Consider the following 144,179-nt stretch of genomic DNA (forward strand, 5'->3'; position numbering starts at 1 on the left):
TTAGGATTGGCTTGCTAACAGGAATGAGTCCGGATAAATGTCATTTTCAGATTGGTAAACTAACTAGTGGAGTTCTGCGGCCTCAAATCATTTACATTGTGACGATGGGGTGCAGGTAAGAAAATGGAACAGGCCACAATCGGATCAGTTGTGAATGACAGCAAGCTCAAGTAGCTGAATTGGCTAATTCTGCTCCTATTAGGCAATACGCTTGCAATAAAAGCCAACATTCTATTTGCTTTCGTAATTGTTTGCTGTAACTGCATGCTAATTTTTTGTTCCTTGTACAAGTACGCCAAAGGTTTTTAATATTTAGGCCCACACTTTTTTTAAAAACTGCTTTTCTATTCTTACTATATAAGTAGACTCTTATTCTAACTAAAGGGCAACTTAGCATGGCCAATCCACCTACCCTGTACATCTTTGGGTTGTGGGGGGGTGAGACCCATGCAGACATGGGGAGAATGTGCAAACTCCACACGGACAGTGGCCCCGGGCTCGATCGAACCAGGGTCCTTAGTGTCGCCTGAGAGTCCCTTTAAGAAAATGTTTTTTATCAAATGGCTGCAGTGATGTCATTGTGTGTGTGGAGCTGGAATATGATTGTCTTCTACTTTTGTTTTGAGCTGGAAGCTGCTGTGTGTATAGTTTTGTTTTCAGTTGAAAGCTGTATTCAGACTACAAGGATGTTGGCGTCTGTCTCTCTCTCTATGTTAAAAAGGTGTTCAGATCACTTGGTAATTTAAAAGTGATACCTGCTTTCTGTAGAGATTTCAAACCTGCTGTCTTTGTTAAAAAGGGTTTTTTGACTTATGGATGTTGTTAGGAAAGTTATTAAGGGTTACCTAGAGAGTATTGTTTCTGTGGGGATTATCAGTTTTGGTAGTTGATAAACTGTTTACTTTGTGTTTATAAAGTGATAACTGAATTCATAGAATAAACATTGTCTTATTTTTCAAATATTTACGGTCTCTGTTGCATAACACCTGGAGAGTGGACCCTTGTGCTCCCCATAATCAAAATCTATTAAAAGTTGTGGGTCAGGTGAATGCCATGATATACTTTGGTGTTCTCTTAAACTCTGGCCCATAATAAATTGGGAGTTTGTAGTGTAAAAATCTATCTTTCGTGATTGGCTTGATGAACTTAGAGACAGTGAGGGGTGAGCATATTTGTGTGTTCTTTTCAGGTGTGGTATTCCAGTTTAAGTAGGGAGCGTGTTGTGGACAATGGCTCTGAGGCCCTGAAGTTTTTGAGTGGAGAGGGTCACACGCAGTACCTTATGAACAGAGACTAAAAATAGGCTTTCAGATTTGGTTAAAACATTGCAGTTAACATTACCCGACAGAATATGGAAAGATGAGGAACTTGTGGTGATAGCTGAGCATTTAAAAGTGCCTGAGATACAGTTGGCTCATTGGAAATGGCAAAAATTCAGTTGCAAATCAAGTAACTTCATAGAATTTACAGAAGGAGGCCATTCGGCCCATGGAGTGCACCGCCTCTTGGAAAGAGCACCCTACCCAAGGTCAACACCTCCACCCTATTCCCATAACCCAGTAACCCCACCCAACACTACGGGCAATTTTGGACACTAAGGGCAATTTAACATGGACAATCCACCTAACCTGCATATCTTTGGACTGTGGGAGGAAACCGGAGCACCCGGAGGAAACCCACGACACCTGGGGAGGACGTGCAGACTCCGCACAGACAGTGATCCCAAGCTGGAATCGAACCTGGGACCCTGGACCCTGGAGCTGTGAAGCAATTGTGCTATCCACAATGCTACCGTGCTGCCCTGAAAAAGAATTAAATCAGCTTGAATATGAAATTAGAGAAAAAGGGAAATACAGATCAGGGAAAAAGAGCGAGAAGAAAGAAAAAAAATAGCCCTAGCAGAACAGAAAGAAAGAAAGGAAGGTTCAGATCAGGGAAAGAGGAAAAAGAAAAGGAGAGGGAAGAAAGGGAAAAAGAAAGTTTGAACTTTAGAAAATGACCATGAAACATGACAGTCAGTTAAAATTGGCAGATGGGAAAAAAACATGGTCTGAGGCGAGTGATGAGGATAATGAGCTTGAGCGGCTAGTCGAAGGCTTGGTGGTAATCTATTTAAATATGTCCACGCATTGTCAAGGTTTGATGAGAAGGAGATAGAAGCCTTTTTTAATTTCATTTGGGAAGGTAGCTAAAGAAATGAAATGGCCACAGGACATGTGGGTATTAGTGATTCAAACAAAGTTGGTAAGAGCTAGTGAAGTGTCTGCATCACGATCAGAGGTGGTATCTGGGACGTATGAGGAGATGAAAAAATCCATCTTGGGTGCCTGAAGCCTACAGACAAAGGTTTAAGGAAAGAACCTGGTTAAACATGGAGTTTGAAAGGATCAAACAGAGTAATTTTGATAGGTGGATAAGGGCTTTGAAAATAGACCAAACATATGAAGCTCTGAGAAATTATACTTTTGGAGGAGTTAATTCCTGATGTAGTGAGAACTCGTGGAAGAACAGAGGGTTAGCAGCAGAAATGGCAGATGATTATGAATTAGTTCAATCGAAGTTTGGTGTCTGACATCCGTTTCAGCCTGTGAGGGATAGAAACTGGGGAAAAGAGAAATACTCAAGTGATAAAGGAGATCTGATGGTAATAAGGAGTGTACCTCAGTTTAAAAAAGAATCCAGGAGGGTGGAAGAGACATGAACATTTTCGAATTTTTTCACTGTAATAAACTAGGCCATGTAAAGTCACAATGTTGGTGATGGAAGAAAAGCACTGGGAAGACTGATATGGTAAAACAGGACAGGCCAGTGGGGTTTGTTAAGTGGTAAAGGAAAGCCCAAGTGAAGCGAAGGCGATGAAAAAGGTTTTACAGCCTGATCAAGAGGTGTTTGATAAGAAGGTGCCAGATGTCTTTAAAGAATTTACTTGTGTGGGTAAAATAGACTTGTGTACCAGGAGGAACACAGAACAGTACAGAACAGGCCCTTCAGCCCTCTTACGTTGTGCCGAGCATTGGCCGAAACCAAGATCAAGGGGCGCGATTCTCCCGAGTTACTAAAACTCGGGAAGCTGTCGTCAAAAACGGGCGCGTTTGACGCCAGCCTCCGCCCCCCCGACCGGGAACCGATTCAGCTCCCCGGTCGGGGCTAGCATCGCGCGGCCGTGAACTCCGGCATCGCGGGCTTAACGAATTTCGTGAAGCACGCTAGCCAGAGTTAGCGATGGTTGACGCATCAGATGACGTCAGCCGCGCATGCGCGGATTGGACGACTCCAACCCGTGTATGCGCGGATGATGTCATCACGCATATGCGTGAAACTCGCGCGGGCCGGTATGCCCCTCAGCTGCCCTGCGAATGGATCCAGCGGGGCGGCGGAGGGAGAAAGAGTGCGTGGGTTAAGTGCCCGCGATCAGTGCCCACCGATCGTGTGCCCTTGGCACTGCCGTGGTACTGCCGTGCCAATCGGTGCCATGGTTCCCCAGATCGGGACTTTACGGCCGTTTTTACGAATGGTCAGACCAGGTGTGTTTTACGTTCATAAAAACGGCCGTAAAGCCCTTGGAAATCGGCCCATCGACCAAGGGTGAAAAAAAACAGCGAGCAGCGATTCGTGTCGGGGGGGGGGGGGGGGGGGGGGGAGAATAGCGGGAGGGCATCGGACCAGCGTGTCCGTAAAAATTTACGCCGCCCGCTATTCTCCGAATTTTCATGAGAGCGGAGAATTGCGCCCAAGCTATCCCACTCCGTCATTCTGGTGTGCTCCATGTGCCTATCCAATAACTGCTTGAATGTTCCTAAAGTGTCCCGACTCCACTATCACAGCAGGCAGTCCATTCCACTCTCAAGAACCTATCTCGGATATCCCTCCTATATCTCCCACCCTGAATATTATAGTTATGCCCCCTTATAACCGCTACATCCACTCGAGGAAATAGTCTCTGAACGTCCATTCTATCTATCCCCCTCATCATCTTATAAACCTCTATTAAGTCGCCTCTCATCCTCCTCCGCTCCAAAGAGAAAAGCCCTAGCTCCCTCGACCTTTCCTCATATCCTGCAAACCAGGCAGCAGCCTGGTAAATCTCCTTTGCACCCTTTCCAATGCTTCCACATCCTTCCTATAATGAGGTGACCAGAACTGCACATAATACTCCAAATGTGGTCTCCGAGCAGGTAAAGAAGTCACAATTTTAAGAGATATGGGAGCTAGTCAATCTTTGATGGTAAGAGATGAAGAGTTAAGTAGTTTGGAAGGAATATTTCCAGAAACGGTAGTAATATGTGGAATTCAGGGTGAGAGGAGTAGTGTTCCATTATATTTCATAGAATTTACAGTGCAGGAGGCCATTCAGCCCATCAAGTCTGCACCGGCCCCCGGAAAGAGCACCCCATCCCCACAACCCCATCCCATCCCCACAGCCCCACTCAACACTAAGGGCAATTTAGCATAGCCAGTCCACCTAACCTGCACGCCTTTGGACTGTGGGAGGAAACCGAAGCACCTGGAGGAAACCCATGCACATACAGGGAGAACGTGCAGACTCTGCACAGGCAGTTACCCGGGAATCGAACCTGGGACCCAGGAGCTGTGAAGCAATTGTGCTAACTGCAATGCTACCGTGCTGCCCCACGGTAAGGTTAGAAAGTCCAGTGAAGAGTGGTGAAGTGGTAGTAGGAGTACTAGAGAAAATATCTTGTCCAGGAATACAGTTTATCTTGGGGAATATAGCTGGATCGCAGGTGGGAGTTATGCCTACTGTGTTTGATAAACCAGTAGAAAATCAGACAATTGAAGTGTTGAAGGATGAATATCCCGGGATTTTCCAGATCGTATAGTAACAAGGTCGCAAAGTCACAGGTTAAGACGAGAAATCAAAGAGTGAAGTTGAAGTGTAATTATCAGAAACTATTTTTGATCAGATGGTTGGAAAAGAACAAGAACAGGTGGAGGATGAGGCGGATGTTAGTTCAGGAAAATTGGCGGAGTTATAACAGAAAGATGTAGAAATAAAACATATGTATCAGAAAATATACACAGAGGAGGAATCTGAGTATACCAGAATGTTATTGCCATAAAAGTGATGTCTTGATGAGGAAATGGAAATCTTTACATATGCAGATGGTGAAAGTGGGCAGAAGTTCATCAAGTGATATTGCTGGTGGGGTTTCAAAAGCAGGTATTGCGAGTAGCACATGAGGTACCAGTGGGAGTTCATTTGGGAATAAGGAAAACCCTAGCTAAAATACAAAAACATTTTTATTGGCCTGGACTACATAAAGATGTAGTTAAATTTTGTTGATCATGTCACATGTCAAATGATAGGGAAACCTCAAGCAGTGATAAAACCAGTGCCCTTAATACCCATTCCAGTATTTGAAGAACGTTGTACAAGGGTCTTAATTGATTGTGTAGAACCACTTCCTAAAGCAAAAAGTGGGAATCAATAACTTTTGATGAAAATGGATGTGTCTACTAGGTTTCCAGAGGTCATTCCAATATGCAATATTACAGCTAAAAAGATTGTGGAGAGGTACTTAAACTCTTTACTAGATATGGACTTCCCACAAAAATACAATTGGATCAAGAATCAAATTTTACCTCAAAGATTATTCAAAGAAGTTGTGGATAGCTTGGGAATAAAACAATTTAAATCAACTGCGTACCATCCAGAAACGCAGGGAGCGTTAGAAAAGTGGCATCAGACATTAAAGACAATGTTGAGGGCTTATTGTCAAGATTATCCGGGGGATTGAGATAAAGGAATTCCATTCGTACTGTTTGCAATTAGGGATACACCTAATGAGTGAACCAAATTCAGTCCTTTTGAACTTATTTTTGGTCATGAGCAAAGAGGGCCACTTAAATTGATGAAAGAAAAATTGGTGAGTGAGCAGTCAGAACTTAAATTATTGGATTACGTGTCAAATTTTAGGGAACGATTAAATAGAGCAGGGAATTTGGCTAGACAACATCTAAAAGTTGCACAATATGTGATGAAACGGGTAGCGGACAAGAAAGCAGAAGTTTGTAGTTTTGCCAGTGGAGTTAAAGTTTTATTATTGTTATCAGTGGTAGGTAAACCTTTAAAAGCAAGGTTTTGTGGACCTTATCAGATTGAAAGGAAATTGAGGTGAATTATATGGTAAGAACGCCGGATTGAAGGAAAACTCACCGAGTGTGTCATGTGAATATGCTTAAAAAGTACTTTGAAAGAGAAGGCGAGCAAAAGGAGGAGGTTTTGGTAATTCTAATTCAAAGTGAAGAACGAAATCCAGATAACTCTGAATTTGACATCCCTCAAATGAAATTGGAAAACGAGGAAGTTCTTAATAATTGGCATAAATTGTTGAGTTACCTTCCAGAGGAAAAAGAAACTGACCTGAAAGAGTTATTGATATCACATGTGGAGATAAGTTGGGAAGTACTAAAATGGTTATACAGAATGTAGATGTAGGAAGTACTGTTCCAATCAAACAACATCTGTATAGGCTTAACCTGTAATAATTGACACAGGTTAGAAATTGAAAGTATGCTTTAAAAAATTGCATAATTGAAGTGGGTTGCAGCCAATGGAGCTCACCCATAGTGATGGTACCGAAACGGGATGGTACCCAACAGTTGTGTGTGGACTATAGAAAGGTTAATGCAGTTACAAGAACGGATTCTTATCCTATCCCACGTTTGGAGGATTTCATTGAGAAGGTGGGCCAATCAGCTTTTATTTCCAAACTGGATTTACTTCAGGGTTACTGGCAGGTAATCCAAAAGGGTGAAGGAGATTTCTGCCCTTGTGACTCCAGATGGTATATGCCAATTCAAAGTTATGCCATTTGGCATAAAAACACCCCAGCCACATTTCAACGGTGAACTAACAAAGTTGTTTCAGGATTACCCAATTGTGCAGTATACATCACCGATATGGTAATTTTTAGTCAGACGTGGAAAAGAACTTTTGGAGAATGTGATGGAGTTATTCGATCGACTTCAGGAGACGGGTTTGGTGGTAAACCTAGTCAAAAGTGAATTTGCAAAAGCCCATGTCACTTTCCTTGGCCATACAATCGGACAGGGTCGAATGGTCCCACAGGATGTGAAAACAAAAGTTATTGAGGAGTTTCTAATACCCTCGACACAAAGGGAAATAATGCGATTTCTTGGCATGAGTGGATTTTACCGAAAATTTTTGCCAAATCTTTGCAGCATGGTTACTCCACCGACAGCCTTGCTGAAGAAATGTCACAAATTTCAATAACAGTGGAGTGTCAACAGGCATTTGAAGGCCTAAAGGCTGTGATAACCAATGCCCCTGTGTTGGAGAATTACAGGAGGCTCTATGGTTAGATTGAACTAAGGTATCTAACCTTAAAGGGAAATGTCGAGGCATAGAGAAATGGATGGATCATGCAGAGACTTTCTTGTCCAAAGAGACTGTCAATCAAGAGGGATTCCAGTTGCAGGAAGAACTAAAATGGACTATGTTATTATAAATGTTTGCGTGTTTTGTTTGTTAAACAAAAAAGTATATTTACTGTCAATGTTGTTTAAAAGGTGAAATGTTGAAAAATGAAATCATCTTAAAAGTTTATGGTTTATATTGTTTTCTTGGGGGGAGGTGTTATGTGAGTGCCCCTTTAAGGAAAGTGTGTTTAGTTGTCAAATGGATGCAGTGATGTCATTGTGTGGGTGGAGCTGGAATGTGATTCAGTGTTTTACTTTCGTTTTGAGCTGGAAGGTGCTGCGTGTCTTAGTTTTTTCCCAGTTGAAAGCTGTATTCAGACTACAAGGATGTTGGAGTCTGTCTCTCTCTATGTTAAAACAGTGTTCAGATCACTTGGTAATTTAAAAGCGATACCTGCTTTCTGTAGAGATTTCAAACCTGCTGTCTTTGTTAAAAATGGCTTTTGACTTATGGATGTTTTTAGGAAAGTTATTAAGGGTTACCTATAGAGTAATGTTTCTGTGGGCATATCAGTGTTGGTAGTTGATAAACTGTTTACTGTGTTTATAAAGTGTTAACTGAATTCCTAAAATAAAGATTGTTTTGTTTTACAAGTACTTAAGGTATCTGTTGCATAACACCTGGAGAGTGCAATCCTTGTGCTCCTCATAACCAAAATCTATTAAAAGTTGTGGGGCAGGTGAACTCCATGATATACTTTGGCGTTCTCTAAACTATGGCCCATAATATTAGCACTGCTGCCACATGGTGTCAAAGTGCTGCCCCCAAAAGTAAATACCTTCATGATTCCTCACATAGTTCATCTGCCATCCGTGGGGCAGCACAGTGGTTAACACTGTGGCTTCACAGCTCCAGGGTCCCAGGTTTGATACTATCTTGTCCAATCACAATCTGCTTCTTTGCAGCCTCTTCTATCACTATGGTAATTATTGGTTCAAGTGACACTGCCTTAATAAAATCAGCCTTGACTTTTGTGCTTAACCTTTGCAGAGAAAGTGGACTTTTGAGTGTTGAATTGGGGTTGAAGAGCTGAAAGGCCAACTCCTGTTCCTATTTGTTATGGACACTCCAATGCAATAGTGAGCGCTGCATCATTATAAGTGCAATGCAGCTTGGGTGATGTTAACCTTGTTCATCCATCTATTTGGTGAATGTACAAGAACCCATGGCACTATTTTGAAGATCCCTGGTATTCTTTGTCCCACACACAGAATTAAAATTCTGGTCATTATTACATTGCTGTTTATGGGAGCTTTCAGTGTGCAAATTAGCTGCTATGCTTCCTATTACAACAGCGACTAGACTTAAAGCACTATATTGGCTATAAAGCACTCCCAGACAGCTGGTTGTCATGTAAGGGTGCTCTATAAATGCAAGTCTTTCCCCTCTTTATATCTTCCTCACAGCTTAAATTCTCAACCTTGCTTTGTATCATCAACAAACTTGAGTTACATTATTCTTGGGCTCAGTGATTATAGATTGTAGTGAGCCGAGGCCCCAACAATGATCCTTGTGGTGTATAGTTAAGACTTAATAGATGAGACTTCCGGTTGCGGCTATGACCAGCTAAGTCGCACGTTTGGCTGCTCCTGCTACAAAGGTGTTTTCGGGCCGATTGGAGGGCCCCAACGGCGCTGTAAGGACAAATCCCGGTGGGAGAAGGCTCCCTGAAGAGAACCAGACCAACTTTATGGTCGGTACCCGGAGTGGGGTGGTAAAGAAAGCAACAGCAGCTCCCAAAAAAAAGCGGGGGAAGAAGACCAAAATGGCGGCCGGTGGAGCACCCGAGGAATGGAGGAAGTGGGCGGAGGAGCAGCAGGCCGCTCTCCTGCGCTTCTTTACGGAGCTGAAAATGGAGCTCTTGGAGTCAATGAATGCGACGACCACCAGGCTGATGGGAGCCCAGGCGACCCAAGAGGCGTCGATTCGGGAGCTGCAACAGGAGATGACTGTGAGGGAGGAGGAGGCCACGGTCCTCGTGGGAAAGGTAGAGGTGCACGAGGCACTCCACCTGAAATGGCAGAGCCGTTTTGAGGAGCTGGATACCCGAATGAGGCGGAAGAACCTGAGGATCTTGGGCCTGGCAGAAGGCCTGGAGGGGTCAGACCTCCCGGGATATGTAGCAGAAATGCTGAGCTCCCTGATGGGGGCAGGGGCCGTCCCTTCGCCCCTGGAGCTGGAAGAGGCCTACAGGGTCATGGCTAGGAGGCCAAGAGCAAATGAGCCCCCGAGGGCGGTGCTGGTGCGGTTCCAGCGACTCAGCGACCGTGAGAGAGTGCTGGAGTGGGCCAAGAGGGAAAGGAGCAGCAAGTGGGAGAATTCGACGGTGAGGGTCTACCAGGACTGGAGTGCGGAGGTGGCAAAGCGGCGGGCCCGGTACAACCGGACGAAGGCGGTGCTACATGCAAAACGGATCAGGTTCGGAATGCTGCAGCCAGCGCGCTTGTGGGTCACCTACAGGAACCAACACCACTATTTTGAGTCCCCAGAGGAGGCGTGGGCCTTTGTACAGGAAGAGAAACTGGACTCGAATTAGACCCAGGGGATACTTGGCGGCCGTAGCCGCTCGGGTACTTTCAGCTGAATTCTTTGTTTGGATTTTGAACTCTTGCTGTGGTTTTTCTTCTGATGTTTTTTCCCCCTTTGCCAACTTCCCTTAGTTATTGTTATTGTGGTTATTCATGGTTATTTATGGTTATTTATGCTGTTTGGTAGAGGGCAACTGTTAAGTACATTGTTATTTGTTATTTATCTGTTATTTATAATGTTAAGTTGGGGAGGTGGGACGGGGGGGAGAGCAGATCGGGGATATGGGCTCCTAGGGGGGGTTCTTTTACAGGCATGGACGGGGACGGGGGTGGAACTGAAGATGGCGGGGTGGGGTGTGGCAGGGCGAAAGCGCGGGCTTTCCTCTGTTTTCCCGCGCGCGGGGCAGAGGAGGGGGGAGGGGAGGAGTGCGGGGCGTGGCTAGCAATGGCGACCTTTCCCGCGCTGGAGCGGGGCCAGGGAGGAGTGGCAAGGGGGGGGGAGGCCCCCCCCCGAGCCGGGGGGAGTCGGAGTGGGGCAGGAGCAGCCGGGTCAGCGTGAACCAGCTGACTTACGGGAGTACGATGGAGGGTACATCGCGGCTAGGAGGGGTCCTAGCCTGGGGGGGGGGGGAGGGGGGTTAGGGAGGGACACCGGGTTGCTGCTGAAAAGACCAGAAACGGGAAGTGGAGGACTGGAGAGGTGGGGGGAGGGGGACATCGCCATGGGGAGCGGGTCAGAAGGGGAGGGTCGACCCGGGGCGAGCAGGGAACAGGACATGGCTAATCGGCAGGGGAGGGGGGCGGGTCGTCCCGCGACCCGGCTGATCACTTGGAACGTGAGGGGGTTGAATGGGCCGGTCAAGAGATCAAGGGTATTCTCACACCTGAAGGGACTGAAGGCTGATGTAGCAATGTTACAGGAGACCCATTTGAAGGTAGTGGACCAGGTTCGCCTGAGAAGGGGGTGGGTGGGACAGGTGTTCCACTCTGGATTGGACGCAAAGAACCGGGGGGGTGGCGATTCTGGTGGGAAAGAGGGTGTCGTTCGTGGCGGAGGAGGTGGTGGCGGATAAGGAGGGTAGGTATGTGATGGTGAAGGGTAAGCTGCAGGGGGAGAAAGTGGTGATGGTCAACGTATATGCCCCGAACTGGGATGACGCGGGTTTTATGAGGCGCCTATTGGGCCTCATTCCGGGACTGGAGGCAGGGGGCTTGATCATGGGGGGGGACTTTAACACAGTGCTGGACCCCGGGCTAGACAGATCGAGCGCAAGGACCAATAGGAGGCCGGCAGCGGCAGAAGTGCTGAGGGGGTACATGGAGCAGATGGGAGGAGTAGACCCATGGAGGTTTGGTAGGCCGAGGGCGAGGGAGTATTCCTTTTTCTCCCACGTCCATAGAGTGTACTCCAGAATCGATTTCTTCGTGTTGAGCAGGGGGCTGATCCCGAGGGTACGGGAAGCTGAGTACTCGGCCATTGCGATCTCTGATCATGCACCGCATTGGGTGGATGTGGAAATGGGGGAGGCGCGGGACCAGCGCCCGCTGTGGCGGCTGGATGTGGGGCTGTTAGCGGACGACGAGGTGTGTAAAAGGGTCCGGAAGAGCATTGAGAGCTATCTGGACTTGAATGACACGGGTGAGGTGCAGGTGGGGATGGTCTGGGAGGCCCTGAAGGCAGTGATCAGGGGAGAGCTGATCTCCATAAGGGCGCATAGAGAAAGAAAGGAGAGGCAGGAGAGGGAGAGGCTGGTGGGGGAGCTATTGGAAGTGGATAGGAGATATGCGGAGGCACCAGAGGAGGGGCTGCTGGAAGAACGGCGCAGCCTGCAGGTCAAGTTCGACCTGCTGACCACCAGGAAGGCAGAGACGCAGTGGAGAAGGGCACAGGGCGCGGTCTATGAGTATGGGGAAAAGGCGAGCAGGATGCTGGCACACCAGCTTCGCAAACGAGATGCGGCTAGGGAGATTGGGGGAGTGAAGGAGAGGGGCGGGAAGGTAGTGCAGAAGGGGCAAGAAGTGAACGGGGTCTTCAGGGATTTTTACAAGGAGTTGTATCGGTCTGAGCCGCCGACGAGGAGAGGGGGAATGGAGGACTTCCTAAACAAATTGAGGTTCCCAAGGGTCCAGGAGGGGCTGGTAGAAGGGCTGGGGGCGCCAATAGGGCTAGAGGAGCTAGTCAAGGGAATAGGTCAGATGCAAGCGGGGAAGGCGCCGGGGCCAGATGGGTTCCCGGTGGAATTCTATAAGAAAAATGTGGACTTGGTGGGACCGGTACTGGTACGAGCCTTTAATGAGGCGCGAGAGGGGGGGGTTCTGCCCCCGACAATGTCGCAGGCTCTGATCTCCCTGATATTGAAGCGGGATAAAGACCCCGTGCAGTGCGGGTCCTACAGGCCTATCTCGCTTCTGAACGTGGATGCCAAGTTGCTGGCAAAGATCCTGGCAGCTAGAATAGAGGATTGTGTGCCAGGGGTAATCCATGAGGACCAGACGGGGTTCGTGAAGGGGCGGCAGCTCAACACGAACGTGCGGAGATTGCTGAATGTAATTATGATGCCGGCAGTGGAGGGGGAGGCTGAGATAGTGGTAGCGCTGGACGCGGAGAAGGCATTCGATAGGGTGGAGTGGGAGTACCTGTGGGAGACGTTGAAACGGTTTGGGTTTGGGGAAGGGTTTATTAAGTGGGTGAAGTTGCTCTACTCGGCCCCGACGGCGAGTGTAGTGACAAACGGGAGGAGGTCGGAGTATTTCGGGCTCCACCGAGGGACCAGGCAGGGATGTCCCCTATCCCCCCTACTTTTCGCACTGGCGATTGAACCGTTGGCGATGGCACTGAGGGGTTCAGGGGGGTGGAGAGGACTGACTAGGGGAGGGGAGGAACATCGAGTATCGCTGTATGCGGATGATCTACTGCTGTACGTGGCAGACCCAGAAGGGGGAATGCCGGAGATAATGGAACTATTAGCAGAGTTTGGGGACTTTTCGGGGTACAAATTAAATTTGGGCAAAAGCGAGGTTTTTGTGATACACCCGGGGGACCAGGGAGAGGGTATTGGGAGACTCCCCTTCAAGCGAGCAGGAAAGAGCTTTAGGTACTTAGGGGTGCAGGTGGCAAGGAACTGGGGGACCCTCCACAAGTTGAACTTTTCCAGGCTGGTGGAACAGATGGAGGAGGAGTTTAAGAGGTGGGACATGGTACCGTTGTCGCTGGCGGGGAGGGTGCAGTCAATCAAAATGACGGTCCTCCCAAGGTTCTTGTTTTTATTTCAGTGCTTGCCCATCTTCCTCCCTAGGGCCTTCTTCAAAAAGGTGACGAGTAGCATCATGAGCTACGTGTGGGCGCATGGCACCCCAAGGGTGAGGAGGGTCTTTTTGGAGCGGAGTAGGGACAGTGGAGGGCTGGCACTGCCCAATCTCTCGGGGTACTACTGGGCGGCAAATGTGTCAATGGTGCGCAAGTGGATGATGGAAGGGGAGGGGGCAGCTTGGAAACGAATGGAGAGGGCGTCCTGTGGCAACACAAGCCTGGGGGCCCTAGTAACGGCACCATGGCCGCTCCCCCCCACGAGGTACACCACGAGCCCGGTGGTGGCGGCCACCCTCAAGATATGGGGGCAGTGGAGGCGACATAGGGGGGAAATGGGAGGTCTGTTGGCGGCGCCAATAAGAGGGAACCATAGATTCATCCCGGGGAACATCGACGGGGGATTTCAGAGCTGGTACAGGGTGGGCATACGGCAGCTGAAGGACCTGTTTATAGAGGGGAGGTTTGCGAGCCTGGGAGGGCTGGAGGAGAAGTTTGAGCTCCCCCCGGGAAACATGTTCAGATATTTACAAGTGAAGGCATTTGCTAGGCGGCAGGTGGAGGGGTTTCCCCTGCTCCCCAGTAAGGGGGCGAGTGATAGGGTGCTCTCGGGGGTCTGGGTCGGAGGGGGGAAGATATCAGACATCTACAAGATAATGCAGGAGGCGGAAGCAGCATCGGGGGAGGAGCTGAAAGCCAAGTGGGAAGGGGAGCTGGGAGAGCAGATAGAAGACGGGACGTGGGCGGATGCACTGGAGAAGGTCAACTCTTCCTCCTCGTGTGCGAGACTGAGCCTCATTCAATTTAAGGTGCTGCATAGAGCTCACATGACGGGGACAAGGATGAGCCGGTTCTTTGGGGGTGAGGACAGGTGTGTCAGATGTCTGGGAAGCCCAGCGAACCATGTGCATATGTTCTGGGCATGTCCGGTGCTGGAAGGGTTCTGGAAGGGGGTGGCAAGGACGGTGTCGAAGGTGGTGGGGTCCAGGGTCAAACCAGGATGGGGGCTTGCGATCTTTGGGGTCGGGGTAGAACCGGGGGTACAGGAGGCTAGGGAGGCCGGAATACTGGCCTTTGCGTCCCTAGTGGCTCGACGAAGGATATTAATTCAATGGAAGGACGCGAGGCCTCCAAGCGTTGAAACTTGGATTAACGATATGGCTAGCTATATTCAGCTAGAAAGGATCAAATTTGCCCTGAGAGGGTCGGTACAGGGATTCGCCAGGCGGTGGCAACCTTTCCTTGACTTTTTAGATCAGAGATAGACGTTCGGGGTCGTGGCAGCAGCAACCCGGGGGGGGGGGGGGGGGGGGGGGGGGGGGGGGGGGGGAGGGAGGGGGGGGAAGGGGAGGGGGGGGCAGCAAGGGTCGTGGGGGGACACGCACGACTGTAACGCGGGCAAGCCTGCTCGCTGCTCATGTCTGAAACTGTAGGCTGCCTTGGTTGTTAAGGTTGCCTGGGGGGGGGGGGGGGGGGGGGGGGGAGGACTGGTGCGCGCGAGAGGGCGGGCGAGGGAGGGACATTTGCCTAGAGGGATTGTGTTGTAAATAATTTAAAAATTAGTAGGGGTAAATGTCTGTATGGAAAAACTCTTTCAATAAAAATTATTTAAAAAAAAAAAAAAAGACTTAATAGATTCCAGCATGTTCCTAATGATTAATGTCAGGCTAACTGACCTGTAAGTCCTTGCTTTTGAAATGTGTTACATTTGCTAACTTGCATGCTCTAACATTTTTGTTGTTATGCACAGCCTATTGTATGTGCTGCAGTATAAACAATGGAATAGAAACCTTCTATTCCAAGTTATGCATCTCCAAAAACACGACGAGTTTGAAAACTGACAGCATTTTTTTATTTCCTGTCAAATTGGCACCTGGCACGATTTTAGTGTCGGAGCCTATCCTCCACCCAATCTGTTTATTGCAAGGATAATTTTTTAACTTTCCAGTTGAAAAAACATTTGTACAAGAATTTTCAATTTCCACATTCATTTTCACCTTCCTGTTCGATGACCTAACTATAAATTGAAATACCATACTCAAATGTTGGTGCTCTGGAAGTCAATTCCCCATGCAAGATTAAAAATCAGTGTTAATGCATCACCTCATCATCTTGAGCAAGAAGTACACTGAAAGAAGTCTTACAACACCAGGTTAAAGTCCAACATGTTTGTTTCAAACACTAGCTTTCGGAGCACTGCTCCTTCCTAAGGTTCACCCCAGTCCAACGCCGGCATATCCACATCAAGAAGTACGCTAGCAGTGTTTAAAGCATATGGAAAGGGCAATGCTTACAACTGACATAGCTCAGGAGAGAATTATCCTTGCCATAAACAGATTGGGTGGAGGATAGGTTCTGACGCTAAAATCGTGCCGGGTGCCGATTTGACAGAAAATCGAAATTCTCCGTTACCTCAACAGCGTCAATGCAGTCCAGAAGTCATGTACAGTAAACACCATTTGCATGTCATTAGCGGGCTCAGCCCGGTATTCTCCGGGGCCTCCACGATGCTCCATGGGTCAAGTTCCTGACGGTGCGGTTCACTTGTCGTGAAACCAGCATCATGGTTGCTGAGAGAGAAGGCTTACTTAAACCTTTGATCTGAGTGGTCATATAAAGGCTCTTATTATATAAACAAATCTAGGTCAGCTCGGTGGCAGAGTGGATTAGCACTGCTGCCTCACAGTGCTGAAGCTCAGGTTCGATTCCGGCTCTGTGTCACTGTCCGTCTGGAATTTGCACATTCTCCCCGTGTTTGTGTGGGTTTCGCCCTACAACCCAAAAAGATGTGCAGGTTAGGTGGATTGGCCACGCTAAATTGCCCCTTAATTGGAAAAAAATGAATTGGGTATTCTAAATTTAAATATATAAACAAATCTGACAACTGGTCTGGATTTCACAATATGTTGCGAAAATAATGTTCTGGAAACAGGGAGACATTCTAATTCTGATGTCAAGTTTTTGTGACAGTTCGTGTTGCGCAAAACAAAATTGTAAAAAAATGTAAATATGCAACCATCATCAATATATAAAAAAATCCAATTGTATGCACATAGCCACACTTTCCACAAATATTATAATCTTTATTTCATATCTTATAGTTAATGTAACGATCAAGTAGTATAGCTTCAGTTGATGAATACTTTCGATGCCACATACAGAAAATGTTGCTTTGTGATGAATACTCCCTGGAATGGTAGTTTACTTAGCCACATCAGTAATGACAATGTCCCTTCACAAAATCATTTGCTCAGCGGGTTTAGTCACCAGCAAAGTTTTTATCTTCTACACTATTTGGAAATACTTTTCACAATCTTTCATTTTTCTTCAGCAACCATCACAAGATGCATAAATTCTCAGGACATTTCTTAGCCACCAAAGGGCATCAAGGCACAATTATAATTAAAAAAACTATTGATGACACCGAATAATATTTACATTAACTGTGTTGGAACACATTTAAAAATTTCACAATTTATCTCAAGATAAAAGGACTTGGATTCTGTAGATTCATTTGTTTTGACAAACACAATTTGGTCAGGCATGAACTCCAATCCATTGAAGTGAAAATGAGTCAGTAACTAAAGTAAAACCTTAGCTCAGCTCAGGTTAAGAATTCCTCGTTTGACAGATAATTCTGCTACTTCATGACTAATCTTAATGCAACCTAGTTGACTAGGTTCACATACATTCTTAATACTAGATGAACTTAAATTTATGATAAATCATATTGTATTATGTACTTGATGTAGAACACATCTTTACAGCAACTAAAACACAATAAATATCTTTAACAGTATAAAATTTGGTCAAATCCAAGTAAAATTATTACTATTTCCCCATATTTTACTATCATTTTCCAATCTGAACACGCAAAAATACTTTTGTTTTTACACTGCACTATGACACAGCATGCTCAAAGGCCCAATGCAAGATCTCTTAAGCAATCAAGACGCAAGTTTAATGTTTACATGTTGTTGCTGTTTTAGGAGGTTTTTGAGTGGAGACAAGTATTCCTATATGGAGGAGGAGGTTATTCTTACTATAATAAAAACAAAAAATGCTAGAAATACTCAGGAGTTCAGGCAGCATCATGGAGAGAAACAAAGTCAACGTTTCAGGTTGAAATGGTAATCTTTGCCTGAAATGTTGACTCTGTTTCTCTCCACAGATGCTGCCTGATCTGCTGGGTATTTCTATAAATTTTCATTTTTATTTTAGATTTCCACCATCTGCAGATTTTGCTTTTGTATTAGGTTAATCTTACTTCTTTAATAACTACTTATAGATTGTGAACAATGCATCTTCAGATGAATTCTTAGTTCATGTTTTTTTTAAAAAAAGTGCTAGAAGGTAAAAAGTCTCAAGTGATTTCAAAGAAAGGCACTTAGTACTGCAGCTTCCAGAAAATAATCTGTTTATCTTCTCCTCCTGTTATGATGCTGCTACATTGCTCATTCATCCAAATACACGTCACAGCACCTGACAAAAACAAAAGAAAACCAATTATGTCAAATGATGTTTAAAAAAAACAAATTCCTTTGGCAATTTACAATATTCAAACAGTGAAACAAAAATTGTGTAGACTGAGACACGAAGCAGCAAACTTTTGATTTGAAAAGATCAAAATTTGTTTGCCAACTTTCAAAATCGTTGCTCAAAGTTAACACATTTCTCAAAGTTAAACTGACTACATTTTATGATACTAAAATTTAAATATTATTTGGCTGTATTGTGTCTGAAAACTGCCTTTAATGATGATCAGACAACTGAGATTTATATTTGAAATGTTCTAACAAAGCTGCATCTTGATAATCGCTGAAATGCATTCATAATATTGCTGGGATACAATCCAGCCCAATGATAAAGCCAATTTATTTGTACAGGATTAAACTGTGATCTTACCCTGCATCATTAATGACTAAATATGAACGCAACAATAATAAATGATCTTGTTTTAGGACATTTATACAATGAGCAGATTTGACTTGGGCATTATGTCATGTGTGCCAGGGATGTGGCCCAAGGATTTTGTGACAGGGAATCATATAACTATAGCACTTTTTGTGATCTGTAGTGAAATGCAAATGCTACTTGGCCACTTCAAATAGGTGACATTTTTAGAAAGCAGTGCACAGAAACATTAGTTTTCTCTTGGTTTGCCTTCTATTACTGCCAATCACCAAAGCGACCGTAACATTTCAGCATTCAATGCAGTTAGTGGAATACAGGATAGAGTCCATACTAACAACGTAACCTTGCTGGATCACATATGTGAAGCGAAGCAATGGAAACTATTTTCCAATGTGATCCCATTTTAACTCACCAACACCTACTCAAGGGCAATTAGGAATGGGCAACAAATGCTGGTCTTGCCAACAGCGATGCCCACATCCCATTCAGAAATATACTGAAAAACTCTTGAAAATTAACATGACCTCAGACATCAGCAAACACAAAGTAGCAATAAAGCAGCATAGCAACATTCAGTATGTCAATATACAATAAAACATCATATAAATATGGAAGTATGAGAAGTAGCTTGTAAACATATAATTTTACAACCTCAAGTAGGCTTCAACGAAGCTCTCTGTATTTGCTGGTGTCAGAAGACTAAATTAAGCCCCGCTCCCCACACCACCCCTCACACACATTGCAATCAGCCTCACTGCGCATGCAGACAGACGCATGCGCACACACGCGGACATAACAAGCACACATAAGCCCATACAACAAAGAAGCAGAGTTAGGCCATTCAACCCATCACGTGTGCTCCGCCATTCAATCATGCTGATATGTTTCTCACCCCCATTCTCCTGCCTTTTCCCCATAACCGCTTATCCCCTTATTAATCTAAAACCTGTCTATCTCTATCTTAAAGACTCAGTGATTTGGCCTCCACAGCCTTCTGCGGCAAAGAGTTCCACAGATTCACCACCCTCTGGCCGAAGAAATTCCTCCTAGTCTGTTCCTTCAGGATTGTCCCTTCAGTCTGAGGCTGTGCCCTCGGGTTCTAGTTTCTCCCACTGGTGGAAACATCCTCTCCACGTTTACTCTAAGTAGACCTCTCAGTATTCTGTAAGTTTCAATGAGATCCCCCTTCATCCTTCTAAACCTCATTGAGTACAGACCCAGATTTCTCAACAGCTCTTCATACAACAAGCCCTTCATTCCGGGATCATTCTTGTAAACCTCCTCTGGACCCTCTCCAAGAGCAGCACATCCTTCCTTAGGTACAGGGCCCAAAACTGCTCACAATGTTCCAAATGGGGTGCACAAGCAGTCACATGCACATACACATGCAGTCACACGCATAGGGGCTGGTTTAGCACAGTGGGCTAAATAGCTGGCTTGCAATGCAGATCAAGGCCAGCAGCGCGGGTTCAGTTCTGGTACCAGCCTCCCCAAACAGGTGCTGGAATGTGGCGACTAGGGGCTTTTCACAGTAACTTAATTGAAGCCTACTTGTGACAATAAACAATTATTATTATTATAATACATGTAGACACATGCACTCACACACTCATCCCACTCCAAGTCCCCCTCCCCAGCACACATTCATTCACTAGACCTCATCCCAAACCCCTGCCCACCCACTCACTCAAGTAACTCGGCAGCCTGTCCTTTCCAACAGCAACATCGAGCCACCCAGGGGTCCCACTGGCTGCTTCATGAACAGACCACCATGTCTGGAAGATAGTGCTAATTCACTGCAACAGTCAAAATGCGAGCTCAGTTGTTCTCTCATCTTCCACTCCAATCCGCCTGCTGAGCCCCACTGTTCCACCAAGTGGCCAGCAGATGAATAAATCCTCCCAGTGGGATGGATGAAGACAGCTGGGTCCAGGGAGCACAACCTAAGTGTTGGCACACCCTGGACCTGGTCTCGGCCTTGTATTGCTGGAGCTTTTCTGGGCTGAAACACTCTCCTCCTGGTTTTCACCATTTTGGAGGTGGCCAAAGGGAGACTGGGCTTCAAGAAAAAATTAAATTGTCAAACTTCCATAATTCAAAAGTTGGAATTTCACCAAACAGAAGAACCCGTTCATCCCTGCAGGTCTAGTTGAATACACCCGGTATGTGCAGTCTATAATTTATGTAAGAAGTCTTACAACACCAGGTTAAAGTCCAACAGGTTTGATTCAAACACGAGCTTTCGGAGCGCAGCTCCTTCCTCAGGTAAATGGACAAACTGGACATTCACCTGAGGAAGGAGCTGCGCTCTGAAAGCTCGTGTTTGAATCAAACCTGTTGGACTTTAACCTGGTGTTGTAAGACTTCTTACTGTGCTCACCCCAGTCCAACGCCGGCATCTCCACATCATGTTATAATTTATGTGACATCACACTTTGGAACTTCTTCCATTTCACAACTGACACTCACCACTAAGATTCGAGAATGATCAGCGTCTGCGGAATCACACACCAGCAAGAAAACAACTCATCTTGGTTAGTACCATTTTGGAAGCTATTTGTATCTGTTACTCCCGGACATTGGATAGTGTCCAAGAGAAGTGGGGTGGGGAATATGACGTCTCTTAAATGGGATGAGCTTTGAGAGATCACGCGGATAACTGAAAGAGGAACTAAAATGAGGTGGATTGCAGAATGAGCTGGAGAACCAGAGCAAGGTTTAGCTTGGTGAGCAATGGAAAGGAGAGCAGCAGTTAAAAAATGGTCTTCCTTGGTGACAAAAATGAATACTCCTGGCCTCTTGTGAAAGGTGAGGAGAAAGAATGGAGGTGTTTGACAGTCAGTAGTAGAGCAAATAAGCCAGTTAGCTTCACTTTCCAGGATGATCGTTGAGGAATGGATGGCTTTGGGAGAAGAGACCGAACATGCTAGAGCTCAATATAGTCCAGACAAATCTAGTGATGAATGGCTGAGAGAATTGCCAGCCAGATATGATCACATCTGCACCCACTGTAATTGAGGAAGTAAAAATGAGGGCCATACCAAAGGAATGAACAGGATGGGAGACTGTAATATTTCCCATTCACCGGTTAGGTAAATAATAACCACAATGTGTAATCACAGAATCCCTACAGTGTAGAAGGATGCCATTCGGCCCATCGAGTCGGCACCAACTCTCTGAAAGAGCAACCTACCTGGGCTCACTCCCCTGCCCTATCCCCATAACCCCACCTAAACTGCACATCTTTGGACTGTGGGAGGAAGCTGGAGTACCGGGAGGAAACCCACGTAGACAAACCGAGGACACAGTCACCAAGAGCGGAATTGAACCAGAGACCCTGGTGCTGTGATGCAGCAGTACTAAGCATTGTGCCATATTGCCGCCCCTACTTACATATAGCTACAATTAAAAAGCTTGTAGCCTCAAGGTTGCAAGTCAGCTTCCAGGACCGAACTGATACAGAACCCCACGCTTACTTGGGTGATCCCCCATCATGGTCCCCGATTGGTTACCAGGGCCACGTGACCCTCTCGGCAGATCTCCCCTTAAAGGGAGCACCGGGTCTCTTTGTACGCTGTTGACCTCTTGTTGTTTGTTGCAGACCTGGTTGAAAGCTTTGGCTGGGTTATAGGGGATCATGGGAGAGTTTAGTCTTTGTTCAGGGTAGAAGCTCAATATGGGATATTCCCGATCAATTCCCCGGGACAGGAGGTGGAGGGGGGCAGTTTAAAGAGGTTGCCATTTCAGTTGGTACTGCCAAATCTGCAGACTTATTATTGGGCGTCGAACATAGCTATGGAGGAGAGGTTGGTGGGGGGACCGTTGGAGGAGGTTTCGTATAAAGGGATCAATCTGAGGGCGCTATTGGTGGCACGTCTTCCGTTCTCAACGGCCATGTACTCAATGAGCCCGGTGGTGGTATCGACGTTAAGGATGTATAATCAATGTAGACAGCAGTGTAGGATGGAAGGCATGTCCCTGTTGGCGCCAATTTGGGGCAACCACACGTTTGTTTCGGCGGTGTTAGATGAGAGTTTCGGGATAGGGGACAGTTGGTGATAGAGTATTTTGGGACTTGTTTTTGGGGTGTAAGTTTGCAGAATTGGAGGAGCTTGAGGAGGTATACTTGCTGCCAAAGGGGAATGGTGCAGGTACCTGCAGGTGAGGGACTTCTTGAGGAAGGAGTTAGGTTTGTTCCCATGGCTGTTGCCTCCAGCGCTACAGGACAAGCTTCTGTCCGAGGATGAGGTAGGCGAAGGCAAGGTGTCAGATGTATATGGGGAGCTGATGGGGCGGGAATGCGCTTCGGTGGGGGAGGTTCAGTGCAAGTGGTAGGAGGAGTTGGGAGGGGTGATGCAAGTCAGGGTGTGGAGTGAGGTGCTGCGGAGGATAAACTCGTCTTCATCATGTGCAAGACTGAGTCTCATACAGTATAAGGCGGTGCATAAACCTCCTATAACAGGGTCCAGGATGAATTAGTTCTTTCCAGGGGTGGAGGATAGGTGTGGGTGGTATGCAGGGAGTCCAGCGTGCCATGTCCATATGTTTTGGGCATGTTTGAAGTTGGAGGGGTTCTGGAAAGAGTTTGCGAACGTGATGTCGAAGATCTTGGGAGTGGAGGTGGCACCGAGCCCGTGGGTAGCGATTTGTGGGGGTGTCAGAGGATCTGGGAGTGCAGTTGGGGAGAGAGGCTGACGTGGTAGCCTTTGCCTCCCTGATAGCCCAGAGGTGGATTTTGTTGTGCCAACTGGACACGGAGCCACAAAAAGTGGGAGCATGGGTGAGCGACTTGACAGAGTTCATCTACCTAGAAAAAAATCAAATACGCATATGTGGGGTGGAGGAGGGGTTCTCCACAAGGCGGAGGCTGTTCATTAACTTCTTTCAGGGACAGTAGCCCCGTCAGTTTGTGGGGAGGGAGGGGAGGGGAGGGGTTTCTTGGGTTCGGTGTTTGGAGGGCAGAGGTGCTGGGTAAAAAAGGAGAGTGTGAAGGGGGCAGTATGGGGGAAAAGAGGCAATTGTACATGGTTAATTGTTATTGTGTGCCTGTTTCTGTTCTATATTTGAAAATAACTCCAAAAAGATATTTTTCGAAAATAAAGATTCTACCATCTCAGTATTTTACTTTTATTTATGATGAGTCCATGTTAGAGAAATCTTTCTGACCCAGAGTGGTGTTGATGTATTATTTATAATTGGATGGCGTCCAATTTCAAAGGCCAGGAATTTCATTGGAGCTGCTCCCTTTCCATCATCAAAACTTTACTGTCATAACAGAATTAGAAAAATGTAACTTGTGGTGCTGAAACATCGTTGATATTGAAGTTTCCTAGGTTCCAAAGCAGAAAGGCCTTTTCAAATGAAGATCCCAATACAGATTGACCATAAAAAGGTTGGGTGGGGGGTGGGATTAGACACCAGAGGGAGGCAGTTATAAAATGTAGCAATGTAAATGATTAGATGACTTCAGAGAGTTCATACATTATACAGCAAGGTAAAATGACAGCTTTTGACTAAGCAAGTAGGAAAACTTTGCTGAGGTCATACCTGAATGTGCAAGAATTCTTTCAGTAATTTTTGCAGCCATTAGATCCCAGACTATAAGTTCACCAGACTGGCTGCCTGAAAGAACTGTGTTTCCATCCCAGCGAAAACACCTGCAAGCAGAGTTTTGTATTTGTTAATTGCCTAAGTTAAAATAATCAAAATAATCTTCAACTTAAAAAAAAATATTGCCTCATTCTATCTGCAATAGAATATGGTGCTTCTCTTATTTTTTCAAATAAATGTCATAAATATACCGTTGCTGATGATCTGTTGGTAAAGAAGAGATCAGCATCCCTGTCTGTACATCGATAACTTTCAGACAACAGTCTTCTCCTGCACTGAGGACATGTCGACTATCTGCAATTAAGTCATCTGTAAGTTTGATCATCTATCAAAATTTACTAAAGTGTTTATTTCGACAATAAACTTTAAAACTGTTTTCCATTACTTCAGCATAAAGTTGAGTTGCATCTTAAAAAATAACCATACTAATATGAGTGTATGAGTGTGATAATCAAATATAGATAAATGTTGATCATAATTCAGAAGACATTTGACTTAAAAGGCATTGCCTTAATAGTATGGCAAGGATTTGTTTATACACAGAATTAAAGCAATCATCATGAATCTGAGAAACATTCCACAAGCTAAGACTATGCAATGAGGTTTACATTTGATTTAAAAATATATACTTTTAAGTCTGAAACATACCAGGGCTGAATGCAACATCATTGATGGTGCCCAAATGACAATGGACTTGGTGTAAAACAGTTAAGGTGGTGAGGTCCCAAATACTAACAGTTCCTTCTTTGTTGCCTGAAACAAGCATTGTGCCTATAGGATTCAGGCTGATTGTATTTACCTGTCAAAGAAAATCCAAACTAAATTACTTTCACTCTAAGCATCAGTCCAGAATTTTCCTTCATGCAACAAATAAACCGTCCAATAAGCAAGGCCCGACTGCTACTTTAAACATGTTTAACAATCCTGAAGAAGTCTGTCTGGCACCCAAAATGAAACAATGCATTTTGAATATTTTCAGAGCACTTTTGGTTACACAGGTTCACCCAACAGGTTTTGCTTTAAAATACACATGTATATTACTTGCCAGGAGAATAGAGCCTTGCATCTAAATCTGAATGAATTTATAATTTACCATAAACTCGATGACTTTCTAATTAGGAATTTTACTTTTCGATGTTGAGTTCTTGTTGTCTTCCCTTCGACGGCACAGTGGCTAGCAATGCTGCCTCACGGCATTGAGGACCCAGGTTCAACCCCAGCCGCAGGTCAGCATGGCATTGTTGCTTCACAGCGCCAGGGTCCCAGGTTCGACTCCATCTTGGATCACTGTCTGTACGGAGTCTGCAGGTTCTCCCTGTGTCTGCATGGGTTTCCTCCGGGTGCTCCGGTTTCCACCCACAAATCCTGAAAGACGTGCTGTTAGGTGAATTGGACATACTAAATTCGCCCTCTGTGTACCCAAACAGGCGCCAGAGTGTGGCGACTAGGGGATTTTCACAGTAACGTCATTGCAGTGTTAATGTAAGCCTACTTGTGACAATAATAAAGATTATTAAGGTCACTGTATGTGCGGAGTTGCACATTCTTCCCGTGTCTGCGTGGGTCTCACCCCCCACAACCCTAGGATCAGCAGGGCAGGTGGATTGACCAAGCTAAATTGCCCCTTTATTGGGAAAAAAAATGAATTGGGTACTTTAAATTTTTGTAAATAAAAATAAAAATCTTCCCTTGGCTACTCATTAGAGCAACATGGAAGGCAGGAATAAAAAAAAGCAGCTCAGCATGGTCTTCTGGACTACCTAGCATTTTTTCATTTTCCAGGACAGGATACACAAGAAAAGCTTTGATATATAGGTGAACTTCTTCTCACTTCCAGCTACCTATCCCTTCTCAACATTGTAAAAGTCTTGCTTCAGTTGGTCTCCGAAATGCCTTCTCTGACATTTTACCAATACAGCATTCTATGTATACTTCCTTCTCATTGTTGAAATCAGGACTTGCCACATGATGTTGAAGATATTTCTTCTGAGGATCTTAGCACCTATGTATTCCCTTCCACTTACAAAGATGTGTTCTTAAAAGTCAAATTAGGTGTGTGTGATTATTAGACCTTAACTTAGCTTTTTGAACTTTCCAACATTAAAGGCACTATGGTCCTTCATCTGGCATTTTTCATCTAAAGTATTAACTTGATAGGCGATGCTGTGCAAAAGAAGAAGTTGGAAGAGAGAAACTGCATATGTCAGGGTGAGGGAGTGAGAACTTTTTAAAAGGAGAATATGTGGTAGAATTATTATTTAGCGATCATAGGTAATTTCCCAAATACCATGTAACTACTGGATTAGGCAGCAGAAATATTTAATGATGATTATGTGACAGGAGACACATCATAAAACAATGTAATAAATTTGCCTAATTATTTTTGCGTCAGCCTGAGTCAGTTGCTTACCTGAGTTAGTAGTTTTGGTTTCAAGACTATTTCTGAGTTGACCACAATTTTGGCTGGCACTGCAGTAATAAAAAACTATTCTACTTACAGATCTTCTATCCTTCAGATAAGATCATCAAGGCTTTTTGACCTGTCACTGTAACTTGGAATGGGCATCTGGCATGTTTTGAAGCACAGATTTCCCATTCCTGGACAATATTATTTCCTCAATAATATTGAACCACAGGCACAGGAATAGACCAAGAAAGAGGCTGCCTACAACAATGTCATCCCCTCAAGGATGGCAGTTTGTCTCTCACAGCTGCCAACACAATCAGAGGGCTGGCAGCTCTACCAAGTGATGATCGCTGCTGAAGTTGCAAAGAGGAGAGGTTGCTTCCATGTTGGAGGGAATTGACATGCTGCAGTCAAGCAGGCAGACCCTCCAGCGGCAGTACTGGAGCTGCATGGACAGCCACTACCACCATGGCATGCAAAGTGCTGAAGGAAGGGAGGTTACTCCTTTGGAAGCCACGGGGGAAGGGGGAGGGGGATGTGTAGGAGCCACCGAGTTTGGGGGGGGGGGGGGGGGTATAGGATCTACGGGGGGGTGTGTGTGTGTAGGAGCCACAGGGGGATGTGTAGGGGAGAGCCATTGTGCACCTGGTGGACTTCCCACACAGCACGCCCTCGAAGATCAATATATCCAGCGCGGTAGCATAGTGGTTAGCACTGTGGCTTCACAGCCCCAGGGTCCCAGGTTTGATTTCCTGCTGGGTCACTGTCTGTGCGGCGTCTGCACGTTCTCCCCGTGTCTGCGTGGGTTTCCTCCGAGTGCTCTGGTTTCCTCCCACAGTCCAAAGATGTGCAGTTTAGGTGGATTGGATATGATAAATTGCCCTTAGTGTCCAAAAAGGTTAGGAGGGGTTATTGGGTTACAGGGACAGGGTGGAAATGAGGGCTTAAGTGGGTCGGTGCAGACTTGATGGGCCAAATGGCCTCCTTCTGCGCTGTATATTCTATGTTCTAAGAGCCCAGAACTGCTCAAAGTGTGGTCTAATCAGGGCTTTGTCTAGCTGAAGCATGATTTATACTCCCTTGTAATCTAGTCCTGTAGATATAAAGGCTGGCATTACATTCGCCTTTTTGATTATTTTCTTCTGTACCTGATCTGACATTTTAATGACGTGTGTATCTGGAGCCCATAGCAAATCACATCACTCTCTTCAATTCCTCCATTTTACCTTAAATTAGTGACAGTCCAAAACAATCATTTTATAACACCTTGCATTCATAACATTTAATCTATTAATAACACTGTCATTTTACCCGTCTTTCTACACTGTTTACAATACCACCAAAAACGGATGAACTTCAAATTTAGCTCATTGCTCTTGCTGTGCTTAACATGGTTCCTGCTTTAGCCTAAATAACAGCTAAAATTATTCAATGCCGCAAGATGTTTGGTATGTTTCTGCAATGTGATAAGATGGAATATGAATGCAAGTCTTTCTTTCGTTACGGATGGATTTTTTCTCAAGCTGCAAGTTTGTCTTAGCACCCAAATTTCTATTTAGATGAAGCCTGCATAAACATTGTACTTTTCTCATGTTCCTTTCATTGAGAAAGTTCTCCTCCCTTTAACTAAGATTTTATCACATCAAATAGAAACACCGAGTTGTCATACAAATGAATGGATAACAAGACACTTGAAAGGCTGTGCACTTACACCTGCATCATGTTCCAACTCAGCCATTAGTTCACAAGTATTCTTTCTTGAGCTGGAGAGATCAGCAGAGGCACATCTCCAGACCTACAGCCAACCAAAGGTAAACATTATTTCATTTAACTAATAAACTTGATCACAATTAGAAATTAACAATGTTTGTAGATGGTTAGATTGTTTTGCTAAATTTAAAAATAGCAAAAAAAAAATTATGGGAAGCCAAATGTTGGATGAACTGTTATTAACAAGAGATTCCAGAAACAGAGGCCAGTGAGAAGAGATTGGAAATGTCAAGGTAAAAAATTACAAGTGCATTGATGAACTTTTCAGTAACAGATTTCTGTGGGGAAGAGATAGCCAATATTAGAGGTGGAGCTAGCCAATCATTGCAATGGAGAGGATATCTAGCTGAGAATGCAGTGGAGGGTTGAATATATGATGCAGATATTTAAAATAATTTGGTGCAGCTAAAGAAAGTGGCCAGAGAGGGGAATTAAATCAATGCCAAGACTACAGAATTTATGCATGTAGAAGACAATGGCTTTGGTTTACCTGATATGTAACTAGATGAATGTGCAGTTCATACAAGATTGAAAACATCAGGTCCACATCAGTTGATGCGGAGGAATAGATTGCCCCCACGGCACAGGCCCGCCCGCGGATCGGTGGGCCCCGATCGCGGGTCAGGCCACCGTGCTCCCCCCCCCCCCCCCCCCCCCCCCCCCCCCACCACCGAGGACCCCGGAGGCCAGACTTCCAAAATTAAAATTCCCTCCAAATTAAGTTCCCTGCCAGTGAGAAATTAGATTATTCACATTCACGACTGCATACAAGTGCACATGGCCAGGTCGACTCCTTCCATGATTTTCAGCGGGTTGCCACTGCAACGTCCTCTTTGGGGAACATCTGTAATTGTCACCTTACACTCATAGGGCCAGTACACCTTGCCGTAACCCCTTTTTCAGCCTCCAAAATACATTAGCTTCCTGTCGGCCAAGAAAGAGGAGCTGGAACCTGGTGAGTTGCCACTCTTTTTTCAGTTAGTGGCCTTGTTTGGGCACGCAGGGCCTCCTAAACACAAACACAGAAAACTACAAAGCAAGTCAGGGACCAAGCACATCAGCAAAGTTTGCAGCCTTTCTGACATATCCCTGCTGGATACATAGCAGGAGTCTACTTGTCGGCTAACTAATTCTTTCTCCATGACGTAGAAGCTAAAATGTGTCATGGGTGTTAATCATGAGGGAGGAACCACAAATAGTCAGATTTTAAAACTGGATGCCAGTGTGATCAACAGCCACAGCAAACAACTGCACCGACCTCCTCAGAAGACAAACATGGGACACAACCGACAGAGTACCCTTTGTCGTCCAGTACTTTCCCCGAGCGGAGAAACTACGACATCATCTTCGCAGCCTTCAACACGTCATCGATGAAGATGAACATCTTGTCAAGGTCATCCCCACACCCCCACTACTTTCCTTCAACCGCGCAACCTCAAACAAACCATTGTTTGCAGCAAACTACCCTGCCTTCAGAACAGCGACCACGGCACCACACAAACCTGCCACAGCAATCTCTGCAAGACGTGCCAGATCATCGACATGGATACCACCATTACACGTGAGAACACCACCCACCAAGAACGCGGTACATACTCGTGCGACTCGGCCAACGTTGTCTCCCTCATATGCTGCAGGAAAGGATGTCCCGAAGCGTGGTTCATTGGTGAGACCATGCAGATGCTGCAACAACGAATGAATGGACATCGTGTGATAATCACCAGGTAGGAATGTTCCCTTCCAGTTGGGGAACACTTCAGCAGTCAAGGGCATTCAGCCGCTGATCTCTGGGTAAGCGTCCAAGGCGGCCTTCAGGACGCGCGACAACGCAGAATCGCCGAGTAGAAACTTATAGCCAAGTTCCGCAAACATGAGTGCGGCCTCAACCGGGACATGGGATTCATGTCGCATCCCCCACCATCTGGCCTGGGCTTGTGAAATCCTACCAACTGTCCTGGCTTGAGACAATTCACACCTCTTTAACCTGGGATTGTTACCCCTATCTCTGGATCTGTAAAGACTTAATTACCTGCAAATGCTCGCATTCTAAGCATTGTCTGGTATCTTTGAATTTGTCTACATATATGTTTCTGGAACATACCTCTTCATTCACCTGAGGAAGGAACAGTGCTCCGAAAGCTTTGAAACAAACATGTTGGACTTTAACCTGGTGTTGTAAGATTTCTTACTGTGATCAAAAGTGAAGATAATTTGATGAGTGCACATATACCTATGGAAAATCCTGGTAAGCAGATACCAGGAGAACAAAGAAAATGAATTTTTTGAAATAAAACAAACTTCCTTTCAAACTTATCAAAGCTTTTACAAAACTGGTGAAAAGGAACTGATTTTATGGATTTTTGCATGTTATTAATGCTAAGAGGAAATTTGTGCAATTTTATTTTCTGTAGAAATACTCAATTGTTGCAGCTACATGTGCCATTTTCTAACAGTCTATGGACAGCAGCATAACTGTGCAAATTGTTTAAAAGTCAAATGATAAACAAACACAGAGACAATTGCATTCAATGTAAAATTAAATATAACAGATGCTGCTAGTGTTCTCTGTGTTCTAGAAAGCTTTCAGAGATCTGATCATTGCAGACTTGGAGGAGGAAAAACAGGGGAATGAACTCCAAAGTAGACATTTGGTATAATTTTTGGTGAAAGAACAGGGCTTTAACTTTCTTTTAAAAGCACAAGAGATTCCATCCAGAAAACATATTTGTCAGTCACCTTCACATTCTTTTGCATATACACAAAATTTACTGGTGAATAAAGGTTTGAGTGCAAATGGTCATTAAAGTGGAAACGCCCAGCAGTTTAATTAGTGCCCATTCATCTCTGGGGTTAGCTTCAAAATCAGCACAGGGTAATAAGGTTAGAATAGAAAAATACAAATACCAGAAAATTACAAACAATTTTAATTTTTGAGATTTAATCCCTTGGACAGAAATTTCATGATGTCTTTAGTCAGACAAAATAGACTATTTCACAGTTTTCTAAGGCTGGAACAGACATTAGTCATCAATGAGTCAACTAACTTCCCACCATTTAATGCTCAGCAGCCAACTCATACTTTGGAATCACCACATCAAGAGTTTTACTTCTTTGGCCTAAAAGATACACTACACCCAACATTAACTTAATTTCACATAAAATGTTTTTTTTTTTTTAAAAAGTGATTTAGTTGATTGTGGGTTCAAGTAAACTGCACAATTAGGGCACTTAATCTGAGGCCACTACTCAAGTGTGTAAAGAGAGAGGAGTGAGAGATGGGGGGGGAAGGAGAGCAAGAGGGAGGGACGGGGAAGCGAGAGGGAGGGACGGGGAAGCGAGAGGGAGGGACGGGGAAGCGAGAGGGAGGGACGGGGAAGCGAGAGGGAGGGACGGGGAAGCGAGAGGGGGGGACGGGGAAGCGAGAGGGAGGGACGGGGAAGCGAGAGGGAGGGACGGGGAAGCGAGAGGGAGGGACGGGGAAGCGAGAGGGAGGGACGGGGAAGCGAGAGGGAGGGACGGGGAAGCGAGAGGGAGGGACGGGGAAGCGAGAGAGGGGGACGGGGAAGCGAGAGGGAGGGACGGGGAAGCGAGAGAGGGGGACGGAGGAAGCGAGAGAGGGAGGGACGGGGAAGCGAGAGAGGGACGGGGAGGGGGGGGGGGGGAAGCGAGAGGGAGGGACGGGGAAGCGAGAGGGGGACGGGGAAGCGAGAGAGGAGGGACGGGGAAGCGAGAGAGAGAGGGACGGGGAAGCGAGAGAGAGAGGGAGGCGCGAGAGGGAGGGAGGGAGGCGCGAGAGGGAGGGAGGGAGGAGCGAGAGGGAGGGAGGGAGGCGCGAGAGGGGGGAGGGAGGCGCGAGAGGGAGGGAGGGAGGCAGAGAGAGGGAGGGAGGGAGGCAGAGAGGAGGGAGGGAGGGGGAGGGAGGCGCGGGAGAGGGAGGGAGGGAGGCGCGAGAGGGAGGGAGGGAGGCGCGAGAGGGAGGGAGGGAGGCGCGAGAGGGAGGGAGGGAGGCGCGAGAGGGAGGGAGGGAGGCGCGAGAGGGAGGGAGGGAGGCGCGAGAGGGAGGGAGGGAGGCGCGAGCGGGAGGGAGGGAGGCGCGAGAGGGAGGGAGGGAGGCGGCGAGAGGGAGGGAGGGAGGCGCGAGAGGGAGGGAGGGAGGCGCGAGAGGGAGGGAGGGAGGCGCGAGAGGGAGGGAGGGAGGCGCGAGGGAGGGAGGGAGGGGCGAGAGGGAGGGGAGGGGAGGCGCGAGAGGGAGGGAGGCGCGAGAGGGAGGGAGGGAGGCGCGAGAGGGAGGGAGGGGCGAGAGGGAGGGAGTGAGGGGCGAGAGGGAGGGAGAGAGGGAGACGAGGGAGAGAAGGGGAGGCGAGAGAGAAGGGGAGGCGAGAGAGAGGGGAGGCGAGAGAGAGGGAGGCGAGAGAGAAGGGGAGGCGAGAGAGAAGGGGAGGCGAGAGAGAAGGGGAGGCGAGAGAGAAGGGGAGGCGAGGAGAGAGAAGGGGAGGCGAGAGAGAAGGGGAGGCGAGAGAGAAGGGGAGGCGAGAGAGAAGGGGAGGCGAGAGAGAAGGGGAGGCGAGAGAGAAGGGGAGGCGAGAGAGAAGGGGAGGCGAGAGAGAAGGGGAGGCGAGAGAGAAGGGGAGGCGAGAGAGAAGGGGAGGCGAGAGAGAAGGGGAGGCGAGAGAGAAGGGAGGCGAGAGAGAAGGGGAGGCGAGGAGAGAAGGGAGGCGAGAGAGAAGGGGAGGCGAGAGAGAAGGGGAGGCGAGAGAGAAGGGGAGGCGAGAGAGAAGGGGAGGCGAGAGAGAAGGGGAGGCGAGAGAGAAGGGAGGCGAGAGAAGGGGAGGCGAGAGAGAAGGGGAGGCGAGAGAGAAGGGGAGGCGAGAGAGAAGGGAGGCGAGAGAGAAGGGGAGGGCGAGAGAGAAGAGGGGGAGGCGAGAGAGAAGGGGAGGCGAGAGAGAAGGGGAGGCGAGAGAGAAGGGGAGGCGAGAGAGAAGGGGAGGCGAGAGAGAAGGGGAGGCGAGAGAGAAGGGGAGGCGAGAGAGAAAGGGAGGCGAGAGAGAAGGGAGGCGAGAGAGAAAGGGAGGCGAGAGAGAAAGGGAGGCGAGAGAGAAAGGGAGGCGAGAGAGAAAGGGAGGCGAGAGAGAAAGGGAGGCGAGAGAGAAAGGGAGGCGAGAGAGAAAGGGAGGCGAGAGAGAAAGGGAGGCGAGAGAGAAAGGGAGGCGAGAGAGAAAGGGAGGGAGAGAGAGAAAGGGAGGCGAGAGAGAAAGGGAGGCGAGAGAGAAAGGGAGGCGAGAGAGAAAGGGAGGCGAGAGAGAAAGGGAGGCGAGAGAGAAAGGGAGGCGAGAGAGAAAGGGAGGCGAGAGAGAAAGGGAGGCGAGAGAGAAAGGGAGGCGAGAGAGAGAAGGAGGAGAGAGAGAGCGAGAGAGAGAGAGGGAGTTTATAACCTTGGGACAATTGGAGGAGATTTTAATCAACGATCTTGCCAGAAGTAAATGGAGCACCCAAAATATTTCAGCCCATCATAACAATACCCAATGAGTAATAAACATTGGGTAGGACATCAGAAGTAGGTTGATTGGCCATGCTAAACTGTCCCTCAGTGTCCAAATATGTGTAGGTTAGCTGGGGTTATGGGGATAGGGCAGTGGGCCTAGGTAGAGTGGTCTTTCAGAGGGTCTGAGCAGATCTGACGGACCAAATGGCCACCTTCTGCACTGTATGGATTTCATGTATTCTTTTATTCTAAGTACCTTGCTCCTCTCTGAATAATGCCATGGAATTTTTTCCATCCATCTGAGGAGGAGACTGAGACTCAGTTCATTTTTCATCTGAAAACTGCACCTCAGATGTTGCAGCATCTCCTAGTAATACACTGAAGTGTCAGCCCAGATTATGTGCTCAAACAAATCACCCTCGAGTACAACTTGAAGCCACGACCTTCTGATTCCCACGGCAAAAGTGCCACCATTGAGTCATAGCTAACAGCTGAGCACTAAAAATCTAACTACAAGATCTGCATTATAATTAAACTGAAAGCAAATTACTGCGGATGCTGGAATCTGAAACCAAAGAGAAAATGCTGGAAAATCTCAGCAGGTCTGGCAGCATCTGTAGGGAGAGAAAAGAGCTAATGTTGAGTCCAGATGACCCATTGTTAAAGCTTTGACAAAGGGTCATCTGGACTCGAAACGTTAGATCTTTTCTCTCCCTACAGATGTTGCCAGACTTGCTGAGATTTACCAGCATTTTCTCTTTGGTGCATTACAATGATATACTCTGGTCCAATTATTCCCTTTCCTCTAATCAGACATAACCTGAAGATGGCACTTGGACTGGACTTCCCGTCTGCAATGACACAAAAGATCAAGTGTCATTTATGAACAGCAGCACTAACCTTGACTGTAGAATCCCAAGAAGAGGTATACAAGCAGTCATTGTACCAGCAGATCTTGCTAACAGCATCATCATGACCCATGAGTGTATCTTGCCTTCGTCCATAAGCTACTGAGTAAAAATATCTGGAACAAGGAATCCAGAAAAATATCATAGGCTGCCTAGTGACAGTGCCAACTTATATTTACTTGAATGATAGAATCTTATAGCACAGAAGGAAGCCATTGGACCAGTTGGACCTGTGCCAACCTTTTGAAAGAGCAGTCTAATATTGTTCCACACCCCTCATAACCTTCCCCTTTAGTTCTTTTGCCAATTATTTTAAAACTATGACCTTTTTTTACTAATCACTTACCAGAGGAAACAGTCTCTCCCTACTTGCTCAGTCAAAAGCCTTGAAAATTTGGGATATTTCTACCTGCAAACTTTAATGGTCTACTCCCTATACTCAAGTCTATTTCATTAATACATAATAAGAAAAACAATGACCCTAACGCAAACTCCTGTTGAATGCACTGCAAACGTCTCTCCAGTCAGAAAAAAACACCCTAGGCGCTGTAAATTAAGGGATAGAATACAAAAGCAAGAAAGTTATCACCAGCTTTTAAAAAATATATGTTCAGCCTCAACTGGAGTATTGTACCCAATTCTGGGCAGCACACTATAAAAAGCATGTGAAGGCGTTGGTAATGGTGCAGAAAAAAAAACCTATGAGGTGCTTCATAAGGACCGATTGAAGAAACTAGGGGCTCTCTCCTTGGAGAAGAGCAAGTTGAGAAGAAATTCAATGGAGCTGTTCAAAATCATAAGGGATTTGGCACAGCAGATAGGGAGAAACTTTGCATTGGTAGAAGGGTTGAGAACCAGAGAACACACTAATTTAAAGTGATTGCAAAAAGAATTGGGATGACAGGAGGAAAAAAATATTTTATGCAGCGTGGAGGATCTGAAATGTGTTTCCTGAATGTGGGTGGAGGCAGATACAGATACAGGCAAAAGAGAAAATATTTCAGGATTATAGGGATAGAAGGAACTGAGACAGCCGAGTTGCTCTTGTAGAGAGCTGGCACGGGCACAATTGGTCTAACGCCCTCCTACTGTGTTGCCACCATTCTATAAGATGAGGGGTTTTAGCTAAATAGTGAGGGTGGAGATGCCTTAGAGCAAAGGAGTTTGAAAGGAGATTTTAGAAAGGTGCACAGGTTCAGATAACGAAGACAAAGAAAGCTGTTCCTATTGGTTGATCATACAATGACAATGTAACACAAACCTGAGGTTTTGGGCAAGGTTAGCAAAAGAGATGCGGGGAATAACATATTTACACAGTGAGCGGTAATGACCTGGAACTAACCAACTATGAGGATGGCAGAATCGGAGAAGTTCAATAATGCAATATATAAATTGGATAGGCATTTTCAAAAAATAAACTTGTAGGGCTAAGGGATAGAGCGAAGGATTGGGATGGGCAAGATTGCTCTACACAGAGCTGGCATTCTACCCCATAATGACTCAATGATGAACTACTTTAAATTTAATACACAATGACCACTATTATGCAGGTTCTCTCCAACTGAAGCGGAGTCTATTTGCACCACATTCCTCAGAAATAGGTCCAATGTTGCTTCCTTCATTAGGTTAGAAACTTACTGATCAAGGAAGTTATCTTGTACATACTTGGTAATTCTTCACCATCTTTAACCTTTACACTGTTTCTTCCCCAGTAATTAGTCACGTAGTCACTGTTCTAATATTTTTACATTTTTCTGAAATTTGCCTATAGGTTTTCTATCCATCTCCCTCTCATTATTTGTGGAACTATACTAAACACCTAGCAATATAACAACTCCTCTAAATACTAGCCAAATAGTCTTTGAAGCCTTCTGCATATTGTCTCTCTGTAGAATTGTTATATTATCTTTGATCATTGCGACCATATTCCCTATTCCTCCAAATTGCAAATCATCAACATTTGTTAAACAGACGATTTGATACATACACATTGTTGTCCCACGATGAACACAAAACAGTCGTGTCCTCCAGTAACAAACAAGATGACAGGGCCTAATAAAAGATTGAGAGATAAGTTTGGCAGACTATTCACAGACCAATGAATTAAATAGGAGGTTAAACACAAAGCTGTAACTATGGTAGACACTTGGTGGAAAACCTGGAGTAAAAGCAGAAATTAAGGCTTATGGTCATTATCTGGGGTTTCCACCAATCTCCAGCCTAAGTTATAGACAGATTGAGAAAGTCCTGCAGAAATTACTGATAATGTTGTTTACTTAGTTAACTATTTTAAATTTTGTAACCATTTTGATATAGGCCCTCTTTGTGACATTTCCACCTTAACTTAGCACAAGACAAAAGTGTTAAGAAAGATCTTTCACCCCATAAAAGCACAGGCACAGGTAATTATTGATTTTACACCATGTATCACTGATAAGAATCCAACAGCAAGGCTTTACTAGGAATGAACACAAAGACCAGACTTGAAATAAATGGGAATCCATATAAATCTAGATCAGCAAAAACAGGGAGGCAATTATGGTCTAAAATGTATTTCATGTCCTCCAGTTGTTTCATTGATTTTCCCCACCTCTCGTGAAAGACTAAACTATAGTTTTTAATTGCCCTCTCTTGCCTTATTGCAGAGGCCATTCTTCAGTTGGAAGCTTACGTGATGAACATCAATAGCTATACCAAGATATTACTGCCAAACTCAATCCTACCATCACCCAATGGCCACATGTACAGCTTACCAAAAACATACTAATAGCAAAACCCTCCCTGATTTATGCCTTTCCCAGGAAAACATTTCAATTGTGCTCTCAGCACTGTTCCGTGACCAACTAACTCAGCAAATCACAAAAGCATCAGATTTAGCAAACTCCAGATTATAATGTTAATAAAAACATTTTTAGTGTTGAATCTGTCCCACTGAATCTCTGGAGTAGACCTTGACAAAAACATGTATGCTGTTTGGTTTAAAATCATCTGTTACTTTACCCTGAGGAGCAATGAACTCCAATTGGGGATTCTTTGTTTGGCTATTATTATTTTTCTACAGCACCAGATCTCACCATATTTGAAAAGGACATGCTCCGTTGTAACATTTTTTTTTCCTTGGAAAACATTTTTAGTGTTGAATCTGTGTTTTGAATTAAAAGTATGACAAATTAATAGGCATGGAATTGAAGATTATACAGACATTACAGAATACATACAAAAAATACTATAAAAATAGAATATCAACACAAACTTCTGAACAATATTTTTTAAAAATACTCTTACAGTTTAGTTAGGAATATTATTCGTAAGAATGGGAGGCCATGTAAACCATTGAAGATGTAGAAAGCTAGATACCGCAGGGTCACTGCCATACTCTAAACAAAGACTTGTAAAAATTGGCTTTTACTTCACCAAATCTAAATTTGTAATCTAGTGTCAAGATGAACAGAGAACACGTGGCTAGTTTACCTAGTTACATGCACTAGGAGGTTTAGTAAATTACCTTGAGAAGTTGAAAAGACTGAAGTTCCATTGCTCGCTACAACGATCCCAGTCACTGCCCTAATTGTAAAAAAAGGGCTAAGGTAAAATCCAAAGACAATCAGATACCACAACAATAAAAATTAAACCTTCTGGAGGAGACAGTGAAGATTGACAATGCCATTTATTTTTCATTGCCAAGCATTCATGGATTGGCAGCCCATTTTATACAATGCCAATCTATTCTATTACGTACCTGAAATTACTGGTACCTAAAGTACTTAATAAATTGATTATGGAAAATCAAGTTAGGCGACATTAAAAATTGCTCTCATCAGTTTTTTACTCTGCAAAGAAAAATGTTTAAGTTATCCACATCGATTCTTTACAATCTTTTAAGATGGAGTTTACTTTCAAAATTTTATTGTCTTTACTTTGAACCTCCATTCACCACAATAGTTCTGTAGTTACTAATCTGAACCACAATCTTGAACACAACCTGAACTTCACCTTTGATATCCTAATCCCCATTAAAAAAAATCATTGTTCTCTAACTCGAGCCGTTCTTGTGGCACAGCCTTCATTGCCGCCCCATTACGTTCAAGGTCGACGAAGCCGGAACAGAGATGGAGAACAACTGATTTAACAACTCAATGCCAAATGTGGCTGGAACACAGAAAGCACCATTGGGTCCTGCCCTCGCTCATCTGCCAAACCTGCTCATCATCCTGGATGCAAAGATAATGCCCAGTTTTATTGTAACACCTTTTCTCAAACCATTGTCTTCTTTAGCGTGTGAAGGGCTCAGAGACCTTTTTGGCACTAAGATTAAATGTATCTGATCAGCTGCAGTCGTCAACTCTCTCTCCTCTCCTTACCCACTAGACCAAACCTCCGCTTCACTCTGGTTGCCCCCCTGCCAACCCCTGAGCCCACATTGTTCTTTAGTTTCTCTGCTATCTCTAATGAGCTTATTTTGTCCATAAGACAAGCAACTCCTTTTCCAACCCTGTCCCCATTAAAGTGATGACCATCCAGCTTCTCTTCCTGACTCCCATGTCAGCTAATATTTAAAATGGTTCTCTCTCTTCAGATTGTGGCGGGATTATCTGCGCCCGCGCTGGCTCGGAGAATCGGAGTTGACGCCAAGACGGCCCGTGACCCCGGGATGTGATTCTCCGGCAACTAGAGAATCGCTGCCAGACGTGCGCGTGGTGAATGCGGCGCCGGTCGGGGGCTGTTGAAAGAGGCCCCCGTGGCGATTCTCCAGGGTTGACCGGTTGAGTTCCTGCTGGCGTGGTTCTAACATGGTTCCACTTGGCAGGAGCCCAGACCCGCGGCCGCGGTAGCCGGCCTGGTGGGAGGGAGGCCTCCACGACGGCCAGGCCTGCGATTGTGGGCCACCAATCCCGGGGGAGGGGGGTGGGCTACCTTCTTCCACGCCAGTCCGCTGTGTGGCTCCACCATGCAGCACTCCGGTGCCGTGCTGGCCCCCTGTGGGCCACAGAATCGCTGGGCCAGGAGGCCCGTTGACGCCGGTGTGAAACACTCCGGTGTTTACGCCGACGTCAATCCTTAGCCGCCATATTGCAGAATCCCGGCCAGTGTCTTCCCCTCTTTCAAATCTACTGTCATCACTCAAATAAATCAATCATTGGCCCTTCCATCCTTACAAATTGCCTCATCTCCAAATCCCTTTTCCCTCTGAAGTCCTCAAACATATTGTTGCCTCTGAAATCCATGTCCAACTTTCCAGAAACTCCATGGTTGGATCACCTGTAATAAATTTCTCCCCAGAAACAAGTTTTTATCAAAGTCACATAAATGACTATGTGCAGAATTTTATGCCCCCCCACTTCGGCAATTTTGCAGGTGTGGAGAGGCCTGTACAATTCTGCTGGTATCCTTCCCATCACGACTCCTCTTCCCCCCCCCCCCCCCCCCCCCCCCCCCACCCAACCCGGCAGTGATATTACATAGTTGGGAGTGCAAGTGAGGCTCACCTGCTCTCGCCGCAAAGGATGCCCTTTGAAAGGATGCTTCTTGCCGGAGCTATAATTTTTAGGCCAGCAAGTGTTGGTCAGGGTTGGAGGTGGGGAAGCATGGCAGGTTAGCCTGCTTGGGCCTCTGGCAGTAAGGAAGAGACTCCCTCACAGGCCCTTTCCTGGTCAGAGATCCCCCCCCCTCCCCTGCATATGCAACCCAGCAACCTTTCCACTTGCCACAGCATCTCACTCTCTCCCCACTCCATACCAACTTTCCCCTGCCATGGGGGCCCTGCTCTGGCCCTACCAAGAGTACCCTGGACTTAATTGCATTCTGTTCCGCCAGCACGTTTATTCTGTGGCATACCATATAGTTCCAACAGTGGCCACAGCACTGACCAATCAGGTTGCGAGCACTCTCGGAGACAGGACTTCCACCCCAATGGGGTAGAAGGATGATTTCCAGCCAATTAAATGGATGTTAAATGGCTGCAGGACAGCCCTAAGGTTTGGGGGTGCATTCTTGGGGAAAACCGGCAATCTGAAAATTCTGCCCTATGCGAGTATGACAATGGTAAGCTATTACTCCTCATCTTTCTTGACCTGTCCGGAGTCTTTGACATGGTTGACCAAACCATCCTTCTCCAAAGGTTTTTCTCAGTCATCAAGTTGATTGGAACTGCACTCCATTCCATTCTTATCTATCTAATCAGAGCAAGATAATCACCTGAAATAGTTTCTCTTCCAATCATTCTGTGGTGTCCTCCAAGTGTCTATCCATGGCCCCTCCTATTTAAAATAAAATCTTTCTGCTGCTCCCAGTAAATCTGCTGAAAACACTGCATCAGTATCCAAATGTACATTGAAGACACCCAGATCTACTTCATTACCACTTCTCTTGACCCCTCCACTGTCTCCAAATTGTCAGACTGCCTGTATTTTCAGCACTGGGTATACAGAAATTTCATCCAATTAAACATTAAGATGAAATATCTTTGATCCGACAAAATTTGTTCCTTCGCCATCGACTGCAACCCTCTCCCTAGCAACTGATGAAAAAGCGACTGTTCATTACATTGGTGTGATATTTGACCCAGTGAATAAAACTGCTACATAGTCGAGTCATCACCAAGATTGCATATTTCCACCTCCATAACATTATCTGACTTGGTTACCTTAACTCATCTTCAGCTGAAACCTTCATCCATGCATTTATTAACTATGGGCGCAATTCTCCGCACTCATGACGGTGCGGAGAATAGCGGGGGTCGTAAAATTTTACGGCCACGCTAGTCCGACGCCCTCCCGCTATTCTCCCCCCCCCCCCACACGCCCGACTCCCGATACGAATCGCTGCCGCCGTTTTTTTACGGCCAGCAGCGATTCTCAGCTGGTCGATGGGCCGAGTTCCAAGCCCTTTACGGCTGTTTTTACGAACGGCAAACACACCTGGTCTGGCCGTTCGTAAAAACGGCCGTAAAGTGCCGATTTTTAAAACCATGGCACCGATTGGCACGGCCGTACCACGGCCGTGCCAAGGGTGCCATGGGCCCGCGATCGGTGGGCACCGATCGCGGGCAGCGGGTCCGATACCCGCGCATTCTTTGTCCTTCCGCCGCCCCGCTGTATCACTTCGCGGGGCGGCTGAGGGGCATCCCGGCCCGCGCATGCGCGGGTTTTGCGCAAATGCGCGATGACGTCATCCGTGCATGTGCGGGTTGGAGTCTTCCAATCCGCGCATGAGCGGCTGACATCATATGACGCGTCAGCCGGCGCAAACTCTGGCAAGCGGGCTTAACGAAATTCGTTAAGCCCGCGATGCCGGAGTTTACGGCGGCTGCATGCTAGCCCCGACCGGGGACCAGAATCGGTTCCTGGTCGGGGAGGGGGGGGGGGGGGGGCTGGCGTCAAACCCGCCCGGATTTGACGCCAGCCTTACGATTTCTCCCTGTGTGGGAGAATCGCGCCCTATATACTTGATCTCATCACATTCTCCAGCTTCACAACTTTCCAAGACATCTGCACTTCTCTATTCTTGGCTTCTTGAGTATCCATGATTTTAACCACTCCACCAACGATGGCCATACCTTCAACTGCCAAGGCCTTAATATTTGGAAAACTGCCTAAACCTGTCCATCTCTCTCTTGCCAACTACTCACTAAAATGTACCTCCTTGGCCATCTGCTCTAATATGTGGCTATGAGTCAAATTTTGCTTTCTAACATTATGAAGCACTTTGGCATATTTTATCACGTAAAAATCACAATATAAATATAATTGAGTTCTGGAAAATTAGATGATCATGGCATGGAAGGCAAGAGTTGTTATTCTGAAAATTAATTTGTGGATTTGGGGCATTCAGGAGTTGAAGTAACCACCTTTTAAAAAATATATTTAGAATACCCAATTTGTTTTTTCCAATTATGGGGCAATTTAGTGTGGCCAATCCACATAGCCTGCACACCTTTGGGTTGTGGGGGCGAAACCCACGCAAAACACGGGGAGAATGTGCAAATTCCACACGGACAGTGACCCAGAGCCTGGATCGAACTAGAGATCTCGGCGCCGTGAGGCAGCAGGGCTAACCCACTGCGCCACCATGCTGCCCCTAAGTAATCACTTATGAGGGAGTTAGAAAGGATATTTTAAACTTCTGAATTGACTAGAATTTTCTTTCTTTAGCCTTTCCCAGAAAATTGGAAGGGAGGGAATGTGGTACATATGAATGACATCAGTTAGAAGAAAATATTATGAAAGACTTTCCTTTTTCTCTTCCTGCATACACAAGTATCAGTACAGTACTAGTATTGAACTACATATCAGCACATACATTAATAAGCTTATCCCCATTATCGTATTAGTCACTCAATTGCACAGAATGAACATACACAACTTACTCCTTGTGAATCTTTTGCTGGTGAACTATACTTAGTTTGCTGATATTGCTCCATGCTAATTTTATGCTTTCTTCCGTCAAATCTTCAAATGAGGAATCTTCACAAGTAAGAACTGCAACACAGAAAATGGGTTACTGTCGTTAACTATACAGCATCCAATGAGAAAGTGGTGTATTGTTTTATATCCATACTTCAATCAAAATATAATTGAATTTAACATTTTTTTAAAAACATAACTTGATAAGAGGATTTATCAGCACCTAAAAGCCAAACCCATTACAAAGGATGTTATTCACTTCTAAAAGCTCTTTGATGAAATGCATTTGCGCTCTCTGTCTCCCTTTCCAACTTTAAGAACCCCACTCTTAGTTGAAATGGGTTTATATCATAACACTACTTAAAAATCGGCATTAATTTAATAAGTAACACAAAGGTACATCCATTTTCAGGGTTATTATTTTCCATAACAATCAAATAACCTGTATTATGAAATGAAATGAAAATTGCTTATTGTCATGAGTAGGCTTCAATGAAGTTACTGTGAAAAGCCCCTAGTCGCCACATTCCGGCGCCTGTCCGGGGAGGCTGGTACGGGAATCGAACCGTGCTGCTGGCCTGCTTGGTCTGCTTTAAAAGCCAGCGATTTAGCCGAGTGAGCTAAACAGTATAAGTTTGAAGTACAGAGGGAGACAATTCAACTATTTGTATCAGCTTTTTAATGAACATGCCAAAATTAGTGCTGTAGATCTTTTTTCTCTCCACAACTTGTTCGAAGTGCAATGTGTTTTCAGTAATGAAAAGTCTGCACTGAGCAGAATGGTAAGGTATAATTTGTCTTATACAATACTGTGTTTATATTGCAAAATAACCAAGACATAATTCCGCCATGCAGCTCCTTGTGTTTTAAAATCGCAAATTGTTATTTTACACAGCAGTTGCTCAAACACCAAATCAACATTTTAACATGAGGCACTGCAATGCCTGGAGAAGATAACGTGCAGGACAGAAATGTGCAACCATCTGAATGGTTATATGGAATGGTCCAATGACTTAGATTGTTGTCGATGATGGATTTCAAACAGAGGTGGTGGCTTATAGAGATTAATAAAACCATTAAAAAAAACAAGCATAGGATTGGGATTCATTTCTAGAGGAATAAAATTGAAAATAATTTGTTAAATATGCATAAAACCTTGGTTAAAGCATACTTGAAGCACTGTGCACAGATCTGGTCTCTTTATGTTAAAGAATACACAAGATCAGATTTTGGAATTGTAATGACAGCAAACGTATCAGCCATGATTACAGCTGTGAAACTGCCAGCAACTTCTAGCATTCACATTGTGCAATTAAACATGGAAATCCTGAAGCTGCTGTCAGTCATGGCCTGCTTAACCACAGGATGCACACATGAAGTCCCCACAGATAGGAAGTTTTAGAAGTCAGTGAACTAGGATTCTTATGTTACAAAATCGCTGTTAAACTTCTAAAATAAGTACATCTTATTCACGTTGTGCATCTAGATTTTAAATAGCATACTAAGCATTAACTAATGTTGACCCATCTCTATGGCTCTGGAAACAGAAATTTAAATGTATATAATATCAATGGTTTCCATTATAAAAATTCCATGTTTCTTTTAGAAAACCAGGAGATATATATACATATTTATGATATTTCAGCTTCTAATGATGTCCCACCCTTCATTTCTCTTTTGAATTTACAAAAAGTGAAAGATAATCAGTTGATTTTACTTCTAGGTTTGATGTCTGAGAATTTTTCAAGGTGAGAGGCGAATGTCATTGCTTCGCCACTGACTGCAAAACTCAGGTCATGGAGGACCTTGTAAACATTGGAGAACATGCAAACATGATTTCCAAGCATTATATCAGAATGGGGAGGTTATGTCCAGTAGGAAGCATTACACAGATTGGAGTTGGCTTCGTCAGAAAAGTGAAGGTTGAGGGGGGAATGCAATGGATGTCTTTAGGATTCTGAAATATGTTATAAGGTATATGCAGAGAGGATGTTTCCACTTATGAAGACAACCGAAACTAGGGGCTATAAATATGTTCCATTCCCAATAAATCCAATTGGGAATTTAGGAAAAACTTATTTACCCAAAGACTGCTAGGAATGTGGAACATGCTATCATAGGGAGTAGCTAAAGCAAATGGCATCGATAAATTTAAGGGGAAGCTATACAAACACCAGTTGGTTTATTTTACTGCTTTGCCATCAAACAAGACTGAAAATGGGTGGCAAAGCATTGAACTAAATGTGGAATTTAAAAAAATGAAATGATCCCATCATAGAACACCAGACCTCTGGATCACTGATTTGTTCATTATTAGTACAGAGTCACTATAATTGCAGTTCATCTATATGCAACTTTACTTGGAGGCAACTCTGTGATGGAAGTACTTCGGCTACATCCTCTGGAAAGGCTCTGAAACTTTGGCATTATCCTTTGAGGATGTGGGCTGGTGAACAACTGTTTTGGAGTCTGTCCAAATTCCAGGATCTGGATTAGTATTGCTATCTTCTGATTTGGATCCTCAATGCTGTGGACAAGTGTTGTAATAAAATGTATTTTATTACAAACATGTATCAAAACAGGTTACAACAAATAAACACCCTGGGAAACATACTTCCCAGCAATCAACTATACTGTCTGTATAGATTTTTTCCCCTTCTTCATCTGCCACCCCTCCCCCACCCACACCCCCACCCACCCCACGCGACGAACAGCTCCTCAAACATGGTCACAAACATCCCCCACCTTTTCTCAACCCTCCCCCTGCTGAGTCCCTTAACTCATACTCTATCTCTTCCAACCGCAGGAAATCGTTCAGGTCACGCAACCAAGCCACTACCCCTGGTGGCGATGCGAGTGCCACTCGAATAAAACTTGCCGCCGTGCAATCTGAGGGGTGAAGGCCACGACATTGGCCTTCCTCCGGCTTCTCTGAAACCCCAAACATCGCCACCAAAGGGTCCTGGTTCACCTCCTCCCCCACTATCCTGGCTAGGACCGTGAACACTCCCACCCAGAATCTTCCCAATTTTTCGCAACCCCAAAACATGTGTCATGCAAATTAAGTTCCAAAGAAGCAAGCAAAATTGAGAATATTCGTTACCTGTCCCAATCAACTCCTCCTTCGTAAGTCAAAGGATGAAACACTGTAACAAAAATTCAAATAGGAACTTTTAAGGAATATGCAAGTCAAGCACAGCATCTATTTTATGCTTAGATTCTCTTCTGGTTTGAGCCTTAAGCATTCCAAGGCACAGTTTTGCTGTGTATAATAAAAAAAACATGTAGTGCAAAACGTGAAGCTAACTTACTTTCACTTGTTTTATCTCCCCCTGTAGTTGACACTGTACCCTGGGGACTTCTGCCAGACTTCAGTTTCCCGAAAACCCTCTGCTTTTACAGCTGACTTAATTGTAAGGCTCAATACTGTCAGAACCCCATGGGCGCAATTCTCCCCCCCCACCCACGACAGGTGGGAGAATCGCGGGGGCGCCAGGCGAGTCCCGCCACGCCGCCTCGGCACCAGCACGCGATTCTCCCACCCCCCCCCAAAAAAACGGTGTGGCGAGATTTACGGCTGGCCACTCGGAGAATCGCCGCGCGCCGTTTGTAACAGCCGAGCGGCCTGCCCAATACGACGTGTTCCCGCCGCCGCCGACCACCCCTGGTCGCTGCCGGCGTGAACAGCATGGGAACGCTGGGGGGGCTGCCTGTGGGGGGCTCAAAAGGGGTCTGGCCCGCGATCGGTGCCCACCGATCGGCGGGCCGGCCTCTCTTAAGGAGGTACTCCTTTCCTCCGCCGCCCCGCAAGATCACTCCGACATTTCTTGCAGGGCACCCGCGGGGAGGACGGCAACCGCCTAATTTACGCGCCGCCAAGGACCGGCGCGTGTAAATGACATGGCGCCGCTCCTAGCCCCCGGGGGTGGGAGAATAGGGGGCGAGGAGCGGCCTCCGACGCCGGAGTGAAACACTCCGGTTTTCACTCAGGCGTCGCCCCATATCTCTCAATCCAACTCCCTCTTTTTTGCTCCTACTCAAGAAAACAGACTTAAGCTTCATCCCTCCAGTCCCATAACGGGCAATGGATAGCAAGTAAACAGAGTGAGAATAATTTGTGTTATTTTAGGGTCGGTAAACTGTAACAAGTAGCCATGATGTGGAGATGCCTTTTTTTCGGGATCTTGCCTACTTTCTTGCATCTTTGTAGAAACTTAATGTCGGTGTCTATATGCGTGACCTTCCTGGAGGTCCTTTCCACTTTGAGCCGGCAGTTTGTGGTATCGATGGTAGCCATGATGTGGAGATGCCAAATCGCCGAGCAGAAACATATAGCCAAGTTCTGCACACATGAGTGCGACCTCAACCGGGACCTGGGATTCATGTCGCATTACATTCATCCCCCACCATCTGGCCTGGGCTTGCGAAATCCTACCAACTGTCCTGGCTCGAGACAATTTACACCTCTTTAACCTGGGGTTACCCCTATCTCTGGATATGTTAAGACTTAATTACCTGCAAATGCTCACATTCTAAGCATTGTCTGGCATCTTTGAATTTGTCTATATATATGTTTCTGGAATATACCTCTTCATTCACCCGAGGAAGGAGCAGTGCTCCAAAAGCTAGTGTTTGAAACAAATCTGTTGGACTTTAACCTGGTTTTGTAAGACTTCTTACTGTAACAAGTAGAACCAGGAATGAGACACTCCAGTTATGAGCAGAGATTGGAAAAGGTATGACTGTTCTCCTTGGAACAGAGAAGATTATAGAATGCCTACACGCAGGAGGCCACTCGACCTATCGAGTCTGCACTGACCCTCGGAAAGAGCACCCTATCTCCCTGCAACCCCCTAACCCCACTGAACCCACACATGCCTGGACATTAAGAGACATTATGGACATTAAGAGGTGGCCTAAAACATGAGATTTTTCAAAATGATGAGGGGTTTGACAAAATAAATGGAGAAAAGCTACTCCCTCTGATATCAATGGAAATCAATGGAAAAGAATCTCAAAAGGAAACGAGGAGAAATTTTCTCCCTCATTAGGTACTCCACCAAGGTCACAGAAGCTGATTCTGTCAGTCGTTTTAAATGGGATTTGGAAGAATACTTGAAGATGAGGAACTTACAGGAATCTGAAGAAAAAGTGGGGATGTGGGACTAAGCATGGTGGCTCCGAGTTCCAGCACGAGAACAATGGGCTTAAGGGCCTCTTTCCATGCTGTACGTTTCTATAATGCCAAAACTTTTGCCAAATATAAATGAGGCACTTAAAAAACTTTGTTAATCTAGTATTTTGAACATAAAGGACCTGATTTTAACTGTGGTTAAAATGAATGCGTTGCCGCGGTTTCTGTTTATTTTTCAATGCCTACCGATTTTCCTGCCAAAGTCTTTTTACAGGGAGATTGAGGGAAGGATTACCTCGTTTATATGGGGAGGGAAGGTGGCCAGAGTGAGGAAGGTGCTGCTACAGAGGGGAAGGCAGGCAGGGGGTTTGGGTCTCCCGAACCTGATGTACTACTACTGGGCGGCGAATGTGGAGCAGGGTCAGAGGGGTTGAGTCCCAGTGGGTCAGAATGGAGGAGAGTGTGTGTAGGGGGTCGGGGCTGAAAGCACTAGCAACGGCCCCGCTCCCGATAGCTCCGGGGAAATACTCAGGGAGTCCACTAGTAATAGCTTCATTGAAAATCTGGAGGCAGTTTCGCCAACACTTCGGGTTGGGGGCAGGGTCGAGGGAAATGCCGATTCGGGAGAACCACAGATTTGAGCCAGGGAGGTGGGACGGAAGCTTTCGGAAATGGGAAGAGAAGGGGATTAAGATCCCTAAAAGATTTGTTTCTTCGGGGTCGATTTGCAGGATTGAGGGAGCTGGAAGCGAAGTATGGGCTGGAACAAGGAGAAGTGTTTAGATATATGCAGGTTCGGGAGTTTGCCAGGAAGGAGATACAGAGCTTCCCGGAGGAACCGGCCTCCACGTTGTAGGAGGAGATGCTGGCGGCAAGGGGACTGGAGAAGGGGACAGTGTCAGCAGTATACGGAGCTATGTTGGAAAAGATAAGGCACCACTGGAGGGAGAGGTTATAGAGGAGGGGGTCTGGTGTGAGGTGCTCCGGAGAGTGAATGGCTCCACCTCGTGTGCGAGGCCTTGTGGCTGATACAGCTGAAGGTGGTGTACAGGGCACACCTCACGAGGGCAAGGATGAGCCGATTCTTTGAAGGGGTAGAAGATGTGTATGAGCGTTGTGGGGTGGGGGGGGGGGGGCTGCTAATCACGTTCATAAGTTTTGGTCCTGTCCAAAGCTTGGGGAGTACTGCAAGGAGGTGTTTAGGGTAATTTCCAAGGTGGTGCATGTGAAACTGGACCCGGGTCCCCGGGAGGCCATATTCGGGGTGTCGGACCAGCCAGGGTTGGAAACGGGTGCGGTGGCAGATATCATAGCCTTCGCCTCGTTAATTGCCCGAAGGTAGATCCTGTTGGGACGGAGAGCGGCCTCTCCACCCTGTGCCCTGGTGTGGCGAGAGGACACCTGTTGGAATACTTGACCCTTGAGATGGTTAAGTTCGAACTGAGGGAAAGCTCGGAGGGGTTCTACAAGTCATGGGCACCATTTATTATGCACTTTTAAGAACTGGATAACATCGAACATTAGTTGGGGGGGGATGGGGGCTATGTATGTTAAAGATGGCTATGGGTAATCCCCGATTCCTTTTTTGTCATTTGTTTATGTTACCATGCAGGCTGATGTCTGGGCATGGTGGGAGAATGGGATCGTTGTTATTGTTATGGGCTTTGAGATATTTGTTGTTGGTTATTGTTTGTTGTTGGTGGGTGTAAATTTGGGAGAAAAATTGTGAAAAGGAGAATAAAAATATTTTTTTAAAAACTGTGTGTAAGTGAATGGATTTTGAGCGAGTTCAAATCTGTGCAGAGTGGCCAACCTTCCAGGAGTGTCCTGCAGACTCCCAGCAGTTAACGTGAGCAAGGCAAGAGAAAAATCATAGGGGTGGATGGGCATGGTAAGTCACAAGATGAAATGCTTAAGAACAAATCCCTCAAGTGTCAGCAACCCAAATTAAGCAGGTATTACAACAATCAGAATCACTTATTTTCAGGGAGTGTACTTTCATAATTTTCATGGTCAAAATAAGTCAGAGAAAATGTTTTTTTCTCAAATTCACCATAACAACGACCAAAGTCAAACCTGATGGGGGGGACGAGGAGAAGAACAAGAATGAATTGAGCAGAACACATTTCAATTGGCTATCATCTGGTTGCTAGATTATTATTTATTAATGTAGCTATTTATTCTTGGTGCATGCAGAAATGAACAATGGCTGATGACATGATATCTGACATCACTGTAACACAAGCCTTCACTGAATTTCGTGTCAGATGCGAGCAAATAGCAACCTCTTTGAATCCATCTTTTTAAAGTGACACTAACTTTAAAATAGATAAAATTTTGATCTTCATTGAAGTTTACCTTGAATCTTTTTGAGCATTCTCCGTTTATTTAAGCTCATATAATAAACCCCTCTGGATGCACAAGCATGAACAGATTAGCACAAGAAATTACGGAGGACTGGAGAATAGCCAATGTTGTCTCTTTGTTTAAGAAGGGTAGCAAGGATAATCCAGGGAACTACAGGCCGGTGAGCCTTACGTCAGTGGTAGGGAAATTACTGGAGAGAATTCTTCTAAGAGAGGATCTACTGATCTACTCCCATTTGGAAGCAAATGGACGTATTAGTGAGAGGCAGCATGGTTTTGTGAAGGGGAGGTCGTGTCTCATTAACGTGAGAGTTTTTCGAAGAGGTCACAAAGATGATTGATGCAGGTAGGGCAGTGGATGTTGTTTATATGGACTTCAGTAAGGCTTTTGACAAGGTCCCTCATGGTAGACTGGTACAAAAGGTGAAGTCACACGGGTTCAGGGGTGAGCTGGCAAGGTGGATACAGGACTGGCTAGGTCATAGAAGGCAGAGAATAGCAATTGATGGGTGCGTTTCTAATTGGAGGGTGACTAGTGGTGTTCCGCAGGGATCAGTGCTGGGACCTTTGCTATTCGTAGTATACATAAATAATTTGGAGGAAAATGTAACTGGTCTGATTAGTAAGTTTGCAGACGACACAAAGGTAGGTGGAATTGCAGATAATGGTGAGGACTGTCAGAGTATACAGCAGGATTTAGATCATTTGGAGACCTGGGCGGAGAGATGGCAGATGGAGTTTAATCCAGACAAATGTGAGATAATGCATTTTGGAAGGTCTAATGCAGGTAGGGAATATACAGTGAATAGTAGAACCCTCAAGTGTATTGAAAGTCAGAGAGATCTAGGTGCACAGGTCCACAGGTCACTGAAAGGGGCAACACAGGTGGAGAAGGTAGTCAAGAAGGCATACGGCATGCTTGCCTTCATTGGCCGGGGCATTGAGTATAAGAATTGGCAAGTCATGTTGCAGTTGTATAGAACCTTAGTTAGGCCACACTTGGAGTGTACAGTTCAATTCTGGTCGCCACACTACCAGTGGAGGCTTTAGAGAGGGTGCAGAAGAGATTTACCAGGATGTTGCCTGGTATGGAGGGTATTAGCTATGAGGAGCGGTTAAATAAACTCGGTTTGTTCTCACTGGAACGACGGAGGTTGAGGGGCGATCTGATAGAGGTCTACAAAATTATGAGGGGCATAGACAGAGTGGATAGACAGAGGGATTTCCCCAGGGTAGAGGGGTCAATTACTAGGGCGCATAGGTTTAAGGTGCAAGGGGCAAGGTTTAGAGATGTACAAGGCAAGTTGTTTTACAAAGAGGATAGCGGGTGCCTGGAACTCGTTGCCGGAGGAGGTGGTGGAAGCAGGGACGATAGTGACATTTAAGGGGCATCTTGACAAATACATGAATAGGATGGGAATAGAGGGATACGGACCCAGGAAGTGTAGATGATTTTAGTTTAGACGGGCAGCATGGTTGGCACAGGCTTGGAGGGCCGAAGGGCCTGTTCCTGTGCTATACTTTTCTTTGTTCTTTGTATAGGGCTCATGCCCATGGGTGGCAACCAGAAACAGGAATGCCCAGCAGTACTCATCACAATGTAGAAAAACTGCATCCACCCACTAGATCAGTTTAATTTAAGGGTAGTATGTATATATTTTTCATTTTCTACGGGATGTGAGCTTTGCCGGTAAGGCCAGCATTTGTTGCCCATCCCTAATTGCCCTCGAGAAGTGGTGGTGAGCTACCTTCTTTAACCACTGCAGTCTACATGGTGTAGGTATACCCACCGTGCTATTATGGGGGGAGTTCCAAGATTTTGACTCAATGACAGTGAAGGAACGGCGACATATTTCCAAGTCAGGATGTTGAGTAATTTGGAGGGGAACTTCCAGGTGGTGGTGTTCCTATGCATCTGCTGCCCTTGCCCTTCTAGATGGTAGCTGTTGTGGGTTTGGATCATGCTGCCGAAAGAGCCTTTATGAGTTCCTACTGTGCATCTTGTAGATCAGTGTTGTTCAAACTCTTCCCCCCCCCCCCGACCTACTTTTGCTGACCTTTGGGACGCATACCGGCGAAACCTCGGGACCACGTCATGTTTGCTGACCCAGTCTATTCTCATTCAAGGCAGTGTTTGAGACACTAAAATATTGTGTCTCAGGCAAGATTGCCCCAGGCAAGAAAGGGAAAATAAACAATCTAGTTTTCCTGTGCTTGTTCACTATCCAGTAGCCTCTAGTACATTGAATTTACGTTAAAATTGGCGAGGGCAAGATCATATATGCCTGTGATATCCTTCCATCTATAAAAGTTCACTGTCCAAGGTCACACATGAAGGATATTTACTCATGAGAGATACTGGAGAGCTGCCAACAATTGTGAACCTGCATTCATTGTGGAACACTGCCTCAAGGAAACAAAGAAATGAAGGAAGACGACTGAGGTGAGGAGAACAAAGAACAAACATCATGTGAGCGAACCATTTGTGGTTCTTGTAACTAAAACGGCCATAAACCTGAAGATAGTGATATTAAAATCTTGATTTATAATTGGCTTAAGTGCAGTTCAATTATTTGATGCAAGTTTACTTCAAAGTACACGATTAGAAACAAGTTCACCAATATTGATGAATGCTGACAACACTAAAACTGACCCACAGACAACTGACAATCTAACTGTTCTGGTTGTCTTTAATCAGACAAAATAGACATTGAAAAGGGCAGCACGGTGGTGCAGCGGTTAGCAATGCTGTCTCACGGAATCGAGGTTCCAGGTGCGATCTCGGCTCTGGGTCAGTGTCCGTGTGGAGTTTGCACATTCTTCCCGTTCTTGTGGGGGTTTAGCCCCCACAACCCAAAGAAATGCAGGTTAGGTGGATTGGCCACGCTAAATTGTGCCTGAATTGGAAAAATATAATTGGGTACAAATGATGCTGAACATGGTGCAATCATCAGCAAGTATCTCCAATGGGATTAATCATTGATAAAGCAGCTGAAGATAATTGGGCTCAGGACACTACCCCGAGGAACTTCTGCAGTGATGTCCTGGGACTGAGATGACTGGCCTCCAACGACCACAACCATCTTCCTTTGTGCCTATGTGACTCCAGCCAGTGGATAATTTTCCCCCCCGATTCCCATTGACTCCAGTTTCGCTTGGGCCCCTTGATGTCATAGTCAGTCAAATGCTGCTTTGATGTCAAGTGCAGTCACCTCTCCTCTGGCGTTCAGCTCTTTTGTCCATGTTTGAACAAAGGCTCTAATAAGGTCAGGAACTGAGTGAACCAGGCGGAGCCCAAACTATTGCACTGTGACTTACTTCATTATTAATTCTGGGGAATGAAAGCAGAAAATTCTGTAAATACTCAGCATGTCTGGCAGCATCTCTGCAGTATTTTTCTTTTGTAAACATCCTACGGGTACATTTCTTTGTTCATTTTGCTACAGATTTGAGTTTTAATGCTTCGGAAGTGGACGCGATCCCAAGAATACTCAATTTGGTTGCGACAGATGGGGAGAGTCATCATATTCTAATTCATAAATGTCTATGATATCATTAATAGCAATTTTTTTTAAATTTCCAATTAAGGGGCAATTTAGCCTGTCCAATCCATCTACCCTGCGCATCTTTGGGTTGTGGGGGTGAGGTCCATACAGACTTGGGGAGAATGTGCAAACTCCACACGGACAGTGACCCAGTGCAGGTCTCGGCACCATGACTAACCACTGTGTCACCCTGCCGCCCTTTTAATTGTTATTTTTAAGAGATGGCTGACTGTTTTAAATTTTGCTTGCTGCAGCAGGCAATTAAGCTGGAATATACCTGCAGATACTGATCGTATGCATGACCTTTCACATTTACTTGGTAGGCAAGGCATTAATCATATTCAAATAAAATTGTATTGCAAACAAATAGAAAAAGAGACTGTTTTGTCCCAGTCACAATCAATTTAAATTAAAGGACTTGGTAAGATATGCAAATAGATTTGCATTTAGCATGTGATCAAGAAACAATTGCTTTGGTTAAGCTTTTTATAGAAGATAGTTTGTGATTTCTAGTATTTGAAGTTGAACGTCACAGCACACAAGATTTATTTAGCTCAGAAGGAGTGCTCGAACTTTGGAACGAAAAGCAAACAAATTGCAGACAATGGAAATCTGAAACAAAAATAAAAAATGCTACAAACAGGTCATCCACCTATGATCCCAGTTGAGGCTTATTATAGAAACAAAAATCACTCCAACTTCAGTCATTGAGTTCCAAATGATGCCTGCATGTGAACTTAACTCAGAAAATGGGCTATAGAGGTGTCATCTCCTTCTCAGAAATAAATGAGGAAATGGGTCTTTCATTAAACACTTGGAAAACTAAGGTCCTACAACAATACACCACCTTCCACTGATTAAGACCAAAGGCGAGTTCCTGGAAAATGTGGATAATTTTCCACATCTAGGAATCCTCCTCTTGATGAAGGCAGATATAACGGACAAAGTTCATCATCGCCTATACTGTGTCAGCTCAGCCTTATAACTGAATAAAATAGTTGGAGGACCAAGATCACAAACCTGTGGTTATGATCAGGGTTTAGTGGGCAGCACCGATCCCAGTGAAGGTTCCCCAAAGCACTGGAAAGGTACCAGCTGTGGTGCCTTTACAACATCCTCCAAATCCAGTGGCAACAAAGATGGTCTAACAACAGGTTCCTCTCCCAAACTAATATGCCCAGCATTGAAGGGCTGATCATTCAAATATAATATCGAGGCACTGGAGAATGTGCAAAAAGATCTGCAAGGATGTCAGCAGAACTGTGGGTTAATTCCCACCAGGAAAGAATGAACGGTAAGCTGAGGAGTGACCTAACAGAAGTCTTTAAAATGCGTATACGTGTATACGATATATTTCTGGGCCAATCTACACAGGCTGAAGGCTATGCAATGATTAGAACAATAAGTTTACATTAGTGATACTCGAACTCAGCAATCCCGAGAGGGTTAGCAATGCATGGTGTCTTCAGTTATTTTTGCTCTCACAGAGCTGTAAACAAGTGAATAAAAGAAAAATACTGTGGATTCTAGAATTCTTAAATAAAAACAGAAAACTTTGGAAAACTCAGCAGATGTGGCAGTATCTGTGAAGTGAGAAACAAGAGTTAATGTTTCAAGTCTGTATGACTCTTCTTCAGAGTTATAGAGGGAAAAATGTAATGGATTATATATCATATAAGAAGGGGTGTAGCAGTTGGAGCAGAACAGAAGATCAGAATTAGCTAGGAGATTGCAACGGAGATGCGAGGAAGCATTAAGGGTACTGTGAAGTAAAATCAGCTCGATTAATTTTCTTTTTTTAATATAAATTTAGAATACCCAATTCATTTTTCCAATTAAGGGGAAATTCAGCATGGCCAATTCACCTATACTGCACATCTTTGGGTTGTGGGGGGCAAAACCCATGCAAACACGGCGAGAATGTGCAAACTCCACACGGACAGTGACCCAGAGCCGGGATCGAACCTGGGACCTTGGCACTGTGAGGCAGCAGGGCTAACCCACTGCGTCACCGTGCTGCCCTCTCGATTAGTTTTCTAACCTGACCATCGTTTTAGCAATGCTCGCATGGTCTGTTAGCATATTTATTCCTCCACTTGTGATGAATGTAGAAATTTCAGATATATTGTGTATATATATATTTGGTGCAGCAAGAGTTAAAACCTGGGTTAATGTGTGTATGACTGCTGCAGTAGTGCTTTTTAAAAATCCTGGTCTGCAAGATAGCTAGGCGTTTTGGGAGCCAGAGGTGCAATTGAAGCATTGTAAAAGTTTGGGCTTATGGATTTTGGTTTATATTAATAGGGTCCCCTGCAGAGTAGTTAATTAGAGACAGTGGTGTTAAGGGTTTTCAGAAAGTTTTATTTTCCGGTTGGAAGGCAAGATGGGAAGTTTCTGAAGAAATACAGCCAGAAATTCTGGATTGATCTGACAGGGTTCAGGTCTATCTCTTCAAATAGTCTAAAAATACATTTCTTTATAACAAGTATTCCTGAATGCTAACTGTATTTAAAAGTGGATTGAGATCGGAGATGATTCTGTTGTTTAAATGGGAATAAAGATAGCAGTTAAGGATTTGTTGATTAGCATTGTTTAAGGGGTAATTGTAAGTTATTTTATTGTGTGATTTTAAAGATACTTTAATACTCTTGTGTGATGTTAAAGGTATTTTAATATTATGTTAGTAATAAAGTTTGTTTTAATATACCATATCCCTATTTTACATGAAATCACTCCTGGGACGAGGTATTCTTTCCTCACCGCATTATAAAATTAAATAAAATGTTGGGGTTTCTGTCCAGTATCCTAACCTTGTTTGGGTCTTGTCTGAGATCATAATAAAGGGAGAACTATGGAGGGCTAATTTTAATTCAGAGAGCAAATTAAATTAATAATGTTTTAACTTAGATCCTGGGGAATGTTACGTTACCAGATATAAAGTCACTCTTCAAAATGTAGAAAAAAAGGTTGCACTTTTGGGAGTGTTCTTTGGCATTGCGAAAGACAGAAATATCTGATGGAGCCTAAAAAATGTAACATCTACATCATAATTAGTATGGGAATACTTGATGCAAAAATAGGTCTTCATTTGTTTATTTCAAAATGTTTATTTTCCCAATTCATTTTGAGACATGTGTGTCGCTGGCTAGACCAATGTCTGTATTGCCCAACCCTAATTACCCTTTAGAAGGTTATGGTAAGCTGCCTTCTTGAACTGCTGCAGTACACCTATAATGTTGTTAGGGAGGAAGTGCCAGAATTTTGACCCAGTGTCAGTGAAGGAACGGTGGTATGGTTCCAAGTCAAGATGGTGAGTGGCTTGGAGGGGGAGCCTCCAGATGGTGGTGTTCCCAATTATCTGTTGCTCTTTTACTTCGAGATGGAAGTGGCTGTGCGTTTGGAAGGTGCTGCCTGAGGAACCTTGGTGAGTTCCTACAGTGCATCTTGTAGATGGTACACATGGCTCAAACTGTTTGCGATGGGAGTGAATGTTTATGGAGGATGTAGCAATCAAGCGGGCTGCTTTGTCCTGGATGGTGTGAAGTTTCTCGAGTGTTGTTGGAGCTGCACTGATGCAGACAAGTGGACAATATTCCATTACACTTTTGATTTGTGCCTTGTTGATGGTGTACAGGTTTTGGGGACTCAGAGCTGAGTTTTTTTTTCAAAAAATGAACTCCAAAACGTTAAGAGGGCAAACAACACAGTCCCAAAAATAGCAAAAATGACATTTCATGAAAAAAAGCCTGGTCCCGATTCGCAGTCAGCAGCTACTTAAGAAAGCGCCTCACAACAAATCCTCTAAGCAGACAGGAAATTAAAAGTCCCATGATCGTGCAAACTCAATAGTAGAGACTTAAAATGCTTTCTTCCTATCAGAATTACACACATTATGCACAATGCCTGCCCACCCCCGCGTGCCGCTAAAGCCAAGCCATGTGTGTGAGAAAGTCCGACTTGGACGCCGACCACGGAAGGGCTGTCTAACCCCCGAAGCAGTAGAGTGTGTGGCCCTGCCGTTTCAAAGTGTAAACCACATCCATGGCGATCACCGTCTTCCTCTTGGCGTGCTCGGTGTAGGTGACCACACCCCGGATCACGTTCTCCAGGAAGACTTTCAGGACGCCGCGGGTCTCCTCGTAGATGAGGCCAGAGATGCGCTTGACCCCGCCTCGCCGGGCCAGCTTGCGGATAGCCGGCTTGGTGATCCCCTGGATGTTATCGCGGAGCAACTTTCAGTGGCGCTTGGCTCCTCCTTTCCCCAGCCTCTTGCCATCTTTGCCGCTTACCGACATCCCGCACGATCACAGCCATCACCTCCGCAACTCCGGGAGGACTGAGCTCGACTCAGAGCTGAGTTAATCGCCGCTGGATTCCTAGCCTTTAATCTGCGATAGCTACAGTATTTGTACAGCTAGTTCAGTTCAGTTTCTGGTCAATGGTACCCCCAGGATGTTGATAGTGGGGAATTCAGCGATGGTAATAACATTGAATGTCGAAGGGTGATGGTTAGATCCTCTTTTATTGGAGATGGTCATTGGCTGGCACTTGTATGGCTCGAATGTTACTTGCCACTTGTCAGCCCATGCCTGGATATTGTCCAGGTCTTGTTGCATTTGGACATGGACATGAGGAATTACAAATGATGCTGAATGTTGTATAGTTATCTGCAAACATCCCCACTTCTGACTTTATGATAGGAGGAAGGTCATTGATGATGGTTGGGACTAGGTCACTACTCTGAGGAACTCCTGCAGTGACCTCCTGGAGCTGAGATGTCTGACCTCCAATTACCACGAGTATCTTCCTTTGTGCCAACGACTCCAGGATTTGCCGAGGCTCCTTGGTGCCATACTCGGTCGAATGCTGCATTGGTGTCAAAGGCAGTCACTCTCACCTCACCTCTGGTGTTCAGCTTTTTTTGCCCATGTTTGAACCAAGGCTGTAATTGAGGTCAGGTGCTGAGTGACCCTGGCGAAACCCAAACTGAGCATCCGTGAGCAGGTTATTGTTGCGTATGTGCCACTTGATAGTACTGTTGATGACCCTTTCCATTACTTTACTGATGATAAGAGAGTAGACTGATGGGGCTGTGAATGGTCAGGTTGGATTTGTCCTGTTTTTTATGTTGTTAGGAATTAGGGAAATTATCATGGTTAACAGTGAACTTGAGAAGTAACAGACAAGTACAAGACTAACAGGCGTCTAGAGCAATAATGAGATGCGATTTGCCCAGTAACGAGATCAGCAGGCATCCAAAGGCTTGAGGTGCGAATGGCCACATCAGAAACCTTTTTTACCCGAGATCAATGGGACTATATGAATGATAACTTCTGAAGGTAAGAAATTTGAGAGATAAAGACAGCCACATCCAAAGGGTAGAATATCAAAAGAGGCTGAACATTATAACTGCTCGCACCCTCGTTGGGGAAACACTAGTTCTCCATCCAATAGTCAGACAGGCCAGTTCCATCTGTGATCCAAGCCACGGGTATAGAGCCATGGCAGATTGCAGATATTCTCCTCTGAAAGGCGCAGATTTAATGTCTTTGCTTCACCAGGAAAAGACGTTTTCCCAGACCTGGTCATCTTAACAGTATTGTGTGGTAACTATTTGCTGGATTTGACCTAATATTCAGTTAGTAAAATTGGATGTTGCTTCAGAAAAGGGGTGTCTCGGTGAGTTCAGGGTCCATGAATATGGTTTGGGAACAAGAGTTAACCTCAAATAAAATTAGATGTTTAGTTTTCAATATACATTGCGGGGGAACTACAGTTAAATTGTTTGTAAATCTTCAGGCTACCCCTCGCTTTTTCAAACCATGAAAGCCAAAGTGGAGGAGTTGGAGTGGCTGCAAAGACTAGGAAACATTGAACCCATTCAGTTTTCACATTGGGCTGTTCCACTTGTTCCTGTTCTTGTAAGTGATGGTACTGTGCGTATATGTGAGGATCACAAACTTATTATTCATCACGTTTCCAAGCTAGACGCCTACCCATTGCCAAGGGTTGAAGGTCTGTTTTCAAACAAAGCAGGAGACAAGATGTTTTCAAAACTGTACATGAGCCAGGCTTATCAACAACTCTTGCTAGAGGAAGGGTTGAAGCAGTACGGGACCATCAACACGCATAAAGGGTTATTCAAATATAATCATTTGATTCGTGGCATGTGCTCCAGTCCAACGATCTTCCAAAGGACAATGGACAACCTGTTACAAGCTATTCCTCATGTTGCAGTCTACTTAGATGACATTTTAATTTCAGGCAAGACTGAGGAGGAGCACCTCAGCAACCTGGATTGAATTTTAAGAAGGTTTTCGGAGGAGGACAGGGTCTGGAGTGGAGCACGTGTATTTTTCAGCTACCGAGCGTGGAGTATCTAGGCCATAGAATCACAGCACAAGGCTAGTCTCCTGTGGAAGATAAAGTTCAAGTAATTAAGGAAGCTACAGAACCCATGAACGTGGCCGAGCTCAGGACCGGGATTCTCAGATCCCAGTGTTTCCTGCTTCCCATGCTAGCAGGAATGGAGAATTTGGTGCTCAGCCAAAACTCCCATTCATTGCAGCGGGATTGGAGAATCCCACCCTAGGTCATTTGTATATTTGATAAATGGTTGTGTAAAGTTTTTACCAGACCTGTTACAGTGTTGGCTCCACTGCACTTACTATTGCGCTAAGAAACCAAATAGAAGAAACCAAATGTACACCAAAGGCGGATTTCAAAGATGTGAAAGAGCTGCTGCAATTGAAAAAGCTAGTCCATTTTGACACTGACAGGGAACATATTCTGTCGTGCGATACCTCGCCCAACATGGGGTTTTGCAAATAGAACACTGAAAAATGCTGAAAAGGGGTATTCATAGTTGGACAAAGAAAGCCTAGCTATCATTTTTGCAGTAAGAAGCTTCCATCAGTACCTGTATGGTCTTTTGTTCACCATATGTACCGACCGCAAGCCATTGATGAGCCTTTTCAGTGAGTCAAAATGTACTCCTCCCATGGTCTCAGCAAGAATACAGCACTGGGCGCTTACATTGTCAGTGTGTGAGTACAGCATAGTGTACAGGACAGGGAAGGATAATGTTAACAACGGACTAAGTCGTCTCCCTTTACCGGATTTGCCAATCCAAGTATTGAGAAGGTTTTCTTACTAGAGAGATTTGCCCAGTGAATGCTGAACAAATTAAGCAGTGGCTGGAAGCTTGACTAATAAGTTAAAATATTTCTGATTCCAAGGTGCTTTGAAGCCTTGTAAAGTGCAAAGACAAGTTAAGTATGCAGGATGATTGTTGGAGAGTTGTTGTTCCACCCCATGGTTGTTCAAAAGCAATGGATGAAATTCATGAGGCTCATCCTGTTGCCTCTCGAATGAAAAGTTGAGCCAGGTCGTATGTTTGGTGGACCAGAATATTGAGAATAAAATGAAATCCTGTCAATCTAACCAAAACCAACAGGACCATAACATCCTTGGGAGTGGCTGATCACCCTTGGTCGAGACCTCATGTGGATTTTTCAGGTCCTTTCATGGGTCACGTGTTTTTAGTCATCATGAATGCACATTCTACTACATAATTTATAAGGCATGATTTCAGGAGTATGACTACGTCAGGCTGTTACTTGAATAATCTGGCATAATTTTGGATGGTTTAGATGTTAATGAGTAGCACTTTGCGAAAGGCCAAAATTTATTGTTTCAGGTACCTAGGTTGATGCCGGGTGGTCAATCTGGTTTCATTCCATTTTGTTTCCTTTGTAATGTCTGAATACAATTGAATGGCTTGTCAGGCCAAATCAGAGAGCATTTAAGAATTAGCCGCATTGCTGTGGATCTGGAGTGACATGCAGGTTAGACCAGATAAGGACATATTTCCCTTTTACAACAATCCACAATGGTTTTGTAATTATGTTTAGACTTTTTTTCTCTCCTTTTTAAAAAATAAATGCAGAGTACCCAATTATTTTTTTCCCCCCAAGTAAGTGACAACTTAGCATGGCCAATTCACCTACCCTGCACATCTTTTTGGGTTGTGGGGGGTGAGACCCACAAAGATACAGGGAGAATGTGCAAACTCCACACGGACAGTGACCCGGGGCCAGGAGCGAACCAGAGTCCTCAACGCTGTGAGGCAGCAGTGCTAACCACTGCGCCACCATGCCGCCCGATGATTAGACTTTTAATTCCAGATGTTGAATTTAAATTCCACTATCTACTGTGGAGGGATTTGAACTCGGGTCTCCAAAGCATTACCCTGGGTCTTTGGATTACAGCAACAATATCACTACGCCACTGCCTCCCCAAAATATTGTGATCAAAATACGGTATGGATTGGTAAAAGGCAAACTATTCATCTTTAATAAATCAACAACTTACATATTGATAAATCATTCTTTAATTGAAAATAATATAATTTGTTAATGGAGTTGTGTTGTATCTATAGTCGGGACTCAGGCTGGAATTCACTTATGTCAATGACATTTCAGCTGATATTCCCCTCCCAGATGCTACACACTGTCCTTCCTCTTCGAAATACAAACAGAAAATGCTGCAAAATTGGTGAGGCAGCATCAATGGAGAAAGAAACAAAACCAATGTTTCAGGAGGATCCCCTTTCATCAAAACCAGAAAATATTAAGGGTTTACAAGTAAAACTGCAAGCTTAACAATTTTAATAAGTAGAGGCGGGCAAAGCGAGAAGGGAGGAAATAACAAAAGAGAAAGTCTGTGATTTGGTGGAAGACGGACATAATAAACGGCAAGAGGATTAATGGTACAAGCCATAATGGACATGGATAGTAATGGGACATGGATAGTAATGGGATAAGTAAAGAAACAAAAGATGGGTGTAAAGGTGATGTACCAATCATTACCCCTTCTATCCTGTTCCCAATACTTAAATCAGCTATAATACTGTGTACTGAGCCTACGATGTTTAATAAAACATGGTACAGACATTAAATGGAGGCTTAGCATCGAACAGGTTGGGTAGACAACTATACTTCACTGTATTTGATGCTGGCAAGACAATAATAGCAGACTGGATTTGATGTTCGAATCAAAGATTGTGGGCAATAGATTAGAAGATTGTACCTTTCTACAGTCTCTACAAGTTCCAATTCTACTGAACTTTTTAAGCTTTTAAATTAGTAATAACACATCTTATATTTCTAAATTCACTCAAATTATTCAGTGGCTCAAGGAAACAAGCATCTATACTTAAATATGCATTTACTTAACCAAAATACCTTATGATAATGACTCAATATTTAACAGAGTTTTTTTAAAAAACCTAGTTTTTCTCTGACAATGCGGAAAATCATACCATTGTAAGCTGCAATAGCTTCGCTCCCTTTTTGCTTGTAACCAAATATTAGATCGATCCATTCATGCAGATTTTCAGAAACATACTGGCTCTCTAAAGCATCTCTGTTCTTCTGGAGGAAATCATCAGGGTCTAAAGGGCACAATTAATTTTAACTCTTGCTTAGCCACATTTACATAGTAGTGCAAAAAAAACAAAACAACACATCTCGCGTTCCTTCAAAATATTGTGCTAGTTTTCAAATTTGATGAACAGTTCAAATTTGTTACTTTTTGGTAACTTATAAAATCACCATACTCTGAAGTGCCTTTGTCACATTTCAATAGTGTCTTCTTATTCAATGTGAATAATGACTAATGCTGTGACTGAAAATTCCAACACAAAAATCAATACTAAGTGTAAAAAAAATTTTTTTTTTAATTTTAAAGAGTATCCAATTACATTTTTCCAATTAAGGGGCAATTTAACATGGCTAATTGACCTACCCTGCATATCTTTTTGGGTTGTGGGGGTGAAACCCACGCAGACACGGGGAGAATGTGAAAACTCCACAGTGACCCGAGGGCGGGATCGAACCCGGGTCCTCAGCGCTGTGAGGCAGCCGTGCTAACTACTGCACAATCGTGCCACCCATAAAAATCAGTCCTGCCCGTGTGGAGTTTGCACATTTTCCGCCTGTCTGCGTTGGTTTCACCCCTACAACCCAAAGATGTGCAGGTTAGGTGGATTGGCCATGCTAAATTACCCCTTAATTGGAAAAAACATAATTGGGTACTCTAAATTTAGGAGGAAAAAAAGAAAATAAAAATAATTAGAAATAATTACACTGGTTTACTTCAGATAATTTTAATTGAAAATTAAGTTCTGAAATTAAACTCTATTTACATTGCACATTTAATGAAAGAATGATAAATGAACATTAAAATTTACAAAATCGCAATACCCAGAATTTGAAAGTATTACACAAGCTCAGTATCAGTCTTTCAAAGGCAGCAACAATGTTTACCGCATGACAAGGGGGTGTGGATTGGTTGGCAAGTCAACTTGGTCGAGATGTTGCCACGGAGTATTCACCAGGGAACTGTTGTCCCCCATGTTTTGTTTAATTCAAAAAAGGCGCAGACATGATATGTTTCTTCTGTCTGCAGAGAATAGATCACTGCGTATGACTATGCTTAGCTTCTAGCAAGTGCAAGTGAGCCACATTGCAGACCTGAATCTTAAATTCGCTGCTAGTGTAATTTTTAGCACATTTGGGATTATTCAGCAACCGTTGCCCAATCGCAGAATTACATCTATTAATAATACACATTATATTCTGAGTTTTGCAAGCATAGGTTGCTGCTGTACATTGCCTACTGCAAATAGCTGAAGGAACGTGCGGTTTGATTTGACCCATCAGTCGCTAGGATGTACTGCCTACGTATCTGGCATCGCACCAATACTGAAATTCATATACCACATTACACATCTGTGTGATAGGCAGAACAGCAGCATCCTGTTAGCGCAGAATACCCTCATGTTGCTACTGCATAGTACCAGCATGAAAAGCTAGCTTCATGTATTGTTCAAATTTTTGAGTTACCTTACCCTTCCACTTGAGGTAGGCTGGGAACTTTTCAGGCCCAAACGTAATAGCCTTATGCCCAAGCTTGACTATATATGATATACATTGGCATCCCATCCACCATCTTACACATTCACTCCCTCCACTAGTACAGAAGAGCACCAGTGTGTGTCATCTGCCAGATGCACTACAGCAATTCACCAATGCCCCTTCGGCAGCACCTTCCAAACTCCCAACTTTCTCACCTAGAAGGACACGAGCAGCAGATGCACGAGAACACTACCATCTACAATGCCCTCCCCCAAGCCACACCTCATCCTGACTTGGAACTATACTGTCATTCCTTCACTGTCACTGGGTCAAAATCCTGCAACACCCTCTCTAAGAGCACTGTTGGTGTAGCAGCAGTTCAAGAAGGTGACTCACCACTACCTTCTGAAGGGCAACTAGGGATGAGCCTAATGCTGGCCTAGCCAGCAAAACCCACATCCTGTAAATGTATTAAAATTTATATATTTGAATAGAGAATAGTGGAGGAATCGGAAGCAAATACAAAATAATTACCCGATTACAAGTACTGAAGTCAAGTACATAAAATATTTAAAACAATTTGAGCAAGTTAGTAAATCTTGCTCCCCTCCCCAAGTTTATATGCTGGTAGGCAGTGGGGTGGAGTGACACAAATTTATACATTAAAAATGTCAAGAGAATCATTCTAACAGGTTGAAGAGGGGGGGGGGTTCAGTGATGATATCTCTTAAAACTGAATCGTTAGCATGAGTAGTTTTACATAAGTTGTTTTATTAAGGATTGAGATGAATTATAGGACTGAGTAATCATTATTGACCATTAAACATGTATTTTAGGACAGAGCAGTAATAAGTACTCAAATGGGATTTAGGATAGCTCACTTGAGCATAAGGACATTACTTCTGACATCTTGTCTTTCTGTTGTTCTATTTCTCACAGTCAGCAAGCTGCGGGGATTGTACGCAGCTGTCAGGATGATGATCCAATCATGCGCTGCTTGCAACTCTATTGGGTGAAGTTTAAACACTGCTTGTAATTCTATTGGATAAGTTTAAAAGAAGCAGCTTCAGGGATTGGATCGCGTTCAACTGGGGTGGGCTATTGATTTTTGAACGTTGTATAATTACTGTGCTCGGCTCTTTGTTCGGTAGAACAGATCTTGGCTGATAGCCAGTCTTTTCTCCGTGTACACGTAACAAGCTTGATTAAATAGTCATCTTGTCCAGGTTGTGGTGTTTTTATTTCTCTCTGTCCTAAGCTGAGCCACAGGGAATAACACCACGTGGAAGAACTCAATACACAGGTCCTGAAACCGCTCCTACACTAGTAATCCCTATTTTAGTAATTAAATAAACGCCATTATTGCTACATTTCAGATGGATTGGATAGGTTTTCTTTTTTTTAAATAAATTTAATGTACCCAATTCAAATTTGTTTTCCAATTAAGGGGCAATTTAGCGTGGCCAATCCACCAACCTTACACATCTTTGGGTTGTGGGGGCGCAACCCACGCATGCACAGGGAGAATGTGCAAACTTCATACGGACAGTGACCTATAGCCGGGATCGAACCTGGGACCTTGGTGCCATACGACAACAGGGCTAACGGATAGGTTTTGTTTATTGTCACGTGTACCGAGGTACAGTGAAAAGTATTTTTCTGCGAGCAGCTCTACAGATCATTAAGTACATGAAAAGAAAATAAAAGAAATACATAATGGGGCAACACAAGGTACACAATGTAACTACATAAACACCGGCATTGGGTGAAGCATACAGTGGTGTAGTGTTAATCAGGTCAGCCCATAAGAGGGTCGTTTAGGAATTTGGTAACAACGGAGAAGAAGCTGTTTTTAAGTCTGTTCGTGCGTGTTCTCAGACTTTTGTATCTCCTGCCTGATGGAAGAAGTTGGAAGAGTGAGTAAGCCAGGTGGGAGGGGTCTTTGATTATGCTGCCCGCTTTCCCCAGGCAGTGGGAGGTGCAGATGGAGTCAATGGATGGGGGCAGGTTTGTGTGATGGACCGGGCTGTGTTCACGACTCTCTGAATTTCTTGCAACTCAGATAACTTGCACACATTGTGTTATATGTTGCTTGTATTTCACTTGAGTACTTGGAATCTGGTAATTATTTTATATGTATTTCCAATTCCTCCATTATTCTCTATTCTAATTTTTAAAAAAATTCATTCATGGGATGAGTGTACTGCTGGCATGGAAAAAGATTGATCAAGGGTGTCTAAAGAGAAAAATTGTATGAGGAAAGAATATGCTGCTTCTGTGCAGGATGATTCTATAATTCTTAATGTAGAGTTGCATGATTCTCATTCCTATTACATAAAAGCTTCTGACCAATTCAACAAAACTCGCTGCTGTATTTAGGGAACAAATCAGGTATGTAAACATAAATAAAGACGTGAGTGTGCATGGTATCTTCATACATGGAATAGTAGAAAGAACTTAAAAATCTCTATCAAGTACCTGAAGCCCAAGGTGGAAGTTCCACAGAGTCTACCATCTTGCCTCCCTGTCTCTTCCCAAGGTCCAACTTCAAACTGTTCACAATGAAGGTGGAATTGGTGCCATAAAATTCTGGAATCAACTAGAAAGTAAATAATGATTAGCGGAACATTTGGGAATTCAGACACTTTATTCCACAGATAACACTAGTATAAATCTGACATTCACATCCTACCTCTTTGAAATCTGTTGCACCTTCTAAACAATTTCTCCAGGTCTCTGCAAAACTAAACATTTCATAGATATTTAATGCAAATATACATATCCACACACAAACACATAAATATTCTTAATGAGGCATCAGATTGTCCCAAAGGTATTAATACTAACCTGTTGAACATTCTATCTGCATTGTCAAATTTTCCATTTTGTAAACACAACATATACTCAGGGGCTGAAAAAGAAAAATGTTTTTTAAAAATCCCATATATAATCCTCCAATTTAGAAACAGAAAATGCTGCAAATGTACAACAGGTCGGTGTCTGCACCTGTAAAGAATTAGCATCAGTTAATATTTTATGCTGTGTGCTGCCTGCAGTCTCAGTTCATATTTAACATTTCCTGTATTTGCAGTTTTTAAATATTTTATTTATAAATTAGTTAATTTCGACACTCAAGGGCCTTAAGCTCAGAGCAGACATTTTTAAGGTTTATCTTTAAATTTCTTACTCGCAAGCACCATGTAAAATAATGAAAGAATGAAGGACAGAGAAAGCATCCAATGGCAATAGGTCACTTAAAAATGATAATCTTTACCTTGTTTTGCTCCCTTTCACTTTCTGAACTGTTTGGCTTCAGTGACTTAAATGCAGGTGGTGCAACTCTATAGTAGTACTATTGGTCAAGTCAAGACTGCAGAAATGAAACACACTTTCAAAGACTGCTTTTTCTACTGCAGTTTCCTGATGAAGCAGCAGTGCTACGTTCATAGCTGCAGTTGACTTTGGTGAAGGGATAGGATAGTGAACAGTCAATAAAAATGTGATAAATTTGGATGCTTACTCAATACCAATTCTCTTCTATGTAGCATTAAATAGATTACATATTTACAAACTGCAATTTCATTGGAAGTTTTAGACCATCATCAAGAAACTGTCTTTGAGCCATCCTTGGAAAGTTGGGCCAATGTACAATCAAAGGTGTGCACACAGGACACTGTGGAAGTCCTGATGGACAGACCTGCATGAGAATTGCACTGAACGTTTCCACTTGTGACCAGCAATTCCCGTAATCCCTGGGTCCCTCTGTGAATGTCTCAGACTCTGAGTTAGAGTCACAGACTTTGGATAGCTCTGTGTTACTTACCTAGATAGTTATCCAGGAAATGTTAACAGAGTAGTACCTAGTCCAACATTTGAGTAACTACACAACTAAACCCCCCACCAAAATCAATCCCAATCAATCCCCCAAACTCCTGGTTATCTCCCTGACCTGCACCTGAAGCTCACCTGACTACCCACTCCATGCAACGACTGCCCTGCCCCCCAATCTGACTACCCCTCCCCTCCTGAATACCTTATTGACCACCCAAATACCTCCCGTGACCTATCTACATCCCATAACCACCTAACTATCCATACCTCCTACCACAATCACTCCCTTGACCCAAATATCCTTTCAACCATCCTCCCAACTCAACAGGCCCCCTTGATCGGACTACCCCGATCATGTGACTCTATTCACATCACTCTCTTACCCATCCATTCACTAACATTCAAACTGAACCTTTAAACATACCATGAAGCAACTAACATAATAGAAGATGGAAGTCCCCTGTCTTTCCCCGACTCATCCAACGAAGCTCCCGGGGTTATGCTGCATTGTACTTTTCTGTGACAGCTGGACTCAAAAGACCCCAGTAGAAATGAGCAGTATCACAGAAAATTGGAAAAAAATAATTGGGTACTCTAAAATTAAAAAAAAATTTCATGGGATTACAGTGGACTAATTGTTACGCTTATTTGCTTTTATATGCACGTTAATTGTACCCATAAAAGTCAGAGATCATTTTCAACCAAACAGTAATTTTTAGAAGATATATCCTTACCAACTCTCACAAGGTAGAAGAGGACATATCCTGGGGAAGAATAATGACTTCCATACATGAACTTTGGATCGGGCATTTCTCGATAGCGAGCCTAAAACAAATGAACATTGTGAATCTATTTGTTGTATTTATTCTTACTCACTTAATTTGATTTAGATGTAACTAACAGGAGCACGAGCTACAAACTCTCAAATTCATTTATGTTAGTATCTTGTAACTAATATTTAGTTACATTCTGAAGTAATTGCAAAAGGTTTGTTTCCACTCAAAATGTCTGTCTACAACAAAATAATATTACTGCTACGGTCTTTGCTGTCAGGAATATTAAAGCATAGGGATGAGCAGAAAATAGCACTGTCAATCATAAATGAGAGAAAAATAGGAATGGCATTCAAGCAGTCAACATTATTTGTGCTCATGCCACTGCTAAATTTGGTGAAGAATTCCCCATTGCAGAGGCAACATTTAAAATCCAGTCAGCCAAACAAAGGTGAATGAGACTTCCAGTCAGTTGTAACTAGGATTGGCATGGACTGTTTATTTGTGGTGACATAGTAATCAAAAGTCTCATCTTTGGGCTTAACGTACGTAGATCTAATGCACACAGCAGGAGATAGCCATGTTTAACAACCGCAATTTTAATTAGACTGCTCTAAGTAAATGAAGATGGAAAATGCCAGGAGGGCTATAGTTTCCACTAAATTGCTTTGAAAGCTAATAACACAATAAGCTAATAAAGCCTGCTCCACACCAGATTTGGCCAAATGAGTTAAGGTATTAAAAATTGACAAAACTATAGAACTATCAATCATTAACAAATTATCAAAATATTTTCAACCAAAAAGCTATCAAGGTACATTCAGAATTCACCAAAGATCATTTATCCGTTTGGAAAGAAGCCATACCAACAATCGATCAAGCCGCTCTTTATTTAAGGCGCCAATTGGCTTCCTAAGGTCTCGAAATATTTCAGGATTTGACAGGTCTGTTTCAAAACAAAAGTTGGAGAGGTGTTACTATTTCTGCATGGGAATGTACACAACACCATTTAAAAGAACATGCCCATTTTAAGATACAAATGGATTATTTGGTTTCTGAAAATTGTAATTGATAGTGTTACCTAATTCTGAGGAAGTATAATCAGCTATGATCCAGGGAAAGACAGGGTACTGGGACAGGTCATTACAGCTGCGGTCAGCCAGATTGTTGAGGTGCAGGAGATACTGATAATTTGAGAGATACCCTCTTTGCCATTGCAGCATATAGCTTTCAGCTGTGTGCTCTGTAACGTGATTTTCTGTAGAAAGAAATGTTGAGGGAAACAAAAGCTTCACAATTACTGTTTAATGCAACTAAATATTAGTTTGTTTCTATATAGGAACAAGTAATTCTGCTCTGATTTTATTGTTTTAAGTTATAGAATCATAGCATTTGCAGTGCAGAAGGAGGCCATTCGGCCCATCGAGTCTGCACCAGCTCTTGGAAAGAGCACCCTACCCAAGCCCATACCTCCACCCTATCCCCACAACCCAGCAACCCTACCCAACACTAGTGGCAATTTTGGACACTAAGGGAAATTTAGCATGGCCAATCCACCTAACCTGCACATCTTTGGACTGTGGGAGGAAACCGGAGTACCCGGAGGAAACCCACGCACACACGGGGAGAACGTGCAGACTCCACACAGACAGTGACCCAAGCCTGGAATCAAACCTGGAATCCTGGCGCTGTGAAGCAATTGTGCTAACCATTATGCTACCATGCAGTTTGCATTCATAATGAGGCAGAACAGGTTGATTACCAGCCTCTGCATCCTTCCAATACGCTTGATGGCAGTCAGTAAGAGTGAGAGAATTTCCTGGTCAGGCACACTGCAGGACCACCGTAGTACTTTGCCAAGCACACTCATGGACCAATCCAATGGAAGCCCATGGTTGGCAATGCCCTCTCACGGAATGGTAACTCAGTGAGGAGAAGTTATAATTAAGTGATCTGAGCTACCCATCCCTGTTGTGAGAATAGATATTAGGAAATTGGGTCCAGAAATGGGATCGAAAATGTAGTAGGCAATTTAGGGGTTAACAGACTAAGGGAAAAACTGCTAGCAAGGAGTCAAAGGAATAGGCCCACACTTGGCCTGAGTTACATTGTCTCATTCATACTTAAACTAATTAGTGGGAATACACAGGATGCCCCTGTTTAGCTAGGATGACACACTCAAGATCCATTGTCCTTTGGGACACTCTTGTTTGACCAGCCATTAGCCCATTGAGTCCGATGGCCACTTTGGTCTGTAAATGGGAGGTTAGTTTCAAATCAATGACGTGGCTCTGTTCTTTTGTATAAACGGGAGTGAGAAATCAAACAGCCAAGATAACGATGATTGGTTCAAGTCTGGACACCCCCAGGAGAGAACCTTTGTTTGAGGGGCTGGGTGGAGCTCAGGGAGAGATGAAGAATCCTGTTTGAACAGGTGGAGAGAAGGATTTGAAAAGCCACAGAGGAAAGTCATAGAAAGCTATTCCAGAGACAGGCTTTCGAAAAGGGTTCTGAAGTAACTTCACTAACAGAAGAAAAATTGCTTCATAAATGCAACTATCTTTCCCTGTCTAAGTGGAACGAGAGCTGCATGTTCCTTTGAAGTGTTATTTAATGGGAACAGGTATCTGTTATTTTTAGGATTGAAGTTTATAAATTTAAATATTGTTTTTCCTTTATTTTAATAAAGTTTGTTTATAAAATAACCAAGCCCTATTTCTTACGTTATCATTCCTGGAATGATCTTTCCTCACCGCATTAAAACTTAAAAACATTATGGTTCTGGTTCAGTATCTTAGCCACTGCTGAGAGCTGACCAGGCGTCCATAAGATCCCACACACACATCTTTTGTTAGAAGAGAAACAGTATAGGTGCCTTGGTCCTTTGCCTACCCCAACAAATAGGGCTAGGTTTTATCGGTGGCACTTAATGCTGGGGCCAGGCTGGCAGACCAAACAGGTGGTTAGGTGGACGGTGTTACTGGGTGGGCAGGGGCACAAAAGGGCTAAAAGGTGGGGGTGGTAAAACATTTGGGTGCCTCCAACAGGCTCAGGGAATCCATAAAAAAGGTACTCCAACTTTGGCTGGCCACCAGCCCAAGCAGGCAAAGCTGCCATGCTGCACACTTGGACTGGGCTTCTCCCACTGCAAGTTTCATTCCAGCGGCAGGGGGTCCTAAGTGGTCAATAATTGGCTACTTAAGGGTCTTTGGCCCATGGGCAGTCTAGCCTCCCAACGTCTCCCCCCAATGTTGGTAAAATTGAGGCAGGCAAGTAGGCGTCAGTAAAAGGTGCATATGGCCCAATTTCATGGCCAGCCTGATTGCCAACCCACCCCCGGAGGTCCGTAAAGTCCAGCCATATTGTGTGAAATTAGCCCCCCCAAAACAGTTTGCAATTATACGGCATCTTTTACCACAACAAAGGAAGGGTGATGTATATAGGAACAGACAACAGTAGGGAGAGTAGATAATTAAGAGGTTAAATTAAACCAAAACAACTGACTTCATGCATTTCCATCTTCTCTATAAATCCATTCTGAGACAAGAGAAACAGAAGCACAAAAACTTTTAACTGTGACATGCTTTCTTCTGTTGACAAAGGATTTAATTATTTTAGCATTTCCACTGAGATTACAAATTAGCAGAACAGAGGAAGCCCACCTCTTACCGCTTTCACAGTTCAATTCAACCATACTAATGCAGCTTGGGTAAAACTACAAAAATTGACAAACTGAGCAACAAGGCGTAATTTTAGGAGTCTGATCAACAGCTAAAAATATTTAAATTGTTTGAGGATACTTTCAGGACACTCCACAATGTCGAAAGTATGAAACTAAATTAATGTTAAGACATGGGGCATGGCCAAAGTTGTAAATAAAGCTAATTTTCATTCTTCTTGCAATGCTTTAAAGTTATTCATATCTAATAGACTATAAAATACACTGTAGAGAAGAGAGGTTATCACTCAGTCCTTTAAAATATATTGCTGATAAGAACTTGGTTAAACAGTGAAGTTAAGTTTGATGACAATAATATTGAGAATGGCGGAGCTAAATCTTTATTTATTAACCCAGAGTATTTCAGCAATCATTATCATGCATGAATTCAATTTATTTGTACTGTAGGATTTCACAAATCCCCGATTAACCCTGAACATTGCACCCACAAAATAAACAGAATGGCAGAAAAGGACAGCATGGTGACTCACAATGTTTTTTTAATGAAAAGATTTTACGTTTGAAAAAGAATGTCAAAATATAAATTCAGTGTGCAAGAGGCTGGCATTGGTTTAATGAATTAACTTGTAATCTGTCAAAATAATCCTTAGACATGTCAACAAATAAAAGAGCATCCTGTAGCACTTTCACCAGACCAAAGCAAACTAGTTTGAGTTCCAATGTTTACTAACACTTTCCTCAGTTCAAAAAGGATAGTCGTTTTCAAGCAGAATTGGGCAAAGAAGATGGGTTTTTTTTTCCTCCAAGAATTGACATTTGATGTTCAATAATTAAATAGAAAATCAGTTCAAATAGATGTGAATAACTAACCTAAAAAGGTTGCAATATAGTAGTAGAGTTCATCACGATCTTTGGAGTTGTAAAATTTCAAGTAGATATCAGAACAAAGATCATCTTCTGTGCAAAACACCTCAAGACCCTAAAGGAAGAAACAAAGGAGTGAGCAAAAAAGGTGTTACAACTCCACGAGAACCTAAAATGACAACACACACTGTAAATTACCAAAGTTCTATGGTGAAATTAAGGTGAACACCTCACTTTAAAAACAGACATCTTACTGTACGATGGATGAGATTGGAAAATATATAACATTGAACAATGATTAAGTGTTTTGAAATTATTTTAATATTTCAATTATGGACATCATTTGTAAATTGTTCCAAAATGGTCACAAACTAATGTCATTAGCTACTCACCAAAGGTTTTAATCCATGCCGCCTTTTGTAAATGCGTCTTACCTCGTGCAACTTTACTTGTACAACTGTCTCCTAAAAAACAGTAAGAAGTCTTACAACACCAGGTTAAAGTCCAACAGGTTTGTTTCAAACACGAGCTTTCGGAGCACGGCTCCTTCTTCAGGTGAATAAAAAACATAACATTGTTATTTTATATGCATCAATTATTTGGGAGACATTACACAGCTTTTATAATATAGATGACAGGAACATACAGCACAGAAATGAACCATTTGTCCCAATCAGTCCATGCAGCTTTTATGCTCTACTTTCCTCCCGTCTTTCCCTCACTTCACTATTAGCATAATTTTGAGTCCCTTCTTCCTCATAAGCAATCCCCTTAAACGGTCCTGTAATATTTGCTTCAACCACTGATGTGATAGAGTTCCGCATTCTTATCACTCTCTGGGTACAAGTTTCTTGTGAATTCCCTATTGGATTCCTTGCTATCCCCCATTGATGGCCTGCGGTTATGCACTGCCTCCAAGTGGAAACATAGTGTCTACTGTATCTAAACATTGAATACGTTTAAATACCTCCATTCAGTCTTCACTTTTCATGAAACCCAGCCTGTTCGTCCTTTTTTTTTTGATAGGTTTAACCTTGCATTTCTGGTATTGTCACTTTGAATATGTTTATGCACCCTCTCCAGTGCATCTGTATCCTCTTAATGTGGTGACCTGAGCTGTGCACAGTATTGTAAGTGTGAGGTAAAACAAATTCTATACAAGTTTAGCAATCATTTTCTTTTCAATTCTATGCTTCTAGAATTAAACGCGAATGTTTGGTTTGTTCTTTTTTAAATGACCTTATTAACCTACATTGTTATTTTTAGTGGATGGTATATTTTGACTCCCAGATTCGTTTGCCCCTCCACCTCATCTATTTACTCTTGGGTAACGTGTGACCTTCTAATTTTCATTCTTTTCAGTGTTGAAATTAATTTACCAATTAAATGCCAATTATGCAAACTTATTATGCTAGGGGATTTTCACAGTAACTTCATTGCAGTGTTAATGCAAGCCTACTTGTGACAATAATAAAGATTATTTATTATTATTAATGTTTCCTTATAGTTTGTTCAGTCTTCCTCAGCATCTAATACTCCTCCCTACCCCTCAAATTTTGTTTTATCTGTAAATTTAGAAATCGTACATTCGATTCCAAAGTTTATATCATTAATATAAATTGTGAACAGTGGTCTCATCACAAAGTTCCACTCTGATACCCTTTACTTCACTCTCTGCTTTCTGCCTTCATAGATTTCATAGAATTTACAGTGCAGAAGGAGGCCATTCAGCCCATCGAATCTGCACCGGCTCTTGGAAAGAGCACCCGACTCAACCCCACACCTCCACCCTATCCCCATAACCCAGTAACCCCACCCAGCACTAAAGGCAATTTTGGACACTAAGGGCAATTTAGCATGGCCAATTCACCTAACCTGGACATCGCTGGGCTGTGGGAGGAAACCCACGCAGACATGGGAAGAACGTGCAGACTCCACACAGACAGTGACTCAAGCTGGGAATTGAACCTGGGACCCTGGAGATGTGAAGCTACTGTGCTGCCTTGCACCCAGCTGCTGTCCCCTGACTCCACATGCATTGACCTTATTCATTACTTACCATCTTATCAAAGGTCATTTGCAAATACGAATAAATTACATCAAGCCCTTGCCTACACTATTACTATTCAAATTGGGTCGGGAAGGCTGCCCTTTTTAAAACCACACTAACTATTCATTATCTTACTTTTGGTTTTTGGATACTTTTTCTGCTTCAGTTGGGATTCTTTTATTTTTCCTACCATCTGGTGGACATATTATAATAATAATCTTTATTGTCACAAACAGGCTTACATTAACACGGCAATGAAGTTAGTGTGAAAAGCCCTAGTTACCTCATTCTGGCGCCTGTTCAGATACACAGAGGGATAATTCATTATGTCCAAATTAACTAATAGCACGTCTTTCGTGACTTGTGGGAGGAAACTGGAGCACCCGGAGGAAACCCACGCAGACACAGGGAGAGCATGCAGATTCCACACAGACAGTGACCTAAGCCGGAAATTGAACCTGGGTTCCTGGTGCTGTGAAGCCATAGTGCTAACCACTATGCTACCATGCTGCGTTTACTGCATAATATTATCATCCCTGTAGAGATTTCGGCTTTAGGGAAAAAAATAGCTTTTTAAAAACTTGCTCATGAAGATCCAGCAAGTTCTGCAGTTCCGCTTCCTCTATTACAATGTCAGTTTCATTTTGTTGTCACTTAAAGGGGATCTCTGGCCTCAAGGAACAGTGAATTCATCAAGGAGGCTAAGCAGCCAATCAGATTGAAAAATTCTCATCAAGAGGAAACCAACAAGTAAAATGCACAACTATTCACTTTTTATTTATTTTAGAGAGTGAAAGAAAGATTGGTACATGCACTTGAGGTTAAGGGTGAAACAGAAATATAAAAAGAAACTTTAAAAAAATAAGCTTTCCAGGGACAGAAAAGCTCATCTGCAGCAACTATTACTTAGTACATTATTTTAAAAGTTACATCTCATTCAACAAGACATTAAGCCGTCACGGATTTGTATTGTGAGAATGGTGCCTGAAAAGCTGAAGTTAACATTAAAGCATTGATTTCAGTGCTGATTACACCTGTGAAGACCTCAGCGGCAAACCCTGATAGAAATGTCTAGTTTTTTAGCTTAATGGTGTACATGCGGATGTCAGAAGTTGCGGTCGATTTTACACAGTAGTGACGGTGAACGCCGACAGTTTTACCATCATTGCAACTGCAAATTCTGGGCTATTAAATATTTGTAATAATGCCTCTGCTATCTCCTCCCTAAATTATTTTAAAATACACAGATGCAATTCATCCTGTCCAGGAATTTGATCTTTTGAGTTTAATTAATTCACTTAATATCTCTTTTTTTTAAACTTTAAGTATGGGTATATTCGTTTCTAATTTAACATCTGATGGCACAGAACCAGATCTTTCACCTGGTATATAATATTTAATACTCCTGCCGTTTTACTACAGCTGCCTGTGATTTTACTTGTGTCCCTGAAGAATATTTCACAATTTTTGTTTTATGTTCTCGATAATTTAATTTTATGGTTCCTCTTCAACATCCGTTTTCCCACTTCTTTCCTAATCACTTTGTATTCTCTCATCGTGCACTTTTTCCCTTGATGTCCGTGCTCTTCGTGTCTTTCCTTACCCTAAATATTTCCGTATGTTTTTATTCATCCATGTGTCTCATTAATATTTAGTTTGTTCTTGTCTTTTAGCATAATATGCAATCTGGCCACATGAGCGCAATTTATATGCTAATTTCTTCGATATTCCATTGTTCACCCTAAAAGATTCACTAATCACTTAATTTACAACAGAGAAATTCAAAGCCATACTTGTGATGTGAAATGCAATGGTTGAAGAACTTGCGAAAAATTGAACTGTATCAAGTATATTAGATGATGCAGGATGACCTCAATCAGAAGAAACCAGATGTAACTCAGTTTTGAACAAGTCTGTTCAGAACTTGCAATAGTTTCCAAACTGCAAAATTACAACTGTACATGCACTGCAAGAATTGCAGTTGAAATTTCCCTGCTATATTCAAGCTTCCTTATTCAACAGATATGCCCATCTCTTGTGAAAATAGATCTCAGTCCCTTTTCTGACCACAAACACATCTGATAGTCTCTGAGACATATTTTTCCAGTCAGTTTTTTCATTTAAGATTCAGTTGAAAAAGAACTAGAATTTTAGGTTTGGGGAAATCTTTTTCATACAAAGCTCCTTTCTAAACAAACATCCCTTGTAACCTTTATGAAGTGCCTATGCTTGAAAGAAGTCAGCTAACATTAATCTCTTTCAATGTACCATAAACAAACTTGGGAACCAAAATCTCACAGAGGCCTGTTGCTACTAGGCTAATAAAAAATCCCTTGCTTTGTAGCAGCTCTGCCAATCACAATCACTGACTTGTATCAATCCAGGCTTGTGTGCATCCGAAAGCTGATGGGAGAATAGGAGGATTGTAAAGCTTCACAGACAAGCCTTCTGAAAAGATGTCTCTCACAATAACCTCCACATCTTCACATTTAAGTCAGTGATCAAGTTGACTGAATTTAATTGTTCTTCTTAAACAGCATCACATTCAACAGACTGACTCAGAATACATTTACAGGTCATACAGCAAATGGAGAACTAAATGTTTTTACATTGGCTCTTCCAAATCCACTCTTTTCCTCTTTTTGAAGCCAGGATATGGCATTCTGATGTGTTGACTTAACAAGATCGCCCAGGAAAAAATAGTTTGACCAAAAATGGTGAAGACCATAATTATATTGCAGCCACGGACTAGTCGTTTAGCTTTGCCATGAGTCATACCACTTTGGATTCTGTATTTACACTTCAACTTAGGAATACTAAATGCACTCTTAGAAGCGGTACAGCATTAACAGTCTAGTCAATACTTTCTTTTCAAAAGTACAAATTATTAGCAACATATTCATTTTTTTCTTACAAATATTAACCAAATGCCAAAATGAACTATTAAAGCCTTTATAAATTTGCGCTAAATTGCACACAATATACAGTAAAATATTCCTTGCTCAGCACTCTAGCAAGTGGCATGCTCTAGGAACAGAATTTCTTTTGGGGCTGCTTTTTGACTGATGGTGTCTCTCATCCCTCATAATCTGGCACTAACACTTGTTGCCTCTCAGACCCACTCCCAATTGCTAACAAAATGTCAACTTTATGGATGATTGTTACCCAGGCCTCGCCTCCCCTCCCTCCAGTCTGAGACTATCACTGTTCTGCAACACCATCTTGTTTCACCACCTCTCACTGCATTTGCACACTTCCCCCCGCATTTTAACACCCATGAGAAATTTTACTGCACTTTGCAATAAGGTGATTGTAATTAATGATCTTATAGTGAATGCACCACTAGAAAGCAGCAACCGTAATATGATTAAAATTTATGCTCAGTTTGAGGGAGAGAGGAGTGGGCCCGAAACTGTTTTTAAACTGAAATAAGGGCAATTATGAGGGCGTGAAAGCAGAGCTGGCTAAATTGAATTGGCAAATAAGGTTGAGGGACTGGTCAATAGTGGCAAATATTTGAATAGATATTTCAGAATGCACAGCATAGATACATTCCGCCGAGTAAGAAAAGGTCCAAGGGACGGGCACACTATCCATGGTTGACTAGAAAGGTTAAAGCTAGCGTCAACCTAAGACAGGATATCAGAGGTAGGTTCTTCACCCAGAGAGTAGTGGGGGCATGGAATACACTGCCTGTGGAAGTAGTTGAGTCGGAAACATTAGGGACCTTCAAGCGGCTATTGGATAGGTACATGGATTACGGTAGAATGATGGGGTGTAGATTAATTTGTTCTCAATCTAGGACAAAAGTTTGGCACAACATCGTGGGCCGAAGGGCCTGTTCTGTGCTGTATTTTCTATGTTCTATGTTAACCTTGGTTACCTGAGAACCAACATCAAACGCAAAATATTTAGCACTTTGGGTGAATTATTTGGGATTCTAAAATGTGACATGAATTTTTTTTAAGAAAAGGAGAAAATAATGCCTCAGTTTTCACGGTGGACGACACTAGTACCATTCCTATAGGTAAGGGCAATTCAGAGGTAATAGAAAAGGTAGAACTTCGAACAATCAGCATCAATAGGGAAACAGTACTCAACAAACTCTTGGGATTGAGGCCAGACAAGTCCCCAAGGCCTGATAACCTCCATCCTAGGGTGTTAAAGGAAGTGGCAGCAGAGATAGAGGGTCCATTGGTTATGATATTCCAAAATTTCATGGACACAGAAAAGGTTCCAGTAGATTGGAAAAATTCTAACGTAACGCCTGTTATATTACCCTTGGTGGTAATATGTTGTGTTCTTTGTCTTTTGTTCCAGAATGGTCAGTCGAATTGATGACAAAGAATCCACCAATCATTAGATTGAATCAAAACTAATTCATTGGATAACGATTAATTAAATTAAGTTTGTACACGCTACTGAGCTATAGTTAATAATATAGTAATATCGAATCTGTCTAGCAGTAATCAATAATCTAATAGTCAGCAATAATAGCCTTGTGTTAACTCTCTCTAATCTCTCAGGTTTTCTCCTTCACTAACTACCCAGCATTCCCAGAGGTCTGATTTATATGCAGAAAAGTGGTGATGCCCTCGAGTGTTTGAATTACACAGATGTAATAATTAACCCTTCACAAGCTTGCCTATATACATATCATTACAATGCCCTTATTCAAAATGGGAGGATGGCAGAATATGGGAGATTACAGACCAATTAGTTTAACATTTGTTGTTGGAAAATTGAGAGAATCAATTATCAAGGGCGTAATATCAGGACATTTGGAAAGCCAAAGCGCTATCCATCAGAGTCAGCATGGTTTTATGAAGGACAAATCATGTTTGACCAATTTCCCCAAGTTCTTCGAAGATGTAACAAGCAAAGTGGATAATGTAGATGTATATCTAGACTTCTGAAAGGCATTTGATAAGGTGCCGCACAGAAGGTTAATTCACAAGGTGAGATCACATGGGATTAGGGGTAACTTATTAGCTTGGATAGAAGACTGACTAATGAACAGGAGACAGAGTCGGGATAAATGGGTTGTTTTCTGGATGGCAAGATGTAACAAGTGGGGTGCCACAGGGTTCGGTTCTTGGGCCCCAGCTATTTACAATCTATATTAACGATTTAGATACAGGGATAGAATGTTCTATAGCCAAATTCGCAGAGAACAAAAAAGTAGGTTGGACAATAAGTTGCAATGAGAAAATAAGAATCTTTCAAATAGATATAGATAGGTTAGAGTGGGAAAAAATGTGGCAGATGGAGTTTAACGTGTATACAAGTGCGAGATCATGCATTTTAGTCAAAAAAAATGGAAAGGCAACTTATTATCTAAATGAAGAGAGACTTTGGGGTGCTCCAATGCTGCAGAGGGATCTGGGTGTGCTCGTACATGAGTCACAGAAAATGAGCATGCAGGTGCAGCAGATAATAAGGAAAGCAAATGTAATGTTGTCACTTATAGCAAAAGGAAGTGAGTATAAAGGTAAGGAAGTGTTGTTGCAGCTAAACAAGGCTTGGTAAGACCACACCTGGAGTATTGTGCACAGTTTTGGGCGGAATTCTCCGACCTCCCGCAGGGTCAGGGAATCGCCCGGGGCCAGCGTAAATCCCGCCCCCGCTGTGGCCGGAATTCTCCGCCACCCGGGAATCGGTGGGAGCGGGAATCACGCCCCGCCACGGCAATTCTCCGGCCTGCGATGGGCCGAAGTCCCGTCGCTGACAGGCCAATCCCACCGACATGGTTTAAACCACCTCTGTGCCGGAGGGATTGGCGGCGCGAGCGAGCCCCCGGGGTCCGGGGGGGGGGGGGGGGGTGATCGGACACCGGGGGCGTGCCCTCACAGTGGCCTGGCCCGCAATCGGGGCCTACCGATTGGCTGGCGGGCCTGTGCTATGGGGGCACTCTTTTTCTTCCGCCGCCACCACGGCCTCCACCATGGCGAAGGCGGAAGAGACCCCCTCCACCGCGCATGCGTTGGTGGCGACGTCAGCAGCCACTGACGCTCGCATGCGCGAACCGGTGAAGGCCTTTTGGCCAGCCCCGACGCCAGGCGGCAAAGGCCGTTGGCAGCAGTTTTGCCGCCATTGGCGGGGCGGGAGCCACTCCGGTGCGGGCCTAGCCCCTAAAGGTGCGGAGAATTCCGCACCTTTGGGGAGGCCCAACGCCAGAGTGGTTGGCGCCACTCCGCTATGCCGGAATCCCCCGCCCCGCCGGGTAGGGGAGAATTGCGCCCTTGGTTCCGTTATTTGAGGAAAGTTGCAGTGGCATTGGAGGCAGTTCAGAGGAGGTTCACTAGATTGATTCCAGAGTTGAGGAGAGATTGAACAGTTTAGGCCTATACTGTCTAGATTTTAGAAGAATGAGGGGCGATCTAACTGAGGTATACAAGATGCTAAAAGGTATGGATAATGTAGACGTCGAGCTGATGCTTCCTAAATTTAAAATTAGAGATCAGGGGCTGGATTCTCTGCCACGCCACATTTCTGCCCCGACCTGCCGACGGGATTCTCCGTTACGCCGGCCGGTCAATGGGGTTTCCCATTGTGGGGCAGCCCCACGCCGTCGGGAAACTCCCGAGCGCCGGCAAAACGGAGAATCATGCCGGCCGAGAATCCCTCCCTATAATCTTAGAATAAGAGGTAGCAAATTTAAAACAGATTTGAGGAGAAACTACTTCTCCAAAAAGGGTTGAGAAATTTGCTACCACAGAGTGCGATGGATGCAGGGACATTGAACACATTTGAGGAGTTAGACAGATTTTTAATTGGTAATGGGTTGAAGAGTTATGGAGAATGGGCAGGATGGTGGAGTTGAGGCCAGGATGGGATCAGCCATGACATTGAAGGCGTTTATGCTCGGGAGGCTAAATTGCCTACTCCTGCTCCTAGGTCATGAGTTCTAGGGAGGAGATGCTCTGGCTGATTTTGCAATCCAGCTCTTGGTCTGTAACTTTGTAGGTAGCAGATGAGGAACATATCAGCCAAGATAGAATGGCGAAGCAGACTCGATGGGCTGAATGGTCGAATTCTGCTGTCATATCGTATGAACTAATGAATTCTAACAATGTTGCTCACAACAGATTGCAAAAGCAATGTGCAGGCATCATTGATTTTGCAGCAGCTGTTGTCATGGTAAGGTGGCACGACTCAGCCTTTATAATGTGTGCCAGATATGTTAAACAGGTCTCCCGCTGTCACTGATTAAATCTGGGATTCCTTGGTCTGCATAGCTCACCACAACAAAAGGCAAGATATACTCAGTGAATCATTAAGGGATATGTGCAACATTTGTTTAGCTCAACTAGTGGGAAGAAAACAATTTTTTTAAATAAAAAAACTGAGGCTTCAAGTAAATGTCAAACATCAAGGGTCCAAACAAAATGTTGAACTTAAATTCTTCACAGCAAATAACTTACAGGATAGCCATTCAGAGGCTGGAAGTACAAGTTTTGACCTGTGATGCAGACATGTCCAGGATTAGATACCAAAGGAGTTACCATTTCAGCCTCACATTCCATGTGGGGGCTTTCAGTAACACTCTGAAATCTACAAGAGACATCAGTTACAATGAGCAATGTGTAAATGTGGAAGCAGACAATGTATACAACACAATATTTCAGAGCAAAGAAGGGCGCTTTCTTTTGTTTAGACACTATGGGCGGGATTCTCCGACCACCCGCCGGGTCGGAGAATCGCCGGGGGTCGGCGTGAATCCCACCCCCGCCAGCCACTGAATTCTCCGGCCCTCCAAAAGTCGGCGAGGTGTGAGTCGCGCCGCCCGCCTCGGAGAATGGCGGGAACCGGCGCAATTCAATGGGCCCCGGGGCTCCCCGAATTCTCAGGCCAGCGATGGCCCGAAGTCCCGCTGGTTTTTTGCCGGTTCCGCCGGCGTGGAACAGACTAGGTGCGGGCGGGCTCCGGGGTCCTGGGGAGAGGGGGGGGGGGTGCGGGCCGATCTGGCCCTGGGGGGTGCCCCCACGGTGGCCTCACCCGTGATCGGGGCCCACCGATCCATGGGCAGGCCTGTGCCGTGAGGGCACTCTTTTCCTACGCGTCGACTGTGTCAGCCTCCGCGATGGCTGCCGCGTAGATGACCCCCCCCCGCCCTCGCGCAGGAATGACGTCAGCAGCCGCTGACGCTCCTGCGCATGCGCGGACTTGCACCGGCCGGCGGAGTCCCTTCGGCCCCGGCTGGCGTGGCGCCAAAGGCCTTCCATACCGGCCGGCGGGGAACAAGCCACTCCGGCGCCGGCCTAGCGCCTGAAGGTGCGGAGGATTCCACACCTTTGGGGCTGGCCGACGCCGAAGTGGTTCATGCCACTCCATCCCACCGGGACCCCCTACCCCGCTGGGTACGGGAGAATCCCGTCTTTTTACTTGAACTCTTCCAAAATCTTGGCAGCCTCAAATTACTTTAACACACTTTAACCATGCATTTGGCTGCTTTCCTCAGTCTGCCGATTTCTGCCTTGGGATGTTTGCCACATCAAAAGCTCTATATAAATGCAGGCAGTTATAGTGGTGGTGAGGGGAGATTGCTGGTATTCAAATACTTGTACTTAAAGCTGTACTCATTTTTAACTAATAATCTGAGAATTAATTCTATGAGATAGGATCCCAGAAATACTCTTCAGCCCATTTGATCCAATACTTTCAGAAAACTAAAATTAGAGCTTTAAACATGTAGTGGTCCAGGCAGTTAGGATCTTAGGAGAAATAGCCCATCTTACAGATTTGCTCCTTGCTGATTAATAGTCCAAATAAACCAGCAAGAAACATTTATTTGTTTTGAATTTTAAAAAATTCCCCCTCAGAAACTCCATGTTGAAAATATTCTAAGACACAACAAAGGACGGCGAAATAAAAAAAAGGAAGAACATTTGAAATCAAAGGTCCTCTTTAAAAAAAAGTACATCAAACCTAATATATTATGCTTCAGTAAATGGTTCTTAATTTGTCCAGCATTCCTAACCTAGTCCAGTAGTACAACTATTTTCGAAATACTGGAAACCTATTCTCAATCTTGTGCACTAAAAATAGCATTCAATCGTCATATATTGAGTATTATACATTACGCCATTATAGCTCAAATACAGTACCTATTTTTATCGAATGAGGTCCGGGCCAATCGGGATTGTAAAATAGCTGTGATCTACAACAGGAGGGGGAAGAAAGAGAAAGAATATGAAGAGGAAGGAAAGTTTCATCCATAAAATGGTTAGTATATTTATTTTACTTGAATTAGTAGTATTTGAGGACCTGGTTTTAATGTTTGTAAATCAAATTAAATGCTATGTAAAGAAAGCAAAATATGCAGAAGCTACTTAGTAATAAATATATATGTACACCTTTCTAAAAGTCATACATTTTACATTCATCTGATTACAATTCATGAACTTGAACACAAATTTAATGATATGCGAGTACATTTTTGTTTTGAATGCATTGCTGCTCAGAACCCAAATATCCAGTTACCATAACTCGAGTCTCAAGTTAAATTCAATAAAACAGAGCTATATCAATGGTTTAAAAATTGCATTTGTATCTTCATTTAGAAATCACTTACCATGGCAATCTGGTCAGCCATTTTGTCCAACTGAGAAGCTCTGTGAAGCTATGAAAGAAACATTCATAAATTAATAATTTTAGTCAGCCTTTATAGAGCTGAAGCATTTCACCCAAAACTACAATTATTGGTTAAGATGTGCAAAGCAAATAACTTCAAATATGGTGCTGTATGTCACCTTTTAATCAACTTGCCATGGCATAAGACGACCATCATCATTTAGAGGCTTATCCATGGCGGATAATGGATATTACACAATCTATTAATATTGGATATATTATAGCCAATAGTTATTGGATATGTAACCAATATATGTGGCTACCAATTTTTTTCCACTGTTGTGGTTCAGGGTACTCACTCGTGTCTCATTAGCTATAAGGACATAGAAAATAGGAGTAGGCCATTCAGCCCTTCAAGCCTATGATCATCCAACTTAGTAACCTGGGGCGGCATTCTCCCCTACCCGGCGGGGCGGGGGGTCCTGGCGTAGGGGAGTGGTGCCAACCACTCCGGCTTCGGGCCTCCCCAAAGGTGCGGAATTCTCCACACCTTTGGGGGCTAGGCCCGCGCCGGAGCGGTTGGCACCACGCCGACTGGCGCCAAAACCGGCACCAGCGGCCATTCAGGCCCGCCGCCGGGGCTGGCCGGAAGGCCTTCGCCGGTTCGCGCATGCACGCTGGGGGATTCTCTTCTGCCTCCGCCATGGCAGAGGCCATGGCGGAAGAGAAAGGGTGCCCCCATGGCACTGGCCCGCCCCCCGTTCTGTGGACCCTGATCGCGGGACTGGCCACAGTGGGGGCACCCCTCCCCGGGTCCGATCGCCCCGTGCCCCCCACCCCCCCCCCAAGGACCCCGGGGGCCCGCTCGCGCCGCCGATCCTGCCGCCACCAGAGGTGGTTCAAACCTCGGCGGCGGGAGAGGCCTCCCAGCGGCGGGACTTCGACCCATCGTGGGCCGGAGAATCGCCGCAGGGGCCTCGCCGATCGGAGGGGCGTGATTCCCGCCCCCACCAATTCCCGGGTGGCGGAGAATTTCTGCCACGGCGGGGGCGGGATTTACGGCGGCCCCGGGCAATTCTCCGACCCTGCTGGGGGTCGGAGAATTTCGCCCCTGTTCTTGTTCATCCTCGTATCCTTTGACAGCACTTTTACATTGTCATCCATGTCTGGGTCCATCACATGGCTTTTTCCATTTTGGTTGCGACTTCGGCAGTGTGCTTTGGCAATGTTTGGAGCATGAGGTATCCACACAAGAGGATTTTTTAATGATCAACCAACCCAGTCAATGGCCCAGACAATGGCAGTTAATGAGTCTCATTAAAAAATTTGTCCTGAGGCTTAACCTTTAGCAATGTTCAAGGGATCGAGAATTAAATCCATCAATTTACCTATTCATTACTTTGGCGCATATCCAAGCTTAAAAATGGATACAGTATTACCAATGTACCATGAATAGCAGCACAGTGGCACAATGGTTAGCACTGCTGCTGCCTCACAGTGCCAGAGACATGGATTCAATTCCGGCCTTGATTGACTGATTGTGTGGAGTTTGCATATTCTCCCTGTGTCTGCGTGGGTTTCCTCCAGGTGCTCTGGTTTCCTTCCACAGTCCAAAGAAGTGCAGGTTAGGTGGATTGGTCATGCTAACTTGCCCCTTTGTGGCCACAAGTGTAGGTGGGGTTACGAGGATAGGGTGGGCTTGGGACAAGGTAAGAGGCTGTTTCAGGGTCGGTGCAGACTCGATGGTCTGAATGGCCTCCTTCTGCACTGTATGGATTCTGTGATTATAGAGACATACTTGAAGATTTGCAACTTATGTTTGACCTTTATACGTGGAGACAGTTTGTTGCAGAGCTGATAAATGCAATGTATTTACATTAGTTAGGAAAATAACCTCCACTGGAGTAAATCATGTTGTCTAAGAACATGTACCACTAATTCCATTGTCTTGAATGGATCATTATCTATTCTCAAGGTAGCTGAGGTTTATTCATTGCCAAAGCTGCTCTCACAACAACTACTTTCTATTAATTTTGCGATAATGCGTGGTAAACAAAAATAACCTTTTACAAGGCATCACAGTATGACTCAAAAGTACTTTCACTTTTGTTATAACCCACAAGGAGTTCACAGTATCAGGACAGATTCCAGGTGATTGGAGAGGGCAGGGTTCCCCCTTAACTGGGGTAATCAGACCCCCAGTATAAAGTGGGAGGTTAGGGAGGGACATCCTTCGGGGCATGAAGAATGTAATATCATAAATAAAGATAATCTTTGATTTTTACCTACTGGTTAATGCGTCCTGCTGTAGTGGATTCTATACTGACAACGAGAATAAAGTTGAGAAATGGCCACCAATGCCAGATACTATGTGCCAGAGCCACTTTGTCTAAACCTAGAGAGGCCTCTCATCCCTCCATTGACATGCTACATATCGATAAGCTCAAGCCTTTTCAGGCAGGATTGGTGGAACGCATCGTAAAGACTTTAAAAAAAACGAATGAGGAAGCAGACCCCAGGGTCTTGGGGGACGGGGCTGGCACGGTTCCTTTTTTATTACAGGACGCCGCCACAATGGGGATTGCTCCAGCCGAATTGTTGATGGGCCGTTGCCTGCGATCCTGTTTAAGTTTAGTCCTCGTGGCCATTGATGGAAAAATCCGCTGGGACCAAAATCGGGCTGAGGCTAATGCCGGGTGACGATCGCCCTTAAGTATCTTTACGGCGGGAGACCTAGCGTCCATCCAAAACTTTTGAGAAGCAGCCACGTGGACACCCAGGCATCGTGCAGGCCCAGACAGGACCTGTCTCATATCGAGGAAGGGCACAATGACATGAATCAAACTGTCATGTGAATCACCTCCAAGGTCACATCCAAGAGACCCCAGATCCGATTCTGGAGGTTTTGGACTGAAACCACCCCCAGCTCGAACTGACAACCCCGCCCCAGCAGCCGCCGTTGGTCCCGGGCACACCTGCCATGGAGCAGCTGAATTCAGACGCAGAGGATGCTGAAAACCCACTCAACTCTGAGTCCAAGGTTGACATGGACATATTGCCCACCACCAGGGCCAATGACAAAAACATCCCCGTTCCACTGCAGCACCTACGACCATGCCAAGATGCTCCATGTCGAAGCGCCGCTCCCCAGTTCAGCATACGTCACAGATTTTGGTATAAAAATCCCCACCTGAGAGCAGGTCAGGGAGGGAGACCCTTCGGGGAGTGGAGTGTGTAATATCGCAAATAAAGATGTTTTCTACCTGCTGGTCAATGTGTGCTGCTTTAGTGGATTCTACAACCGTTTAACATTTTACCTGAAGTAAACTTTGCACAACATCTTCTGCTTTTGAAATGTTCTCTATCCTGAAAATATAGTCCTTTGGGCCCTGGTTAAAAAGTAGATGAAAGTACTCAAATTATTTTCAATTAGTTTATTTTAAAATATTACCTATACAGTTCAATATAAAAAAGCCAATATTTATTCAGCTTATACATTAACTAAACTGCACAATGCAAGGAAAGTTGAATCATTTTATCATAGCATGCGTTTCCATTTTGTAATTTGTAATAGATAGACAAAATTCAACGTAAAAAATAAATGGCCTCAGCCAGCTGAGGAGGTTACAGTCTAATATGAAGATCCCATTGCTCTTTTGTAAAATTTGTTACATGGTAACTAACACATGTAATAATAACAATAATCTTTATTACTGTCACAAGTAGGCTTTCATTAACACTGCGATGGAGTTACTGCGAAAATCCCAAAACATGTGAATGAATACATAAAGTTAGACCAACACATTGCATCCAATAAGAAATGTCTGCCCCAATAGACTTTTTTTTTGCGCCCCTGGTTTTAAAGCACATTAGACTACACAAAATCCTTAATCTTCAAAAGAAACCATTAGTCATAACTCCATCCAACAATTCACACCTTGCCTCATAATATAGAAGAACTGTTAAAGCTGTCAATTTTCTTCAAAAAAGTGGTTTTGAAATGAAAATATTGAGGCATAAGACACAACTGCAAAGCTTTAGTTCTAAAAAAACAACCAATTTTCTCGAGCAAACTTAACACTTGCATTATTCAAAAACATCCCACTTTGAAGATCCATCAAGAAACAAATGTGCTAGATTTACAGATCTTGGATCTTGCTGCCGATCTGGCAAGGATGCCACTTGCAAAAAGATACACTGACCCCTTGTGGACTAATTTTATTTTTCCGTTTCTTTTGTTCCAACTGTTTTAAGCTTTTGCATCCTGATCTGACAGTGTATGTCAGCCCAACTTTGAGAAGGGATATGATTACAGAGCTAAGCATGCAGCATATTCTTCAATGAACAGCATAATATAAATAATGGTTATTTTTTTTTCAATCTTGCAAAATGATTCATATAAAAACGCATGCGTTCACAGGAACCTTGAGTTTTTTGGAAAATCAAAGTCAAAAAGTGTTGGGAAAAGCATGGATTGCAAAGTTTGATCTAATTTACGCCCATGACTCATATATTTTATCTCCTTATATATTGCAACTTTCCACAGGAAAACCACTATGACTTGCCCAGTATTGTTAAATTATAGAAACGTCTAAATACAGCAACACAATGTCAGCAGCGCAGGTTCAATTCCCATACCGGCCTCCCCGAACAGGCGCTGGAATGTGGCGGCTAGGGGCTTTTCACAGTAACTTCATTGAAGCCTACTTGTAACAATAAGCAATTATCAGTTCAAGTAAACAAAAATATGACACAAATACTTCAGAGTAATAGCCTGAACAAAAGCAATACTTATGGGGCGCGATTCTCCGCAAATGTGGTGAGTCGTGAAGGCTGCCGTGAAACCGGCCGTGTTTCCCGGCAGCCTCCGCGCCCCCGTCCCGGGACCCGATTCTGCTCCCCGGTCGGAACTAGCAGCGGGGCCCCGTGAACCTCGGCATCGCAGACTTAGCGAAATTCGCTAAGCCCGCGCGCCAAAGTTAACGGCGGCTGACGCGCACGATGACGTCAGCCGCGCATGCGCGGATTGGACGGCTCCAACCCGCGCATGCGCGGATGACATCATCACGCATATGCGTGAAACCCGCGCATGCGCGGGCCGGTATGCCCCTCAGCCGCCCCGCGGACTGATCCAGCGGGGCGGCGGAGGAACAAAGAGTGCGCAGGGTTCGGACCCGCTGCCCGCGGTCGGTACCCACCGATCGCGGGCCCATGGCACCCTTGGCACGGCCGTGCCAATCGGTGCCATGGTTACCCAGAACGGCACTTTGCGGCCGTTTTCACGAACGGTGAGAGCAGGTGCGTTGCCATTCGTGAAAACGGCCGTAAAGGCCTGGGAAATCGGCCCATCGGCTAGGGGAGAATCGCTGCTCGCCATAAAAAACCGGCGAGCAGCGATTCGTGTCGGAGGGCGGGCGTGGGGGAGAATAGCGGGAGGTCGGGAAAAATATCGGGAAGGCCCTCCCGCTATTCTCCGACCCGTGATGGGGGGCGGAGAATCGCGCCCATGATTTTCAAATAACTCAAACACACAAAAAATGTTTTTTAATAGACATGTGAAATTTACTCTATTCAAACACATTTTGATTAGGTGGATCCACAACAATAAGGCCACTTGTACCGTTGCAAAACAAACTGGGGTTGATGCATTTAATTTAATAAAGTTGTCTGACCTCAGGTCTACAAATACCACACCTTCAAAGGCCACAAGCTATAACATTTTATTTGAAAAGGGTTAGAATAAACTGAGCAGACCATGCTTAACTATGTGTAAAGAGTTCATTACAAGCAAAACAACATATCAAGTGGGGGCTTGCTGCAAGTATTATGGGCACGATTCTCCGCCCCCCCACGCCGGGTGGGAGAATAGCGGGAGGTCCTCCTGACATTTTTCACGCCCTCCCGCTATTCTCCTCCCCCCCACCCCACGCCCGACCCACGGCACGAATAGCCGCTCGCCGTTTTTTATGGCAAGCGGCGATTCTCCGAGGCCGATGGGCCGAGCAGCCTGGCCTTCACGCCCGTTTCAACACGGCAGCAAACACACCTGCTCGCTGCCGTCGTGAAACGGGCGCAGATGCCCGTTTGGGGCATCTGGGGGCCCGATTGGCATGGCAGTACCACAGCCGTGCCAAGGGGGGCATAGGCCCGCGATCGGTGCCCACCGATGGCGGGCCGTGCGCCCGTAACGGACGCACTCTTTTCCCTCCGCCGCCCCACAAGATCAAGCCGCCACGTCTTGAGGGGCGGCTGAGGGAAAAGACGCCAACTGCGCATGCGCGGGTTGGCGTTGTCCAACCTGCGCATGCGCAGCTGACGTCATCGGCCGCGTCAGCCAGCGTGACGCTTGACGTGCAGCCTTGACGACCGTCGTCAAGGCCGCGCCGCCGTGACGCACGGGGCCGTGCTCCTAGCCCCGCCCGGGGGGGGGGGGAGAATCGGCCCCGGAAGTGGGCGTGAAGGCTGCCGTGGGTCACGGCCTGTCCCACGGCAGCCTTTATGATTCTCCGCATTTGCGGAGAATCTCGCCCTATATATTTTAGCGCAAATTCTGTTCTTTCACAGGGCTAAATTTAGCGCATACATCCACCAAATTCAAGAGTTCATTACAACGTTTAATAAGAGATCAACCTACTCTTTCAATTTTATATGGAGCCACGAGTTTTTGTTCTTTGATTAAACAGATCTAAAAGAGAAAACAAAACACAATTACTGCCACTGCAAAATGCGACATTTCTCCCAAATTTTCAGACTTCAAGAATAAATTTGATTTGAGTTAGTAGTTTACCTTTGGCATATACGATGAAATAAAGCCTTCATCTCTCCACCACTTTCCCAAAGCTGTCACTGAAATATGTATACATCACCCACATTCAAAATGACAGGTAAGTCCTGTTCTCAGGCAGGTACGGCAAGTAAATCCTGTTTTCAGGCTTCCACCATTGCCATTCTGAAGCTATAATTTTTATCACCCTACACCGCGCCATGCCAAGCTGACACAGCCAGGATGGGAAGCTTACCATAAGTAAAGAAATGAACCCACAAAACTACTCCATCACACATTGTTGTGCTGATGTGTCCCCTGCAATAAGCCTCAAAAACACTTTTGCAGGCGCTTCATATATTTTTGAGTTTTCCTCTGTTGTAATCAATAAGAAAATGTGAAAACTCTGTTCCGGAAAGGATGCAAGTAAACTTTAGAATGCAAACAGTGCCATTTTCTTCTAAAAGATTATTTTTTGAAACATTTACATTTTGCACAAAGGGAAAATTATCCACCTCCATATATTATCCAGGATTCGCAGCATTTCTATTGATTTTACCAATTCAGTTTGAGGGCAATTATGGATGGACAACAAATGCTGGCCTAACCAGCAACACACTCATCCCATCAAAGAATAAAAAAGGAATCCATGTCCTGACACCAAAGCAGGTCGTTTGGCAGGATTTGCTCAGGGACCTTCTGATATGCAGCCAATTAGCATCCAGCCAGCAGAAAAGCTAGACAATTATAAATGGCAGGTGGGAGCTAGTGCCAGCAGGTAGCTTGCCAATAGTCTTTAAACATGGTGTTGTCAAAGGGAAAGGAAGACAGCAGAAGTGAGCCTGTGGACGAATGGTTGCAGTAAGAAGGGTTGCCCCACATTTTAGTGACGTCTCTCTGAAGGTGCTCCTGCAGGTGACAAGGGAATGTAGAGAGGACCTGTTGCCAATAGAGAGGGTGGTGGAGGGGGAGAGGGGAGAGGAGGGCAACAAGAATCACAAAGAACGTAATGCTGGAGATGCTCAAGAAAGCTAATTAGCTATTGGGTTGCCACATGAACACGGGAGCAGTGCCGGAAGTGATTCAATAACCTTGAGGTTCTAGTAAGGTAAGTGGAATGCGTAACAACAAGGTGGCAGGCCTGCATGTCTTGTATGGTGTCAATGTAATATGAGTCATAGCATAGGGAATCACCAAGGACTATCTTGTACAGTGAGCCACATATTTGCTTGTTGCAGTGGTCAGAGTCAATGAACTGTAAGTGGCACACCAATGGACATTTAAAGTTGCAGTCTGACACGCACAGCTGGGTCATGATTCAAGCGTGGAACTGTGTCTTGCTATCGCTGCAGAAGAAACAAGTTCATAAGGCATGGGAGAAGAGATGCACAGGAGGGGGTGCAGGCATCATTGCTCTAGTGATGCAGATCGAGACAGTTGGGATGGAGATTGGATGAACTGTAGCAGGCCAGCCTGTCACATTGGGCAACGTGGCTGTGGAACCCACAGAGGATGAGGAAAACAATAGTCACGGCCAGCAAGCCTTCTTTCATGTCGCTGGGCATTGATACACATTTAGAATGAGTGGCACCAGCTACTGAGCATGGCAGCTGTGGAGGCAGTAACTGCTCTGGCCATTTCCCATCAGAGGACTGAGGATAGACCCAGCAATTTTCAGCTTATCAGATGGCAAGCCTCAGGAGTCATCATCAAAGTGCCAGGGCACCACAGCAGCAGCACGTAATGTGTGGACATCTGTCAGAGTTCTAATTGGCTGCTTGCTCCCGATGATCCCTGGAACAATCCTGATTACATTGAAAATAGGAGGTGGCCATTCGGCCCTTCGAGCCTGCTTAGCTGGTTTAGGGGCTGGTTTAGAACAGGGCTAAAGAACTGGCTTTTAAAGCAGACCAAGGCAGGCCAGCAGCAGGGTTCAATTCCCGTACCAGCCTCCCCGAACAGGCGACAATGTGGCGACAAGGGGCTTTTCACAGTAACTTCATTTGAAGCCTACTTGGGACAATAAGTGATTTTCATTTTCATTTCAGCCATTCATTTTGATCATGGCTGATCATCAAGTTCAATACCCTGATCCCTTTAGCCCCAAGAGCTCTATCTAATTCCTTCTTGAAATTACACAACGTTTTGACTGCAACTACTTTCTATGGTAGTGAATTCCATAGATTGACAAAAGACACGTCCCAGTGATCACATCTCCTCCAATATTCTGCGTAGGTCAGCAACCACCTGCCTTGATAGACACAGTCAACAGAGACACAGATGCCCTGACATTTCAATGAAGCTTTGTTGTAGGCCATTTGAGCTTCTTCGAACGTCAGTCTGTCTTATTCTCCCAATGTATACTTCCCATCCACGTTTTAACATATTAAATCCATTGGAATCTAAAATCACTATGTTATTGCAGCAAATACAAATGCCTTTAAAATAACATGATAGACAATAGATCATCATATTCTGAGCTATCGCATCCACATAGCCAAATAAATGAATTCCACTTCAGCTGAAGGCATTTTCTTGTAATAATGCACAATTCAGTTGTCAAAGGAGGTTTCTGACACAGGACATCTTTTGAGATTCACCCATCAAAAAGATTTAATGGGCGGGATTCTCCGACCCCCCCGCTGGGTCGGAGATCGGCGGGGGTTGGATTGAATCCCGCCCCCGCCGTCCTCCAAATTCTCTCACCCCACAAAAATTGCCCCGGCGTGAGTCGCGCTGCCCGCCTCGAAGAATGGCGGGGACCAGCGCGACTCAATGGGCCCCGGGGCTCCATGAATTCTCAGGCCTGCAATGGGCCGAAGTCCTGCCCATTCTTTGGCGGTCCCGCGCCTTAAATTAGAGTAGATCCCTTACCGGCGGGATCTGGCGGCGCAGGCGGCCTCCGGAGTTCCTGGGGGAGGGGGGGGGATCGGGGCCCACCGATCCGCGGGCAGGCCTGTGCCGTAGGGTCACTCTATCCTTCCACGCCGGAGGCTGTGGTCCTCCGCCATTCCTGGTGCTGAGTGATGCCCTCTGCACATGCGCAGGGATGATGCCAGCACATGCTGCCGTTCCCACGCATGTGCCGGCTGGCGGTGGCCCTTTGGTGACGGTTGGCATGGCGCCAAGCCCCTTTCCTGCCGGCCGACGGGGCGCAAACCACTCCGAGGCAGGACTAGCCCCTGAAGGTGCGGAGGATTCCGCACCTTTGGGGCGGCCCGATGCCGGAGTGGTTCACACCACTCCATCCCGCCGGGACCCCCAGCCCCGCCGGGTAGGGGAGAATCCCGCCCAATAAGTTTCATTTTGCTACGTTGGCTAGCTTTCTGTACCACCTCATGTGATTCAATGCTGCAAGTGGAGAGAATCCAGCAATCTAGATGCTCTCAGTTCTCCCTCCCAGCATAGCAAGTAGCCCCTTCCCACTAAGCACCCAATATTGCTGTCTCTAGCCTACTTGCCAGAGTCCAATGTTACTAATTTTCTCAGCTCTAAATTAGAAAAACAAAAATGGAGATAGATTAAAATGAGAACAGTGAGAAAGTGGAAATGAAAAACAGCAGAGGAAGCAAGAAATAAAAGAGAGGAAGGCAGCAATGAGCAAGCCCAGAACACAAGAATGAGCAAGTGATAAACGGAATGAGGGAAAATGTGAGCATGACAGAGAATTACAGTATGCAAGAGACAGAGAAAAAGTGTGCACCAGAAACAGACTACACAAAAGTGAAAAAGCACAGAAGAAATTAAGATTGAAAGATTCTTACCTGAGAGCACGTGATGCAAAATCCACAAATCCGATTTCTGGAAAAGCATGTTTTAATTCAAATAAACATAAATTCACAACACACTGAGTATTGTACTTCAAATAAAATTGAAAATCTGTATATGCACACGCCTAAACTTACTCTTCAAAAGGATTATTACTGTTCTTATCTTCTATCTCTTCAATTCTGCTGCATTCTCTGAAAGGAAACTGCAAATTTTCAAAGGTCAGTGACCAACAAAACCTCCAATCTCTTAAGGTATGCACAAGGACTTGGCACTTCAAATAAAACAAATTAATTTTCAGTACAAGAAATGTAAAGACATTGTACATGGGTCATGGCAGTCTTCACAATCAAAATTGGAAACATTCCCACCTTTGTTCAAAATTATACATACGTAAGATTATTTCACATATTTGTACAAACGGAGCAGATACTTGTGATCCTTTTTATGGAGAAGGAACTATAAAGCAATGTTTTTTTAAACTACAATTTGCATACCCTGGGGTGAACCGGACATTCCCAAAGGGATCATAAGGTCAATGTGAAACCAGACTTTTCTTCATGTATCTTGAATTGCAACAGATCAGAATTCACGCCCAATGGGCATAATTTTAACTCAAAGTGAATAGTTGTCCAGCAAGTTAAAATCTCATCAGATATTGAAAAACGTCTGCACTAATGGCACCATTTAATATTGGTTAATTGAAGGTGATTTTTGGAAATTTATCACAAAAGATTTGTGATTATATAACCCATATTTGAAGAAAGCTCTGACAGAAAATTTGGAAACAGCTCTTATAAAGCAGTTGCAGAAGCAGGAAATCGGAAATAAAAACACAAAATCCTGGAAATACTCAGCAGGTCAGCCTACATCCGTAGTGAGAGAAACAGTTAACAACTGGTTGTGATGAAAGTTGATAGTCCGGAAACATTAATGCTGTCCTCTGTTTTTATTTCTTATGGGTAGTTTTACTACAGCTAAATATAAATTTAGATGCATATTTCTGATTGTTGCTATGTTTTATACTAAAAAAGGTGCGTTGTGAAGAAAGGAATTTCATAGCAAAGCTTCTGCACCTATTTCTTTTTTTTGGAAATAATTGTTATTGAAAAATTTTGAACTTATACAACAATAACGCACCATAGTAAAATACCAAAAATAACAATAATATTAACAATCATAAACATTCGCCCCACCTCCATGAACAACACAGCATTTTAACAACAATGCAAATTAACACAATATAAAGTTACAGAATAGACACTTGCTCTATAATTAGCCGATTTTCCACCTCAACTTCACTTTCCAACCTATCCCCATATTCCTCAATCCACCTTGTACCCAACAAATCTATCAATCTCTTTCTTGGATATACGCAATGTCTAAGCACTCATAGCACTCCGGGATAGAGAATTCCAAACATTCACAGTCCCATCAGTGAACAATTTTAAATAAATACTTTTGTGATAATGTCAATCCTGGCCAAAAACACAAAGCTATGCTAAACTGTGAATGTACAACACTTTCAAACGTCAACTCGGGGCCAGTAGCATCACCCATAAGACAAATACATTATGCACTCAATTAGCTTTTCTGCTTGTGTAAATGTGATAATTTCCTCTTTTCTCTGGATATACTGGGAAACAGAATGCTCCATTATCTCATAAAATGCACCATAAATGTTCAAAATTTCACAATATGCCACACAACTTGAATTTAAAAATATAAATTGGGCTAACCTGAAACTCCTTTCTATATATATATCGAAACCTTGTGGTATAGTCAGTCAGAAGAAAAACTCTTTCAGCCTTAGCTATCTACTGCTATCCTGTTGCTGCTCTTGTCTCTTCTGTTTCATTTTCTCTTTTGCTGTCTCTATTTCTCCTGATCTCTCTCCAACCGCCCCATTTCCTCTTCTGCTTGTGTGTCTCTTTTTCGGCCTTCTTTTTCCTCTTATGTTTTATCTTTTCTCTCTTTCTCTCCTTTCCTTCTACATTTTTGACTGGGAGCTGATAGGTGGAGTGGCTTGATATGGTAGGGTGTAGGATGCAAGGCTGCCTTCAAGTGCCACAGGCTGCATTATCTGCAGAAGGCAGACAGGGATGCAAGTAGTGATTTGAGTGCTTTCTGGAGTGCCAGGCATTTTTGTCTGCTAGTGGGTGCAGATTGTTGATTGGGACAGCAAGTATTGAAGAAAACTTTTCCGGGATACACAATTGTAAGTCAGTAAGATAAGGAAAAAGAAACAAACAGCGGTGTTGTCTAAGTGTTGCTTTGACAACGAGTCATCGGACTCGAAATGTTAAGCTCTTTTCTCTCCCTACAGATGCTGCCAGACTTGCTGAGATTTTCCAGCATTTTCTCTTTCGTTTCAGATTCCAGCATCCACAGTAATTTGCTTTTATCCAGTGTTGTCTAAGTGATTTGAAGTCTTGAAACATGAAAACTGAAGAAGGAAAGAATTTGCTCACTGCAGCTTTTAAACACAATCCAAAGTTGAACAGATTCAGTTTCTGATCAACTGTAAAAGATTTAAAGAAAATAACTATGCTACAAGCTTGCTGAGGGAACACTGTTTTTCATCAGGCCAGTGGCAAAGCCTGAGGCCAGAAGATTATCGGATGCAGGGGAAAAGAAAATGCACATCGTGATGCCATAGAAGATCACATCACTGACATTGGAAATGTAAATTATGAGTTAAAAGAGCTGAAAGGCAAATAGAAGTATATGGCAAATTGAATCCTTACCAGTTTACACCTAATACCTAGTCGTGAAGAATAAGTATGCGAGATATGTAACATAAATAATGATTGAATACCAAGTATTGTACACACGTGAAACAGTTCTTATTGACTGTACCTTTAAAACAGGTTCTGACATTTGATCAGGTTCAAAGATCAGTGATTTTGAACATATCTTCAAGGAACCTTTAATTGATCTGCAACAAATGAAGGTATAAGTTAGCGTCCAGGTAAATATATCATCATAGAAAATTAATATATTGAGCTCAGGCCCATAGCAACTAGTCAGCTGGAAACAGGGCCAAATGTGTTGGAAAAAACATTACATTCCCCCATAGAAAGTGTTACTATAACATGGATACACATATATTAGCTATTAAACGAAATAACACATTAAAAAAGGTAAGGGGAAAGAAACAAACAGCAGTGTTTCCAAGTGTGTTGCAGGCTCTCTTATAAAGGATATGTATGGCACGTATTCACTATAGTTGTTAACATAACATAAAGTTCTTTTTCATCAAAAAATTCTTCACACAGAAGTAGAAGCATCTCTTTGGATCCAAACTTTTTAATGTTAGATTGTACACCCGAAAAAGATTAGACATAAATGTTGAAAAGCTTTTTTAAAAAAATAAAATGATTGTATATGCCACAAGTACTGACAGCCACCACCCAAGTGGCCATCCATCATCTGTATTTGGTGATGGGTAATGAGGCAGGCTTGATGAGGGAACTTAATGTACGGAACCCTTAGGGGGCAGTGGCCACATTATGATAGAATATACCCTGCAGTTTGAGAGGAAGAAGCTGGACTCAGATGTAACAGTATTACAATTAAATAAAGGTAACTACAAAGACAGGAGCGGGAGCTGGCCAGAGTTGATTGGAAGGTGCGGTCAGCAGCAAATACAGTGGAACAACAATGGCAGGGATTTTTGGAAGTTATTCGGAGGCACAACAGAAATTCATCCCAAGGGGGCAGCACAGTGGCACAGTGGTTTGTACTGCTGCATTATGGCACCGAGATCCCAGGTTCGATCCCGGCTCTGGGTCACTGTCCGTGTGGAGTTTGTACATTCTCCCCGTGTTTGCGTGGGATCGCTCCCACAATCCAAAATAGGTAGATTAGCTATGCTAAATTGCCCCTTAATTGGAAGAAATGAATTGGGTACTCTAAATTTATAACAAAAAAGAAATTAATCCCAAGGAGGAGGAAGCATGATAAGGCAAGGACGGGGCATCCATGGATGAGGAGAGTAGTCAAGGACAGCATAAAAGCAAAAGGAAAGCATTCAAAGTGGGGAGGATAAGTGGGAAGCCAGAGGATTGGGAAGCCTTTAAAAGTGAGCTGAGGACAACTAAAAATGCAATAAGGAGGGTGAAGATGAAATAGGAGTGCAAGCGAGCTAGAAGATAGGAAGAGGTTGTTCTTAGAGAGAGGCAAGAATAGACATTGGACTAATGGAATATGAGGCTAAAGAAGTAGTAATAAGAAACAAAGAAATGGCAGAGGAACCAAATAATTACTTTGCATCAGTCTTCATGGTGGAAAACACCAGTGGGATACCAGAACTCAGGGAGAATCAGGGGGCTGAGGAGAGTGTAGTGGCCATCACTAAGGAGAAGGTTCTGGGGAAACTGAAAGATCTGAAGGTGGATAAATCACTTGGACTGGGTGGACTATACTCCAGTGTTCTATAGGAAATAGCCAAGGTGATTGTGGAGGCATTGGTGGATCTTTCAGGAATCACTAGAAGCAGGGAGGGTACCAAAGGATTGGAGAATGTCACATCCCTGCTTAAGAAGGGAGGGAGGCAGGAGACAGGAAATTATAGGTCCATTAGCCCGACTTCGGTCATTGGTAAGATTTTAGAGTCCGTTATTAAAGATGAGATTGCAATGTACTTGGAAGTGCATGATAAAATAGGACTGAGTCAGCACGGCCACGTCTAGGGGAGGTCATGTCTGAAAAATCTGTTAGAATTCTTTGAGGAGGTAACAAGGAAGTTAGACAAAGGAGAACCTGTGTACGTTATCTATTTAGATTTCAAGAAGGCCTTTGGCAAGGTGCCGTATAGGAGCCTGTTAAATGGGTTATGAGCCCATGGTGTTAAGGGTAAGATACCGGCATGGATAGAGGATTGGTTGACTGGCAGAAGGCAGAGAGTGGGGATAAAGGGGTCTTTTTCAGGATGGCAGCCGGTGACTAGTGGTGTGCCTCAGGGGTCGGTGTTAGGACCACACCTTTTCACAATATACATAATGATCTGGAAGAAGGAACCATTATTAGGGGGAATTAGCTCAAGTGGTAGAGTGCTTGTTTCGCATGTGAGAGGTAGTGGGATCGATGCCCACATTCTCCACTAGATTTTAGTGGGCAGCACGGTAGCATTGTGGATAGCACAATCGCTTCACAGCTCCAGGGTCCCCAGGTTCGATTCCGGCTTGAGTCACTGTCTGTGCGGAGTCTACACATCCTCCCCGTGTGTGCGTGGGTTTCCTCTGGGTGCTCCGGTTTCCTCCCACAGTCCAAAGATGTGCAGGTTAGGTGGATTGGCCATGATAAATTGCCCTTAGTGTCCAAAATTGCCCTTAGTGTTGGATGGGGTTACTGGGTTATGGGTATAGGCTGGAGGTATTGCCCTTGGGTAGGGTGCTCTTTCCAAGAGCCGGTGCAGACTCGATGGGCTGAATGGCCTCCTTCTGCACTGTAAATTCTATGAAAAGGCACTGTTGCTAAGTATTCAGATATGCAGAAGGACAGGTAGTATTGAGGAAGCAGGGGTCGGGGTTGCAAAAGGACTTGGACAGGTTAGGGGAGTGGGCAAGGAAGTGGCAGATGGAATACAATGTGGAAAAGTGTGAAGTTACACACTTTGGAGGGAAGAATGGATGCATAGGCTATTTTTTTAATGGGGAAATGCTTAGGAAATCAGAAGCACAAAGGGACTTAGGAGTTCTAGTTCAAGATTCTCTCAAGGTTAACGTCCAGGTTCAGTCGGAAGGCAAATGCAATGTTAGCATTCACGTTGAGAAGACTAGATTACAAGAGTAGGGGTGTACTAGGCCGCCATTTTCTCCGCGGATCCTGGAGGTGCTGCCGCCGCCGCCGCCATGTTCTCTTCGGGCCTGCTGAGCGTCGCTGCAGCAAATCCCTTCAGCTCGTCCCGCTTCCAGCTCGTTTCCAATACCGCGGCTGCTCACACGGCACAGTCCTCAGTCTCGAGCCATCTGACGGCACCTCCAGCTCGCCGCCGTTTCGCTGCTGCCGCCGCCGCCCGCGCGGTTAAAGAGGAATACAGCTGTGAATATGGCTCTCCCAAGTTTTATGCTTTGTGTGGCTTTGGAGGTATCCTGAGTTGTGGTCTAACACACACTGCTGTTGTACCCTTGGATCTGGTGAAGTGTCGCATTCAGGTGGATCCTGGAAAATACCAGAGCATCTTCAAAGGGTTTTCTATCACTGTGAAAGAAGATGGTATCCGTGGTCTGGGGAAAGGATGGGCCACAACCTTCATTGGCTATTCAATGCAAGGGTTGTGCAAATTTGGTTTCTATGAAGTTTTCAAGAATATTTATGGTGACTTGCTGGGTGAAGAAAATGCGTACCTCTGGCGCACGTCTCTGTATCTTGCTGCATCTGCCAGTGCTGAATTCTTTGCTGATATTGCACTTGCTCCAATGGAGGCTTGTAAGGTCCGAATTCAAACCCAACCTAGTTATGCAAACACTCTGAGAGAAGCTTTTCCTAAAATGCAGGCTGAAGGAGGAATTTGGGCATTCTACAAAGGTGTTGGCCCCCTGTGGATGAGACAGATTCCCTACACAATAATGAAGTTTGCTTGCTTTGAGCGCACGGTAGAAGCATTGTACATATATGTGGTGCCCAAACCTCGTGCTGATTGTACCAAAGCTGAGCAGCTGGTGGTGACTTTTGTTGCTGGTTATATTGCTGGTGCGTTTTGTGCTATTGTGTTTCACCCTGCTGACTCTGTGGTGTCGGTGCTGAACAAGGAAAAGGGTAGCTCTGCAGTACAGGTTCTGAAAAGACTTGGACCTTTAGGTGTGTGGAAGGGGCTTATTGCCCGTATTATCATGATTGGTACTCTGGCTACCTTGCAGTGGTTTATCTACGACTCTGTTAAGGTGTACTTCAGGCTTCCTTGCCCACCACCTCCAGAGATGCCAGCATCACTAAAGAAGAAACTTGGGCTGTAGGGAAATACATGGACTTGATTTTTCGCTTCATAAGACATGTAAAAAAAAAAAAGAGCTATTTAATACTGAAAGTATCATGTCTGTAATGTTGATGAGCTGTGGCAGAGTGCAAAGTATTCAGCTTTGATTCAGAATAAAGAACTATGACCCAAGAAAAAAAAAAAGAGTAGGGGTGTACTCCTGAGACTGTGTAAAGCGCTGGCCAGACCCCATTTGGAAAATTGTGAGCAGTTCATAGAATTCATAGAATTTACAGTGCAGAAGGAGACCATTCGGCCCATCGAGTCTGCACCGGCTCTTGGAAAGAGCACCCTACCCACGGTCAACAACTCCACCCTATCCCCATAACCCAGTAACCCCACCCAACATGAAGGGCAATTTTGGACACTAAGGGCAATTTATCATGGCCAATCCACCTAACTGCACATCTTTGGACTGTGGGAGGAAACCCACGCACACACGGGGAGGATATGCAGACTCTGCACAGACAGTGACCTAAGCCGGAATCGAACCTGGGACCCTGGAACTGTGAAGCAATTGTGCTATCCACAATGCTACCGTGCTGCCCCAGTTTTGGGCCCCGTATCTAAGGAAGGATATGCTGGCCTTGGAAAAGGTCCAGAGGAGGTTCACGAGAATGATCCCTGGAATGAAGAGCTTGTCATATGAGGAGCGGATGAGGGCTCTGGGTCTTTACTCTTTGGAATTTAGAAGGATGAGGGGGGATAATATTGAAACTTACAGGAGACTTTGAGGCCTGGATAGAGTGGACATGGAGAGGATGTTTCCACTGGAAGGAAAAACTAGAACCAGAGGGCATAGCCTCAGACCGAAGGGACGATCCTTTAAAACAAAGAAATTCTTCAGCCAGAGAGTGGTGAATCTGTGGAACACTTTGCCGCAGAAGGCTGTGAAAGCCAAATCGCTGAGTGTCTTTAAGACAGAGATAGCTAGGGCTTCTTGATTAATGAGGAGATCAGGGGTTATGGGGAGAAGATAGGAGAATGGGGACGAGAAACACATCAGCCGTGATTGAATAGCGGAGCAGACTTGATGGGGCAATTGGCCTAATTCTGCTCCTATGTCTTATGGTCTTATCCGAGTGTAAATAGTGGCAGCCTAGCATTTGTGAAGGACATCAAAACGGGGTCTACCCCTGGCCTCACCTGATGTTTATATTTATCCATGTGCAGCAACAATCATCAGATGTCAGTCAGAAGGGTGATAGTACTGAGTTTTATCCCTAACGCAGGATGAAAGAGGCCAATTGTAGCATCTTGTTTATAAAAAAGTGCATCATTTAATTATTTGCAAAATCTTTCAAAAGAACATGGCCAAGTATTTGGCCTTTGACGTCTTGGATCAAGGATTAGAAATTCAACTCTGTTTTTATCCCATATAAAGCTTAAAATTAGAGGAATTTTCCATCTCTTAACTAACTTCAGGAATATTATTCCCCAAATGCATTGTAGTTAGTTTCTTAGCGCAAGATTAGCTGCTTTTTCACATCACAGCTATCCTTCATACAGACTTGGTTTGTCAAACGACAGTGCTGCTGACAAATAGGGAGAAACAGACACCAATTACCCAACACAATAACTTGAAGTGACATTTTCAGAATTCATACAGTACCTTTTTTCTCCTTTATTGTTGGTAAATACATAATAAAATGTGTGATGGTCAAAGTAATACTCTTCGAGGTCAAGCATCAGCAGAGAGAACCTGTTTGATATAAAAATAAATATGAACTGGGGCACCAAAAATAAATTATTTTCCATTGCCAAATGCCAAAGCAACATATTTAGGTTATTTTTTTTAGCAGATATCAAGAGGAACAGTTATTTGATTTATACACAATTTACTTAAACACACTAAGTCACTGCAGTTTTTCAATCAAACACAAATTAGGGTATTCAGAAACCATGTAAATTTAAGATTACAAAATTAAAACAGATATCCCTCAGATTTTCACACAATAGCATATATTATGCATACAACAAAGAAAGGAGAAAATTGTACCAATAAGCACACCATACAGCAAATTACTTCAGAAAAGTAAGAGATGTAGGAAAAATATTATAAGAATGACTCTTGTGAAAGTAAAACATTGGATCTTAATTTCCTGGCAAATTTAGTATAATTACAAGATAACTGCGGAGCTGTGCCATTTTCCCCCACCCAGAATTGTACATGCAAGTAATTTACACCAACTTTAGACTGAAACATCGATACGTGCAAATTTCCTTAATCGTTGGCACATTTCCCCGTTACATTCACTGAAACCCAAATCATCTGATTAACATTGCTCAGCCCCAAAGCAAAAGACCAGAAAACACAAGTGTTTTGTGTTTTGATAAAACACTTGCACCAGTTCTGAATAACATAAAGTTACACCAAATGTATATTATCTGTAGCAGAATCCAGAGTCACTATTTCTGTTCTTTAAAAAAAACCTGCAAAGTATTTTCTATAACCTTTCATGTCAGAAACTGATACATAAAGAGAAAAATCATAACTATATTTTTATTTTAAACATGTCATGCTTAATGTGGAAGAATTGTGGTTTGACGTCTTCAAATTTCAATTTCCATATCACTCTGATTAAAAGGGACCTAAAGAAGGAATATGGCATAAGTCCCATGCTTTCTGTGAGCTCCAATTTACGCCTATTTTGCATTGGTCTTTGCATCCTACTGTATGCTACTAAGCTTCTAAACAAATTTCTGTGCAAGTTGCCAATAGTATCATCCAGGGGCTAGTTTAGCACAGTAGGTTAAGACAGCTGGCTTGTAATGCAGAACAATACCAGCAGCACAGTTTCAATTCCCATTCCAGCCTCTCCAAACAGGCGCCAGAATGTGGCGACTAGGGGCTTTTCACAGTAACTTCATTGAAGCCTATTTGTGGCAATAAGTGATTATCAGCAAAGAAACCATGGTAAAATTTGACAAAGCGAATCAAAGAAATGATGGCTAATGTTTCCTGCCAGTCAGAGGTTTGCCCATTGGTTTGTATGCATACGCTTATGGAAGCACATCACCATTCTAGGCTGTGAGGTACCCGGGCTGTTAGCAATTTTAGTACTTTACCAAGTCTAAAACATAATCGATCTAGCCCTTTTCTTTTCACTTGAATCTGTCTTTCATAAGACACTTCTTGGTATGACAAGCTGAAGCAGGTGTTAGTTTAGGTTCAATATATGGTATTTTAAGCAGTAAGTAACTTTGTTTTAACAGTTTTTCAAACCTATAAATCTGTATTAAAACAAAAGGTTGTTGCCAAATTTAGCATCACGTCAATGCAACAAGCAAAACAAAAACAGGTTTTCTAGCTTGGAGTATAAACCACAACTTATAGCAGATATATAACTGCCAGCATTTGGAAAACAGTTGTTCATTGCCATAATTATGTTTCTGAAGTACAGTATAAATAGTCAATGACTCACAGGTATGCTGTTGAATTTATTGCTCACCGTGTTCAAATAATTAACACGTCTTCTCAGAGCTGTCACTAAACATCCAACAGGATCAGGAACTTACTCTGCAAATATTTGGCAACTGCCAATCTTCCTCAGCAAACAGCATAGATTCTACTAGCATTACCTTCATTTTAATATTTAAAAACATTAACAATAGAGAATAAATTAGGGCATCGTCAAAGCTTGTTTGTATGATTTTTACTTTGGGCCTTATCCTGCATTTCCTCAGCTCATACTTGATCAAGACTCCTCGGCCATTTTGCTGCAGCCTGGTGTGTCAGTCCATCTTTCTCAGTATGATTTAATGTTGATAGGTAGCCTGGATCTAGTGGCTGGGACAGACACGTTATTTTGCAGTATGGAGAATGTCCTTCATTGCCAAACTGTTGAGTTGGCCACTAATGAAGAATGCCAGACATTCCCCACTGACAGAGAACACACACCCAGGACTCTTGGCTTGGATTTAACTTTGGGCCCCCAGTCACTCGGAGCAAGTAGCTAAACTCATAGCCGATCCCTCATTCTTATTGCCGTCTACACTCTATACAGTTTGGATGCTTTCTTATTTCCTCTATACATCTCACACCCTATGATCCATTTCAATTAATCACCTTCCTGTAAATTCAGACTCCTCTCCCACCTATATTCCACTCTTTCTGTGAATTTCTCAAAAATACATTATTGATTTATTCAACTAACACTTTTTACTCTTTTGGTCATGGGTGTCAGACTGTCAGAGATGAATACTGGGACATGGGTTTGGTACAGAAAGGAGAAGTCAACAAGACAGAGAACATGGATTGACAAATTGAACTAAAATCACTGAAGATAAATTCTTACTGATGAAAATAGGCTCGCCTTGGGAAGAAGGGTGAGAGTGCAGGGGATTGGGGTCATTACAACACAAGGCCAAGAAGGGGATATACCTTAGCTGGCTATGTCAATGTAAATTCAAAACATAAGAAAGGACAAAAAATTCAATAAATAGTTGAAACCCAGATATTCAATTTAAATTAGTTTTTAGTAATGTCTGAGAATATGGTCTGACAGGGGCGGCATGGGCGAAGCAGTGGTTAGCACTGCTGCCTCACGGCACCGAGGACCTGGGTTCGATCCTGGCCCCAGGTCACTGTCTGTATGGAGTTTACACATTTTCCCTGTTCTGCGTGGGTCTCACCCCCGCAACCCAAACATATGTGCAGGGTAGTTGGATTGGCCACGCTAAATTGCCCCTCAAATTGGAAAAAACAAATTGGGTACTCTAAATTTATTTTTTTTAAAAGAATATGGTCTGGAGACAAGGGAATGAAGAGGTGGGGGACACAGTAGAAATATGCAAATCAGCTTGAAGAGTTAGCAGCATGACAGTAGGGAGGTGCTGGAGTTAGGATTGGGTGAGAAACTGTACTTCAAAAGACTTAGTCTCGCACAAAGACAGGGAATGCAGCACTCAGACTTGGGGCACCGTCAGCACAGCCAATGGAAGACAGCAAAGGACAAGGCCTAGCACAGGGTAATTGAGGAAGATGATTAAAGGTACTTATGGAACCAAAGTCACCGACGATGGGACATCATCTTGCTCAAGCTGCTGCTCAATACTAATACAGAATGCTGAGGATGTCTGGACAAGAGCAAGCTGAAACACTCAAGTGTGCTGCCTACAGTGACACTGTAGGTCAGTGGGGTCATTCATAGTTCTAGGACACAAAAGGCAGATCACAGGTACACTCCAGGACAGGAGTTGGGCCATTTAGCCCCTCAGACATGTTTGCCATTCAACAAGATCATGGCTGACCTTTAACGTAACTCCATATATCTGTCTTTGTTCTATATCCTTAAAACCTATGGCTCACAAAAATCTTAGCAAATTTTAAATTAACAATTGATCTAGCAGAGTTTCAAACATCTACCATCCTTTATGTGTAGAAGTGCTTCCTAATGTCGCGAAAGCAACTTTCATGATCAATAACTCATTACAGTTACACAGTGATGTAATATGGTCACAAAAGCATATTTCACTGAACTGTGTATTTACCAATATATAATTCATCACAAGTGACCTATCGCTTTGCTTCCAACTGCAAATTAATTTCCTCACAATACTATCCTGTGACTCACAAGGAATGCATGGGTTTCTCAAAGAATTCAACATAATTAAAGGACTACTTTTAATCTAGTTCCTGTTCTGCAATAATATTTTACATGACCATGGAGTGAACACTAAATGAAAAAAGTGAAATTATGATGCAGTAAACAGGAACATGTACTGTGCTTACTTTATTATATTTAAACTTTTTTTGACACACACTGGCAGATGCTGAAAGAAATAAATACTCAGTTACAGCGGACTTACACAAATAGAACTCACTAGACCAGACATCATGCTTTTTATTCAAGTATAGCAATCTACAATTATATAGAATCTTTAATGTCGGAAAACACAGAACAGCATCATCCAAAAGTAGACACTGAGTGAAAGTAGATAGTAAGAGAGGTGAAAGAAAAGTAGGGGGGAAAATGAGATAGCAACGTAATGGACTCAGGTTCAAAGTGGCTGCCAAAATGGCAACAGAAGAAATTAAGGTTACATCAACAGAGAGTCATCATAGATGTTTACAGCATGGAAACAGGCCCATTGGCCCAGCTGGTCCATGCCACCCAGTTTCACTAAGCTTGTCCCACTTGCCTGCATTTGGCCCACATCCCTCTATACCCACCCTGCCCATGTAACCGTCTAACTGCTTTTAAAAGGACAAAATTGTACTTTTTTGTAGAAAGCCCAGGAGTCACTTAAGTCACTCTGCACACTTTACTCAAAGTATAGGACAGCAAAGTAAAAGCTGTAACTCAATACTCGATTCAGATTACAAATAACTCTTGGCTGGACATCAATCAGAAGGCTATTAAATTTCAACCTTATGGCTTGCACTTTTTAAAAAAAAATCTCCCTTCCCAACAAGTATTCAGTCCATAAGCACGGGATCAAGCAGATATCATGTCTAACTAGCAGTACCCATTATTAATCTCTGACCTTAAACAATGGGCACCAGCAAATTATTTAACTACAGAAGCAATGACAATTCTATTCTCATTGTCCACATTCTACACTTTTGAACATAATGATCAAGGGCATGAAGCTTGACTGAATTCCTGCTTCCTAGCCCTGAAGCACAGAGAAAATGCAATCTTTGTCACCACTGTAGCCAAGAATCATACAGTGCAGAAAGAGGCCATTTGTCCCATCGAGTTGCAAACCCACGACCACAAACATCTAGAAGGACAAGAGCAGCAGATCCCTGGGAACCCCACTGCACAACATCCTGGAACACTCTCCCTAACAGCACAGTGGGTATACCTACATCTCAAGGACTGCAACAGTTCAAGATGTCAACTAAATCACCATCACCTTCTGAAGGACAACTAGGGATGGATAACAAATGCTGGCCTAACCAGCGACACCCACAGCCCACAAAATGATTTTTTTTATAAAAGCACCCTACACATGTCCACTCTGCCTTATCCCAAAATCCCATAACCTAACCTGCACATCCCTGGACACCAAGGGCAATTTACCATGGCCAATCCCCCGAACCCATACATCTTTGGACTGCGGGAGGAAACCGGAGCACGTGGAGGAAATCCATGCAGACACGGGGACAATGTACAAACTCAACACATCAGTAACCCAAGGCCAGAATTGAACCCGGGTCCATGGCGATGAGAGGCAACAGTGCCACCATCTCGCTAAGAGGGGTTATTAAACTTGACATCTGAGACCCTGCCATAGGCATTTTTTTAAAATTAAACCTGGCAGGGACTGTAGTGGATCAAGAAAGCCGTACACCATCACCAGTTTCTCAAGGGCAGTTAAGGATGGGCAATACATTTTGATCTAGCCAGTGATGCTCACATCCCATAACCAAGTGGGTTTCCTCCATGTGCTCCGGTTTCCTACCGAAAGACGTGCTTGTTGGGTGAATTGGACATTCTGAATTCTTCCTCTGTGTACCCGAACAGGTGCCGGAATGTGGCGACTCGGGGATTTTCACAGTAACTTCACTGCAGTGTTAATGTAAGCCTACTTGTCACAATAATAAAGATTGTTTTTTTTTAAAGCCCCCTGGTCTCTGTGGCTCAGTTATTGACTGGACTTGGAGCTATGACTTAATTCTATGCACAATCTAACAAAACACTCCCCAACAAAACTTGAGAGGCTTGCTATGATCTTTCACACCACTGAGTGTTGATTTGGTTCAAACCAAAGTGGAAAAGCCTTGTGGAAAATCTAACAGGCAGTTCAAAGCAGCCGGAGTGAAGGCTGAGGAGCTTTTACCACATGATACAGGACTGTCGCTTGTGTATCTTGTAAATTGCAATACCAGTGACACAACAACGGGAAAAGAAACTGCGAAGTAATTTTAAACTGTAATTCTCTGGACGAGGAAGTCAACTTTAAGAAAGCAAAAAGAAAGTTATAGCAACTACAATACCCGAAGGGGGTTTAAAAATAAGCCAGAAAGATCCGGGTCTGACGACAGGAACCAGCTAAAACAGAAAACACTTTCACTGCCACACAGCCAGTCAAACATCAACACAAAAAAAACTTCTAATCAACAGCTGCAGCCGGCTATCCGACCGCAGGGCCGGGTCCCTCAGCGAGTTACCATCTCGACCCCCGCGCGGCCTCACACAGGTTGGCCCGGTTCCTCGGCCTAGTTTTCTACCCACAGCCGGGGGTTCGAGTGCAGCTGCAGCATTGTCAAGCTCCCCGGGTACTGACCTCTCCCTGCAGCGCTGTTGCTGCTGCTGCTTCTTCACAAAGGCCATTCCGAATACGAGGCATCAGTGCCGGGCCCGGGAGACACCGAGACTCACACAACAGGAAGCGCAGCCGGAAGCAAGGCCCGCCCACTGGCATCAACACAGCCCAGAGACACTCCCACTGGCACCGACACAGCCCAGAGACACTCCCACTGGCACCGACACAGCCCAGAGACACTCCCACTGGCACCGACACAGCCCAGAGACACTCCCACTGGCACCGACACTGCCCAGAGACACTCCCACTGGCACCAACACAGCCCAGAGACACTCCCACCGGCACCGACACAGCCCAGAGACACTCCCACTGGCACCGACACAGACCAGAGACACTCCCACTGGCACCGACACAGCCCAGAGACACGCCCACTGGCATCAACACAGACCAGAGACACTCCCACTGGCACCGACACTGCCCAGAGACACACCCACTGGCATCAACACAGACCAGAGACACTCCCACTGGCACCGACACTGCCCAGGGACACTCCCACTGGCATCGACACAGCCCAGAGACACTCCCACTGGCACCGACACAGCCCAGAGACACTCCCACTGGCACCGACACTGCCCAGGGACACTCCCACTGGCATCGACACAGCCCAGAGACACTCCCACTGGCACCGACACTGCCCAGGGACACTGCCACTGGCACCGATGCAGCAAGGACCGCCCACTGGCACCGACAGACCACAGAGACACTCCCACTGGCACCGACAGCCCAGAGACTCTCCCACTGGCACCAACAGAGCCAGGAGACACTCCCACTGGCACCGACAGTGCCGAGAGATTCTCCCACTGGCACCGACAGAGCCCAGAGGCACTCCCACTGGCACCGACATAGGGAAGTGACACTCCCACTGGCACCGACATAGGGAAGAGACACTCCCACTGGGACGCTCAGAGCCCAGAGACATTCCTACTGAGACCTACGGAGCCCAGAGACACTCCCACCGGGACAGACGGAGCCCAGAGACACTCCCACTAGGACCGACAGAGCCCAGAGACACTCCCACTGGGACCAACAGAGCCCAGAGACACTACCACTGGGACCTACGGAGCTCAGAGACACTACCACTGGCAACAACAGTGCCCAGAGACACTTCCAGAGCAACAGACACAGCTCAGAAACCCTCTCACAGCAACTGACATAGTCCAGAAACACTTACACAGTAATGGATTGAGCCCAGAGACACTTTCACTGGGACTGACACAGCCCAGAGATACTCCCAGAGCAACCGACACAGCCCAGTGACACTCTCACTGGGGCCGACAGAAATGTTGAGTGTGCCAGGATGAAGACATCATGCACACTGCCCGGGTACCGGGCACAGAAGTGTATGAGTGGAACCCATTTCGATTTGTGTACAGCAGCCTGTTATCCGCAGGTGCCTATTAGGGAACATGCATCCCGTCGATCACCCCCTGGACCTGGAGCATCCCATTGATTGTGGTGAACCCCACTGCCCGTGCACTCAGGCATCCTGATGGGCTCAGTCCACATTGAAATAGCCGTATTGAGGTGTCTAGTGTCATGTGAGAGTACCTTTAAGAAATGGGTGTTTATTACTGCAGTGATGTCAGAGAGTGAGTGGTGCTGGGCTGTCTGTCAGCTTTTTACATTCGCTTCAGGCTGTTTGCTGCTGGGTGTGTTTAAGTATCTTTTTCAGAGCTGGATAGCTGCTGTCACAGCCAGATGGTTTATTAGAGTCTCTCTCTCTAATCTAAAGAACGTAAATCGATCCTTTGGTGATTTAAAACTAATAACTGCCTTTAGTAGTGACTTTAACCTGATGTGCTTCTGCCGGAAAGTTTTTTTTAAAGTCTTATGGATGTTAAAAGGACAGCTTAAGAATTACTTAGTGTTGTATTCTTTGGGGGTTCTATTTGAATTAATGGTTGCTAAGATGTTTACTGTATGTTTTAAAAAGGTTAACTTGAGTTCAAAGAATAAACATTGTTTTGCTTTAAAAAAATACTTTTCCATTTCTGCTGTACCACACCTGTAGAGTGGGCCGTGTGTTCCCCATACCACAATCTAGTAAAATGTTGTGGGTCAGGTGAACTCCATGATACACTTTGGGGTTCTCTAAACCAGGGCCAATAACAAATTGGGGGCTCGAGGGGGATAAAAGTCTACCTATTGGATTGCCTTTGTGAACTTAAAGACAGTGAGAGGTGAACATAATGTGGGTGCTTTTCACGTGTGGTATTTTAGTGTAGGTAGGGAGTGTGTTGTGGGCAATGGCTCTTTCAGAAGCTCTGAAGTTTTTGGGGGTGGAGATGATCACACGCAGTACCTTACGAACAGAGACTAAAAGCAGACTGTTAGATTTGGCAAAAACATTGCAGTTAACATTACCTGACAAAATGCGAAAAAATGAGGTCATTATGTCGGTGGCTAAGCATTTAAAGTTGCCCTAGATACAGTTTGGCTCATTGGCAAAAATTTAGTTACAAGTTAAACAAATGGAACATGAGAAAGAAGTAAAGCAGCTTAAATACGAAAGAGAGAGAGAGGAAAAAGAAAGAGTGAGATCGGAAAAAGAGAGAGAAGAAAGGAAAACAGAAAGAATAGCCCTAGCAGAACAAAAATAAAGCGAAAGGGTGATACAGATCAGGGAAAAAGATAAAGAGAGATAATTTGAACTTCAGAAAATGGCCATGAAACATGACAGTCAGTTCAAATTGGCAGGCGTAAACAGTTGGATAAAAGTGATGAGGATAGTGAGAAAGAGCGTCATAGTCGAAGGCTTGGTGGGGATCTATTTAAATATGTCCAAGCATTGCCAAGGTTTGACGAGAAGGAGGTAGAAGCCTTTTTCATTTCATTTGAGAGGTAGCTAAAGAAATGAAATGGCCACAGGACATGTGGGATTACTGATTCAAACAAAGCTGGTAGGTAGGGCTAATTAAGTATTTGCATCACTACCGGACAAGGTATCTGGGACGTATGAGGAGGTGAAAAAATCCATCTTAGGTGCATAAATTTAGAAATTTAGAAATTTAAGGAAAGAATCTGGTCAAACTTACATGGAGTTTAAACGGATCAGAGTAATTTTGATAGGTGGTTAAGGGCTTTGAAAATAGACCAAACGTATGAAGCTCTCAGAGAAATTATACTTTTGGAGGACTTTAAAAATTCAATTCCTGATGTAGTAAGAACTCATGTGGAAGAGCAGAGGGTTAAAACTGCGAGATTAGCAGCAGAAATGGCAGATGATTATGAATTAGTTCATAAATCAAAGCTTGGTTTCCGACATCAGTTTCAGCCTGTGAGGGATAGAAACTGGGGACATGAGAAATACTCAAGTGGTAAAGGTAAAGGTGATCTGTTGGGAGATAATAAGGAGAGTGTACCTCAGATTAAAAAAATGAAATGCAGGAGGTTGGAAGAGACATGAAAAGTTTCAAATGTTTTCACTGTAATAAACTAGGCCATGTAAAGTCAGTGTTGGTGGTTGAAGAAAAGCACTGGGAAGGCTGATGTGGTAAAACAGGATAAGACAGTGGGGTTTGTTAAAGTGGTAAAGGAAAGCCCAAGTGAAGTGACGGAGGTACAAAAGAGTGTACAGCCTGTTCAAGAGGTGATTGATAAGAAGGTGCCAGATCTCTTTAAAGAATGTAATAGTGTGCACAAAGTTTACTCTCATGTATCAGAAGGAGCAGGTAAAGAAGTCACAATTTTAAGAGATGCGGGAGCTAGTCAATCTTTAATGGTAAGAAATGAGGAGTTATGTAGTTTGGGGAATAATATTGCCAGAAAAGGTCATAATATGTGGAATTCAGGGTGAGAGGAGTAGAGTTCAGTTAAAGGTAAGGCTGGAAAGTCCAGTGAAGAGTGGTGAAGTGGTAGTAGGAGTAATAGAGAAACTTTCTTGTCCAGGAATACAGTTTATCTTGGGTAATGATATAGCTGGATTGCAGGTGGGAGTGATGCCTACTGTGGTTGATAAGCCAGTGGAAAATCAGACAACTGAAGTGTTGAAGGAAGAATTTCCTGGGATTTTTCCGGATTATGTAGTAACAAGTTCGCAAAGTCACAGGTTAAGACAAGAGGAGAAATCAGAGTGAAGATGAAGTTGAAGTGCAATTATCAGAAACGATGTTTGATCAGATGGTTGAAAAAGAACAAGAACAGGTGGAGGATGAGGTGGATATTTTTAGTTCATGAAAACTGGCGGAGTTACAGAAAAAAGATATAGAAATAAAACGGATGTATCAGGAAGCATACAGGGAAGAGGAATCTGAGTGTATACCAGAGTGTTATTACCATAAAAGTGATGTCTTGATGAGAAAGTGGAGACCTTTACATATGCAGGCGGATGAAAAGTGGGCAGAAGTTCATCAAGTAGTACTGACGATAGGGTATAGAAAGGAGGTGTTGCGAGTTGCACATGAGGTACCAGTGGGAGGTCATTTGGAAATAAGGAAAACTCAAGCTAAAATCCAAAAACATTTTTATTGGCCTGGACTACATAAAGAGGTAGTTAAACTTTGTCAGTCATGTCACACATGTCAAGTGATAGGGAAACCTCAAGCAGTGATAAAACCAGTGCCCTTAATACCCATTCCAGCATTTGAGGAACCTTTTACAAGGGTTCTAATTGATTGCATAGGACCGCTTCCTAAAACAAAAAGTGGGAATCAATATCTTATGGCGATAATGGATGTGTCTACTAGGTTTCCAGAGGCCATTCCAGTACATAATATTACAGCTAAAAAGATTGTGGAGGAGTTACTTAAATTCTTCACTAGATTATAGACTACCCACAGAAATACAATCGGATCAAGGATCAAATTTAACCTCAAGGTTATTCAAAGAAGTTATGGATAGCTTAGAAATAAAACAATTTAAATCAACTGTGTACCATCCAGAATCACAGGAAGCGTTAGAAAGGTGGCATCAGACATTAAAAACAATGTTGAGGGCTTATTGTCAAGATACGGGCAGCACGGTAGCATTGTGGATAGCACAATCGCTTCACAACTCCAGTGTCCCAGGTTCGATTCCCGGCTTGGGTCACTGTCTGTGCGGAGTCTGCACATCCTCCCTGTGGGTGCGTGGGTTTCCTCCGGGTGCTCCGGTTTCCTCCCACAGTCCAAAGATGTGCAGGTTAGGTGGATTGGCCATGATAAATTGCCCTTACTGTCCAAAATTGCCCTTAGTGTTGGGTGGGGTTACTGGGTTATGGAGATAGGGTGGAGGTGTTGACCTTGGGTAGGGTGCTCTTTCCAAGAGCCGGTGCAGACTCGATAGGCCGAATGGCCTCCTTCTGCACTGTAAATTCTATGATAATCTATGATTATCCAGAGGATTGGGGAAAGGAATTCCATTCGTACTGTTTGTAATTAGGGATGCACCTAATGAATCAACCAAATTCAGTCCTTTTGAACTTATTGTTGGTCATGAGGTAAGAGGACCACTTAAATTGATGAAGAAAAAATTGGTGGGTGAGAAATCAGAAATTACATTATTGGATTACGTGTCAAATTTTAGGGAACGATTATATAGAGTAGGTGAATTGGCTAGACAACATTTAAAAGTTACACAAAATGTGATGAAACGAGTAGCGGACAAGAAATCCAAAGTTCGTAGTTTTGCCTGTGGAGATAAAATTTTAGTATTGTCACCAGTGGTAGGTGAATCTCTAAAAGCAAGGTTTTGTGGACCTTATCAGATTGAAAGGAAATTAAGTGAGGTAAATTATGTGGTAAAAACACCAGATAGAAGGAAGACTCACCGCGTGTGTCATGTGAATATGCTTAAAAGGTACTTTGAAAGGGAAAGAAAGAAATACGAGGAGGTTTTAATGATTCTAACTCAAAGTGACGAACCAAATCCAAATGACTGTGAATTTGACATACCTCAAATAAATTGGAAAACGAGGATGTTCTTAAAAATTAGGATAAATTGTTATGTTACCTTCCAAAGGAAAAACAGACTGACCTGAAAGAGTTATTGGTATTACATGGGCATATTTGTGGAGATAAATTGGGAAGTAATAAATCTACATGATGTAGATGTGGGAAATACTGTTCCAATCAAACAACATCCGTACAGACTTAACCCTTTAAAATTGGCACAGGTTAACAAAGAGATTGAGAGTATGCGTAAAATGGCATAATTGAAGTGGGTTGCAGCCAATGGAGCTCACCCATAGTGATGGTACCAAAACCAGACAGTACCCAATGGTTGTGTGTGGACTATAGAAAGGTTAATGAAGTTACAAGAATGTACTCTTATCCTGTCCCACGTTTGGAGGATTGCATTGAGAAAGTGGGACAATCAGCTTTTATTTCCAAACTGGATTTACTTAAAGGCAGGTACCTTTATCTGAAAGGGCGAAGGAGATTTCAGCTTTTCTGACTCCAGATGGTATATACCAATTCAAAGTTATGCCATTTGGCATGAAAAATGCCCCAGCCACATTTCAACGCTTAACTAACAAAGTCATTTCAGGATTGCCCAATTGTGCAGTATACATCGATAATCTGGTAATTTTCAGCCAGACATGGAAAGAACATTTAAAACATCTGATGGAGTTATTCAATTGACTTCAGGAGGCAGGTTTGGTGATAAACCTAGCCAAAACTGAGTTTGGAAAAGCCCAAGTCGCATTCCTTGGCCATACAATTGGACAGGGTCGAATGGTCACACAGGATGTGAAGACAACAGTTATTGAGGAGTTTCCGATACCCTCAAGATGAAGGGAAATAATGCGATTTCTTGGCATGAGTGGATTTGATCGGACATTTGTGCAAAGTTTTGTTGTGTGATTGCTCTACTGATGAACATGCTGAAGAAACGTCGAAAATTTCAGTGGACAGCCTACTTTCAACAGGCATTTGACGGCCTGAAAGCTGTGTTAACCAATGCTCCTGTGTTGGCGAATTACAAGGGACTCTGTGATCAGATTGAACTAAAGTATCTGACTTTAAAGACAAGTGCTGAGGCGTAGAGAAATGGACGGATCATGCAGAGACCTTCTTGTGCAAAGAGACTGCCAATCAAGAAGGATTTCAGTTGGAGGAAGAAGAACAAAAACAGATCGACTTCAGATGGCGGGTTTGGTGATAAACCTAGCCAAAAGTGAATTTGGAAAAGCCCAAATCACTTTCCTTGGCCATACAATTGGATAGGGTTGAATGATCCCACGGGATGTGAAAACAAAAGTTATTGGGGAGTTTCCGATACCCTCGACACGATGGGAAATAATGCAATTTCTTGGTATGAGTGGATTTTACCGGAAATTTGTACCGAATTTCAGCAGTGTGGTCGCTCCACTGATGGACTTGCTCAAGAAGCGTAACAAGCGGAGTGTCACTAGGCATTTGATGGCCTGAAGGCTGTGTTAACCACTGCTCATGTGTTAGCCATCCCAAATTATACAAAACCATTCAAAGTGGCGGTTGATGCGAGTGATGTGGGTGTAGGTGCGGTGTTTCTGCAAGACGACGGGCTAGAGGGGCCTATTGGTTATTTTTCAAAGAAATTGAATTCCCACCAGAAAAAGTATTCAACGATTGAGAAGGAGACTTTGAGTTTGGTGCTGGCTTTGCAACATTTTTACATTTATGTGACCAGCCATCCGTCTGACACCATTATATATACTGATCATAATCCAGTGATGTTTTTGGAGCGATTCTGGAATAATAGTGCAAGGCTGTTTTGCTGGAGTTTATTGTTACAGCCATTTCATTTAAAAATAGTACATGTGGCAGGACGGGATAACGTGATAGCCGATGCTTTGTCACAAATGTGATGAACGGAAGCAATTTCAGTTGGAGGAAGAAGAAAACAAAGAAATGGACTATATTATTATACCTGTTTGCGTGTGTTGTTTTTTGAAATGAAAAAGTATATTTACTGTGTGCATTTCTTAAAGGATAGTGAAAAGGTGAAAAATGAAACCATCTTGAAGTTGATGGTTTATCTTTTTTTTCTTGGGGGAGGTGTCATGTGAGAGTACCTTTAAGAAATGGGTGTTTATTACTGCAGGGATGTCAGAGAGTGGGTGGAGCTGGGCTGTTTTTCAGCTTTTTACTTTCGTTTTAGGCTGTTTGCTGCAGGGTGTGTTTTATGTTTCATTTTCAGAGCTGGTTAGCTGCAGTCACAGTCAGAAGGTGTATTAGAGTCTCTCTCTCTAATCTAAAGAATGTAAATCGATCCTTTGGTGATTTAAAACTAATAACTGCTCTTAGTAGTGACCTTAACCTGATGTCCTGCTACTAAAAGTTTTTTTTTAAAGTCTTCTGGATGTTAAAAGGACAGCTTAAGAATTACTTAGTGTTGTATTCTTTGGGGGTTGTATTTGAATTAATGGTTGCTAAGATGTTCACTGTATGTTTTGGAAAGGTTAACTTGAGTTCATAAAATAAACATTGTTTTGCTTTAAAAAATACTTTTCCATTTCTGCTGTACCATACCTGTAGAGTGGGCCGTGTGCTCCCCATACCACAATCTATTAAAAGCTGTGGGTCAGATGAACTCCATGATACATTTCGGGGTTCTCTAAACCCTGGCCCACAACACTAGGCATAAAGGGCCTCCTTGACTGTGTGGATGCACCTCTGCACCAAGGCCTGTGAGATCCCGGACAGATCCCCAATCAGGCTGGAAGGACCTGGCACGTAAAAATACAGGGCAATCGTCACCTTGATGACCACCTGGAGCGGGTGTCCTCCCCCATTCCCTTGCGGTTCCAGAGGCGGCATAGTCTGGCAGATATGTTGCATTGTCCCAGTGCTCAACCAGAGTCTTCGACTGCATGCCCCATCCAGCAGGTCATAGAACATAGAACATAGAACGATACAGCGCAGTACAGGCCCTTCGGCCCTCGATGTTGCACCGACATGGAAAAAATCTAAAGGCCATCTAACCTACACTATGCCCTTATCATCCATATGCTTATCCAATAAATTTTTAAATGCCCTCAATGTTGGCATGTTCACTACTGTTGCAGGTAGGGCATTCCACGGCCTCACCACTCTTTGCGTAAAAAACCCACCTCTGACCTCTGTCCTATATCTATTACCCCTCAATTTAAGGCTATGTCCCCTCGTGCTAGCCACCTCCATCCGCGGGAGAAGGCTCTCGCTGTCCACCCTATCTAACCCTCTGATCATTTTGTATGCCTCTATTAAGTCACCTCTTAACCTTCTTCTCTCTAACGAAAACAACCTCAAGTCCATCAGCCTTTCCTCATAAGATTTTCCCTCCATACCAGGCAACATCCTGGTAAATCTCCTCTGCACCCGTTCCAAAGCTTCCACGTCCTTCCTATAATGAGGCGACCAGAACTGTACGCAATACTCCAAATGCGGCCGTACTAGAGTTTTGTACAACTGCAACATGACCTCATGGCTCCGGAACTCAATCCCTCTACCAATAAAGGCCAACACACCATAGGCCTTCTTCACAACCCTATCAACCTGGGTGGCAACTTTCAGGGATCTATGTACATGGACACCGAGATCCCTCTGCTCATCCACACTACCAAGAATTTTACCATTAGCCAAATATTCCGCATTTCTGTTATTCTTTCCAAAGTGAATCACCTCACACTTCTCCACATTAAACTCCATTTGCCACCTCTCAGCCCAGCTCTGCAGCTTATCTATGTCCCTCTGTAACCTGCAACATCCTTCCGCACTGTCTACAACTCCACCGACTTTAGTGTCGTCTGCAAATTTACTCACCCATCCTTCTGCGCCCTCCTCTAGGTCATTTATAAAAATGACAAACAGCAACGGCCCCAGAACAGATCCTTGTGGTACGCCACTCGTAACTGAACTCCATTCTGAACATTTCCCATCAACTACCACTCTCTGTCTTCTTTCAACTAGCCAATTTCTGATCCACATCTCTAAATCACCCTCAATCCCCAGCCTCCGTATTTTCTGCAATAGACGACCGTGGGGAACCTTATCAAACGCTTTACTGAAATCCATATACACCACATCAACTGCTCTACCCTCGTCTACCTGTTCAGTCACCTTCTCAAAGAACTCGATAAGGTTTGTGAGGCATGACCTACCCTTCACAAAACCATGCTGACTGTCCCTAATCATATTATTCCTATCTAGATGATTATAAATCGTATCTTTTATAATCCTCTCCAAGACTTTACCCACCACAGACGTTAGGCTCACCGGCCTATAGTTACCGGGGTTATCTCTACTCCCCTTCTTGAACAAAGGGACCACATTTGCTATCCTCCAGTCCTCTGGCACTATTCCTGTAGCCAATGATGACCTAAAAATCAAAGCCAAAGGCTCAGCAATCTCTTCCCTGGCTTCCCAGAGAATCCTAGGATAAATCCCATCCGGCCCCGGGGACTTATCTATTTTCACCTTGTCCAGAATTGCCAACACTTCTTCCCTACGCACCTCAATGCCATCTATTCTAATAGCCTGGGTCTCAGCATTCTCCTCCACAATATTATCTTTTTCTTGAGTGAATACTGACGAAAAGTATTCATTTAGTATCTCGCTTACCTCCTCAGCCTCCACACACAACTTCCCACCACTGTCCTTGACTGGCCCTACTCTTACCCTAGTCATTCTTTTATTCCTGACATACCTATAGAAAGCTTTTGGGTTTTCCTTGATCCTACCTGCCAAAGACTTCTCATGTCCCCTCCTTGCTCGTCTCAGCTCTCTCTTTAGATCCTTCCTCGCTTCCTTGTAAATATCAAGCGCCCCAACTGAAACTTCACGCCTCATCTTCACATAGGCCTCCTTCTTCCTCTTAACAAGAGATTCCACTTCTTTGGTAAACCACGGTTCCCTCGCTCGACCCCTTCCTCCCTGCCTGACTGGTACGTACTTATCAAGAACATGCAATAGCTGTTCCTTGAACAAGCTCCACATATCCAGTGTGCCCAACCCTTGCAGCCTACTTCTCCAACCAACACATCCTAAGTCATGTCTAATGGCATCATAATTGCCCTTCCCCCAGCTATAACTCTTGCCCTGCGGGGTATACTTATCCCTTTCCATCACTAACGTAAAGGTCACCGAATTGTGGTCACTGTTTCCAAAGTGCTCACCTACCTCCAGATCTAACACCTGGCCTGGTTCATTACCCAAAACCAAATCCAATGTGGCCTCGCCTCTTGTTGGCCTGTCAACATATTGTGTCAGGAAACCCTCCTGCACACATTGTACAAAGAATGACCCATCTAATGTACTCGAACTATATCTTTTCCAGTCAATATTTGGAAAGTTAAAGTCTCCCATAACAACTACCCTGTTACTTTCGCTCTTTTCCAGAATCATCTTCGCCATCCTTTCCTCTACATCCCTAGAACTATTAGGTGGCCTATAGAAAACTCCCAACAGGGTGACCTCTCCTTTCCTGTTTCTAACCTCAGCCCATACTACCTCAGAAGAAGAGTCCCCATCTAGCATCCTTTCCGCCACCGTAATACTGTCCTTGACTAGCAGCGCCACACCTCCCCCTCTTTTGCCCTCTTCTCTGAACTTACTAAAACACCTAAACCCCGGAACCTGCAACAACCATTCCTGTCCCTGCTCTATCCATGTCTCTGAAATGGCCACAACATCGAAGTCCCAGGTACCAACCCATGCTGCCAGTTCCCCTACCTTATTTCGTATACTCCTGGCATTGAAGTAGACACACTTCAAACCACCTACCTGAACACTGGCACCCTCCTGCGAAGTCAAATCTGTGCTCCTGACCTCTATACTCTCAATCTCCCGTACCCTAAAACTACAATCCAGGTTCCCATGCCCCTGCTGAATTAGTTTAAACCCCCCCAAAGAGCACTAACAAATCTCCCCCCCAGGATATTGGTGCCCCTCAGGTTCAGATGTAGACCATCCTGTCTATAGAGGTCCCACCTTCCCCAGAAAGAGCCCCAGTTATCCAGAAATCTGAATCCCTCCCGCCTGCACCATCCCTGTAGCCACGTGTTTAATTGCTCTCTCTCCCTATTCCTCATCTCACTATCACGTGGCACGGGCAACAACCCAGAGATAACAACTCTGTTTGTTCTCGCTCTGAGCTTCCATCCTAGCTCCCTAAAGGCCTGCCTGACATCCTTGTCCCCTTTCCTACCTATGTCGTTAGTGCCAATGTGGACTACGACTTGGGGCTGCTCCCCCTCCCCCTTAAGGACCCGGAAAACACGATCCGAGACATCACGTACCCTTGCACCTGGGAGGCAACATACCAAACGTGAGTCTCTCTCGCTCCCACAAAATCTCCTATCTGTGCCCCTGACTATTGAGTCCCCAATTACTAATGTTCTACTCCTTTCCCCCCTTCCCTTCTGAGCAACAGGGACAGACTCCGTGCCAGAGGCCTGTACCCCATGGCTTACCCCTGGTAAGTCGTCCCCCCCACAAGTATCCAAAACGGTATACTTGTTACTCAGGGGAACGACCGCAGGGGGTCCCTGCACTGACTGCTTCTTCCCAGTCCCTCTTACAGTTACCCATCTATCTCCAGTCTTTGGTGTAACTATTTCCCTGAAGCTCCTATCTATGACCCCCTCTGCCTCCCGAATGATCCGAAGTTCATCCAGCTCAAGCTCCAGGTCCCTAACACGGTTTTTGAGGAGCTGGAGTTGGGTGCACTTCCCACAGATGAAATCAGCAGGGACACTGACGGCGTCCCTCACCTCAAACATTCTGCAGGAGGAGCATTGTACTGCCTTCCCTGACATCACCTCTAGATTTAAAAAATAACAAGAAAAAGAAAAAGAAAGGAAGAGCTTACCTGATAGGAAGAGCTTACCTGATATTACCTCAAACCCTGCTCCCGCTCAAAGGTAAGCAAATTTAAAGGCACTCACTCACCTTCACGACAGGCCCCTGCTCCCGCTTCCCAACCACTGTGGGGTGGGGGGGTTGGTTAGAGGAGGAGGTAGGGTGCGAAACACTCACGAAGTGTTTCGGGTTTAACTGTCACTTGCCAACAGCCTCTCCACAAACCACCTTCAACTTAGGCTGACCGCACTGCACGTATGCAAATTTCCCCAGAACAGCTGATCAGTAGCTCTGCTCTGCTGCCCTCTGCTGGATGATTGCCTTCACTCAAACTCCTCGGGTCCCCTTCGCAGATTCACCTTCAACTTAGGCTGACCGCACTGCACGTATGCAAATTTCCCCAGAACAGCTGATCAGTAGCTCTGCTCTGCTGCCCTCTGCTGGATGATTGCCTTCACTCAAACTCCTCGGGTCCCCTTCGCAGATTCACCTTCAACTTAGGCTGACCGCACTGCACGTATGCAAATTTCCCCAGAACAGCTGATCAGTAGCTCTGCTCTGCTGCCCTCTGCTGGATGATTGCCTTCACTCAAACTCCTCGGGTCCCCTTCGCAGATTCACCTTCAACTTAGGCTGACCGCACTGCACGTATGCAAATTTCCCCAGAACAGCTGATCAGTAGCTCTGCTGCCCTCTGCTGAATAACAGGCGGTGCTGGTACACACGCGGCCTCATGTGGCGCCTCCTTGGCACCTCCTCCTTGGCCTGTTGGGCCAATGTCACTCTGCAGAACCAGCGGTCAGGGTGAGTGGTTAGTGGGGTGCGCAGCAAGTTGGCCCACCCCAGGCCTGTTCTCCAGCCCTCCCCCTCCCTCGGCCGTGACAGGGCCCCCCACCCAGCCAACCTGGCCAGTGTCAGGCCCGGTAGCCCGTAGTCGCTCCTCTCCGTGTCATACCTCCCCTCTCTCTCCCTCAGCAGCCACCACGCCTATTTCACAATTTTTAAAAGCACACGTGAACAGCGCCATTGGGAACTCGGCCCATTGGAGATGGAAAATTGCGGAGGCCCCGGAGAATACCGGGTCTGGCCTGCTAATGACATGCAAACAGTGTTTACTGTACATGCATTCTGGAATGCATTGGCACTGCTGTCGAGGTGACGCAGAATCGCGATTTGGCACAAAATCGCTGCCCGCTGCGAACTTTCAGTTGGAACCTATTCTCCGCCCAATCGCCTTTCCCGATTTCAGTGTCAGCCAACGGAGAATCCAACCCAAGGCTTTTGAAAATATCCTTACCCAGAAGTGCTGTGAGGATGAACTATTTCAGCCTCCTCATGAGGTCCTAACATCACACATTCCAGTGTTCTGTGAATTTGATTCACTCCACATGATGCCAAAGAATGGATGAGTGCTCTGGCTAGAGTCAAGGAGCTGGGACCGAACAACATCCTGACTGTAATGCTGAGACCCATGCTCCAGACTAGCCACACCCCTAGCCAAGCTGTTTCAGTACATTTACAGCACTTACATCTACCAAAATTTGGAAAATTGCCCAAGTATTTTTTGTCACAATAAGCAAGAGAAACCAATCTGGCCAATATTGCTTCCTCAGTCTCATCACAATCATCATCACAATTATGGAAGAAGTCGGAATACAGGGAACCTAGGGCATAGATGTGGTCAACAGTGCTATCAAGTGGCACTTATAACAATAAGCTGCGCACTGATGCTTAGTTTGGGATCCACAAGAGGAACTCGGCCCCAGACCTCATTGCAGACAAGCATGGGCAAAAAAACAGAGGTGAGGTGAAAATGACTGTCTTTAACATAAAGGCAGCAGTTGACTGAGCCCTAGCAAAATTGAAGTTAATGAGAATCAAGGAAAAGCTCTTCATTGGTTGAGGTTGTATCTAGCACAAAAGAAGATAGTTGAGGCCAATCATCACAGCCTCAGAACATTGCAGCAGAAATTTCTCAGGGTTGTATCCTTGGCCCAACCATCTCAGGCTGATTTATCAATGACCTACATCATAAGGGGAAAAGTAGGGATGTCCGCTGATGATTGCATGGTGTTCAGTTCTTCTTGCAACTCCTCAGATACTGTCTGTGCCTGCATGCAGCAAGACCTGGACAGCATTCAGACCTGGATTGAAAGGTAACAAGTTATAATCGTGTCACACAAGTGCCAGAAACTGACAGACATAACAAAACAGCATATAACCACCTTACTTGACATTCAATGGCATTATCATCGCTGAATCCCTGACCATGAACTTCCGAGGATTATCATTGGTCAGAAACTGAACTGGACGAACCATGTAAATACTCTGGCTGCAAGAGCATATCAGAGTCGGGAAATCCTGCAGCAAGTAATTCACTATCTTACTCCCCAAAACTGTCATTCATGTACTGAATGTCATGCTGAAGTCATGAGCATAATGGAAACCTTTCCACTTGCCTGTATGAATGCAGTTCCTAGAACACTTGAAGCTCAACAATATCCAGGGACAAAGCAGCCCGCTTGATTGGTACCCCATCCACCACCTTCAACGTTCACTCTGTCCACTACAGGTACACAGTGGCAGCAGTATGTGCCATTTACATGATGTACTGCAGCAACTCACTAAGGCTCCTTCGAAGCACCTTCCAAACTCGCAATCTCTACCATATCTACCGGTAGCAGGAGCAAGGGAACACCGTCCCCAGCAAGTCCCCCCCCCCCGCCCCCCTCCCCCCAACACCCTTTTATATTGCCTCCCCTCTCCTGTCGCTGGGTCAAAGTCCTGGAACTCACTTCCTAACAGCACTGTGGATATAACTACACCATATAGACTGCAACAGTCCAAGGCGGTGGTTCACCACTATGGTGTTCTTTGTGTTGCTTATTTAGGATGGGTGGCGTAGCGTTCCACAAAGACTTCAGTATAGCTTTTACTTTAACGAAGCTATGATTTTATTTACACTACTAAACTGAGTTTTGACACTTTACCCTTTTAGAATACAGAATTGATCAATAACATCTAACTACACTCATCTACTGCTAATCTCACTACTGGTATAAACTCTAATCTAACCTTCTCACACTAACTGCTCTGATGACCTTCACTAGCTGTCATCTGCATATACTCCTCCCCTAAGGTCTAGCATCACTGCTTTGTATAGTAGTATCTGCAGCTCCCTCTAGTGGCTATTCATGGTACTACATCAACTCTTGTAATGCTGATAGTTATGATAATACCAGAATCACCGTCCTTTCAAGGGCAATTAAAGATGGGATCTACCTGGTTCGCAATGCCTCACGAGATTTAATGCAATCTCTTGAGACGTTGCAATGTGAATCCCACCCATAATGGGCGGGACCACTTATAGCAAATCTGCATATTAGAGTAAGGCAGTAAGCCTCATTTCATGTGCAGTTTCCCGAGGTTCCTGAGGCTTTGGGATTCAACCCCTTTGCCTCAGAGGTCTCAGGCGATGCTGTTCAGCACTGGTTCCCACAAACAGGGACCAGGTGGAAAGGCACTCATGGATCTCCCAGGGGATTGGAGACCCCAGCTGCATGCCCTTTGGGGCAGGGTGGTTCCCTGGCACTGCTGGTGCCAATCTGGCATTGTTTGCGTGTGCGTGGTTGGGCTGGGGTTGCCCCACATGGGTGTTTGGGGGGAGAGGACATAGTGCTGTTGGGGGGGGAGAAGGTCAGGAATTGTTTTGGGGGCCTTGGAAATTGGGATGCCATTTAAAAATGGCATTCCAATCTCTCACTGAACTGGGGAATTCTGATGAGCGGAGTTCTCCACTGTAAAAAAACAGGGCTAATGCAGCCTCAGCCGCGCATTCCCCATTCAGGCCCTTTATTCAACACTGCGAGTGCCGGGAAACACACGGCTAAACGTGCTCACTATGGGACTTTTTCCCTTTTGGGAGAATCGCGCCCTTAGTGTCTGGTTACATAATACTATGTTAATGTGATAATAGCAATAAAACCTGGATTGTAAATTCTTGTGCCTGCTGTGGTGTTCTTTATGTTGCTAATTTGAGGATGGTTGGCATAGTGTTCGCAAAGACCACAAATAGCTTTTAAATTGAACAAAGCTAGAGATTTATTAACACTGTGTAATTGGATTCAAAACTTACTCCTATATAATAAACAGTTGATAAGAAACATACAATCTACACTCATCTACTACTAATCTCTACACTAATACATTAACTATGTTCTGCTGTCACTCATGCTATCATTCCTTCTGTCTGTCCTCTGGCTTTCTCCTCAACCTCTCATTCACAAAGTTTAGCATCAATGCCTTATATAGTTCTACATCTAGCTCCCCCTGGTGCTTAATGTCACACCTGCCCTCTGTGCATTTCTCCGATATTCAGGAAGATGAACTGATGTGCAATTTTGCAAAGTACAATATCAACAATCAGAAAAGTGACCAGGTTATCTATTTCAATGATGTTGGTGGAGTGGCAAATGTTATACAAGACATCAGGAAAACTGCATTGTTCTTATAATGCCATGGTATCTCTTGTAATCATCTGACAGAGTGGGGAGCTTCATTTTAACATAGGATTGAAAAGACAGCACCTGACAGTGTAGCACTCCCTCAGAACCACACAGAAGCCTGGATTATGTGTTCAATTCCTGAGGGTGGAGTGGGAACTGTGCTGGCTCGAGGCAATACCGAGGAGACTTCCAGTATAACGGAACAAGGGTTTATTAATAACAACCAAAGGTAAACTATATACAGGCAGAGAGTCTCTAAACAGTGTAATGATATGTAGACATGTAACCAATGGGTAATCAGAACACCCAGCTGTGGCATCACCACTAGAGGGCATTACACGACCACTATAAGACGCAACACACACAGGCTCTCAGCCTCACTCTCCAGCAGAGACCAAGAGAACAGGACGAGTGTAGCAAGTTTATAGTCAGGCCACCTCATGTGGTTCAGATTCAGTTTATATAGTTAGTCAAGTTTAATGTGTTACTAGAATTAGATCAGCAGAGTGTCAAAGTCATTTAGAAGCATTGTTAATTGCTCAATAAATACCTTCAACTTACCTCCAAGTCTGGAGTATTCTTCAACATCGTCTACTGCAAGTAGCAATAACAATATGCCTCACGGTAGCATGGTGGTTAGCATCAATGCTTCACAGCTCCAGGGTCCCAGGTTCGATTCCCGGCTGGGTCACTGTCTGTGTGGAGTCTGCACGTCCTCCCCGTGTGTGCGTGGGTTTCCTCCGGGTGCTCCGGTTTCCTCCCACAGTCCAAAGATGTGCGGGGTTAGGTGGATTGGCCATGCTAAATTGCCCGTAGTGTAAGGTTAATGGGGGGATTGTTGGGTTACGGGTATGTGGGTTTAAGTAGGGTGATCATTGCTCGGCACAACATCGAGGGCCGAAGGGCCTGTTCTGTGCTGTACTGTTCTATGTTCTATGTTCTAATACAAACAGGTCTTCAGACCCTGGCTCCAGATTCTAAACTGCCAGGGACCCGCTATGAGGGCCCTGCGCTTTTTTCCCATTGGTCAGGGTTTGCCCGGAGCCAGTCACATGGACTGCAATGGATCACCTCTTAAAGGGGTCAAGCTACCATATCACTACCCCTTTAAGTCCCTCAATAACATATTTATAGAACAACTTATGTGCAGTAACCGTATAAATAAATAAATAACCTTTATTGTCACAAGTAGGCTTACATTTACAGAGCAATGAAGTTACTCTGAAAAGCCCCTAGTCACCACATTCTGGCGCCTGTTCGTGTACACTGAGGGAGAATTCAGAATTCTCAGGTGGTACATGGATGAGCCCACGCTGCTGGCCTTATTCTGCATCACAGACCAGCTGTCTAGCCCACTGAGCTAAACCAGCCCCCCTGAAAATCACAAACGGAGAGAGTCCATAACAGTTTGTCAAGCTGTCAGGAACTTTCTAGGTCTTGTGGTCTGCCTTAATTCCCTAACTGGTTGCTCCAACTCCAAGGTAGCAAATTTGTCATCTGTTGCAGGTTATCTCTGAGATTTGTCCACCACAATAGGGTTATTCCCTTCTCTAGCTCCCTGCTAGGCCATTAACAGGTCCTCCTCAAAATTCCTAGATTCACTCTGTTCTGGTTCTACCACTGGAGAACGAGTGCTGCCTGCCAGCTCCAACTGTTCTGAGACTGAGGTTGTGTTCCCTTAGCTTCCTACATGGTCAATATGTTGCTGCGCTGTCCTGCCATTCAAATGCACCACGTATGAGACTGGGCTTGACTTCGACATAATTCTGCCTGGTCGCCATAGTGGGCCTGAGGCAAAGTTTCTGATGCAGACCAAATCGCCCACTTGGAATAACCTGTCTCTTTTGTGTCAAATCTGCTGTTCCCTCTGGGAGGCCTGCAGTGCCTCCATCTTCCCCATCAAATTTGGGAAAACCAAGACCAACCAGATCCGGAGATGAGAGCCTACAAGTAATTCCACCGGTGTGACACCTGTAATGGCATGGGAGATTGTATTAGAAACATAGAAAATAGGAGGAGGCCATTCTGCCCTTCGAGAATGAACAACCATTCATTATGATCATGGCTGATCATCCAACTCAATAACTGAATGCCGCTTTCCCCCCACATCCTTTGATTCCTTTTGCCCTAAGTGCTATATCTAACTGCTTCTTGAAAACATACAATGTTTTGGCTTCAACCATTTTCTGTGGTAACACATTCCACAGGATGACCACTCTTTGGGTGAAGACATTTCTCCTCATCTCTTTCCTAAATGGTCTACCTGGTATCTCCAGACTGTGACCCCTGGTCTGGACATACCCACCATGGGGAACATCCTTCCTGCATCTACCCTGTCCTGTTAGAGTCTTATAGGTTTCTATGAGATCCCCCCTCATTCTTCTGAACTCCAGAAAATACAATCCTAACCGATTCAATCTCTCCTCATGCGTCCGTCCCGCAATCCCAGCAATCAGTCTGGTAATCCTTTGCTGCAGTCCCTCTAGAGCAAGAACATCCTTCCTTAGATAAGGAGACCAAAACTGCACACATATTCCAGGTGTGGCCTCACCAAGGCCCTAGATAATTGCAGCAAGACATCCATATTCCGGTACTTGAATTATTTCGCTATGAAGGACAACATACCATTTGCCTTCTTTACCACCTGCTTTATCACTTGCTATTATAAGATAGAAGAAAGTTGACCATCCTAAGGTGCAGTGGTCTGCTGAACTGCTTCGTCATGACTGTAGAACAGTACAGCACAGAACAGGCCCTTCGGCCCTCGATGTTGTGCCGAGCAATGATCACCCTACTCAAGTCAACGTATCCACCCTATACCAGTAACCCAACAACCCCCCCCCCCCATTAACCTTATTTTTTTTTAGGACACTAAGGGCAATTTAGCATAGCCAATCCACCTAACCCGCAGATCTTTGGACTGTGGGAGGAAACCGGAGCACCCAGAGGAAACCCACGCACACACGGGGAGGACGTGCAGACTCCGCACAGACAGTGACCCAGCCGGGAATCGAACCTGGGACCCTGGAGCTGTGAAGCATTTATGCTAACCACCATGCTACCGTACTGCCCAAATGTTTGCACAGCTCTCTCCACTAATTATGTTGGGTAATGAGGGCTGTTCTCATATGGTGAATGCCATTTGTTTGGACTCTTCCACAGTGAATGGAGTACAGTTGTCAGTCATTATAGAGTTGTAGCTCCAGTACACAAGAAGATGAGAGCAGTGAGGTCATGAGTAAGGTTTCAAAGTTGCAGGAGTGTACCGGCAGGAAGGAAGGTGGTTTAAAGTGCGTCCACTTGAATGCCAAGAGCATCCGGAATAAGGTGGGTGAACTTGTGGCATGGGTGGTACCTGGGACTTCGATGTTGTGGCCATTTCAGAGACATGGATAGAGCAGGGAGAGGAATGGTTGTTGCAGGTGCCGGGATTTAGATATTTCAGCAAGCTCGGGGAAGGTGGTAAGAGAGGGGGAGGGGTGGCATTGTTAGTCAAGAACAGTATTACGGTGGCAGAAAGGACGTTTGATGAGGACTCGTCTACTGAGGTAGTATGGACTGAGGTTAGAAACAGGAAAGGAGAGGTCACCCTGTTAGGTGTTTTCTATAGGCCTCCGAAAAGTTTCAGAGATGTAGAGGAAAGGATTGCAAAGGTGATTCTGGATAGGAGTGAAAGTAACAGGGTAGTTGTTATGGGGGACTTTAACTTTCCAAATATTGACTGGAAACACTATAATTCGAATACTTTAGATGGATCCGATTTTGTCCAATGTGTGCAGGAGGGTTTCCTGACGCAGTATGTAAATAGGCCAATGAGAGGCGAGGCCGTATTGGATTTGGTACTGGGTAATGAACCAGGCAGGTGTTAGATTTGGAGGTGAGGTAGGTGAGCACTTTGGTGATAGTGACCACAATTCGATTACGTTTACTTTAGTGATGGAAAGGGATAGGTATATACCGCAAGGCAAGAGTCATATCTGGGGGAAAGGCAATTATGATGCGATGAGGCAAGACTTAGGATGCATCGGATGGAAAGGAAAACTGCAGGGGATGGGCACAATGGAAATGTGGAGCGTGTTCAAGGAACAGCTACTGCGTGTCCTTGATAACTATGTACCTGTCAGGCAGGGAGGAAGTGATCGAGCGAGGGAACCATGGTTTACTAAAGCAGTTGAAACACTTGTCAAGAGGAAGAAGGAGGCTTATGTAATGATGAGACGTGAAGGTTCAGTTAGGGCACTCAAGAGTTACAAGTTAGCTAGGAAGGATCTAAAGAGAGAGCTAAGAAGAGCCAGGAGGGGACATGATAAGTCTTTGGCAGGTAGGATCAAGGATAACCTTAAAGCTTTCTATAGATATGTCAGGAACAAAAGAATGACTAGGGTAAGAGTAGGGCCAGTCAAGGAAAGTAGTGGGAAGTTGTGCATGGAGTCCGAAGAGATAGGAGAGGTGCTAAATGAGTATTTTTCGTCAGTATTCACACAGGAAAAAGACAATGTTGTTGAGGAGAATGCTGAGATACAGGCTACTAGACTAGAAGGGCTTGAAGTTCATAAGGAGGAGGTGTTAGCGATTCTGGAAAGTGTTAAAATAGATAAGTCCCCTGGGCCAGATGGGATTTATCCTAGGATTCTCTGGGAAGCTAGGGAGGACATTGCTGAGCCTTTGGCTTTGATCTTTAAGTCATCTTTGACTTCAGGAATAGTGCCAGAAGACTGGAGGATAGCAAATGTTGTCCCCTTGTTCAAGAAGGGGAGTAGAGACAACCCCGGTAACTATAGACCAGTGAGCCTTACTTCTGTTGTGGGCAAAGTCTTGGAAAGGTTTATAAGAGATAGGATGTATAATCATCTGGAAAGGAATAATTTAATTAGAGATAGTCAACATGGTTTTGTGAAGGGTAGGTCATGCCTCACAAAACTTATTGAGTTCTTTGAGAAGGTGACCAAACAGGTAGATGAGGGTAAAGCAGTCGATGTGGTGTATATGGATTTCAGTAAAGCATTTGATAAGGTTCCCCACGGTAGGCTATTGCAGAAAATACGGAGGCATGGGATTCATGGTGATTTAGCAGTTTGGATCAGAAATTAGCTAGCTGGAAGAAGACAAAGGGTGACGGTTGATGGGAAATGTTCAGACAGGAGTCCAGTTACTAGTGGTGTATCACAAGGATCTGTTTTGGGGCCACTGCTGTTTGTCATTTTTATAAATGACCTAGAAGAGGGCGTAGAAGGATGGGTGAGTAAATTTGCAGATGACACTAAAGTCGGTGGAGTTGTGGACAGTGCAGAAGGATGCTACAAGTTGCAGAGGGACATAGATAAGCTGCAGAGCTGGGCCAACAGGTGGCAAATGGAGTTTAATGCAGAAAAATGTGAGCTGATTCATTTTGGAAAGAATAACAGGAATACAGAGTACTAGACTAATGAAAAGATTCTTGGTAGTGTGGATGAGCAGAGAGATCTCGGTGTCCATGTACATAGATCCCTGAAAGTTGCCACCCAGGTTGAGAGGGTTGTTAAGAAGGCGTGTGGTGTGTTAGCTTTTATTGTTAGAGGAATTGAGTTTCGGAGCCATGAGATCATGTTGCAGTTGTACAAAACTCTGGTGCGGTTGCATTTGGAGTATTGCGTGCAGTTCTGGTCGCCGCATTATAGGAAGGATGTGGAAGCATTGGAAAGGGTACAGAGGAGATTTACCAGGATGTTGCCTGGTATGGAGGGAAGATCTTATGAGGAAAGGCTGAGGGACTTGAGGCTGTTTTCGTTAGAGACAAGAAGGTTAAGAGGTGACTTAATTGAGGCATACAAGATGATCAGAGGATTAGATAGGGTGGACAGTGAGAGCCTTTTTCTTCGGATGGTGATGTCTAGCACGAGGGGACATAGCTTTAAATTGAGGTGAGATAGATATAGGACAGATGTCAGAGGTAGGTTCTTTATTCAGAGAGTAGTAAGGGCGTGGAATGCCCTGCCTGCAACAGTAGTGGACTCGCCAACACTAAACGCATTCAAATGGTCATTGGATAGGCATATGGATGATAAGGGAATAGTGTAGATGGGCTTTAGAGGGGTTTCACAGGTCGGCGCAACATCAAGCGCCGAAGGGCCTGTACTGCGCTGGAATGTTCTATGTTCTATATTCTATTATTGCTTTGGGGAGGCCATGGGTAGCAAACATCTGCCGCAGGGCATCCATTGTGGCTACGAAAGTTATCGTTCCCATCTTTTGAACCTCCAACCACTTTGAGTGGGCGTTGACCAAGTCGAGACACATTCTGCCAAAAAAAAAGGCCAGCGAAGTCGTCATGTATCCTCGTTCATGGGCGACCAGGCCACTCCCAAGGGTGGAGGTTGGATGTGGGTGCCATTTTATATATGTGGGTTATTTTAGTTGTGAACAATGCCTCTTTAAGAAAGGAATCACGTGACTCAGTAATAATAATCTTTATTCGTGTCACAAGTAAGCTTACGTTAATACTGCAATGAAGGTACTGTGAAAGTCCCCTAGTCGCCACACTCCGACGCCTTTTCGAGTACACAGAGGGAGAATTCAGAATGTCCAAATTACCTAATAACACAATCCAAGTTAAAACTGATGACAGGTAAAGCTGTTACAAATTGTTTTCTTAAAAAATATTTTATTCAAGCATTTTCACATATATTCAAACCAAAGAGAAACAGCAACACCATCAACACACAACATAACCATAACCAAACTGCCCCCCAGCCTTCCCTCCAGCCCACGCTCCCTTTTCTTTCATCGGAACAAACTCCAAACAAAGTAAAGGAAATCTCTCACCGCTCCCATGCTGATGATTTACCGCTCCTTAGAGAAGTCCAGCTTCCACCTCGAGAAGAGATCCTCCTCCAAACCTTTGTTAGTGAACTTTATTTTCTCAAGGTGCACATACTCCACCAAATCACTCACCCATGCCCCTGCCCTAGCCGGCTCCGAATCCCACCACCCGAGCAATATCCGCCTCCGGGCTATCAGGGAGGCAAAGGCCAACACGTCGGCCTCTCCCCCACCGGCACTCCCGGATCCACCAACGCTCCAATATTGCCATGCATGGAACCACCATCACCCCCAGAATCTTTGACATTGTGCCTGCGAGCACTTTCCAAAACTCCTCCAGCCTCGGACATGCCCAGAACATATGGATATGGTTCACCGGACCCCCTGCACACCGCCCACACCTATCCTCTCATCCTGGAGACATCAGGTGCGCCCTATACACCACCTTGAGCTAGATGCGACTCAGTATCTCACACGACAAGAATGAATTCACCCTCCGCAATGCCTCACTCCATACCCCAGCCTAGCTCCTCCTCCCCACCTGCACCTTACTTCCTCCACCGCAGCTCTCACTCTCTCCATCAACTCCCCATATGTGTTCGACACCCTGCCCCCTCCTGTCTCCTCCTCAGACAGAATCTTACCCTGCAGCGTCAAGGGTGCCAGCTTCGGGAATGAGGCCAGCTCCTTTCTCATGAAGTGCCTAACGTGCAAATACCGGAATTCATTCCCCTTTGGTAATTGATATGTCATCTCTAATTCCTCCAACTCTGCAAACTTCCCCCAATAAACAGGTCCCCAAAGTGCTCTATCCCCACCCGCCTCCACTCTCTAAACCAGCCACAAACCTGTGGTTGCCGCAGATACGGCGGTACAACCCACACAGCTCCGGGTCCTCACTGTTTTTTAAAATAAGTGAGATAGAAGCCCAAGGTAGTGTGGGCACGGGGTTGGGGGTGGAGATGGAGGTGGGGTGTGGGGGGGGGGGGGGGCGGAGAGAGTTCTGCCTTATCCAACGAAGCTTTGTACGTCTCGACTAAAAAGATCCCCAATTCGAATCAAATTTTTAATAAAACTCTGCTTGGAACCCATCTGGGACCCGGGCCTTCCCTGACTGAATAGACGCAACAACATCCATCATCTCTGATGCACTATCAATTACGATGAGACCAGAGTAGAGTGTAATTGAGGCTTTATTAAGCAGAGATGTGTAGCCTCCTGCAGCTGCTGCCGAAATGGCTGCAGCTCGGTGAGCACACACATTTATACTCCGCCTACTGGGCGGGGCAGCAGGCAGGGATCTACCCCCCTACCTGTAGTACAGGAGCCTTACCGTATTACATTTTGTATGTGATATATACAACAGTGGTGACTACCACAATCTCCCTCAGCCATATCAGCAACCCCAACTCCTGCATCTTCCCCTCCTCCACCGCCAGAAACTGTAGCCCATCCGAGAATCGCCTCATACCCTCATCCCCCACCGAAGGCTCCGAGCTGTACAGCTTCCAATAAAAAGCATCAAGTACCCCATTTACCTCCCCGACTCTGTGACAACCTCTCCCCCACTAACCCGCATCCGTCCAATCTCCCTCGCTGCCTGCCTCCTGAATTGATGCTCCAGCATCCTGCTGGCTTTCTCCTCATACTCGTACATCAGCCCCCTGACCCTGCATAATTTACCCACCACTTTCCTTGTCGACATAAGCCCAAACTCCATTTGGAACTTCTGCCTCCCCTTTAATAGTGCCTCCTCCATGCCACTATGTACTTCCAGTCCACCACCTGAATGGCATCCACCAACCTCTGCCTCTCTAACCTATCCATCCTCTCCCTGTGTGCCCAAATCAAAATGAACTCCCCTCTAATCACTGCCTTCAGTGCCTCCCGCAATGTAGAGGCGGAGAGCTCACCTCTCATAAGAATACTCATAAGAAGTCATAAGAATAACTTATTATGTTTCACATAATTCCGGATAGCCACCCCTACCTTTTCACAAATCTCCTTTTCTGCCAACAACCCCACATCTAATCTCCTCCGGGAGCCCCCCTTCCCACCTGCAAGTCCATCCAGTGCAGTGCGTGGTCGGACACCCCAATTACTGAATATTCTGACCCAACCAGTACAAAACAATCAATCCGGGAGTACTCCCGGGGGATATTGAAAAGAGCAAAAATTCCTTTTTCGCAAACCTCCATGGGTCCACCCCACCCGCCTGGTCCATAAACACCCGCAACTCCTCTCCAATTGTCCACACCTTCAAAGACCTGGGACTCGACCAGTCAAGCCGAGGATACAACACTGTATTAAAGTACCCCCCCCCACACACAATCATCCGGTGCGTAACCAAGTCCCGAACCTTTGCCAAAATCCTCTTCATGAATTCTATATCGTCCCAATTTGGGGTATATATGTTCAACAGCACGTCCGGCACCTCCTCCAGTCTCCTGCTTACCATCACAAATCTGCTCCCAGGGTCCAACACTATATTCCCCACTGTAAAGACCACCCTCTTATACACCAACACCGCCAACCCCCTTGTCTTCATGTCCAACCCCGAGCGATAAACTTGCTCCACTCAACCTTTCCTCAGCCTCGACTGACCCGCTACCTTCAAATAAGTCTCTTATATAAATGCAATGCCCACTTTCAAACTCCTCAAATGTGCAAAGACACGTAACCTCTTAAACGGCTCATTTAATCCCGGAACATTCCAAAAGATCAGCCGGGTCGGAGGGCTCCAAATCTCCCCCTCCCTAATCAGCCAAATCCCCCCTTTATGGAAACTCTCCAGGCCCATGTCTCGCTCCAACATGGTCACCACCCAGGGCCCCCCAACATGGTCACCACCATCCTCCCTTAACCAACTGCACTATACCACCTCCGATAATGTTAGCAACTCTCCTCTCCACCCAACCCCACATCCCCTATCCTCCTAACCCTCCCCCATGAACAAAGAAAGAAAACCACGTCCACTCAACCACCCCTCCCCACCTCCCCCTCTCCCTCTACACATCTACCCCCATTTCACTCCCGTTAAGTAGCTTACAATCTAGCACTGTCCATCTCCCCACTACAGACACTCTGATCCCAAATCCCAACCATGGGCGGATAAGCAGAGACACAGCATAATCAATTTAACACATGGACCAATAATCAATTAAATTCAATGGGAAAAACAGCAATAACAAACAAACAACCCTGCATAAACCCAACCCCTTCCCTCACAGGTATCTCCCATGTCCAATATTGTCACAAGTCCCCAGTCCATGGTTTCACATAAACTTACTTGTCTCCCCGTATCGAAATAAAACTCCTGATTCTGGAATGTGACTCACAAACAAGCAGGATACAGCATACTGAACTTATGTCTTTCCTGAATAAGGCCGCTTTGACCCTATTAAGCCTGGCCTGATGCTTGGCCAATTCCACTCCCAAGTCCTGATAAATACACACCGCATGGCCTTCCCAAGTGCACTCTTATCTGTTTCACCCACCGCAGAATCTTCACTTTATCCAAATAACGATCACCATCGATGGATCACCTGCTTTTGGTTTCCTCGCTAACGACCTGTGCATACAATTCACCTGAGGAGGTTGGTCGGTGACCCTCTCCCCCACCAACTTCGAATATCTTCGTTGCATATTGTATGGCCTGCATTCCCTCAATCCCTCAAAGTTCCTCTGGCCTTCCCCACCAGCACAATTTCCGCCTACAATGAAGCTAACCAATCATCATGGTCAGCCACAGACTCCTCCACTTTCTGGAGCTACGCATGCTGCGCCTCCAGCCATTGTTCCACTCTCTCTATGGCTGGCCTGATCGGCCTGGCCACCCTGGCCAGATTCATTTCTCTGCTGCACAAATTTAGCTGTCAGGAACTCCTCTAACTGTTCCATGGGCCACTGAGCGGGCAACAACGCCACATAGCTTTCCGCCATCTTTACCTCAGTCACAGTTTGAGAGATCTCCTCGTCTGACTGTTGCCCCTTACTTGTTGCACTCCTCATTTGATAGGCCCCAGACATGCCTGACCGAAGGAGAATTCCTACCCCCTTATATGTAAACATTTTTCACCTTCATAACTCCTCCTGAAAGGGTGAAAATACCCAAAACAATTCCACTTGGAGCAGGAGCCAGCTAATATGCGACCACTCACACCATGGCAGCCACCGGAAGTCAAAGCTATTATAAATTAGTAAGACATCTTGAATGAAGTAGATCACTGTATTAAGTGAAGGGGGAGAGCATTCCAACGCCTTTAAAAAATGGCAGGAAATTTCGCCATGATGGGCTCTTTTAATGAAGACTCAAAGAACTGAAAACATATTCAGAGAGATTCCATTGTTACATTTTAGCCAAAAAATATGGGAAGAGATTAAGGCCCCTGTATTCCTAAGTACAATTGGAAGCAAAATGTTTCATTTGTTAAGAAGCTTAGTTCAGTCAGAGATCCCCAGGGATAAGACATAACAAGAACTGGTGAAAATATTAGAAGATCATTATTCATCAAAGCTGTTGATTATTGCGGAGAGGTTTTGATTTCACCAGATGAATCAGTTAGAAGGGCAAAACATTACGCTGTTTTTTGCGGCCCTGAAGAGACTTGCAGAGTTTTGTGAATTTGGTGATTCGTTAGTTGACACAATTAGAGATCGTTTAGTGTGTGGTTGGAAAATGAGGCAGTTCAAAAAAAGTTATTAATGGAACGAAGACTGTATGAGATATTACTGTTTTAATGGAGCTTACAGCTAATAAAGCTTCTCATCTCGGAGCCCAAACAAGGATCCATAAACTGGCTGCCGCCCAGAAGAAGTCTACCCAGCAACAAGCATGCTACCCCTGTGCAAAAATGGGACATTCACAGCCTGATTTCTGGAGCAAGGACAGCCAATGTAAAAATTGTGGCAGAACTGGTCACACATCAAGAACTTGCTGCAGTAAAATAACTTCTCCAGAGGAAAACACTCAAAGTAAGATACAGAACTCATTCGAAGAAGGAAACAAAACTAATTCAACTAAGAAAATTAATTTTGTGGAAGAAAAGAATAACAACCATCATGAAACTAAAACAATTAATTCCGATGAAGAATGAAAGTTGAACATGCTGCCCGTCCAGGGTGAGTCACATCATTTTTGGATGGTGCTAAAGTTGAATGGGCGACCTATTAAAATGGAAGTTGATACCATCTCCCTAATTTCTGAGACCATCTATGAACAGGAACCTAAACACCTGCCTTTATAATCAGCATATGTCATCTCGAGGACCTAAACTGAAGAGAGGTTACATCACAGAGGTTGAGCTGAGTGGACAAATTGCAGAGTTATCACTCTGGGAGAATGTTCCCATCTCACTTTGGCCGCTCTTCACTGAAAAACATTAAATTAAATTAGAGTGTTGTCAACAACTTAGTTGATTCAAAATTAGACATATTGAAGACACATTGGGATCCATGATAGATGTCAAGTGTCTCTGAAGATTAAGGAAAATAGCAAAATAGCCAGCTGAAACGAGTCAAAGCTAGAGCTCTTCCCTCTGCAATACGTCTAAAGGTTAAATCCAAACTTCAGAGATTTGTGGAAACAGGAGACTTAGAACCCATTACTTCTAGTGACTGGGCAACCTCTATTGTCATGAAATAGGATGGTGCAATTTGTATCTGTGGAAATTTTAAGACAACAATCAATCCGGTACTATTTGCGGATCAATATTCACTACCATTGATTGAAGATTTATTCCCATGTCTAGCAGGAGGACAGAAATTCAGCAATTTTGATCCATCGCAGGTTTACTTGCAAATGAATGTGGCAGTTGAATCTCAACATCTGCTCATCATCATCACTCACAAAGGCCTATTGCTGCAAGAGATTGCTTTTTTGGGATAACATCAGCACCAGCTTTATTTCAACGTTCAATGGACCAGAACCTCAGTGGCATATAGGGGGCAGAGTGTTGCCTCGGTGATACATTGATCAAATGAACATGAACATTTACAACACTTAGAAGCTACACTGAAACAACTTCAAATGCATGGGCTTCATGAAAGGAAACATAAATGTGATTTCTACTAAACAGATATACAATATTTTGGAGATGTAATTGATAGTAAGAGTCTGCATAAAGCACCTAAAAAACTGGAAGCCATCCTGGAGGCTCCAAGACCAATAAACGTGACTCAACTTAGGTCATTCCTATGGTTAATTACTTACTGCAGAAAATTCTTCCAGAATCTGGCAACCCTCTTCAAACCCTTGCATTTGTTGTTGTGTGCAGAACAGGCATAGCAATGGATGCTAGAATGTGAAAATGCATAACATTCTGCAAATGAAGTACTGAAAAAGTCATCAGTGTTGGTACATTTCAACCTGAAGTTACCACCTGTAATGCTTCACTGTATGATGTTGGAGTGGTAGTGTCATATATACTACCTTCAGGGGAAGAAAGACCAGTAGTGTTTGCATCTCATACGTTAACAAGTACAGACTTTGACTACACTCAGTCTCTCAGCCAGAGAAGAGGCACTGAGTTTCATGTTTGGTGTATGGAAATGTCACCAGTATCTGCATGGTCATCACTTCAAATCCCTGATGGACCACAGACCTTTGACAGCTATTTTGGGGCCACACTAAGGTTTCCCTTCGTTGGCCGTAAGTGCTGGTTGTTAATCATATTGGCACATTCTTACAAGATCAAATACCGTCAATTGGAAGATCATGCCAATGCGGATGCTTTATCATGCTTACCTTTACCAGCTGGTCAATTATCACCTAGTCATGATAATTGTTTTACTGTTTACAGATTGAGAATGTTCAGTGACTGCAGCTCAAGTCCAAAGACATACCAGAAACGATCCTGTGATGGAAAAGGCACTGGAAATGGTATTAAAGGGGAGGATAGCAGGAAAACTATATTAAAACTATATATTTCCTGAGACTCGAATTAACAGCACAGGTTGGATGTCTGTTGTGGGGGATGAAAGTAATGATTCGATAACATTTAAAACAAAAGGTTTTGGAACAATTGAATGAAGGACATCCAGGCATAGTGTGAATGAATGATCAAGCACAAAGTTGCTTTTGGTGGCCAGGAATTGATGCCCAATTTGAAGAAAAAGTAGACTGTGCCAGTCATGTGTGCAGGTAAGGAACACACTGTCATTTTCCGTATATTATCCATGTGAGTGGCCTAAAATGCTCTGGCAAAGTCTACATGTTGACTTTGCTGGTCCATTTGAAGGGCACATTGTTCATGGTTATTGTAGACGTACATTCAAGTAGCCTGAGGTGGTCCTAATGATGTCAACCACTGCAGAACAAACTATTGAGAAACTTAACAAGATCATTGCGAGATTCAGAAAACCAGAGAAGATCATGGGCCACAGTTTACAGCCCAAGAGTTTGAAGACTACTTAAAGATGCATGGAGTTCAACATATTAAGTCAGCACTTTTATCACTTATCCACAAATGGTCTAGCCAAAAGGTTTTTCCAGCCGTTGAAATGCGCACTGAATGCTTCAAAAGGCCAAGATTCACATCAATGCCGTGTGAACATGGTTCTAGCAACATACCGAAATACGACATGCAACTACACAAAGTTCACCAGCTTTGTTATCAATGAGAAGGAAGCTGAGGACTTTTGATTTACTCTTGCCAGATGAGACATTTGACATAGTAAAGCTAAACCAACAGCCACAGATCTTGAGACGAGAAAGTAACTCAAGGAAGCACTTGTTTCAACAAGGAGAACAAGTGTTAGCGTGCAAAGTGGGTCCATAGAATCCATTGAATCCATAGAATCCCTACAGCAAAGAAGGAGGCCATTTGGCCCATCAAGTCTGCACCAACCCTGTGAAATGGCACTTCACCCATGTCCACTCCTCCGTCCTATCCCATTGTCAATCCATCTTACCTGTACATCTTTGGACACTAAATTAGCATGGCCAATCTACCTAGCCTGCACATCTTTACACTGTGGAAGGAAACCAGAACACCTGAGGAAACCCATGGAGACACACGGAGAAAGTGAAAACTCCACACAGACACTCGCCCAAAGCCGGAATCAAACCCGGGTCCCTGACGCTGTGAGGCAGCGGTGCTAACCACTGTGCCATCTGTAAGGGTCCCTCCTGTTTATTGCCTGTTTATTCCCTTATTTCCCCTTTAATTTTGCCATTACATTTTTGACCCATGGATGATTAATGGACATGTCTTTTTAAGGCAAGCAGCCTGTATCTTAAATTCAAGCAGACAAATCCAGAAGTAACAGGAAAGACCACATTGCTAGTCTGTGCTGTTTGAACAGGAGACCACAGACTTGTCAGAACCAGTGAGAGAGATCAGTTGGGACTTGGTTTGATTTATTGGCTGGTGGCCAATGCATTGGCCCAAAAGGTGGTACTCTGCTTGGTAACAGGTGGTGATTTGATCCTATTTCAGTGGAATGCTTTTCAGAGTCCCAAAGAGTTTCAGTTTTGATTCTAGCAGAACAAAGACCAGGAAAGCTGTATTTCTGAAACTGCTATCTCTCTCCAGAAAGCCTGTAAGTGCTGTATTTCTGAAACTACAGATACCTAAATGAATCTATCTATAGGAAAACCATTATAGGCTGCACAGACAATGACCAGAATTTGCTATATCTCTCCAAAAAAACTGAGAGTACTGTATTCTTGTACCTACAGAAAACCGGAATCAAGAATCTACAGAGAAAACCTGTACCGGCTGCAAACAGTGACTTTAACCTGCAACATTGCTGTGAAGAAAGGTATGCTAAAAAACATAATCTGAAACAAGGACTTTTTCCTTTTACTTGCGATTTTTACCCTT

At 44.4% G+C, this 144,179-nt stretch overlaps 2 protein-coding genes across 3 annotated transcripts; one reads left to right on the forward strand and one right to left on the reverse strand.

The window, feature by feature from the left end:
* Positions 1-16,354: 16,354 nt before the first annotated feature.
* On the reverse strand, positions 16,355-111,476 carry nsmaf (neutral sphingomyelinase (N-SMase) activation associated factor). 2 transcript variants are annotated; one of them, XM_038809419.1, is made up of 31 exons: positions 111,273-111,470; positions 104,647-104,736; positions 98,915-98,993; positions 96,193-96,260; positions 96,052-96,088; positions 92,159-92,209; positions 88,842-88,913; positions 85,526-85,573; positions 85,059-85,111; positions 83,376-83,505; positions 74,294-74,365; positions 73,908-74,016; positions 70,440-70,616; positions 70,225-70,304; positions 69,320-69,410; positions 67,602-67,665; positions 67,447-67,498; positions 67,233-67,353; positions 63,158-63,289; positions 45,894-45,936; positions 45,151-45,317; positions 42,754-42,865; positions 37,894-37,952; positions 37,463-37,530; positions 36,376-36,440; positions 34,381-34,504; positions 27,940-28,023; positions 24,470-24,620; positions 24,013-24,115; positions 23,759-23,868; positions 16,355-17,779 (listed from the first exon to the last, which is right to left on the reverse strand). In XM_038809419.1, exons 1-31 carry the CDS (start codon positions 111,317-111,319, stop codon positions 17,685-17,687), a joined length of 2,754 nt encoding a protein of 917 aa, XP_038665347.1. In that variant the 5' UTR covers positions 111,320-111,470; the 3' UTR covers positions 16,355-17,684. The 2 variants fall into 2 exon arrangements, 1 of the variants encoding a protein (XP_038665347.1); XR_005462074.1 differs by lacking the exons at positions 16,355-17,779; positions 23,759-23,868; positions 24,013-24,115 and adding an exon at positions 30,100-30,240 and having other exon boundaries at positions 24,570-24,620; positions 111,273-111,476.
* Positions 101,848-103,022, forward strand: LOC119972548 (phosphate carrier protein, mitochondrial-like). The gene has a single exon (XM_038809421.1). It carries the CDS (start codon positions 101,911-101,913, stop codon positions 103,012-103,014), a length of 1,104 nt encoding a protein of 367 aa, XP_038665349.1. The 5' UTR covers positions 101,848-101,910; the 3' UTR covers positions 103,015-103,022.
* Positions 111,477-144,179: the final 32,703 nt, after the last annotated feature.

This window comes from Scyliorhinus canicula, chromosome 10 (assembly GCF_902713615.1).
Source record: "Scyliorhinus canicula chromosome 10, sScyCan1.1, whole genome shotgun sequence".
Taxonomy (NCBI): Eukaryota; Metazoa; Chordata; class Chondrichthyes; order Carcharhiniformes; family Scyliorhinidae; genus Scyliorhinus; species Scyliorhinus canicula.

Excerpts from the sequence above, each read along its gene's own strand:
- LOC119972548 (XM_038809421.1), top strand. The coding sequence starts at position 101,911 with ATGTTCTCTTCGGGCCTGCTGAGCGTCGCTGCAGCAAATCCCTTCAGC.
- nsmaf (XM_038809419.1), bottom strand. The coding sequence starts at position 111,319 with ATGGCCTTTGTGAAGAAGCAGCAGCAGCAACAGCGCTGCAGGGAGAG. Across the intron at positions 42,866-45,150 it reads CATCACAGAGTTGCCTCCAA|TTCTTACTTGTGAAGATTCC; the intron begins GTAAAGTTGCAT and ends TCTGTGTTGCAG. Across the intron at positions 28,024-34,380 it reads CTTGGGATTCTACAGTCAAG|GTCTGGAGATGTGCCTCTGC; the intron begins GTTAGTGCTGCT and ends GGTTGGCTGTAG.